Source organism: Salmo trutta, chromosome 40 (assembly GCF_901001165.1).
Source record: "Salmo trutta chromosome 40, fSalTru1.1, whole genome shotgun sequence".
Lineage (NCBI taxonomy): Eukaryota > Metazoa > Chordata > Actinopteri > Salmoniformes > Salmonidae > Salmo > Salmo trutta.
In genome coordinates this window covers 6921816-7065083 of record NC_042996.1, presented here as the reverse complement: position 1 = coordinate 7065083, position 143268 = coordinate 6921816, and the positions used below count along the sequence as shown (strand labels likewise).

Below are 143268 nucleotides of genomic sequence, written 5' to 3'. Positions count from 1 at the left end.
TGTTAATGTGGGTAACATTTTACATTACGTGATGTTAATGTGGGTAACATTTTACATTACGTGATGTTAATGTGGGTAACATTTTACATTACGTGATGTTAATGTGGGTAACATTTTACATTACGTGATGTTAATGTGGGTAACATTTTACATTACGTGATGTTAATGTGGGTAACATTTGAAAATGTTTGGTATCAAGTCATTACACGTTCCCCCCTTCTTTCTCTGCCATGTATTGTATTTCTTTTTTCTTTATTTAACTAGGCAAGTCAGTTAAGAACAAATTCTTATTTACAATGATGGCCTAGGAACAGTGGGTTAACTGCCTTGTTTAGATGCAAAATTACAGATTTTTATCTTATCAACTCGCGGATTTAATCTAACAATCTTTCAGTTACTAGTCCAACACTCTAACCACTAGGCTACCTGCCGCCCCAGATGCTCCTTTAAATAAATATTGAGGGTCTTATTTTGGTGACATGATGATCGAAGCTTGGCTGCCATTTGACAAATAAAATAATTCTCAAACTTTGGTCCATAATAATCTCATCATGTAGTAGACTATACCCGCACTGTCTACAAGCTGTTGACTAGAGTGCGCCTGCCAATAGAGTGGGCACTATTGTTATACCTACGCACCATTTTATGTGACAAAACCATCAGTTGGCCTAAAGTTGAAAATAGAAATGGAAATCCATTTAACTTGTATTTTTTATTCGGTTTATGGGAATTTAACAGCAAAAGTCATTTGTATGTGCACTATGTATTTACACACAGACTTTAATATGCAACATGTCAATTTGATGGAAACAACTCTGATGGGAAAATGCCTATATTGTATTTCTGCAGATTTTAGAATATTCGCATGGAAATCTGTCAATTGGATGGAAACCTAGTGTTAGGTTCTTATTTTTCAGAGTAAATAATCCATGGACACTAGAGAAGCTTTAACCAAGTTTCAATCTATCCCAAAGGTTCTGTACAGCTGTAATCAGACAACCCAACATTTGTCCCATCCAGATATTTATATTCCACTTAAGACACTCCCTCTCTCCAATCCTTACAGTTTATGCCCCAACAGGAAGAAGGTAACCAGATATTACCCTGATTACTCCCTTAAGGGGAACTGACCTCACCCCTCATTTGCTGACCTCAACCCCTCCTTCACCTAATCCACAGATGTCCATCTGTCTTCCCTATATCAACATGTCGCTCTCCTCTCTTCCATCAACACATTCCAAAGCCTTCTGGCTTTCTACAGAGAACCCTTAACTTTCTATGCTTCTTCTCTATCATTTATTTAATATCTCAATGTTCAAAATGTCAAACCCAACAGTCCCTCCTCTTGAACAATAGCATCCTAATGTTCAATTCATATAAACTTGGAAATTACTAATAAATGTATAACAATGATAATAAAACATGAATAAAAAAAACAAATGACTATGATTCCAATGCTGTCTCTTGCAAATCAGGCCTAGGTTTTGGAGTAATATAATCTGGGTCACATGTATGAGATTCACCCTCATGCAACGGCATTAACGCAGGATTCAAAGCACCGATCTTATGAAATGGTAGATTTTCCCCATTTAACGTTAACTCCCAGTTTGTCCATCTTGCACTAGTAACAAGTTGTGCTTTGTCATACATGCTTTATGACCCTGTTCCGTCAAATTGTCTACCAATGTGGTGCGGTCTCGCATATGAGTTTCTTCGTCTTTTGACGCTAATAACAAATCCTCCACGTATTGTAGCAACACAGAACCTACAATTGACACCCTTTTAACAATTGTTGGTTTTAATACAGCTGGACAGCGTCTTTGAGTAGTCTTCGTTTTCTATGTATCTACTAAAATGTCTCCCATAGGCCTCTACTTTGACATGCCTACTGAGCTCGTTGAACACCTGTACCCTCTTGTAGTTTGGGTTCCAGTTGCTCACTACCCAGCATACTAATTTGTCCTTCTTAGGCAGCTCAAAGATTTTATCCTCACTGGTTACCTCGACAAGCAACCAATATGGAACCTTGATATCAGAATCCAGTCGATAACTCTAAGTCAAATTGAACAAGTGGTCAACACCAGGGATCCTGTTTGTGTTAGCCGGTGATTCTGCATTCCACCACACCCATTTCTGGAACCATGGACGTTGTTCTTGGGGCATGTTCTTCAGGTCTCCATGGATGTCTCTATGGTGGAAGATGACACCGTGCGCCTTGCTGTAAAGGTTTTTATCCACGGTTAGGTGACAGCCTTTGATGTTAAAGTAGGCACAAGAGTCTATGTCAAAGGTGTGATCAAGTGGCCAAATCAAAATGATAGTCATCCTGAATGGTTGTCTGGGCATGGTGTGTTTGGTTCACCATCTGGTTCCTTGCCCTACGTACTTGAGTGCAAGGAGGACAACAAGCCTGGGATGCCTGGTCGATAGGGCATGAGAGAAACTTGATCTGGTGTTTGTAGTACATAAAGGATAAACCCAGTAAGAACGTCATCATCAGAACAGGCCGTAGAACCCCATGGGAAGCCGGAGTGGACATACCTTGACCCTTTTGAAAGAGAAAAGAGACCAATCAAGTCTACTCTAGAATATCAACAAAAGCCATCTTATAAAATGACAATACACCATTGAATCCTGGGAACAAAATACACAAGGAATGCAAAATGCATCACTAGTGAAACATACCAACATTCAGTGCCGTTGATTAATTCAGCATTCATGTTGACCATGTGCAAACTCATTCCACAAAGGGTCGAGTGTCAGTAGGTTTTTGCTCCTCCCTTGTACTTCATTGATTAATTAAGGTCACTAATTAGTAAGGAATTCACCTCACCTGGTTGTCTAGGTCTTAATTGAAAGGAAAAACCAAAAACCTGCAGACACTCGGCCCTCCGTGGAATGAGTTTGACTCCCCTGATGTGGACTCTCTGGTTGTCCTATATGATGACGTACACTACAACCCTCAAACGCAACTCTGGATCTCGAAGCCAGTTCCACTGCATTCTTTCATTGTTCCCTTCTATTCAGAGACTGATTTAGACCTGGGACACCAGGTGGGTGCAATTAGGCTCTGGACTTCGCAGGGTAAGAGTTGAATACCCCTGCACAGCAAACCATGTGCACAATACGTAGAGCTATGTAACAGTACTTTTGTGCATTTGTAGATTGGCCTGAGGGCATTGTTGGGAGTTACTGTGTGTGATGATAAGTCTGGATTGTTCCAGTTTCTGTTTTTTTTGTAAATACTTATAACGTAGTCCTCTGTGTATATATTTTCAAATAAATTAAAGGCAATACTTTTCATTTCCCCCCCATCTTTTTGAATAAAGTCCACTTGTGTTATCCTGTGAATATGGCAAGTATAGGTTCAGCAATATCTCATACAAGGAACAATAAGGTCTTTAGACAATACCAAACCATGTTATCACATCAAAATCATATCAAGCATTACTCCTACGGGGACTAAAGAGATTCAACCGGGACAGCTCGCAAGAACTGGCTGAACAAACAGGACACAAAAAACAAACTGTTACATGGAGCAAGTGTCAACCCTGAGCTGCTGCTGCTGCTTCTTCAAGGTTTATTGGCAGACTACACTCAAAAGGTGCATTGTCTCCACCTACTGTGCAGGGTGGTGAGAGAAAAAAATCTAACCTGAGCTGAGGAAAAGTACAGCACATTTTTTATTTTACCTTTATTTAACCAGGTAGACCAGTTGAGAACAAGTTATCATTTACAACTGCGACCTGGCTAAGATAAGGCAAAGCAGTGCGACAAAAACAACAACACAGAGTTACACATAAATGTACAGTCAATAACACAAAAGAAAATAAAAATTGAAAAATCTATGTAGTGTGTGCAAATGTAGAAGAGTAGGGAGGTAGGGAATAAATAGGCCCTAGAGGTGAAAATAATTACAATTTAGCACTAATACTGGAGTGATAGATGTGTAGATGATGATGTGCCAGTAGAGATACTGGGGTGCAAAAGAGCAAGAGGTTAAGTAATAATATGGGGAGGAGGTAGTTGGGTGTGCTATTTAGCTGCTCAGACAGCTGATGCTTAAAGTTAGAGAGGGAGATATAAGACTCCAGCTTCAGAGATTTTTGCAATTCAATCCAGTTATTGGCAGCACAGAACTGGAAGGAAATGCAGCCAAAGTAAGTGTTGTCTTTGGGGATGAACAGTGCAATATACCCGCTGGAGCGCTGCTACGGGTGGGGTTGCTATGGTGACCAGTAAGCTGAGATAAGGCGGGGCTTTACCTAGCAAAGACTTATAGATGACCTGGAGCCAGTGGGTTTGGCGAAGGACATCTAGTGAGGGCCAGCCAATGAGAGCATACAGGTTGCAGTGGTGGGTAGTATATGGGGCTTTGGTGATAAAACGGATGGCACTGTGATAGCAAACTGGATGTAGTAGAGTAGAGTGTTGGGGGCTATTTTGTAAATGACATCGCCGAAGTCAAGGATCGGTAGGATAGTCAGTTTTACGAGGGTATGTTTGGCGTCATGAGTGAAGGAGGCTTTGTTGCGAAATAGGAAGCCGATTCTAGATTTAATTTTGGATTGGAGATTCTTAATGTGAGTCTGGAAGGAGAGTTTACAGTCTAACCAGACACCTAGGTATTTGTAGTTGTCCACACATTCTAGGTCAGAACCGTCCAGAGTAGTGATGCTAGTCGGGCGGGCAGGTGCGGGCAGCAATCGGTTGAAGAGCATGCACTTAGTTTTACTAGCATTTTAAAAGCAGTTGGAGGTGTGGTGGATGAATCAGAATTAGTTGGGTAACATAGATAATTAAGATGTTTTATTAGCATAATATGCTTATGTGAGATACTTGTCATTAGAATGTATCCCTTTGGACTCTGGTGTCTTTTAGTTGCACTTTTCCCTTAGCTGGGGCTCAGTCACTTGGGGCCCAGAGAGGGGAGAGGTCAGACTTGTCTTTGACATATCTCTGTTGCTATGCAGAATATCAGACAGGGAGGAGGACAAAATGGAACAGAGTCTTCATATGTGAATGTGTCTTTACCTATTCTTAAACCATGTGAAGAGATGGCGTGATTAACCTCTCTAGGGTCGGCGGGACGAAATCGTCCCACCTACGTAACAGCCAGTGGAATCCTGTGGCGCGTTATTCAAATACCTTAGAAATGCTATTACTTCAATTTCTCAAACATATGACTATTTTACACCATTTTAAAGACAAGACTCTCGTTAATCTAACCACACTGTCCGATTTCAAAAAGGCTTTACAACGAAAGCAAAAAATTAGATTATGTCAGCAGAGTACCCAGCCAGAAATAATCAGACACCCATTTTTCAAGCTAGCATATAATGTCACAAAAACCCAAACCACAGCTAAATGCAGCACTAACCTTTGATGATCTTCATCAGATGACACACCTAGGACATTATGTTATACAATACATGCATGTTTTGTTCAATCAAGTTCATATTTATATCAAAAACCAGCTTTTTACATTAGCATGTGACGTTCAGAACTAGCATACCCCCCGCAAACTTCCGGTGAATTTACAAAAAAGTTACTCAATTACTCACGATAAACGTTCACAAAAAGCATAATTATTTTAAGAATTATAGATACAGAACTCCTCTATGCACTCGATATGTCCGATTTTAAAATAGCTTTTCGGTGAAAGCACATTTTGCAATATTCTTAGTAGATAGCCCGGCATCACAGGGCTAGCTATTTAGACACCCAGCAAGTTTAGCACTCACCAAAGTCAGATTTACTATAAGAAAAATGTTATTACCTTTGGTGTTCTTCGTCAGAATGCACTCCCAGGACTTCTACTTCAATAACAAATGTTGGTTTGGTCCCAAATAATCCATAGTTATATCCAAATAGCGGCGTTTTGTTCGTGCGTTCAAGACACTATCCGAATGGTAAAGGGTGACGAGCACGACGCATTTCGTGACAAAAAATGTCTAAATATTCCATTACCGTACTTTGAAGCATGTCAACCGCTGTTTAAAATCAATATTTATGCCATTTTTCTCGTAAAAAAGCGATAATATTCCGACCGGGAATCTGTGTTTAGGTTCAAAGACGAAAGAAAATAATCGACTCGTGCACGCGCGTCAGCCCATTGTCCTCTGATAGAGCACTTGCCAAAAGCGCTAATGTGTTTCAGCCTGGGGCTGGAATTACATCATTCAACTTTTTCCCGCCTTCTGAGAGCCTATGGGAGCCGTAGGAAGTGTCACGTTACAGCAAAGATCCTCAGTCTTCAATAAACAGAGTCAAGAAGCTCAAGGATTGGTCAGACAGGCCACTTCCTGTAAGGAATCTTCTCAGGTTTTTGCCTGCCATATGAGTTCTGTTATACTCACAGACACCATTCAAACAGTTTTAGAAACTTTAGGGTGTTTTCTATCCAAAGCCAATAATTATATGCATATTCTAGTTACTGGGCAGGAGTAGTAACCAGATTAAATCGGGTACGTTTTTTATCCGGCCGTGCAAATACTGCCCCCTATCCCCAACAGGTTAATGGGGAACCAATTATTTGTCTCCACAATGTCTGTGCGCAAGTCACTCCCCTCAGTGAGCTTGTCCAGAAGTGGGATCAAGAGGGGGTTTACTTGAGATGAGAGTATCTAGAGTTGACAACTGATATATGCCATTGGATGAGATGGGGTTTTTGTACTATGAAGTACCAGGAACGAGATTAGAACCTCGTCATTGGGGACCAAACTGAACGATCATTTATAGCGAATGTTATCTGGTTAAGGGATACTCCTTTCTTAAGTTTAAGGTCCCTTTGTGAACAGTTCCTAAGATCTGTTATTCGTCATGTACGTTGCGAGGGGTGGATCTTAGGTATAAAAGATCTTTGTACTTTTGTGTAATCACTTTTCAATAGTTCGTTGAAGGTCAAGTGCTTTTGCAAAAGCATCTTAATTATTAAAGATGTAGTTTTAAGTATAACTCTGCCTTGTGTGTGAAGTTTGTAACTCTCCTCATTTGGTAATGCAGAAATTATCCACCACAGAGGCCACGGAAGGAGTGTTGTATGGCGATGAAGCTCGTCTGGAGGTTTGTTAACACAGTGTCCAAAGAAGGGCCAGATGTATACAGAATGGTGTCGTCTGCGTAGAGGTGGATCAGAGAGTCACCAGAAGCAATAGCGACATCATTGATATATACAGAGAAAAGAGTCGGCCCGAGAATTGAACCCTGTGGCACCCCCATAGAGACTGCCAGAGGTCCGGACAACAGGCCCTCCGATTTGACACACTGAACTCTATCTGAGAAGTAGTTGGTGAACCAGGCGAGGCAGTCATTTGAGAAGCCAAGGCTATTGAGTCTGCCGATAAGAATGCGATGATTGACAGAGTCAAAAGCCTTGGCCAGGTCGATGAAGACGGCTGCACAGTACTGTCTTTTATCGATGACTGTTATGATATCATTTAGGACCTTGAGTGTGGCTGAGGTGCACCCATGACCAGCTTGGAAACCAGATTGCATAGTGGAGAAGGTGCGGTGGGATTCGAAATGGTCGGTGATTTGTTTATTAACTTGACTTTCGAAGATTTTACAATGGCAGGGCAGGATGGATATAGGTCTATAACAGTTTTGGTCTCGAGTGTCTCCCCCTTTGAAGAGGGGGATGACCGCGGCAGCTTTCCAATCTTTGGGGATCTCAGACGATACGAAGAGAGGTTGAATAGGCTAGTAATAGGGGTTGCAACAACTTCGGCGGATAATTTTAGAAAGAGAGGGTCCAGATTTTCTAGCCCAGCTGATTTGTAGGGAACCAGATTTTGCAGTTCTTTCAGAACATCAGCTGTCTGAATTTGGGTGAAGGAGAAGCGGGGGGGTTTGGGCAAGTTGCTGCAGGGGGTGCTGAGATGTTGGCCAGGGTAGGGGTAGCCAGGTGGAAAGCATGGCCAGCTGTGGAAAAATGCTTATTGAAATTATCGATTATCATAGATTTATCGATGGTGACAGTGTTTCCTATCCTCAGGGCAGTGGGCAGCTGGGAGGAGGTGCTCTTATTCTCCATGGACTTTACAGTGTCCCAAAACTTTTTGGAATTAGTGCTACAAGAAGCAAATTTCTGTTTGAAAAAGCTAGCCTTAACTTTCCTAACTGACTATATTGGTTTCTGACTTCCGTGAAAAGTTGCATATCACGAGGGCTATTCAATGCTAATGCAGAACGACACAGGATGTTTTTGTGCTGTTCAATGGCAGTCAAGTCTGGGGTGAACCAAGGGCCATATCTGTTCTTAGTTCTAGATTTTTTGAATGGGGCATGCTTATTTAACCTCTACGGGCCACGGGGGCAGTATTGAGAATTTAGAAAAAAATATGTGGCAATTTTTAACTGCCTCCTACACCAACTCAGAAGCTAGGATATGCATATTATTAACACATTCGGATAGAAAACACTCTGAATTTTCTAAAACAGTTTGAATGGTGTCTGTAAGTATAACAAAACTCATATTGCAGGCAAAAACCTGTGAAAAATAGATTAAAAAAAATGAGAATTTTGTGACTGTACTATTTAGTGTCATTGTTTTAAAGATACCACAGTGAGAAAGGATTCAGTTCGCAACTCCTACTGCTTCCACTAGATGTCAACGATCTTTAGAAAGTTGTTGGAAGCATCTGTGATGAATACAGACCGAATAAGAAAGCTTACAAGTTGACACGTCATCACTTCATTTTTTGCGCCTGCGCATGAATCTGAGAAGAGTGCCTTTGTCATTATCGTTTATTCTAGACCAGGGGTGTCAAACTCATTTTAGCTCAGGGGCCACATGGAGGAAAATCTATTCCCAAGTGGGCCGGACCGGTAAAATCATGGTATATATAACTTAAAAACAACAACTTCAGATTGTTTTCTTTGTTTTAATACGATCAACATAAAACATAAAGCTGGAGCCTGAGGACAGTGTGTCCACAATAGTACAAGCACAACATCACTATTAATCATAAAACACCTCAAGTTTATTTGAAAATTCTAAAGAAAAAGAACACACAAACACACAATGCCTCAGTGATTCACAGAAGTATATCACAGATCACAGAACTATATCAGGGTGTCTCATGCAGCACTTTAAGTGGGGTTGCATAGTTTATTTGACTCCTGATACCTGGCATCTTTTAGCTTTCACCAGCGCATCAATATCAGGCGTCACATCCTGAGTGGCAGCCAACTTCAGGATGTGATTCAAGTGCTTGTGCGTGAGCCTTGAGCGCAGCTTTGTTTTATTTATGCTCATTACAGAGAAAACTTGCTCACAAAGATATGTGGTTCCAAACATGCACAACAGTTTTGCAGCGAGGGCTGTCAAGTTGGGGTAACCTGGCAAGAGCTTCTGATAAAATGTGTCCAAGCCAGCTGCGGCAAATTTGCCCTTCATATCCGAATCACACTGCAAGTCTATTATTTCAAGTTGGATGCTGACGGGCAGATCAGAGGGATTCACGGTGAATGGCGAGCAAAAAACGTTGAAGTCTTTCTCCAGTTCACCAAAAATCTGAAAGCGTTGCTCAAACTCCCGTAACAGTCCCGTTATTTTATCTTTGAACCGCTTCATGTCTGCCACATGTTGGGTCGCGCACACATTTTTCAGACAGGGGAAGTGAGCTGCATCACCACCGGCGAGTTGCGTCTCCCACAATGACAGCTTCAACTTGAAAGAACGTATGCTGTCATAATACTGCGTGACGACTTTGTTGCGCCCTTGCAGCTGTTTGTTCAAGTTATTCAGGTGCTCTGTAACATCCACCATAAATGCAAGGTCCTGCATCCATTCTGCGGAATGAAATTCTAACACTGGTTTGCCCTTTTCTTCCATGAACTGTTCAATTTCTTCTCGTAAATCAAAGAAACGCCTAAGCACAGCACCTTGGCTTAACCATCTTACCTCAGTGTGGTATGGCAGGCCATAGATGTGGTCTTTCTCTCTGAGAAGGCTGTCAAACTGACGGTGATTCAGGCTTCTGGATCGGATGAAATTAACAGTTTGGATGACCACCTTCATGACGTTATCCATCTTTGTCACAACGCCTGCTTTTTCCCCGATCATTGAGGGCGCACCATCTGTAGCCAGGCTGACAGCGCGGGACCACTCCACTCCGACCCTGTCCAGCGCGCCGACGAGTGCGGTGAAAATATCAGCTGCTGTCGTTGTATCTGTCATCGGCACCAACTCCACGAACTCCTCGGTGACGGTCAATGTGTCATCAACTCCGCGGATGAAAATGGCCAGTTGTGCAACATCTGTAATGTCCGTGCTTTCATCAATTGCAACTGAAAACCCAATAAATGACTTTACTTTTTGCTTCAACTGGCTGTCCAAATCCACTGAAAGATCGGAAATCCTGTCTGCAACTGTGTTTCTTGTCAGGCTGATATTTGCAAAAGCCTGGCGCTTTTCAGGGCACACAATCTCCGCTGCCTTCATCATGCATGTTTTTACAAATTCACCCTCGATAAATGGTTTTGAAGGCACTGCGATTTCATTAGCAATGAGGTAGCTAGCTTTCACTGCAGCGTCACTGATGTCTCGGCTGTGAGTAAACACAGACTGCTGTTTCTTCAGACCCGCCAACAGTTCATTCACCTTCTCTCTTCTCTGCTGTCCTTGAAAGTTGTCATATTTGTCGGCATGAAGACTCACATAGTGGCGACGAAGGTTATACTCTTTCAGCACTGCAACATGCTGTGAACACACCAAACATACAGCTTTCCCATTCAATTCCGTGAATAAATAGGAGGATGAACATTTTTCTTGGAACACTCTGCACTCTTCGTCCACTTTTCTCTTTTTTGACAGAGACATTATTGGGGCAATGATGGTGCCAAAGCACAAAATGTTAAAAGTAGAAGCCGTAATAAATATCGCGGGCAAAACGAAGTAGCTCATCTGGACTGGCTGCACTTGCTTGACCTACTTGCTCTGCTCCGTTATAAACGGTTTGCTTGCTTAACACAATTGCTATTGCGCCATCCAGTGGACGCAATTGGAACAGCAGTTTCTTTTATTGAAAAATTGCAGCTCATTTTTATACTTTACAAAATCATCTCGCGGGCCGGATTAAACCCCTTTGCGGGCCTGATTCGGCCCGCGGGCCGGACGTTTGACACCCCTGTTCTAGACACTTGATAGGTTGTGTGAAAATATTACTGATGTTTACTGATGTTTCACGTTAAAAATGGACCAAAAGATTAATGATGAACAACGTTTGACATGTTTAAACAAACGTAAATAGATTATTTACTAGGTTTTCTTTAGCTTTTTGACGTGACTTTACACTGCCCACCTCATTTTGTGGGAGCCTACTGAACGCTAACTATTTGGACATAAATTATGAACTTTGTCAAAAGAAACCACATTTGTTCTGGACCTGGGATCTCTGGCAGCGCCTTCTGATGGAGATAATCAAAGGTAAGGGGATATTTAGAATGTTATTATCGATATTAGATGATGCTAATGCTAACGGTATAGCTTAGCTTAGCTTAGCATATAGCTTATTGTTGTTAGCATAGTACCCAGTTTATGCAAAATGTGATTTCCCAGTAAAGTTATTTTGAGATCTGGCCATTCGGTAGCAATTACGAGATGATAATATATTATTCTTTGAATGACAATATTATAATTTACCAATGTTTTCGAATAGTAATTCCGTGATTTGTAATGCTGGATTCACTGGGTGCATTCGAGCCGAAAAAAATTCTGAATTTCACCGCGACTGTAAATGCTGTTTTTGGATATAAATATGAACTTGATGGAACTAAAAATGCATGTATTGTATAACATAATGTCCTATGAGTGTCATCTGATGCAGATTGTCAAAGGTAAGTGCATAATTCTAGCTAGTTTTCTGTCTGTTGATGCCCTTCTTTGAATTGGCTAAACATTACACGCAGCTATTGTCAATGTACTCTCCTCACATAACCTAACTTTATGCATTCTCCGTAATGCCTCTGAAAATCGGACAGCGTGGTTAGATTTAGGAGATATATCTTTCAAATGGAGGAAAATAGTTGATTATTTGATTTTTTGAAATGATTACTCTTGCAGTTTTGAATTCCCCGCCATGGTCACATGACAATGAATCCCAATACCGGGATAAGATCGGGATAAGATCCTCAACAGGTTTTAAGATGGCGAGGAAAGCACTTTTGAAGAGCAACCAGGCATCCTCTACTGACGGGATGAGGTCAATATCCTTCCAGGATACCCGGGCCAGGTCGATTAGAAAGGCCTGCTCGCTGAAGTGTTTTAGGGAGCGTTTGACAGTGATGAGGGGTGGTCATTTGACCGCGGACCCAGTGCGCACACAGGCAGTGATCGCTGAGATCCTGGTTGACGACAGCAGAGGTGTATTTAGAGGACAGATTGGTCAGGATGATATCTAAGAGGGTGCCCATGGTTACAGATTTATGGTTGTACCTGGTAGGTTCCTTGATGATTTGTGTGAGATTGAGGGCATCTAGCTTAGATTGTAGGATGGCCGGGGTGTTAAGTATGTCCCAGTTTAGGTCACCTAACAGTATGAACTCTGAAGATAGATGGGGGGCAACCTAGATGACAGAAGTGAGAGAGAGGCTGGAAGCTGTGGCTATCAATCGTTGATCAACAAACAATCAAACTGTTCTCGGTGTGGCGATGGTTCAGCACTGGGTCAAAGGTAGTAGGAGATGATGGAGACGAAAGTGAAGCAAGTATGGAGCATAGTGGTACAAATAAATTTAGGAGTAAGAAAGAGAAATGAAGCGGGAGAGAAAGGGAGTAATGGTTTGAAGGGGAGCGAAAGGTCTATGGAGGCAGAGAGGAGGCAGAAAGGGATGTTTGAGGAGAGCAACATAGCTTCCAACGCTAGCAGCAGTTCAGAGGTACAGAGTGCCGAGGAAGGGTAAGATAAGTCGCGAGGGGAGCATGGCGGTGAGGAGGCGCATAAAGTGATTCTGAAGTTTAGGGAGGAAGGGGAAGTTGGGGCAATGAGTCCGATAAGGTTGACGGCTGTGATAAAATAGTTGATTTGGGAAGTTGTCCATGCTAAAGTGTTAAGAGACGGGAGCTTGTTGGTGTTCTGTAAGGACATGGCACAGAGGGAAAAAGTATAAGATGGTGTCAAGCAGCTGGACTCATCAAGCAGGAAAGCAGTGGATTAAAGGGGTGATAACAGGAGTGGGGGTGGCTGGATGGAAATGGCCAAGTGATGGAAAATCTGATAGAAAGGAAAGATCTGGTGTGCCTGAATGATGGCCAAGGGACCAGGATTCATGTAGTTACAGGGAAAGAGTCTGCCTTGGACCTCACTCTGGTATCAGTGCGATGGCGGGAATCTGTGAGTGGGAGGTATGGAGGAGTTGACAGTAAGGAGTGATCATTACCCCATAGTATGTACAGTAGGCCGGAGGAGGAGGTGTCAGTGGATGGAGTAGGCAGGTGGGTGTTTGGAAGGGCAAAGTGGACTCAGTTTCAGGAGCTGAGTGAGCAGGTGATGACTCAGGTGGATAGGAGAGGAAGTGGATAGTATGAATAACTGGGTGAGAAGTGTTTGTGGGGGCAGCTATTGAGGCTATACATAAGAGTTCAGGGAGGAGGAGGAGGAAAGCAGTCCCATGGTGGACGGAGGAGTGTGGGGCAATGGTAAGGAGTAGGAACAGGGCATTTAGAATACTGAAAAGGACTCATAACTTCCAACATCTGATTCAGTATAAGCAGGCCCTGGTGAGGAGAACTATCCGTCAGGTAAAGAGGTCATGTTGGCGTCGGTTCTGTGAAACCATTGGAAGGGCGACACCTGTGGGAGAAGTGTGGGAGATGAGAGGATGAGTGAGTGAGATTATCCAGTGTTGACGAGTGGGAAGGATGTGGCAGTAACAGATGAGAAGGCAAAGATGATGGACAAAGTATTTGTCCAAGTGCATAGCAAATTTGTCAGAGGAGAGGGAGAGAGAACGAGAGAGGAGCATCCTGGAGTGCTGGATAGGAGGGAAGATGTAAATGATGCGTTGAATGCACCATTTACCATGGCAGAGGTGAAATGGGCAGTAGATAAGGCTGGGTTAACTTCACCTGGGAAAGATGAGGTGTGCCATGCTATATTGGCCCATCTTTGTGATGAGGCACTGGATAAGGTGTTGGTGTTGTACAACAGAGTGTGGGAGGAGGGGAAACTACCAGGCAGCTGGAAGGAGGCAGTAGTGTAAACAAGCCAGGGAAGGACCCAATGAGGTCAACAAGCTATCGGCCAATAGCTTTAACATCACATGTATGTAAGATTATGGAACATATGATTACGGAGAGGCTAACTTTCTTCCTGAAGTGCATGGGGCTAGTATCGCCACATCAGAGTGGGTTCAGGAAGGGTAGGGGAACTATGGACCCAGTGCTCTTCTTAGAAGCAGAGGTCAGGAAGGCTCAGGTGAACAAGGAGACAGTTGTAGCTGTCTTTGTTTGATGTGGAGAAGGCATATGATATGATTTGGAAGGAGGGGTTGTTAATCAAGCTTGATATTATGGGGTTCGGAGGATGAACGTACAACTGGATAAATTATTTCCTGTTTGGATGGTTTATCCAGGTGAGGAAGTCTATCAGGCAGCTACCTGGTGGATAACGGTACACCACAGGGGAGAGTGATTAGTCCTCTGTTGTTCTCAATCATGATCAATTATGTTTACTCTCAGGTAAGGACAGATATTGGGAGGTCGTTATTTGCAGATGATGGGGCCTTATGGAAGAAATGTGCCATACATAGTCAGGAAGGTACAGGAAGCAATTGATGAGGTAGAGCGATGGGATTCAGGTTCTCTGTAGAGAACTCGGTGTTCTTTACCAGGAGGAAGGTGGTAGATGAGGTATGCTTGAGGTTATATGGGAGAAACTTGGAGAGAGTGGGGGCCTTCAGGTTCCTTGGGTTATACTTTGACTGACCTGGGCAGAACATGTTGAGAGAATGGTGGAAATGTGTAAGAAGGTGCTAAATGTGATGCGCTGTCTGACGGGGAAGGAGTGGGGGGTGAGCGTTCCTCATTGAGTACCATGCATGTTGCGGTGATCCGATCTGTAGTAGACTATGGCAGTGTAGCGTATAATTCAGCAGGCCGGACCTCATTGCAAAGGCTATATCGTACAGGGGTAAGGACTCTGAATATGTAGTGGGGTGTTTCGGACCTCCCCAGTGTCTGAACTACAGGTGGAGCTGGGGGGGATATGCCATTGCAGATTAGGAGACAGCAGCTGGCAATGAATTATTGGATCAACCTACAGGGACATGGGGTGTCATCCTGCGAAAGGGATTTTACAGGCATGCTGGGAACATGAGTGAAGACAGAACACAAGCTTTGGGTGGGTGGGTAATACCCAGGCGAAGGAGATGGGACTGTATGGAAGGGAGTTTAGTCCAACAGTAGCTATTCCTGTAAATTCACCATGGCTACTCCCACCTCCAGTTGTTGATCTAGAAGTGTTGGAGATACTACAGAAAGACATGATGTTTAAGAGATGTCTGGATACTGTGTATCAGGATTTTGTAGCCATTTACACAGATGGTTCAAAAGATCCAAGGACAGGACGTACTGGGTCAGCATTTGTAGTGCAGGAATGTGTAGTGGCAGTCAGGAAATGTATTACAGATCATCTGGCTGTATATACGGCGGAGCTGATGGCCATACTGTTGGTCTGGCAGTGGGTGGAGGAAGTCAAGCCAGACAGAGTAGTTATTTGCTCTGATTCATGTGCAGTGTTGATGAGTCTTGAGTCCTTTAGCTCACGTAGCAGACAATACCTGCTTTAAGAGGTGCAACAAACCCATTGCAGGATTAGACAAATTAGTATACAGATATGATTTACTTGGGTCCAAGCCCATGTGGGGGTGGAGGGCAACGAGGCAGTTGGCTAAACAAGCACTTAGTAGTGGGGATGTTGAGGTTGTAGTTCCAATGAGCAAGGCAGAGGCAAAAAGCCTGATATGGACAGTGATGGTGCAGAGATGGCAGGAGCAGTGGAATAGAGATACTAAGGGCAGGCAATTATTTAAAGTACAGAGGAAAGTTGGGGAGGCCGGCAGGAAGGGATCAAAGAGAGGTGGCTATTTTTACAAGATTAAGGGTGGGACACAGCCAGTTGAAAAAGACCTTAAATGTGATGGGAAAGCATCCAACAGGAAAGTGTGATTATTGCCAGGAAACAGAGACCGTGGAGCATGTATTGCTTCACAGTGGGCAATATCAAAGGGAAAGAGAGAGGCTGAGCTCTAGTATGAGGGAGAAGGGGATACAGGAAATGAGTTTTTAAGGAGTATATTGAGTAGAACGTCATTATATATAAACTCAAATATTTGATATTTTTTTAAGAGCAACAAGGCTGGCAGGTAGGATTTAGTTTCTCCCGGTCTCTGGCCCACACTGCAGTACAGTAGGTGTCGGTAATGCACCATAACGTTGGATGCCAACTGCCAATTAACCCCACTGAAGAAGTAAAATGGTTGATAACTATGCATGGCAATGAACTAGTGCACTTTTTTCCAAATCACACTGTATAGTATTTTAGATTATAATATTAAAATATAATAGACCAGACTAAGGCTGTACCATTTATCACACTTACCTTGGTATCCACAATGCCAGGAGAAGATGAAGAATTGTATCACACTGTCTATGTATACAATCCAGGTGTAGAGATCAGTGAGTGACTGAGTGAGATGCCTTATCAAAATCCCTAATACCTACCTTTCAGAGAGGGGACCGGGCCAGGTGAAAAGACATGGCTGCATTTTATGTTTTCTAATCACCTGGGGTGTGTTCAGTTTGCCTCAACAGTTGCTACGTTGCGTGATGGTTTGTACTGTATGACACGTTTTCCCAAAATGTTGCGCACCGTTCTTTAACAACCTTTGAAGTACGTTTGGTACCGTTTGGTGGTTGTGGCGAGGTGTGGCCTGATCAATACGGGTCTGAAATGGAAGTGAATAAGGGAGAATTATCGGAGGTGGCATGTGCAGTGAAGTTCTCGGAGCTTGCACCGATGGTCAGGATAAAGATTAGTCTGACGGTAGGAGTGACATTTTTTGACAAAGTAGACCCCTGCATTTTTGCTGATCCATATGTGGTTTCAGGGTGGGTGAAAACAAAGTTGGCTGCAGTGGAATCGGTGAAGGTAACCCGAACTGGTCTTGTGATAATTGTTTGTGTTTCTGCTGGTCAGAGGGAGCGGCGCTTCACACCACACTGCCGTATTAATTGACCTGGCCAAGGCTTTCGACTCTGTCAATCACCACATCCTCATCGGCAGACTCAATAGCCTTGGTTTCTCAAATGATTGCCTCACCTGGTTCACCAACTACTTCTCTGATAGAGTTCAGTGTGTCAAATCGGAGGGCCTGTTGTCCGGGCCTCTGGCAGTCTCTATGGGGGTGCCACAGGGTTCAATTCTTGGGCCGACTCTTTTCTTTGTATACATCAATGATGTCGCTCTTGCTGCTGGTGAGTCTCTGATCCACCTCTACGCAGACGACACCATTCTGTATACTTCTGGCCCTTCTTTGGACACTGTGTTAACTACCCTCCAGACAAGCTTCAATGCCATACATCTCTCCTTCCATGGCCTCCAACTGCTCTTAAATACAAGTAAAACTAAATGCATGCTCTTCAACCGATCGCTGCCTGCACCTGCCCGCCCGTCCAGCATCACTACTCTGGATGGTTCTGACCTAGAATATGTGGACAACTACAAATACCTATGTGTCTGGTTAGACTGTAAACTCTCCTTCCAGACTCACATCAAACATCTCCAATCCAAAGTTAAATCTAGAATTGGCTTCCTATTTCGCAACAAAGCATCTTTCACTCATGCTGCCAAACATACCCTCGTAAAACTGACCATCCTACCAATCCTCGACTTCGGCGACGTCATTTACAAAATAGCCTCCAATACCCTACTCAATAAATTGGATGCAGTCTATCACAGTGCCATCCGTTTTGTCACCAAAGCCCCATATACTACCCACCACTGCGACCTGTACGCTCTCGTTGGCTGGCCCTCGCTTCATACTCGTCGCCAAACCCACTGGCTCCAGGTCATCTACAAGACCCTGCTAGGTAAAGTTCCCCCTTATCTCAGCTCGCTGGTCACCATAGCAGCACCCACCTGTAGCACGCGCTCCAGCAGGTATATCTCTCTGGTCACCCCTAAAGCCAATTCCTCCTTCGGCCGCCTCTCCTTCCAGTTCTCTGCTGCCAATGACTGGTATTAACTACAAAAATCTCTACAACTGGAAACGCTTATCTCCCTCACTAGCTTTAAGCACCAGCTGTCAGAGCAGCTCACAGATTACTGCACCTGTACATAGCCCATCTATAATTTAGCCCAAACAACTACCTCTTCCCCTACTGTATTTATTTATTTATTTTGCTCTTTTGCACCCCATTATTTCTATTTCTACTTTGCACTTTCTTCCACTGCAAATCTACCATTCCAGTGTTTTACTTGCTATATTGTATTTACTTCGCCACCATGGCCTTTTTTCCCTTTATCTCCCTTATCTCACCTCATTTTCTCACTTTGTATATGGACTTATTTTTCTACTATATTATTGACTGTTGGTTTGTTTTACTCCATGTGTAACTCTGTGTTGTTGTATGTGTCAAACTGCTTTGCTTTATCTTGGCCAGGTCGCAATTGTAAATGAGAACTTGTTCTCAACTTGCCTACCTGGTTAAATAAAGGTGAAATAAAATAAATAAATAAATAATTGGGATTAGAGCTGTGACTTATTTTGCTCTCAAGAAAAGGGCACCATTGAAAGGAGTGATTACTGGGGTAGCGGTAAATGTGAAAGTGGACCAGCTGAAGGGAAAGATTCCCGGTGTTTGTGATGCTTGTCGTTTGGCGCGACACAAACATTGTGGTGTGAATGTAAAAATAGAAGAGTCAGAGTTAGGGTGTGTTGAGTGGTGGTGTCCAAACCTCCCAGGCCATTGGCCTGAGGTAGGACCAGATAGGTTTGAATAGGGTGGTGGGTTTTTAATGTGTAGGGTTAGATGGCAGGGTATTTTCTTTAATGTATTTTCCACTCAAAGTATAAGGGATTTATACCCTAGTCTAGTTGGTGGCGGTAATGCAACATTTATTGGATGCCAACCGCCGTTAAACCTCATCGAAGAAGAAGATACGTCACATCCTTTTTCACCATGGCGGCTGATTTAACTCCGAGGTTTAGACGATTGAACAGTCAAACACGGAGCCTTCGTGAAAATGTTCAACCAGGTGAGAAATTGACATGAACATCCTTAGGTTATAAACCGTAACATGCTTTCAACTTTTTGCTTTTTGTTTTTATATCCAAAAACACAGCCAGCGTACAAGCTGTGTTAGCTCATCTTGCTAGCCTAGCTAGTTAACGCCGCTAGTTAAACTGCTAACTAAGCCATTTATAAACACATTACATTCTAACTTAGCTAGCTACATGTCATGTTTTTAATGGCTTATGGCCACAACCCTTATCTTTTACACAACTGTGAGTAAACTTAAGTTAAACGACCATACTAGAGGCGTGTTATTAATATTGAAGTGAAGGGTAGCTAACTAACTAGATTCAGCAATGTGACGACATTCCACAAAAATCAACAACCCCCACCAAAGAAATCTGAACTGACAAGAGCCAACAGTGGCTGTCTTGGCAGATTTGAACTCTGTTGTGGTGTTTTTATTTTGCATGCAGTCGCCATACTGTTGATGAACTATGACTGAGTCTACTACCTGAATGTGTCATCACATAGGATTCTCTGGGCCCTTCCATGCTACACAGCTGTGGCACAATATCATCCAGGCGCTGCATACACAGGTGGAGGTGCGACGACGGCGGCGCCACCTGTGTGTGCACCCTGACTGCTTCACGGGCTCGGACGCAGTAGACGCTGTGCTCAGCTGCTTGATGCAGAACGTCTTCTTCTGTGCCTGCGAGGTGTCACGCCTCAAGGCCGCCAGGCTCTGCCAGGCGCTCATGGAGGCCAAGGTGTTTGAGGCGGTGGGGACCAAGCTGTTCCGCCGGGACAAGGAAGGCCACTTTCGAGGACACGGGCTGCAGCCTCTACTGTTTCCAGGACTGTGGCTCGCTGCCCGGCTCAGCCAGGAAGGCTGGGAAGGATGGGGACACAGAAAACATGGCCCCCGAGGACTTAGTGAGGAAGAGGAAGAAAGGCTCTAGGTTTGTCTGAGTCACAAACATGCACACACATACATTCTTATTCTTTTGGTTTCTCTCACACACACTTTTACTATACCTCACTACATCGTCACTGCTCTCTCTCTGCAGACTGAGTGAGCTGAGGACCATCTCCAACCCCCTGGCGCTGGGCCCCTCAGACTGGAGGGTGGAGAGGCTACTGAAGATCATCAACCTGCAGCCCTCCCTCCCTAAGGCCATTACCAAAGCCCCCACCACCATCTTCCTTTCAAAGACAGGTGAGATGACAAAGCCTGGCTGTCTCCACCAGGCCATGTTGGAAATTACTATATTGGAAAAGTTCATGTATTTTTTTTTTCCTGTTTCTTTTCCATTCTCCATCCCTCTTTCCCCCCTCCCTTTCTGTCTCGTCCTCCCCTTTTCTCACTTATTTTTTTCTTTCCCACTCTTGCTTGTCATTCTATACCCCCTCTCTCCGTTCTCCTCTGTCCTCAGTGGTGGAGGAGGTGTGGAAGCAGCAGACGTTGCTTCAGCTGCTGCAGACGGTGGAGCTACCCGTGCTGGACTGCATCCTGGCGTCTCCGACCCGGGGGACCCAGCCCCACCTCCAGGCTGCCACCCTGCAGCTGCTGTAGAGCCACCACCAGGACCTGGTCATCTCCAACACCTGCCTGGACCGTGAGCTGCCCCAGACCACCAACCTTCCCGAGTTAGTACCTAACCAGCCGCCATATGATTTAATGGAAAAGATACTAGGAATTGTAATTATTATTTTGTTGGTCAAAACTAGGGATTGGAACCGGTTTATGGAATAGAACACTGAAAAAGTCATTTGAGGAACGGAAACTGAACTGGGAATGAAAGTGATCTTGTGTTCCGGAACAGAAACATTATTTTCAAATCTTTAGAATGGGTTAATAATGTTCTTTTTGTTCCAAAAATATTCTTAATATCTAGTATATAATTTGATATAAAGTTATAATGCTAGTAATAGCCTAAACACATTCCAGTTCATGTCATGATGTTCAGCGCTTCAAGCCAAGCTTGTCTCTCTCTTTCTACCCCCACCGGTAATAGTGCAGGCTCAAGATGCGACTGAAATATCTGACCAATCAACATGTAAACAACTAGCTTATGCTTCCATAGCAAGCTTCTCTATCAATGCTAATGTGTTGAGTAAATGAATGAGCTATTTTGTAAAAACTGTTGATTTCAGCCAATGAAAAGGAACAATCGGAACCGGTTCCAATCTTTTTCTGGTCGGAAAACTGGAACGAAAAAAGATAGGAATATTTACTTTGGCTCCAACCGCTGGTCAAAACATTAACAACCTACCATTATATTTAAGCTCTTTTGACATTAAAAGAAGGCCCTGAAGTTGGCTTCCTCTCCCTGTGACACTGTAGGCTGGACGCATGGCTGGTGGCAGCTGCCGACTGCCTGGAGCTCTTTCCTGACCAGCTGATCGTGTTGGCGGGGGAGCACCTCCTCCAGCAAGGCAGTACCACAGAAGAGACCAAGGGGGCAAAGAGGCTGGCCGGCCAGAAGAAACTGCTGTTTGACACCATGGCCAAGCACTACAGAGGCCAGGAGAGGTCTCCGCTGCTCACCGGACGCTACCTGGACATCCACACGGTCATACTGGACCTGCTGGGTGAGACTGGCTGGTTGAGGAATTATTGTGGGGTGTTGTGTGATATAGTGTTTTCATCATGTTAGACCCCTGTGTCTGTACATGTCTCTTTGACATACACTCCCACCCACTCTCTCCCTATTTTCACTCTTCCTGTGTGTGCGTTCTCAGACTGTGGGAAGGTGGATGATGCTGTCAGGGCCTATCAGCTGTGTGTGCATCTGCTGGAGCCTGCTGGGAGAGATGAGCTGAGGAGGCTCCTGGCCTTCATGGCCACAGCAGCCCATCCAGATGCATGCCGTCTGCACAAACAGGTAATCCCACTCCACACGCGCACACACACCATTTGAAAACCATTGTTTCTCAAATAATGGGTCAGGGCCCAATGATAAATACATCAGTGGTGGGCCAATCATACCCTGTGATGGCGGCTGTGGGTGTAGGTTTTTACTTCAGCCAAAGTGGTAACACTGATGGTCCACTGTGTGATGGACCACTCAATATGTCCAGACAGACAACAGGGCCCTGATCAGCAGGACATTTCTGAAGGCCATTGTGCAGAATAAAGAGCTATCTCGTACCCAGAGCGAGAGGCTGCTGCTGTTTCTGATGGACAACCACACTCGGCTCTTTAAGGTAGGCACATGAAATCCCTGATCCTGTTCCCTGGCCCTCTTCTGACAGACCCTCGCCCGCAATCCTCCAATCCCAAAATAAACAAGTTTATGGCTGCATTGTTCAACAGAAATAGTAGCTACAGAGGGAGGCTTTAAAATCAGGATTTGGACACCTTGCCTTTTTAAAGTCAGGCATCTGAAGACTTAATACTGCACCCTATTCTCAAGAGTGTAATCTGTACTACAACGGTAGGGAGGAGGTACTACAACGGTAGGGAGGCGGTACTACAACGGTAGGGAGGAGGTACTACAACGGTAGGGAGGCGGTACTACAACGGTAGGGAGGCGGTACTACAACGGTAGGGAGGAGGTACTACAACGGTAGGGAGGCGGTACTACAACGGTAGGGAGGCGGTACTACAACGGTAGGGAGGAGGTACTACAACGGTAGGGAGGAGGTACTACAACGGTAGGGAGGAGGTACTACAACGGTAGGGAGGCGGTACTACAACGGTAGGGAGGAGGTACTACAACGGTAGGGAGGAGGTACTACAACGGTAGGGAGGAGGTACTACAACGGTAGGGAGGAGGTACTACAACGGTAGTTTCAATTTGTTTGGCGCATTTCTGACATTGCCTGATACATTAAGTGCAGCATGTATATGATTTGTTTATGTGAATAAAGTAACCTATTATCAACCCTTCTCTATCCATAATGGAAATAGACCCCCACATCGCTGATTGATGCTATGAGGAGAACGCTGCAAATCCTGCAGCAAGGAAGAGATCCGAACAACATTGCGAGTGAGTTCAATTCAAGTTGAGTACATTCAGCCCCACTTGATACATAATTTTAGGACTTGGTGATCTACAGTATATGCCCTTTGGTTATGCTATTATTATAACAGTACTACATAAAATAGTGAGTCGTCCCTAATCTTCAGTAATGAAATAAACCACCATCAGTGTCGTGTTCACTAGGCACGAAATGAAAGAAAAACGACTGAAACTACCAATGAGAAGCTAATTTCTGTTTTCCGTGATGCGTTCCCTAATAAATACACCCCTGTATTGACTCCCTTCTCTTCATCCTGTGTTGCAGTGTTTACGTTCTGCCAGCAGGTGTCACTGCAGCAGTATGAGGACCAGCGAGAGGCGGCCACCCTGGAGAGCCTGAAGCAGCTGATCAGGGACATCAGCCTGAGCAAGGCCCTGTCTGTCAAGGAGAGGAGGAGACTGGTCAAGGAGTTCCAGAAGCACCATCCCATAGTGTTCCTCCAGCACTTCTCCTCCATTTTCTAGGGGGGGGGGGGGAATGTAATGAGTGGTGGTAGACCCAATCCAAAATCAAACCTTACCCCCGCCATGCGTTTGTAGATCTAAAAGGATTGGATTAGTTATAAGCAATTCCAGGTATGAGTGTTCCACTTACCAATAAGAGGGTAAGGTCATTCCAGGGCTATGTTCAGTTGCTAAATGTTCTTGAACATTACAGATTGAAGTGAGCCTATGTGATTCCTTATTCTACATGTCAGAGGCATGTTTGATCTACATAGCGTATTTATATCTGAACGTTCAACCCTGCTGAACGTGCCCCTGGTCTACACAAGGGCATACTGCATAGGGGGTGGGCCTAGGGGTTGATTTTGGAATTGGGCAGTAGGGATCCATGTCGCCTTAACAAGCGCGTTTGTTCTTCGTTATGCCAACATTTTCCACAGTGCTGGCAATAGTTTTGTCCCAAGACAGGATATACAAGTTTTTGCCAGGTGATTATCAGGACTGTTTGCGCTTTACATGGGATGAAATGACTATTTTGATTTGATGTAGGCGTAGTTAGTGTTATCTTTTAGTGATGTTACTCTTACGAGGCTTTGCTTTTCAAGCATTCTTATGACTCCGGCTTCAGGAATGCATTTGCACTAGTTTGTAGGCTATAGTATGTTCTCATCAACACTAGATGCTAGCGGTATGATAGTAGCAATTGTTTTGTTCTAACAAGGAGAGATGCACTTACCCAGGTGCCTCAAGGGTTTATTTCTGGTGAATGAGAGCATTTTCTGCTTTCCTTAGCTGATGCCTGTCAGGAAAACCTTTTGATTTTGTTGAAATCTACACAGTGGGGAATGTGTGAAATGTTTCACCAACATTAATCTAACAGGCATACGATCTAACTGAATTTATTCAGGGCTGGTTTTGGTATCTAGTTTTCTCAGGTAGAGTTGATTTAGGTACTGTAAATAGAAGTTTAGGCTGGATATTAAGCTTGAAGAGGAATCTCTTTTGATGAGTAAGCATTACATTTGATTTCTATACACTTATTGTGTTGACAGTCTTTTAACAAATGACATTGTTTTGGATTTCGTTGATTGCATCTTATAACTGGTAAGGAAATAATGCTGGTAAATGTAGCACTACTTTTATATCTGTACATTTTCTGTTGGGGACAAACTGAATTATTTGAAATGGTATTCATTTAGTTATTTGTGGAACTGTTTCCCACTGCTGTCAAGAACATATTTCATATCTGTTAATCACATAGTTGACACTAACTATTCTATTGGATTGTAATAGGCTTTTATTGCATGGGTTTGCAAGTTTAATCATAAGGTGTAATGTTTAAAATGCAGCCAAAAGTTTTTACTTTTGTAGTTTTTTGGCAGTCTTACAAATGAATGCTTCGTCTCAAATAAGTGCCATGTTTTTAGCATAACTTGAAGGTTGAGTGAATTAACTTATTGAAATGAGTGTAAATCATTCAATCCAGGGGTGTATTCATTCGTTGCACACCCTAGCAAAAAGTTGTGCAACGAAAATTACTTTCTGTTGGACAAATTCAAATGGGTCCCTGTTTGTTTCTGTTTTCCTCTGTGTGGTTCCTAGTGAATACACCCCGGGTTACTTTTTGTGAGTGTTACATTGTTAATTAAGTTGTTGCATCATTGTTAATTAAGTTGTTGCATCATTGGTACTATGTTTTAAATTGTAGAGCATTTTCTGTACTGCATGTTGCTGCCTAGTTTTGAGCTTTACGTATCTTAGTCAACAGAATAGTACACATGATCTGTAACGTTGCTGATTCAGGTTTTATAGTTAATGCGTTGAATTGTTTTGAAATGCACTTTGTTGAAAAACTGTATTAAATACAGTACAATAAGACTTTCATTAAACATCATTGGAAGTTCCAGTTCTCATTTGAGCAACCACTGGACATATAGATATGCATGAAATATACAATATTCAAACACTATACAGAAGGGTATAATCATGAGAAGTGATCCTAAATGAACAGAAAGGGCACTTATCTGATAGAGTAGCCGGAAGTGACGTTTACAGTAAGTAGCAAGCTAGCTTAGCAAAGAAGTCAACCAGAAATTTAGACTGGAAGAGATGGAGGCTGTGTATCACTGCCATCACTGACAGCTGTTTTCCAATTTAAACAGTACTTGGAATCATAAAACCACTGACATTCCCTTCGTGACACAGGTAAGCATGATATAGTTTGATTCAGACCCAGAAACGCAACACGGCATTTCAACAAACGTCAAAAGTGACGTCTCTCATTAACTAGCTTCCTACCTAGCCTACTGCTATGCGATAGCTAACTAGCTATCCATTCCAGGTTATGCGGCTAGCTGACTGGGTAGCCACATTAACAAAAACCGGTTAAACAAACAGGACAGGTATTGGTTTCGCCAATACGTTAGCTAGCGGGAAGATAATCGTAGCAAGCTCTAACCCTGTCACACAACCGCGTTCCTTCCGCAATTGCTGAACTGGCCGTCGGCAGGCTCACTGGTATGGATAGCCTATCCTAGAAGCCAGCTAACGTTAACTAGCTGCTTGTGTTTGTTCAGCTACCCTACCTGAGTCACGTGATCTGGCTACTTAGTTAACAACACAGACGGTGAGGTGACAAGGGGAAAGTCTCTGTGATTGGCACATTCACATTTCCAGTGGGAAATAAATTCAACCAATTGTAACAAGTAGCTAAATTGATTCCACTTTTATGATCATAAGGTCCATAGTGGAGTGTTAAATGTAGCCTAACTTATACAATATCCAGAGAGAGAGATACTTTGGATATATCATATTCCAACATTGCATTGCATTTTGCTTAGGATATACAGTAGCTTGGTCTCCAAGCTTGCAGACATATTTTGGTCTAATTCATACATTCATTCAACTCTATTTCAATATCTGTCATCAATGTGAGGATCTCAATAGCACAGTAAGGCGAGATTCTGGAAATTGAAATACTCTTTATTGAAATGACACGACTGCATTCAGGAATAGTATTGTGTAAATCTTTTCACAGCAGACAGACAGAGTTTGACACTTTTTAGGCAAGCTCAATCTTGATTCAGGATGTCTCTGCTGTAACCAAGAAGCTTGATCTTGACATCTAGCCACTTAGATAGCAAGTTAGAAAACAAAATGCATAGCTGGAGCCCTGAGCTGGGTATCATTTATTTGATACGTCTTACATTTCTTGTAGTTATATTTAACTTCTAGTTAGTTATAAGCAGTGGCGTAGCCCTAGTCCACACATTTAGTATGGGACAGAATTTTCAGTTTGTTGTTATGGCAACAGATGTGTGAATCATTGCTTTTTTCTAGTGTGTGTTCCACAGTTTTTTTGGACATGATGGATTAGGCAGTAATGAGAGACAGAAAGTTAGTCACACACACAGTGGGGAAGAAGCTGATGGTAATGGGTTTTATGGACCGGTTGGTTTCCTCCCTGCTCAAGATTAAAGCCCTTGGTTCTGTCCACGTACAGCAGTGTCCACTGACTCAATTATGGCTGTTGGCAACAACATCAGCACCAAGCCCAGGTCATGAAGAGAGCAATGACGTTATACCCTGCTTGCAGGAGACCGACTCGGACAGATAGAGGCTTCAGACAGTGACTCAATAAGGTTTATAAATAAACATGGGGTCAATGGCTTCCTCACTAGTCTGTTTGGCATGCGAACCCACATCTCCAGTATTCGTCCCAAATGGCACCCTATTCCCTATATAGTGCACTACTTTTGTCCAGGGCCTAGTACACTAAATGGGGAATAGGGTGCCATTTGAGACGCAAGCCCACTGCTTGATATGCTAATAGGATATTATGTCTGAATGTGTTCATTCACTCTGATTCTATTGTTGCCGTGCCGGGGTTTGGACAGCGCTTGACGGGGTTTGTCAGACGCGAGTGCAGACAATGCATACTAATAATACAGAGATATTGACTCCTGTTCGGATCTGTCTCTTTCACTTCTAAGTCACTGTGATTTAGGAGATTTGTTGGGATTTGTGTTTGTGTAATCACAGTCGCCGTGTGTGTGTGTGTGTGTGTGTGTGGGTGTGTGTGGGGGGGGGCACACGTCAGAGACATTGATAGCTCTGTCTACAGCCATCACAGGACACTTTAATGTAGAGGTCGAGCGATTAATCGGAATGGCCGATTTCAAGTTTTCATAACAATCGGTATTTTTGCCCACCGATTTTTTTTTTTTTTTTTTTAATGTTTTTTTTTTACACCTTTATTTAACGAGGCAAGTCAGATTAAGAACACATTCTTATTTTCAATGACGGCCTAGGAACGGGGGTTAACTGCCTTGTTCAGGGGGGATTAGGGGATTCGTTTTTGCAACCTTCTGGTTACTAGTCCAACGCTCTAACCATCTGCCTTACATTGCACTCCACGAGGAGCCTGCATGGCAGGCTGACTACCTGTTACGCGAGGGCAGCAAGAAGCTAAGGTAAGTTGCTAGCTAGCATTAAACTTATCTTATAAAAAAACTATCAATCTTAACATAATCACTAGTTAACTACACATGGTTGATGATATTACTAGTTTATCTAACGTGTCCTGCGTTGCATATAATCGATGCGGTGCATGTTAATTTCTCAGCGAATCACAGCCTACTTCCACAAACGGGTGATGATTTATCAAGCGCATTTGCGAGAAAAGCACTGTCGTTGCACCAATGTACCTAACCATAAACATCAATGCCTTTCTTTAAAATCAGTACACAAGTATATATTTTTAAACCTGCATATTTAGTTAATATTGCCTGCTAACATGAAATTGTCACAGCTCTTGCGTTCATTGCCTGGCTCGTTGTGAACTAATTTGCCAGAATGTTACATAATTATGACATACCATTGAAGGTTGTGCAATGTAACAGGAATATTTTGACTTAGGGATGCCACCCGTTAGATAAAAATACGGACCGGTTCCGTATTTCACTGAAAGAAAAAACTTTTGTTTTCGAGATGATAGTTTCTAGATTCGACCATATTAATGACCAAAGGCTCGTATTTCTGTGTTATTATGTTATAATTAAGTCTATGATTTGATAGAGCAGTCTGACTGAGCGGTGGTAGGCCGCAACAGGCTCGTAAGCATTCATTCAAACAGCACTTTCTTGTGTTTTGCCAGCAGCTCTTCGCAATGCATTGAGCTGTTTATGACTTCAAGCCTGTCAACTCCCAAGATTAGGCTGGTGTAACCGATGTGAAATGGCTAGCTAGTTAGCGGATGCGCGCTAATAGCCTTTCAAACATCACTCGCTCTGAGACTTGGAGTAGTTGTTCCCCTTGCTCGACATGGGTAACGCTGCTTCGAGGGTGGCTGTTGTCGATGTGTTCCTGGTTCGAGCCCAGGTAGGAGCGAGGAGAGGGACGGAAGCTATACAGTTACACTGGCAATACTATAGTGCCTATAAGAACATCCAATAGTCAAAGGTATATGAAATACAAATTGTATAGAGAGAAATAGTCCTATAATTCCTATAATAACTACAACCTAAAACTTCTTACCTGGGAATATTGAAGACTCATGTTAAAAGGAACCACCAGCTTTCATATGTTCCCATGTTCTGAGCAAGGCACATAAACGTTAGCTTTCTTACATGGCACATATTGCACTTTTACTTTCTTTTCCAACACTTTGTTTTTGCATTATTTAAACCAAATTGAACATGTTTCATTATTTATTTCAGGCTAAATTGATTTTATTTATGTATTATATTAAGTTAAAATAAGTGTTCATTCAGTATTGTTGTAATTGTCATTATTACAAATGAGCAAAATTAATCGGTATCGGCTTTCGTGGTCCTCAAATAATCGGCATCGGCGTTGAAAAATCATAATCGGTCGACCTCTACTTTAATGTGCAACATTTTGTGATTTTGCTCTCCGTGGCAAGCTGTCAGTGTGTATTGCTAATAGACTAGGTTTTTTCCCCATACGAAAGGGGTGTGTGTGTGTGTGTGTGTGTTTTCAGCATTTTTTTCCTCAGTATACCATATAGTTGTACCCTCTGTGACCTCTTTGTCTCTCTTCTTCCCCAGGGGTCAAAGGTCAGGCTGAGTCACCATGGAGTCCATGCTGAACAAGCTCAAGAGCACTGTCACCAAGGTGACGGCCGACATGACCAGCGCCGTCATGGGCAACCCGGTGACGCGGGAATTTGAAGTGGGCCGCCACATCGCCAGCGGCGGGCCCGGCATGTGCTGGAGGATCTACAACGGAACCAAGAAGTCAACCAAACAGGTGAGGCTGCCTGGGGGCTTAATGGACCGTTCTATACTTAACTAGAACAATGTCTCCCAACCCAGTCCTTGGGCAGCCTGAGAACATACACATTTGTTTTCCACAATTTGTTCAAAGGATAGATGGGACTCATTTTGCCATCGCCAACTGACACAAACTGTCAGTGGTTGTCCTGATGCAGAAGGTAATTCCTGTTTTATTGTTTGTTCTTCCAGGAGGTGGCTGTGTTTGTGTTTGATAAGAAGATGGTGGATAAGTATCAGAAGTTTGACAAGGACCAGATCATTGAGTCTCTGAAGAGAGGTGTGCAGCAGCTCACCAGACTGCGTCACCCTCGTCTGCTCACTGTCCAGCACCCACTGGAGGAGTCGAGGTGGGTTAACCTGTTGGGGCTAGGGGGCAGTATTTTCACGGCCGGATAAAAAAACATACCCGATTTAAACTGGTTACTACTCTTGCCCAGAAACGAGAATATGCATATAATTAGTAGATTTGGATAGAAAACACTCTAAAGTTTCTAAAACTGTTTGAATGGTGTCTGTGAGTATAACAGAACTCATATGGCAGGCCAAAACCTGAGAAGATTCTATACAGGAAGTGCCCTGTCTGACAATTTGTTGTCCTTCTGTTGCATCTCTATCGAAAATACAGCATCTGTGCTGTAACGTGACACTTTCTAAGGCTTCCATTGGCTCTCTAAAGCCGCCAGAAAGTGGAATGGGGTGTCTGCTCTCTCTGGGCAAAGTACAGCAGCAGAATTTGTAAGTGTTCATCCTGGGCACAGTGAGACATAGATGCGCATTCACGAGAGTTCTCCATTTTTTCATTTCAGCCTTTGAATGAATACAACGTTGCCCGGTTGGAATATTATCGCTATTTTATGAGAAAAATAGCATAAAAATTGATTTTAAACAGCGTTTGACATGCTTCTAAGTACGGTAATGGAATATTTTGACATTTGTTGTCACGAAATGCGCTCGCGCGTTACCCTTCGGATAGTGACCTGAACGCACAAACAAAACGGAGGTATTTGGATATAACACTGGATTATTTGGAACCAAAACAACATTTGTTGTTGAAGTAGAAGTCCTGGGAGTGCAATTCTGACGAAGAACAGCAAAGGTAATCCAATTTTTCTAATAGTAATTCTGAGTTTAGTTAGCCCCAAACTTGGTGGGTGTCAAATTAGCTAGCCTGTGATGGTCGAGCTATGTACTCAGAATATTGCAAAATGTGCTTTCGCCGAAAAGCTATTTTAAAATCTGACATAGCGTTTGCATAAAGGAGTTCTGTATCTATAATTCTTAAAATAATTGTTATGTATTTTGTCAACGTTTATTGTGATTAATTTAGTAAATTCACCGGAAGTTTTCGGTGGGTATGCTAGTTCTGAACATCACATGCTAATGTAAAAAGCAGTTTTTTGATATAAATATGAACTTGATTGAACAAAACATGCATGTATTGTATAACATAATGTCCTAGGAGTGTCATCTGATGAAGATCATCAAAGGTTAGTGCTGCATTTAGCTGTGGTTTTGGTTTTTGTGACATATATGCTTGCTTTGAAAATGGCTGTGTGATTATTTTTGGCAGGGTACTCTCCTGACATAATCTAATGTTTTGCTTTCGCTGTAAAGCCTTTTTGAAATCGGACAATGTGGTTAGATTAACGAGAGTCTTGTCTTTAAAATGGTGTAAAATAGTCATGTTTGAGATATTCAAGTTATAGCATTTTTGAGGTATTTGTATTTCGCGCCACGCGATTCCACTGGCTGTTGACTAGGGTGGGATGCAAATGTCCCACTGGCCCAGAGAGGTTAAGTCTGCTTCCCAGTCCAAACAGTTTGCACGTATATTCTGACTACATTTTGTGACATTTTTGTTTGTTTTGGTGTTCTGCAGGATTCTTTTGGGGCTGTTCGAGTTGAAGTTTTACGCCCCTTCGTCTGTGATTGGTCAACAGTAGGGATTCTTCAATTAAGTGTTTGTAGTCATTCAACGACTGACTAATCGTTTTCATGCAAATTCTTTCACTTGAGAAATACTCCTCCAAACATCTTGGTTAGATGTAAAATTGCGAGACTAAGACCTCCTCTGCAATAATGTCAAAATGATAATTAAAGACCTCTTGAGTTATTGTATATTAATTCAGACTATTTTAAGGATGTGTACTAGCTGCTATGGCGTCTCAAGAGGGACAAACAGTAATATTGCCACTTTTCTAGTTTTTCAAGTGAGGGTATTTTAAGGGAGTATGTGAGCACAGATCTTCACTTTGCCTAGCTGAGTTCTGCTAGGAGCCTTTACACACAGACACACACGCGTAACACACACACACACGTCATGCATACACACAAGGAAGTCATGCATACACACCCATGCAAAAAAATGGACACATACACACGACAGATGACGCATACACACATGCTGCAAGATATGATGAAAAGTTTCAGGCCTAGCTCTACAGACTTGACACTGAATAATACATACACCTGCCAGAGGAAGTGGAACAAGAGATTCTCTCACTCTCTCACTCTCTCTCACTCTCTCACTCTCTCACTCTCTCACTCACTCTCTCACTCTCTCACTCTCTCACTCTCTCACTCTCTCACTCTCTCACTCACTCACTCTCTCACTCTCTCACTCTCTCACTCTCTCACTCACTCACTCACTCACTCACTCACTCACTCACTCTCAAATTCAAGCTGCTTTATTGGCATGAAAAACATTGTCAATATTGCCAAAGCAACAATTTTTACAATATACATTGTAATACAATTATAAACAATAACAAATAATAATATAAAATGGCAGTAAATAATAATACAAAATTAAATATAAAAATAATAACAATAAAATGGTAGTAAAATAATAGTAGAATGTAATAAATATAAAAATGGAAAATGAATCTATAACTAACTTATAACTAAATAACGGTCATCTTCACCATTACATCAGTACTACAACTACTATCGTCATTACTACTTCTCCTACCACCACCATCACTAAACTGCTATCATTACCACCCATACCAATACTATTTGGAATGATAAACAACAATAATAATAGTAATAACAATAATAGTAATAATAAGTAAGTTACTATTTACTATGCAGATGTTATTATTCAGTGTCCCTCAGGATATGGCAGGCAAATACATATTTGGCTGCAAGAGGAGCCATTGCTCCTTCGCCCATGAGTATTTTTAGTTTTTCTTCTAGTTCAAATTTGGAATGAATGTAGTTATTTTCTTTGTGAGGAATATTTCTCACAGTAAAGGAGAAAGTGCATCTCTGTCTCTACCTCCCCTGTCGTGCAGTGACCACATACACGCTCCTCTTTGAGTAGCCATGTCTTTTTATGTCTGCCGGTTTCTATTGCCAATCGGTGGTCACTCAGCCTGTACTTGGTAAGGATCTGTCTCTGCTTCGTATCTCTGACAGAGTAGAGATAATCAGCCAATTCATATTCTCTGTTTAGGGTCAGATAGCAATTTAGTCGGCTTTGGGATTTTGTTTCGTTTTTCCAATGTTGTAAATATGACATTGGTTCGTGATTTTGTTTATTTGAATTCTTTCTTTTGAAGCAGTGCTGGTGTCAGCTTGGTTGGTGAGGTCCAACACCAGCTGACTGAGAGGACTCATTTCTGGGCTCAGCTCTTGGGTTTGAAGTGCTTTAAATTGCAGACTTGAATTTGGGCTTGAATTTAGATGTAGCCAAAATTTGAATGATCTTTTCTGTATTTTCATTATTACTGGAAAGCGGCCCAATTCTGCCCTACATGCATTAGTTGGTGTATTTCTCTGGACTTGTAGGATTTTCCGACAGAATTCTGCATGTAGGGCTTCAATTGGATGTTTGTCCCACATTTTAAAGTCCAGTTTATTGAGTGGCCCCCAAACCTCACTTCCGTAAAGAGCTATTGGTAGGATTACACTGTCAAATATTTTGGTCCAAATTCTAATTGGGATGTTGATTTTGAATAATATAATTTTTATTGCATACAATGCTCTGCAGGCTTTTTCTTTGAGTGCGTTCACTGCCATATTAAAGTTTCCCGATGCAGATATGGTCAGACCAAGGTAGGTGTAATTTTTAGTGTGTTCAATGATGGTGTTGTTCAGGGTGAATTTATATTTGTGTTTCTGACATCTGGTTTTCTTTTGGAAAATCATGATTTTCGTTTTTTGGAAATTTACTGCCAGGGCCCAATTATGGCAATATTGCTCAAGAATATTAATGTTCTGTTGAAGACCTTCTTTGGTTGGTGATAAAAGTACCAAGTCATCAGCATATAGCAGGTATTTCACCTCTGTGTCAAATAGTGTGAGTACTGGGGCTGGAGAATGGTCCAACATGTCTTCTAATTCATTGATATAAATGTTGAAAAGGTTTGAACTCAAACTGCAGCCTCGTCTCACACCTCGACATTGTGAAAATAATTCTGTTCTTTGGTTTTTGATTTTTATTGCACATTTGTTTTCTGTGTACATACATTTTATTAAGTCATACACCTTACCACCAAGCCCACTTTGGAGAATTTTGTAGAATAGCCCTTCATGCCAAATAGAATCAAATGCTTTTTTAAAGTCAATAAAGCAAGCACGTGTGGACGTGTTTATTAATTAGTGTGTGTAAGGTGTATATATGGTCAGTAGTGCGATGGTTAGGGAGAAAGCCAATTTGACATTTACTTATTACATTTTTTTCTTGAAGAAAGGTTTGAATTCAAAATGCTACAGAAAACCTTTCCCAAGTTACTGTTTACGCAAATTCCCCTGTAATTATTGGGGTCTGATTTGTCTCCACTTTTGTGGATAGAGGAGATGAGCCCCTGGTTCCAGACATCAGGGAAGCAGCCAGAAGTTAAAACCATGTTGAAAAATTTAAGCACAGCATTTTGCAACTCAGGTGTGCTGTTTTTCAGCATTTCATTTCTGATGTTGTCTAGACCACAAACCTTCTTTGATTTAATATATTTGAGCTTTTCATTTAGTTCTTGTTGGGTTATTGGGAAATCTAATGGGTTTTGGTTGTTTTTAATGACTGATTCAAGGATGTTCAATTTTTCTTTAATTTCTAATTGGTTCTGTTGTAAGTCTTTTTGTGGGATGTTTTTGTATAGATTATCAAAATAAGTTTTCCAAATTCCTACATCTTGTATGGCTAATTCTTGTGGCTTTGTTGTGCTTAAATTGTTCCACATGTCCCAGAACTGATTTTGGTCAATTGCGTTTACAATTTCATCCAGTGTCTTGTTGGTATAATTCAATTTCTTGCGTTTCAGTGTTTGTTTATACTGTTTCAGAGTTTCAAAGTATTCATATAGTAGCTCTGGGTTGTTTTGCTGCTTATGTTTTTCGTTTGACATTTGTCTTAGGTGTTTTCTAATTGTTTTACATTCATTATCAAACCATTTATCAGAAATGTTTTTTGTTTCTGATGCATTTCTTTGTTTTTTTTTTTCAAATTTGCTTTCGATGCTGCTTTTTGGAATATGCAGTTGATGTTTTGAGTAGCCGAATTGACACCATCTTTATTGTTTTGGTATTGTGAGTTATTGAAAAACTGTATAGAGTTCATCATTTCATTTACTGTCAACGTTTCAATGAATCTCTCTGCACTGTTTGGAGCCCATCTGTATGATTGGTTTATGTTGTATAGTTTATTGGGCTGTTTTTTTGAATGAGTATTGCCGGTTAATTTCTTCAGAAACACGTTGATCTGACTGTGATCTAACAATGGTGTCTGTGGTCTGACAGTGAATGCACTAATGGAGGAGGGGTCAATGTCAGTGATGGCATAATCGACTACACTTGTCCCAAGAGCTGAGCAGTAAGTAAACTGACCTAAAGAGTCCCCTCTGATTCTGCCATTAAGCATGTACAGGCCTAAGGCTCGACAGAGGTTCACTAACTCCTTCCCATTTTTGTTCAGTATTTGGTCAGGACTGTTTCTATTATTTATAATAGGGCTACTGTACAAGGAGGGGTGTCCAAATATGTGGTGGTTACCTCCCGCATCAGTATAGTCAGGCTCAGAACCTGTTCTTGCATTGAAATCTCCACAAAGAAGCACTTTACCCTCTGCCTGAAATGTAATGATTTCTGTGTGGAGATTGTCAAAAAACTGATCATCATAATATGGTGAATCTGAAGGAGGAGCATAAGCTGCACATATGTATACATCATTGTCACAGTAAATTGTACCTTTTGTTAAGTTTTAGCCAAATGTGACTGGTACCTTTTTTCATTTCATTCAGTGCTAAGTCCTGCTTATGCCAAATGATGATTCCACCTGAGTCTCGGCCCGTTTAACATTTTTATGTTTGATTGATGGTAGTAAACTTTCTCTATAGCCTGAGGGACACTGAGTATCTATGTCTCCATGACACCATGTTTCCAGTAGGATTATGATGTCCTGTCCCTTGATGTTTTTAATTAATTCTGGATTTGTTGTTTTATAACCAAAATGTGAAGAGTATAGGCCTTGGATATTCCAAGAGCTGATAGTTAATGATCTCATTTATAATACGTGATATTCACTGGTTTGAGTAAAGTACATTGAAAAAAAACATCTAAATAACATACAAACATACATACATGCGTGCGTGCGTACATACATACATGCATACATACATAACTACACTGCTCAAAAAAATAAAGGGAACACTTAAACAACACAATGTAACTCCAAGTCAATCACACTTCTGTGAAATCAAACTGTCCACTTAGGAAGCAACACTGATTGACAATACATTTCACATGCTCTTGTGCAAATGGAATAGACAACAGGTGGAAATTATAGGCAATTAGCAAGACACCCCCAATAAAGGAGTGGTTCTGCAGGTGGGGACCACAGACCACTTCTCAGTTCCTATGCTTCCTGGCTGATGTTTTGGTCACTTTTGAATGCTGGCGGTGCTTTCACTCTAGTGGTAGCATGAGACGGAGTCTACAACCCACACAAGTGGCTCAGGTAGTGCAGCTCATCCAGGATGGCACATCAATGCGAGCTGTGGCAAGAAGGTTTTCTGTGTCTGTCAGCGTAGTGTCCAGAGCATGGAGGCACTACCAGGAGACAGGCCAGTACATCAGGAGACGTGGAGGAGGCCGTAGGAGGGCAACAACCCAGCAGCAGGACCGCTACCTCCGCCTTTGTGCAAGGAGGAGCAGGAGAAGCACTGCCAGAGCCCTGCAAAATGACCTCCAGCAGGCCACAAATGTGCATGTGTCTGCTCAAATGGTCAGAAACAGACTCCATGAGGGTGGTATGAGGGCCCGACGTCCACAGGTGGGGGTTGTGCTTACAGCCCAACACCGTGCAGGACGTTTGGCATTTGCCAGAGAACACCAAGATTGGCAAATTCGCCACTGGCGCCCTGTGCTCTTCACAGATGAAAGCAGGTTCACACTGAGCACGTGACAGACGTGACAGAGTCTGGAGATGCCGTGGAGAACGTTCTGCTGCCTGCAACATCCTCCAGCATGACCGGTTTGGCGGTGGGTCAGTCATGGTGTGTGTTGGCATTTCTTTGGGGGCCGCACAGCCCTCCATGTGCTTGCCAGAGGTAGCCTGACTGCCATTAGGTACCGAGATGAGATCCTCAGACCCCTTGTGAGACCATATGCTGGTGCGGTTGGCCCTGGGTTCCTCCTAATGCAAGACAATGCTAGACCTCATGTGGCTGGAGTGTGTCAGCAGTTCCTGCAAGAGGAAGGCATTGATGTTATGGACTGGCCCGCCCGTTCCCCAGACCTGAATCCAATTGAGCACATCTGGGACATCATGTCTCGCTCCATCCACCAACGCCACGTTGCACCACAGACTGTCCAGGAGTTGGCGGATGCTTTAGTCCAGGTCTGGGAGGAGATCCCTCAGGAGACCATCCGCCACCTCATCAGGAGCATGCCCAGGCGTTGCAGGGAGGTCATACAGGCACGTGGAGGCCACACACACTACTGAGCCTCATTTTGACTTGTTTTAAGGACATTACATCAAAGTTGGATCAGCCTGTAGTGTGGTTTTCCACTTTAATTTTGAGTGTGACTCCAAATCCAGACCTCTATGGGTTGATAAATTGGATTTCCATTGATTATTTTTGTGTGATTTTGTTGTCAGCACATTCAACTATGTAAAGAAAAAAGTATTTAATAAGATTATTTCTTTCATTCAGATCTAGGATGTGTTGTTTAAGTGTTCCCTTTATTTTTTTGAGCAGTATATAATACCGGTGCCAATAAAATTAAGAATAGTTGTAAAGAAATAAGTAAGAATGGAATAAGATTGCACAAAAAATAAGTACAATGCAATCTGCAACCGTGTGTGTGAGAATTAAAGGGTCTGTCTAGCTGTCTCTTTTCTCTCTCTCCTCTCTCCTCTCTCCTCTCTCTCTCCCCTCTCTCTCTCTCCCCTCTCTCTCAATTCAAAGGGCTTTGTTGGCATGCTCACTGAGTCTGTACATTGTCAAAGCTTTCCTTATGTTTGGGTCTGTTACAGTGGTCAGTTTTTCTGCCACTGTGTACTCTCTGTTTAGGGACAAATAGCATTATAGTTTGCTCTGTTATTTTGTTAATTCTTTCCAATGGTTTCTCATGATTTGGTTGGGTCTAATTGTGTTGCTGTGGGGTCTGTTTGTGTTTGTGAACAGAGCCCCAGGACCAACTTCCTTAGGGGGGACTCTTCTCCAGGTTCATCTCTCTGTAGATGATGGCTTTTTCATGGAAGGTTTAGGAATTGCTTCATTTTAGGTGGTTGTAGAATTGAGTGGCTCTTTTCTGGATTTTGATAAGTAGAGGGTATCGGCCTAATTCTGTTCTGCATGCATTATTTGGTGTTTTACGTTGTACACAGAGGATATTTTTGCAGAATTCTGCATGCAGAGTCTAAATTTGGTGTTTGTCCCATTTTGTGAATTTTTGGTTTGTGAGCGGACCCCAGACCTCACAACCATAAAGGGCATAAATGGGTTCTATAACTGATTCATGTATTTTTAGCCAGATCCTAATTGGTATCTCTCACACTACCTCTCTCACTTGCTCTCTCACACACACACTATCTCTCTTTCCTTCTCTCTCTCACACACACACACTACCTCTTTCCTTCTCTCTCTCACACACACACACTACCTCTCTCACACACACACACACACTACCTCTCTCTCTCTCACACTACCTCTTTTCTTCTCTCTCACACACACACACACTACCTCTTTCTCTACCTTTTTTATTACTCAAACCTTCCTTTAGTTCACCATCATCCCCCTTCTCTTTTGTTCTTTATCTTACTGCTCCTCTTCTGTCATTTTTAACACACTCCTTCTTTCTTCATCGTTGTTTGTAATAATTGACACGGTTGTTTCCTCTCTCCCTCCATCCTTCAGGGACTGCCTGGCATTCTGTACAGAGCCAGTGTTTGCCAGTCTGTCCAATGTGCTGGGTCAGTGGGACAACCTGCCCAGCCCCGTGCCCACAGACATCAAGGACTACAAGCTGTACGACGTGGAGACCAAGTATGGCCTGTTGCAGGTGAGACCCAATACACACACATGCAATCGTGCACATACACACACACACACACACACACACACACAGTCTGAAATGAACACACACTCTTGTTGCTATGTATATTGCTTGGCAGATGTATGTTTCAAACCCAATTGAACTAACCACACCTCCTCTTTCTGTTTATTAAATTGTGTCCCAGGTATATTTTTGGGGATAATTGATTAGATTGTACTCCCCTGCCAAGTCACACAGCTATTTAAAGGGGCAATCTGCGATTGCTACATAAATTTTTTTTTTAAACTTATAAATCAATTATATCTACCCATTGATTCTTGAAGAATATAACTTACTGTATAAATGCCTCATGAGCTTAGTTCAACTGTCGTACCCCATCAGAACCAAAAGCTTGTTTTACAAATTTGTTTGTTATTGTAAACAAACACTAGCTTTAAAACATGGTTAAAACTATAATGTTGATGTAATGGATGGTCAGTTCTTGCATCCATAGCTCCGTCTAGGAATTTGGGAGTGGTAAACATTTTCCAGCCCCACCCTTCGGCTTTTTACCAAAACATTGGCGGAGTTGCGCTTTGTTATTGTTTGAACTGCAGATTGCCCCTTGAAGGAGGAATGCTGTGAAATGCCAATGCTACATAATTGTTCTGTTGAGAAAAAACCTCCGTCAAGTACAGCTTGAATGTGTGTGTTATGGCGTGAATGTATTTTTTTTTGCACGTCTTCTAAAATGCCTGGGACACGTGAGATGAGATGAAGTAATCAGACTGTACTTTACTGATCCCCAAGTCTTTAGTTAATATCACAGATTGTCTTTCTGTTTCTCTGCTCACTGTCTTACCTCTCCTATCTTTATCTGCTTCATGCCTCTTTCTTTTCCTTTGTCTTTTTCACTTTCTTTCTACTTTGTTATATCCTCTCATCTCTCTCTCTTCTCCCTCCTTCTTTCTCCCCCTCCTTCACATGTCCCTCCCTCAGATCTCGGAGGGCTTGTCATTCCTACACAGCGGGGTGAAGATGGTCCATGGGAACCTGTGTCTGGAGAACGTCATCCTCAACAAGAGCGGAGCCTGGAAGATCATGGGCTTTGACTTCAGCATCTCCTCCACCAACCCCTCCGATGCCGAGGTGAGACGCTCAGCGCATCTGCCTGTGTGTGTGTGTGTGTGTGTGTGTGTGTGCACCTGTATGTATCTCTTCCTCTGTGTGTATCTGTATATATCCTTACATACCTGTCTCCACCTCCCTCCCTCCTTCCCTCAGCCCAAGTATTCCTGTAAGGAGTGGGAGCCCAACCTGCCGCCGCTCTGCCTGCCCAACCCAGAGTATCTGGCCCCCGAGTACATCCTGTCAGTGAGCTGCGACGCCGCCTCGGACATGTACTCGCTGGGCGTGGTGATGCACGCCGTCTTCAACGAGGGCAAGTCCGTGTTCCAGGTCAACAAGCACGACATCTTCAAGAGCTTCAGCCGACAGCTGGACCAGGTGAGGGGGCGGGGAGTGAGATGAAGGCTTGATGGCCAAAACATGTCCACGTGATTGCTAATTAAAAAAATCTACATCAAAGTTGTGAGTGCTGGTCCTCTTCATAAAGTTAGAGTTCTCTGGAGCGACAGCACCCAAGGACCTCATTCAGGCAGCAGACCTCAGGTAGAATGCATCACATCTTATTTAGCATTTTGGGGAGAAAAGGACAAAGAGATATTAATGCCAAAGTGCACTGGAATATTTGTAATGCTTCATTGATTCCATACTTTTTGAATTGGTAGATCTCTCTCTCGTCTCTCCCCCCGTCTGTCCATAGCTCAGTAGACTGAGCCCCACCATGTTGAATAAGATTCCTGAGGAGGTGAGGGAGCACGTCAAGATGCTGCTGAGTGTCACGCCCAACGTCCGGCCTGACGCTGACCAGATGACCAAGGTCAGATCACCCCCCCCCCCCCCCCCCGTGTCACCAACTATGACCTTATGTCACTAATACAACAGGATACACAATACTTTTTACATATTAAAACAGGCTCACCAAGTTAGCTAACGGATAAATATTTAGAAATACCTTTTAGATTTTCTGATTCATTAATAAAGCTAAACTTGAATATGTGTCGTCGGTTGAAGGCCCGTTTCAAGATGGTCTTCCTAAAAAAGTTATTTCAGAGAATTTAAGCAAGATGATGTCATTGATCCTGCTTCATGACAGACCAGCCAGTTCAGTTGAATCATCCCTTCTCTGTGTCTGGGTGCTTCAGATCCCCTTCTTTGATGACGTGGGGGCGGTGACGCTGGCCTACTTTGACTCCCTCTTCCAGAGGGACAACCTGCAGAAGTCCCAGTTCTACAAAAACCTGCCCAAGGTCTTGCCCAAGCTACCCAAGGTTAGTGTTCACTGTGTGTGTGTTGCTCTTACAGCTCATTTTAGTGTCCTAGCTGTACATTCCTGCAGTAGAATGCTTCATGCTCAGTGGACAGGTAGTTTGGAACGTGGTCTTCAATAATCCAGTCAAATTGGGATTGGCCATTTTGCAAATATGTGCTGAAAGGTGACTTAATACAAATGATTCTGATTAAAGCCACTATTCCTAACCCCTTTGTGTCCTGTCTCTTCCTCTCCACCAGAGAGTGGTGGTGTATCGTATCCTCCCAGCCCTCACCTCAGAGTTCCTGAACCCAGACATGGTGCCGTTCGTCCTGCCCAACGTGCTGCTGATCGCAGAGGAGTGTACCAAGGACGAGTACGTCAGACTCATCCTGCCGGACCTCAGCCCTGTGTTCAAGCAGCAGGAGCCTGTCCAGGTACACACACACACACACACACACAGGCTGGAAAGGACACACACACACAGTGTATCCCCATACCCAGTTTCCAGGCCTACCTTCTATGTTTGCTTGATGTGTGTTACAGGGATGGCATGGTTAGATAACAGACTAGAGGATGCTGTACGCTTTATCTGGTGACAGGGCTGTATGTATCATACTGTTTCTCTCTCTTCTCCTTTCCACGCCTTCAGGCAAGCAATATGGTGAGTGGTCTTTGCTAAGCGTAGTTGCTAAGACAGTGTGTGTGTGACACTCTAATGCTTAAAAAAAGAGCTCACTTTATTCCTAGTTTCATTTCACTGGTAGTTACCCATCTCTCTCTTTTTATCTGTCACTCTCCCATCATTAAGCCTGGATGAACTGCGTTTAACCCTCTGTGTCTCTCAGATCCTGCTGATCTTCCTGCAAAAGATGGACCTGCTGCTGACCAAGACCCCACCGGAGGACATTAAGAACAGCGTTCTGCCCATGGTCTACAGAGCCCTGGAGGCCCCCTCCATCCAGATACAGGTACCAGGGACAAGCACATCATGAGTTTACAAAGTGTTTATTCCACCGGCAGAAAGAGAACTGCAATACTAATGAAATTAGGATTGAGGTTAAAGTTAGGTTTAGTTTGAGTGTGATTTAAGGTAAGTGTAAATTAGCATACTGTCATCCGTTGCCATACATATTCTGCCCGTTAAAAATACACTGCCTTGATTTAATGCGTAATTTGTTGGCCAGGTACTGTACATTGTAAAAGACAGACATCTCTGTTTACCTATCCAAATGAGTCAGTGATGTAGTGAAGGAAGTAAAGTGTAGGAGGATAACTGCAGCGTTAACGTCTAAACACTGATTGTGGTACAAGTTGCCCCTAACCACAGCTCTAGAATCCCATTGCCTGTCCCCAAATCCTAAACTAACCATTGGGAGGATAAGAAAAACCTGACCCTGGACCAGTGGTTAGCAGCACATTCAACCAACTCTGTAAAGCTCACATGGGAACCTCCATAGAGATTCTATAATACGCCTGACCAAGACAGACAATATTTTGCCGTTGCTATGATCCCAATGTCCATTCGAGAGTTCTAGGCTTTATGTGATTCTATGGAAACCCCTGCCGTTAAGTCATCAGCAATGCTGTGCCATATATTTGTGTGCCCCCCCCAGGAGCTGTGTTTGAACATAATCCCTACCTTCGCCAACCTGATTGAGTATCCCTCCATGAAGAACGCACTCATCCCCCGCATCAAGTCTGCCTGTCTACAGACCTCCTCACTTGCAGTCAGTCTCTCGCTTTCATTTGACTCTCTCTCTGTCTGTCTCTGTCTGTCTCTGTCTGTCTCTCTGTTGATCAAATGCACACGGTTGTTTTTGACTGACCATTGATTGACAGGTGACAGTGTGTGCGTATGTTTGACCTGTGTGTGTAGGTGAGGGTGAACTCCCTGGTGTGCCTGGGGAAGATTCTGGAGTACCTGGACAAATGGTACGTCATTGACGAGATCCTTCCCTTCCTGCAACAGATCCCCTCCAGAGAACCAGCTGTACTCATGGGGGTTCTAGGTAACAGAACATCTAGAACGTCTTAGAATCTAGATGATAGTCCTAGGAATAGTTAGCTTTTTTTCAAACAAAGAAAATCTCAACAGAAAATGATTAGTACTGTTAGAGTTATCTTATTTTAGAATCCCCTAGGATAAAATGAATCAACTCACCTAGGATGAAATGAGTCAACTCTCCGAGGATGAAATGAGTCAACTCTCCCAGGATGAAATGAGTCAACTCTCCCAGGATGAAATGAGTCAACTCTCCCAGGATACAATGAATCAACTCTCCCAGGATACAATGAATCAACTCTCCCAGGATACAATGAATCAACTCTCCCAGGATACAATGAATCAACTCTCCCAGGATACAATGAATCAACTCTCCCAGGATACAATGAATCAACTCTCCCAGGATACAATGAATCAACTCTCCCAGGATACAATGAATCAACTCTCCCAGGATACAATGAATCAACTCTCCCAGGATACAATGAATCAACTCTCCCAGGATACAATGAATCAACTCACTTAAGATGAAATCAGTCAATTCACTTAGGATAAAATGAGTCGACAACTCACCTAGGATGAAATGACAAATTGAAATAGGCTAACACTTAAAAACATGATCTATCGCTTTAACAGTATTGCTGCATTGTCTGTTGATTGTTGTGGTTCTGATTTATTGTGGAATGGTTGTTTCCTCCCATAGGGATCTACAAGTGTACCTTCTCCCATAAGAAACTGGGCATCCCCAAAGAGCACCTAGCTGCCAAGAGTCTGCCTCACCTAGTCTCGCTCAGTATAGACAACAACCTCAACCTCAACCAGGTAGGTAGATGCGCACACACAGACACACAGACACACACACACACACACACAGACATACAGACACAGAGGTTGTATTCCCACCCTATCTCTGTGTGTTTCAGTTTAACTCCTTCATGGCTGTGATCAAAGACATGCTGACTCGTATGGAGGCAGAACACAAGACCAAACTGGAGCAGCTACACAGCATGCAGGAACAACAGAGGTATCACCAAATCACTCTCTCCCTCCTGTCTTCCTCTGACGTTGTAATGTCAGGTGCACCAGTACAATGAGGATGAATCCATAATGTTTTACTAAAAATAACAAGGTAGAACAAAAACACATGAGATATAAGAACAACACGATAAAGTAAGTACGCATACTATATACAGGGTCAGTTCCAGTAGGGATACTGGGTCGATAGAGGTAGATATGTATAGGGGTAAGGTTACTATATACAGGGTCAGTTCCAGTAGGGATACTGGGTCGATAGAGGTAGATATGTATAGGGGTAAGGTTACTATATACAAAATCAGTTCCAGTAGGGATACTGGGTCGATAGAGGTAGATATGTATAGGGGTAAGGTTACTATATACAGGGTCAGTTCCAGTAGGGATACTGGATCTATAGAGGTAGATATGTATAGGGGTAAGGTTACTATATACAGGGTCAGTTCCAGTAGGGATACTGGATCTATAGAGGTAGATATGTATAGGGGTAAGGTTACTATATACAGGGTCAGTTCAAGTAGGGATACTGGATCTATAGAGGTAGATATGTATAGGGGTAAGGTTACTATATACAGGGTCAGTTCCAGTAGGGATACTGGATCTATAGAGGTAGATATGTATAGGTTTGTGTATGTGTGTTGGAGTGTCAGTGTGGGTAGGGTGTAGAGCCCTGTGAGTGTGCATAGAGATGGTCAGACATTTGTATTTTATTCTCTATGCACACTCACAGGGCTCTACACACTTTATGTTTTAGACTTCTGTTCTTTCTGTATTTGCTATCTTCCCTACTTCTCCTTTTATTGGTCAACAATGACTCAGGAAAGATGTGATGCAAGTTAATGTTCAGAATCTGATTAGAAAGATGAGGGTTGAGTCATATTTGATTGTTTGTGCGAGCCAAATTCCCCTGAATGAAATAGTTTGAGCTATTCTGTCTGTCCTCAGGAGTATGAATATTAATACCAGTCAGACCAACCAATCGGAAGAGACGAAGCGCACCCCCAGCCCTGGCAACCAGGTGAGAGGTCATTTCCTTGACAACGAGGGGAGAGGCGTTTGCCCGGATGAGGCAAATGCATGAAGGATTGATTTAATGGAGGCTTGATGTATGTGATTTCATACACTTATAAGGTTGAATGTATAATAAAAATGCATGTTGGCATGGGTTAGTGTTATGGCTTATTGAAACCATTGTCTTTTTCCAGATTGATGATGTCTTTGGAGGGAGTTCTGGGAGTGCAGGGGTTAATGGGAAAGCGAACGGAAACTCGGCATCAGCTCCCCAACTCAACAGAGTACGTACTCTGCATCTTATTCAGTAGGCACAGACCGGAGCAAACGTATTGCACTGGAAGTCTGTTAACGTTCCTGTTAAATTAGCTTGCGTGGTGCATGTTCTGTTTGACTCTCTTTTTGTGATTGAACGTTACCAAACCCATCTTATCTATCCTAACCTTGTATAGCTGCTAGTGTATATTTCAGGGATAAGGGGTTATTATTAATGTTTTCTGTTCTTTCTCCCTTATCCCCCCTCTCTGTCCCTCTCCTCCTCTGTCCCTCTCCTCCTCTCTCTCTCTCTCCCTCTCTCTCTATAGATGTCTCTGACTCTGGAGGAGAAGCAGCGGTTAGCCAAGGAGCAGGAACAGGCAGCCAAACTAAGAAACCAGCCAGCACTAGCCCCCCAGAGTATCAAACCATCTACTCCTTCTGCCCAGGTAGTAGACATACACACTCATACTCATGTGAAAATGTATAGTTTCTTACTTGGTAGCCATCCATGGTTACACGTTTTGATCTCCTCATATAGAACAATCACAATATATCTGTATAATTTATTAGTTTGATGTTTAGAGTGATGTAATCTACTTTAGTTTCCACTTCAAACCTGCCACCTATTTGTCATTGAGATGATAAGCTGATTTGACCTGATGTGTTTGGCAGGCCAAGGACCTGACCAGCTGCCTGCTGAACAATATGACATCCCTGGGCAGCCTGTCCCTCACCTCTCCCCCCAGACCAGGCCTCATCCAGGGCAGCACCATCTCAGCCTACCCCTCCACCACCCCCATGGGCTCTATGGTCAGCAACGGCTACAACCCAACCATGGGCTTCCAGACAGGGGGGCTGGGCATGCGGCCCCCCGGCCCCGGCCTCTACGGAGGGATGGCTACCACCACCAGCACCCCTAACTTTGGTGCCCTGACCCACAACCAAGGGAGCACCAACACCCCTGACATGTCTGCCTTGGACTCCTTGTTCACTTCCAACAAGCCCAAAGTCAGCCTCAACCAAATGGCTCCTCCCAAGCCCACCCCTGGGACCACCGCCACCCCCTGGCTTAATCAGTTTGGTTCAGCCCAGCCCAGTCAGACTGCCCCGATGCAGGGCTCGCCATTAGCCATGGGAGGGGGGACCAGCGGGTTCGGGATGCAGGCCAACCCTTTCTTCAGCCCGCAGAACTTCTCTCAGCCCACAGCCGCTCCCGGAATGAACGCGAGTGGTGGGCTCAGACACAGTTCGTCCGTCAACAACGACCTGAAAGACCTCTTTGGCTGAAAACAACTTTCCCCTCTTTTAATGACGACAGACTGATGAAAGGGGAGTTGGACTTTTGAACTGCAAACAAGAAGAAAGAAAAATCCACTTTTTGGACCGACTGTGAAAATGATGATGAATCCACTTGATATTTGTTGCTTTTTGTATTTTAATCTTCTGTGGTTTGGGTTGCAGTGTGGTTCTTCTAAGCTCCCATCGGATTGAACACTGAAGACTCAGCTTTTCAATCTGCACACGGATTCCAAACCTTCTTGACTAGAGAGAGAGGGAAAAAGACTCGCGTTGTGATCTGCTCTCAGTAATGTTTGTGGGGGTTTCATATCGTTTCTTACCTGAGACACTTTGGGGTGAAAGGTTTATTCTAGAATGCATATCTTCTCCATAATCCCTGTTCTATGTGCTAGGATGAGCAGTGGCATGGAGACCAGTCTTTCTCAGTCCATTCCTTTTCAGCCCAGTGCTAACACACGTTATTCATGCTGCCCACCTCAGCAGCCTGCTATATCATATCAACGTGGTTCTTTTTAGGGGTCCTGTTGCTTTGAGGACGACAATCCAGAAGAGCTGTAGAATCGCCGGCTAAACCGCACGGGCGGAAAGGCCAAGTCTCCATGGAAACGGTCTCGCAGTAACACCCCACTCCATTTGGGGATTTTTAGTACCTATGCTTTCTGTTCTCTGCCTAGAAGGAGATGATGGATAAGGATTCAACAGTGATGTCATAAGTGTCAAGATTCTTACAGTATAAATGAATCCAAAGGAAACTGGATGGAAGTGGAAATCTAATCGAAGTTTATTGGTTGCGTACACAGTTTAGCAGATGTTATAGTGGGTGCGGTGAAATGTTACTAGCACTTCTGCAGTCTCTACATCTGACCTAAAGAAAAGGGTATTTTCTGAGCAGAAATCCAATTCAACGAACAGTTTGAAAAGGGAGGGGTTGATTGTGTTTAGGTTATAAGTCTGGTTAGGGATTGTTATCCACGCAGAATCCTGTGCGTGCTGTGAGGGTGACGTTACATACAGCTACCTTCTTAATTGAAGTAACTCACCTGCATATGTACTGAATGGTTTTCTGTAAGTGAGTGATTGGTCGATATATACTGGGAATTGTGAATGAATGTGAAGTAGTATACACAAATGGGTGCATATTGAAATGTCAGCACAATCATCATTCATTGAGTTAGTTTGCCCGGTGTCTGGTAACTTTAGCCCTGTGTGTTCCTGTTTTGTAATACCCCCTCTGACTTCATCAATGTGTTCCCTTCCATCATGTTACTGACCTGACCAAGCTGGGACACCACAAATGATTGTGATCCTGTTGAAATGTAGTGAATTTAGTAATGAATTATTTTATTCCATGAATCAAACCAGGCTGCTTTCAACAAAGCAAGCAGTCCATGCATTTTAAGTTAATCGTTGGACATATCAAATGTACTATCAAATGCAGTTTTTTTTATATATATATATATATATATGAGTTGAGCACTTTTTCATTAAAGGGGACCTGTCCTAAATTGTTGATAAATAAATCTATTTCAAATGGAAGAGCTCTTAAAGGGGCCCTTGGATTGTTGTGGTCTTGTGATGATGAATGAAAGGCCTTAGAGGAGCGCTGTGTGCAGTAATAATCCTTGGGGGTGGAACTAAGTCTGGGACTGCATCTCAATAGTCAAAAGTAGCCTCCTTTCCTCGTCCCCTTTGCGTATCTCCTTCCCTTCATCTGCACTCATCTGAAATCCCAGGATAGGTGAAAGCCCTATGGGCCAAATGGGACAGGAGTGTCATCTCACCTATCCACCTGTTGCAGACTAGTGCAGGTGAAGGAAGGAGAGGAGAAAAGGACGCCATTGTAGACTTTTGAGACCAACCCCTTTGTGTGAATCCTCACTGAATGCTGTTTGCAGACTGGGGGATGTAGGTTTTGTTAGTTAACTGAACACATGCTAATTTATATTCACAGGTCTTTGTTGGATTAAAATTAATAATTATTCCTACTGTAAACCATGACTAGGTGAGCTGGCATTGAGCTGGCACAATGATAATGTTATGGGCCAGTGTATAACAAAAAGGTGGGCCTTCTGGGTTGTAAACCTCTCTCTATTGGACACAAGTGATGGAGGTCTGTCCTGATTGGGCAAAGACCTCTCTGATGTCCATCTTTCACGAAAGGTAGCTGCAATGTTCATGTGATTGTAACTATGACGACGGAAGCCTTTTTGAGGGCGAGAACTGGATTGCATTTCCTGTCATTGTGACTCGTGCGTTTGGACGCGAGGACAAAAAACGAAAGCCTATTCTTCTACAAGTGTTCTGATCCTTTGTATACTACTGCTGTCATATGTGTTGTGTGGCCTCTACGAACTATGTATTGTGTGGTGTTGTCGGAGGTAATTCAATGAAAATCTGTACATATATATGAAAATACACAATCTAATATTCTCTATGATGTCTGTGTATTTGAGTCTGAGCCAGAGATTTGAAAAGTAACTTTGAGTTCTGGAATAAGATGGCCTCAACAGTAGATACTTGAAAATCACCTTTATTCAAACTAAAGACAATGAAAATGTACATGCTAGAACATGCACAAAAGGCTTTTTCCTTTTGTACCATTGGCAGTGAGAGGGTTCTTTTTACAGATCACATTTTTAAAACAGTATTGTGCAGATAGTCAGAAGCTACTTTTCTAATAATATTATTGGTTTTTAAGTATATGCACAATGTTGAAGAAATAACAGGAAATCCATGAATACATATGTAAACAAGTTTCATTTTTAGGAGGAAGTGGAATGGAAGGGGTCCCATCTCAGTACCGGACAGTGACTTCGTCTTCACTGTGCACATGAAGAAATGGAGTTGAGAGGAAGCCACTTTAGACAATTGAGATGCACCCAGGGTACAGTGGAGGCTGGTGGGAGAAGCTATAGGAGGACGGGCTCATTGTAATGGCTGGAATGGAATAAAGGAAACGGAGTGAAACGTTTCCATGTGTTTGATACCGTTCCATTTATTCCATTCCAGCCATTACATTGAGCCTGTCCTATAGCTCCTCCCACCAGCCTCCACTGCCAGGGTATTGCACTTCGCCCCTGACAGAGGACAGTGTCGTGGGCAGTGATTAGTTCAGGCGTCGAACCGATCGGGTGGTCTGAGTGGACAGGTTTCTTTGGGTCAGGGCTGCGAAAGACAAATCAAACAACTGTTAGGTCATGACAATAATGTTCTCCAACACAGGAAACGCTTGGTTTGGAGTTTGGATTCATCAAATCAGTTAAACTATTCCTCAACCTTCAACCAACCGCTATCCTTTACCCGTTAGGCACTTGTCAAACTCATTCCACGGAGGGGCCGAGTCTCGGCGGGTTTTTGATCCTCCCTTGTACTTGATTGATGAATTAAGGTCATTGATTAGAAAGGAACTCCCCTCACCTGGTGGTTTAGGTCTTAATTACAAGGAAAAACCAGCGGACACTAGGCCCTCCATGGAATGAGTTTGACACCCCTGCTATAGGCACTTGTTCTGAGAAGATGACATATTTACCGGAGAAGTCCAGTTGATAGCTGAATCTCCTGGTAGTGAAGTTCATAGTTCCATTTGGGTTCTGCTGGTACTGGGCTTCAATGTCCTGGCTGGATACACTGCAGGTGCCGCTTCTCTACAGGATTAAGTCAACACACACACGCTGCTCAGTCATGTGTTTTTAATGTAGTAATATGAAGACTATTCATGGGGTCTGATGAGGGAGAGCAGTAAAACGGTTCATCTTACTTTGGCAAAGTCTTTCCAGCTTCCGTCCACGTCTTTAAACTGCCAACGGGACTGTAAACCCATACCGCCACTGTGAGAGGAGGATGGGAATTAGACATTGAGGTTTTCATTATTTGTCACATTGTACAGTTGTTACACATGGGTTCTCTCTAGCGGGTCAGAAAGGCCTTGACTAATGGCCAGGACATCTTCCTGACTACATGACCAGACCAGGAAAAACTCTTGGCCCTAACCTGGTCAGTAAAACTCCTTGCTCTAGGTTCCCAGCCTGTATTGTCCATACCTGCTTGTTTGTTGAGCTTCACATTGAGTTCTCCTCACAATTCTTTTGGTCCCGATGCGAACGTTGGTCTGACACATGCCTGGAAGAGACACAGAACACTTCAGGAGTGTTCCTAGACAGGTCCCGTTACGGTACACCAGTATTTAAGTCAGTCTGACCTGAGAAGTCGAGGGTGTAGGAATATCTCCCAGCTTTGAAGCGTATCTGTCTCTTAGGGTTCTTCTGGTAGCGTCTCTCAATCCCAGCACTGTCCAGTGAGCAACTCTGGAAATAGCCACATATTATGTGCTGCTATACCATGACTGTCTCCCTCCCCCTTTCTCACCTTAATGAGGGCATATACAATATACAATCTGTCATGTAGTGTGCTATTTGCAAGGGTTCAAGGAATAAAATAATGTCCCACTCACTGGAGTCTGGTATTCTATCCACACTCCCTCCTCGCCCATGAATTCCCAGGTGTAGCCAGCAGAGGGAGGTGGTGAGGCAATTACGGTGGGGGCTGATTGGGCAATGGATACGCTGCAAAGAAATAGTGAATTTACACTTCAGTGTTGCTGTGACAAGAAACTAGGTATGAAACTATAGATGATCACACTTGCATATGTCAGGAAAGTATGTAAAGTTATCTTGACACTGAGTTGAGGTCAAAGGGGAAACCAATCACACTAGAGAGATTGGTTTGGTCGGGGGCACCCGTGACCAGCTCGGAATCCGGTTTCCGAGCTGGTCACGGGTGCACCTCAGCCACACTCAAGGTACTAAATGATATCATAACCGCCATCGATAAAAGACAGTACTGTGCAGCTGTCTTCATCGACCTGGCCAAGGCTTTCGACTCTGTCAATCACCATATTCTTATTAGCAGACTCAATACCCTTGGTTTCTCAAATGACTGCCTCGCCCAGTTCACCAACTACTTCGCAGATAGAGTTCAGTGTGTAAATCGGAGGGCCTGTTGTCCGAACCTCTGGCAGTCTCTATGGGGTACCACAGGGTTCAATTCTCTGGCCGACTCTTTTCTCTGTATATATCAACTATGTCGCTCTTGCTGCGGGTGATTCCCTGATCCACCTCTATGCAGACGACACCATTCTGTATACATCTGGCCTTTCTTTGGACACTGTGTTAACTAACCTCCAAACGAGCTTCAATGCCATACAACACTCCTTCCATGGCCTCCAACTGCTCTTAAACGCTAGCAAAACCAAATGCATGCTTTTCAACTGTTCACTGCTCACACCCGCCCGCCCGACTAGCATCACTACTCTGGACGGTTCTGACCTAGAATACGTGGACAACTACAAATACCTAGGTGTCTGGCTAGACTGTAAACTCTCCTTCCAGACTCATATCAAACATCTCCAATCCAAAATCAAATCTAGAATCGGCTTTCTATTTCGCAACATAGCCTCCTTCACTCACGCCGCCAAACTTACCCTAGTAAAACTGACTATCCTACCGATCCTCGACTTCGGCGATGTCATCTACAAAATAGCTTCCAATACTCTACTCAGCAAACTGGATGCAGTCTATCACAGTGCCATCCGTTTTGTTACCAAAGCGCCTCATACCACCCACTACTGCGACCTGTATGCTCTAGTCGGCTGGCCCTCGCTACATATTCGTCGCCAGACCCACTGGCTCCAGGTCATCTACAAGTCTATGCTAGGTAAAGCTCCCCCTTATCTCAGCTCATTGGTCACGATAACGACACCCACCCATAGCACGCGCTCCAGCAGGTATATCTCACTGGCCATCCCCAAAGCTAACACCTCCTTTGGCCGCCTTTCCTTCCAGTTCTCTGCTGCCAGTGACTGGAACGAATTGCAAAAATCGCTGAAGCTGGAGACTTACATTTCCCTCACTAACATTAAACATCACCTATCGAGCAGCTAACCGATCGCTGCAGCTGTACATAGTCCATCTGTAAATAGCCCACCCAATCTACCTACCTCATCCCCATATTGTTTTTATTTACTTTGCTTCTCTTTTGCACACCAGTATCACTACTTACACACCATCATCTACTCATCATCTGCTCATCTATCACTCCAGTGTTAATCTGCTAAATTGCAATTACTTTGCTACTATGGCCTATTTATTGCCATATCTCCTCATGCCATTTGCACACACTGTATATAGCCTTTTTCTTTCTATTGTGTTATTGACTGTACGCTTGTTTATTCCATGTGCAACTCTGTGTCGCACTGCTTTGCTTTATCTTGGCCAGGTCACAGTTGTAAATGAGAACTTGTTCTCAACTAGCTTACCTGGTTAAATAAAGGTGAAATAAAAATCAATAAAATAAAAAAGAGAAGCTGGAATTTTTTGTTATAAATAATGTACATTTAATGCTATTTATTATGTTGTGGCTATTTTGTTTTGGTGTTTGTAACTTTTTCTGTATAGATTTGATGAAGATTTCTATTGAATAACACCTACAAGATTCCTATAGGCCAGTTTGTATACAGAAAGTCTGCATTCCAGGCTGATTACATTGCAGACAGCGGCCAGATCTCACAACGCCTGGATAGGTTTAAATAATCAGCTAAACACATCATATAATACAGCTGCCTGAGTGCTCAGTCGATGATGCAATACAACGAATGCAATGAAGTTGACCTAAAACTTACCCATTCAAATAACTTTGGCAACACCACCATCACACAGGTTAAATTAATGAGGCAGGCGCTTAACGGTGTATATAGATGAGGCAGCATAATAAATGCTGTTCATCATAGGTCCTAGGGGAAGAGGCTAGGGGCCAAAATACATGCTGTTCATCGTAGGCCCTATCCTAGGGGAAGAGGCCAGGGGTCTAAATGGAATAAGGCTGTGGACGAAACCTCATACCTGCCATTCCCTGAGACGATGGAGTTGAACTTTGGACGCCGCCGGACTTTTCTCTGTACCCGGGTGGCTGAATTGGTCTGTGTCATAGCTGAAGAAGACATACATATGCTAAGAAAAACCTTTGTATTGTACGGGAAAATGCTGTCTGGCAGGATATGCAAAGTATTGTCCATTGCTCTACAACAACAAAAAAGAAGCTAAAAGCGGCAATCAGCAGTTGAAACAATAACAAATCGTTCTCCATGCCCCTGTTTTGGTAAAAAGGTAAGGGAGGAAGCTGGAGAAATGTAACCAATCTCAAATTCATAGTGCTATGATTACAAGGACTGACCATTCATGATATCAAAAGTATAGTTTTAACCATGTTTTGAGGCTATTAAATGTTTGTTTACATTTACAAACACTGGAGTGAAACAAGCTTGTATTTTGGGTTCTGATGAGGTATGACAGTTGAACTAAGCTCATAAGGCATTTATAAGTTATATTCTTCAATAATCAATAGGTACATATCATTATGTCCAAAAAGTGATGAAGAAACTGATCAATTCAATCCATAGCACAGAAGACCTGCCTTGTAGCGCAGTTGACATTTAAAGGTTATTTACGATTGAGCCAAAATATGCAGCGTTTATGTGAATGCAGTCTCCGCAAACGTGGTAACATTGCCTTTAAATGTCAATCGCGCTAAAGTGCAGATTTTCCACGCTATGGATTGAATCAAACCCCAAGTGCCAGATCTCAATGTTCCCTCTTTATGCTACTTGCTCTGTCATAATTGGGAGGGATTATGAATTTATAATAAGAAAAACTTGTTTTGTTTTTCCGCTGCACGTTTCCAAACATTTTGCTACAGCGTTCCCTAATGAATACGGCCCTGTGTGGAGTCTACCTGTGAAGTCTAACGTGTAGCTGGTGCTCCCCACAGTGAAGTGGAAGGTCCCCTGAGGTCTGAGGATGTACTGTAGTTCCACATCACCACTACTGACTGAGGACGAACCCTGACCTGGACCCTGGGGGGGAGCAGAAAGAGAGAGAGAGAGAGAGAGAAATGAAATATGCAGGGAGAATTTCATTTTTATTTAATTCCAATTTAAAACGTTGTATTATAGGACCATTTGGGAACTTTCAGATTCACTCACCAAAGAACCGTATTCACGCCATATCAGAATGTCTTTGAAGTACCACCCGATGTCTTCACTTTGACCCTGAGGTAGGAACGTGAGTCGCCGTACACACATGGCAGCGTTTTGAGCCTCAATCTGATCAAAATCTATATAGACCTGCCTAGAATACACAGAGCAGAAAGGCTACACACACAATCCACCTGTTTGTTCAAAAACATATGTCAGAACTCAAGTTACTGAACTATTGTTTAACATATAACAAATACATAATCAGATCCCAGGTTTGAGTCTTAATTATCTTAAAATGCTTCCTCTCCTGTTCACCTCCTTGAACCAATATTATCTATCAAGGAAAGGGGACAAGGAATGAACACTATTCAAGACTATTGGGATGCAGCCTGTATAAAAGAAATTGGCACTAAACGTCTGTATACTGACCCCATGTGTGATGGGTAGATGTTCATTCCTTTGGCCCCAGGCTGGCAGTAGTGGGTCTCGATCACATGGTCATTGCCAATATTAAGCCATCTCTGTCCTTCATACAGCTGCCACTCAAAGTGGCTCCCCCTGGCTGTCGAAATAGGAATAGCAATTGTGCGTCATCTGTTGAAGTTGCCCCCTTTGCACTGATCTAAGGTCAGTTTCTGTAGTTCTTTCCCTTTAACTTACCTGAGGCAGACTGACTAGGTGTGCTCTGCTCATAGTTGTCTTCCTCCTCCTCCTCTTCCTCCTCTTCCTCATATTCCTTCAATAAGGATTAGACCGGTAATAAACAAGTCTGAAACCATTTCCTATAAATAATGTACATCTACAGAATGATATACCGGCAGGTCTATGGGCTCTTATTCATTGTTAAGTACTTGATTTTCTGCTATGGCCGATTTATTGCTCAAGTAGTCAGTTGTGACATCAGCATTAGGCATTTGACAATAAAGTGTTTTGTTGGTGTGTTATTGACAATGCAAACAATAATGCAACTGAGAAATGTTGACCTGTAATGCTCGTAAACTTACCAGAGAACTGTTGCCAAACCCACGTAATGACACTGTAAATAACAGATATAAATCATGTCTAGAAAAGTTGAAAGGCTAGTTGAAAGGCTAGTTATTTAGTTATTTAAATATAATAGTCAAATGGTTAAACAAATAAAACTTCTTACTTTTAGTTGAAAATATAGAGTGGAAGTTTCATTCGTCTTTACACATCACTCATGACTTTATTTTGTATTGCTTTCACTTTCATTTCTTGGGCATAACGGGCGCGACTCTGTTTCGCATAAAACATAACTCTTTCAGATTGGAGAAAGATAAATAAACATGAACAAAGGGTTGGCGAAACGCAGATTTATTAGAACCAAGAACAATCATACAAACTACCAGAACACAAAATAAAAGCATTGCAATTTATTCTGCTTTTTTCAAAACCTTATTACATAGAAACATACACTGTTTTGTCTTTATTCATTGTGTACAGTAACAATACGGCAGTTTAAGCTTTCAATTATATTAAAGTACCTAGGACAAGCGTCAGCCCATTTTTAGGAACATTTTAACGCAGTGTTAGTCCAACATTGTTACTACCACATTACTGTAGATTGTATTGCATTGATTTTCATAAAACATAATCAATTCATCATTGCTAAAAGTCAAACTGTTCAACTGTTCGTAACAGGATTTGTTTACTCACAGTTCTTCTGAGCATTTATTGCACCAAAAAAATTGCAACTCATCTAGCAGTAAAGTATAAGGCAGTCAGTGGGCTGTTTATTCTGAACAGCCATGTTAGAAATGAACACAAGCTAGATGACCAATGATGTGTATATACATCATTGGCTATGACTCTTGATTGAAATAAATGATTAAATAAAAAATATTAAGGCTTATTTAATGATTGCTTTGAATATTCCCGTCTTTTCGAACAACACCTGAGAAAAAAGGTATGACCTACATCTCAACATCCTGCACACAAATGTTATCTAACTAAATGTCCCAGTTACTTGATCATGGCAGTCTGCTACAGCATTCCTCATATATGCAAAAAAAAAAAAAAACACAGAAAAAGGTAAACAGTTTGTTATTGTGTATGTTGTTTCATACACAGTGTATACAGGAGTATATCCAATATCTGTAGTCCATTTCTGCAATAGGCATGTATTTCGTTAGTGAGCTAATGGCAGGTTCTTGCATGTAAACAATAGCAGCCCAACAATTCTACTTCCCCTAAAATTAACAGGCAATGATGATGTTGGAGTGTTGCGTTGTTCATCATGCTCTCTAGACACGCCTGATGTTGCGCGTCACCCTTGTAGACTGGTTGGTTTGCTTCATGGCTGCAAAAGACAGAGACATTTAGAGAATGCTTCAGACAAGGCCTAAATACATACTGCCATTCCTTTTCTAGAGAATCTAATTGATTAAGACCTACTATGAGAATGATGATCTTCAAAAGAGATCCCACTGAAGTTCTCTCTCCTCTAACATGAGTTACACATCATCTGCAAGGCTACACGTCTTGAGGCCTCCTACCTGAGAAGTCCAGCTTGTAGGTCTGTCGGTTGACAGTGTAGGACATGGATCCCTTGAAGTCCTGCTGGTACTGGTCTTCAATGTCAGCACTGTCTTTGAAGGTGTGCCAGCGCCCACTTTTCCCCCCAAACTGCCACTCTGGAGATTCACTCTGGCCCGCTGGGGACATCTTCACTTTCTGGAAAGCAGACGTCACTCGACCAATTCTGTTCAATCAGAGAGACCGGTTCGCTTGTCTCAAGTAAAATATCAATACATTCAAATCAGCACATTCAAATAATGAGGGTTTTATCTATGGCACAGTCAATGTCTTCTCCTAAAGGGGTAATCTGTTCCATTGTGTTTGAACTTACAGATTTCCGCTTTGAGGTGGTTGGTACTTTGGACGACGGACAACTTTCCTCTTCCTATTGCCGCTCACCTGTCTCATTTCTGACAAACACACACACACACATAATGAACAGAGAAATGAATAAGCAACGCAGAAATGTTTTATTCACATACTTTCACTTTCCCAGTTACGTTGAGTCTTTCTGTTTTGAGTGAGTCACAGACTGGCAACTGCTTGGCATCGACCACAAGGCACTACAGAGGGTAGCGCGTACGGCCCAGTACATCCAGCTCTATAACAGGCGGTGTATATATGTCTATTTAGAAATATATATATATATATATATCTATATTATACTGTATACTGTATTATTGTTATTTTATTGTGTTACTATTTCCTTTTTTTCTTTAGCAAATGTTTCTTACTTTTTAACTCTGCATTGTTGGGAAAGGGCTCATAAGTAAGTATTCCACGGTAAAGTCTTTACCAGTTGTATTTGGCGCATGTGACAAATAAAATGTGATTTGATTGATTTGACATTAAAGTTCTAATGTCAATATAAGTGTTTGTCTAAGGTTTCTTTCAGTCTGACTCACGTCTGAATCGGATCTCGAAGATATCGGAGCCGATGTTGAACGTAAGAGAACCGTTACGGTTGCCTTGGAATTTCTTCTCGATCTCAGAACTCTGGATGGGGCCTGTGTTTCCCTTGGAATCCTGAGAGAAAAAACAAACACTCTTCCTGTCACTCAACAATGGTTTCTGTGACACTTTTTTTCTCTCAATAGCATTACATGTCATATGATATTTTGTTTCTAAGCTGAATTAAGACTGGAGAAGAGGATTCCAGAGTTCCAGAAGAGGTTTCCATGGTTCAGTTTACTTCCTGAATTGACTGAATTGAAATGGAATTGACCTCAACCCTGGCATGTCCCTAAGTTCAGCTTCTAAAGATAACGGTACACTTGGGGTTGTTGCCTGGTGTTCTGCTGTACCTTTTCTCCATACTTGGTCCAGCCTTTGCTAGTTGAGTAGAACCAGATCCACTCTGTCTGCTGACCATCCAAACGCCTCACCCTCAGATTCTTCTTACCACGGACTCTCATAGCCTTGAAATCAATACTCACTTTGCTACAGAGAGAGAGAATAGAAAGAGACAAGACAGAGGGAGAGACAGACAGACATGGGGGGGTGAGTCTCAATTACCAAAATCATTATTTCAAAGTCCTTGAAAGACTTTAGATCAGTCAACCAAACCCATGTATATATACAGTGTCAAGAAAAAGTATGTGAACCCTTTGGAATGACCTGGATTTCTGCATAAAATGGTCATCAAATTTGATCTGACCTTCATCTAAGTCACAGCAATAGACACACACAGTGTGTCTACACATCTACTCATTCAAGGGTTTTTCTTTATTTTTACTATTTTCTACATTGTAGAATAATAGTGAAGTGACATCAAAACTATGAAATAACCCATATGGAATCATGTAGATACAAAAATGTGTTAAACAAATCAAAATATATTTTATTTTGGAGATTCAAAGTAGCCACCCTTTGCCTTGATGACAGCTTTGCACACTATTGGCATTCTCTCAAACAGCGTAGTGAGGAACGCAGTCACCTGGAATGCATTTCAATTAACAGGTGTGCCTGGTTAAAAAGTACATTTTTGGAATTACTTTCCTTCTTTATGCATTTGGGCCAATCAGTTGTGTTGTGACAAGGTAGGGTTGGTATACATAAGATAGCCCTATTTGGTAAAAGACCAAGTCCATATTATGGCAAGAACAGCTCAAATAAGCAAAGAGAAACTTCAGTCCATCTTTACTTTAAGACATGAAGGTCAGTCAATCGGGAGCATTTCAAGAACTTTGAAAGTTTCTTCAAGTGCAGTCGGAAACACCATCAAGCGCTATGATGAAACTGGCTCTCTTGAGGACCGCCACAGGAAAGGAAGACCCAGAGTTACCTCTGCTGAAAAAAATAAGTTAATTAGTTACCAGCATCCGAAATTGCAGCCCAAATAAATGCTCCACAAGGTACAAGTAACAGACACATTTCAACACCAACTGTTCATAGGAGACTGCGTGAATAAGGCCTTCATGGTTGAATTGCTGCAAAGAAACCACTACTAAAAAACACCAATAAGAAGAAGAGACTTGCTTGAGCCAATAAACACGAGCAATGGACATTAGACCGGTGGAAATCGATTTTTGGTTCCAACCGCCGTGTCTTTGTGTGACGTAGAGTAGGTGAACGGACTATCTCCGCATGTGTGGTTCCCACCGTGAAGCATGCAGGAGGTAGTGTGATGGTGTGGGGGTACTTTGCTGGTGACACTGTCTGTGATTTATTTAGAACTCAAGGCACACAACCAGAATGGCTACCACAGCATTCTGCAGCGATACGCCATCCCATCTGGTTAGCGCTTAGTGGGACAATCATTTGTTTTTCAACAGGACAATGACCCAACACACCTCCAGGCTGTGTAAGGGCTATTTGACCAAGACGGAGAGTGATGGAGTGCTGCATCAGATGACTTGGCCTCCACAATCCCGACCTCAACCCAATTGAGATGGTTTGGGATGAGTTGGACTGCAGAGTAAAGGAAAAGCAGCCAACAAGTGCTCAGCATATGTGGGAACTCCTTTAAGACTTTTGGAAAAGCATTCCAGGTGAAGCTGGTTGAGAGAATGCTAAGAGTTTATCAAGGCAAAGGGTGGCTACTTTGAAGAATTTCAACAACAAAAAAAATACATTTTGATTTGTTTAACACTTTTTTGGTTACTACATGATTCCATCTGTGCTATTTCATAGTTTTGATGTCTTCACTATTATTCTACAACATAGAAAATTGTAAACAATAAAGAAAAACCCTTGAATGAGTAGGTGTGTCAAAACTTTTGACTGGTACTGTATATATATTGTATATACAGACAATGTATGTAGGCCTATCTGGCTCTGAACTGAACTAATACCATCAGGTGTACTTCCTCTCCTTACCCGTAGGGGGTGTTGTAGATATTGATGCCCTTGGTATTGGGTTGGGAGTACTGTCCTTCCAAAATGTGATCGTTGGCTATGTCCTTCCAGCCATGTCCATCTTCCAACTGCCATTTGTATGGCCCGCTAAAGTCACGCTGAGCCCCTGACAGTGGGGCACAAAATGGATACAGGTAAATTACACTCACGACACACTCATTCGTTGCATCCATACATATCTCTGCTCATGGTCACAAACACAACCATATTAACTTGATTAGGCCAATGTCCATTTTCAGTCTTGGTCAATTAACATTTCTTAACGTTTCAAGGTTTATGGATTGAATGGAAGCAAACTTGTCGACTCCCTCCCTTCCTCTCTGACCCAATTACAGCCTAGTACACATCTCACCTCTAGATGAAGAACTTTCCCTGGCCTGGTCTCCTCTTCTCACTCCAGATGAAGACCTCCTCCTGTCCCTCCTCCCACCTCCTCCTCCTCTCCCTCCAGATAAAGACCTCCTCCTGTCCCTCCTCCCACCTCCTCCTCCTCTCCCTCCAGATAAAGACCTCCTCCTGTCCCTCCTTCCACCTCCTCCTCTATCTCCAGATAAAGACCTCCTCCTTTCTCTCCCACTTCCTCCTCTCCCTCCAGATAAAGACCTCCTCCTGTCCCTCCTTCCACCTCCTCCTCTCCCTCCAGATAAAGACCTCCTCCTGTCCCTCCTTCCACCTCCTCCTCTCCCTCCAGATAAAGACCTCCTCCTTTCTCTCCCACTTCCTCCTCTCCCTCCAGATAAAGACCTCCTCCTGTCCCTCCTCCCACCTCCTCCTCTACCTCCAGATGAAGACCTCCTCCTGTCCCTCCTTCCACCTCCTGCTCTCCCTCCAGATGAAGACCTCCTCCTTTCTCTCCCACCTCCTCCTCTACCTCCAGATAAAGACCTCCTCCTGTCCCTCCTTCCACCTCCTCCTCTACCTCCAGATGAAGACCTCCTCCTGTCCCTCCTTCCACCTCCTCCTCTACCTCCAGATAAAGACCTCCTCCTGTCCCTCCTTCCACCTCCTCCTCTACCTCCAGATGAAGACCTCCTCCTTTCTCTCCCACCGCCTTCTCTTCTCCCTCCAGATAAAGACCTCCTCCTTTCCCTCCTCCCACTACCTCCATCACGGTCAGAGGAGGAGCTGAGGTGCTTGAGGCGACACTTGGCTCCGTAGCGACAGTTGCCTCTCAGTGCGTATTTGCAGACGTGTAAGTAGTGGCACCTTTTCCCATCCCGGCAGTGACCACTGTTGTAGTACCGGCAAGGCTCTTCCTGATCCTGATCAAATATAATATAATCAATTAAACTGAAATAGATATGACAGCATGACTTTTGACTTTTCCCACATTTTGTTACGTTACAGCCTTATTCTAAAATGGAATAAATAAAAATGTTTCCTCAGCAATCTACACACAATACCTCATAATGACAAAGCAAAAACAGGTTTGTAAAAACAGAAATACCTTATTTACATAAGTATTCAGATCCTTTGCTATGAGACTCGAAATTGAGCTCAGGTGCATCCTGTTTCCATTGATCATCCTTGAGATGATTCTACAACTTGATTGGAGTCCACCTGTGGTAAATTCAATTGATTGGACATGATTTGGAAAGGCACATGCCTGTCTATTTAAGGTCCCACAGTTGACAGTGCATGTCAGAGCAAAAATCTAGCCATGAGGTCATAGGAATTGTCCGTAGAGCTCCGAGAAAGGATTGTGTCGAGGCACAGATCTGGGGAAGGGTACCAAAAAATGTCTGCAGCATTGAAGGTCCCCAAGAACACAGTGGCCTCCATCATTCTGAAATGATGGAGAGCTGGCCGCCCGGCCAAACTGAGCAATCGGAGGAGAAGGCCCTTGGTCAGGGAGGTGACCAAGAACCCAAGAGCTCTAGAGTTCCTCTGCAGAGATAGGAGGACCTTACAGAAGGACAACCATTTCTGCAGCACTCCACCAATCAGGCCTTTATGGTAGAGTGGCCAGACGGAAGCCACTCCTCAGTAAAAGGCACATGACAGCCCACTTGGAATTTGCCAAAAGGCACCTAAAGACTCAGACCATGGGAAACAGGATTCTCTGGTCTGGTGAAACCAAGATTGAACTATTTGGCCTGAATGCCAAGCATCACGTCTGGCACAATCCCTACGGTGAGGCATGCTGGTGGCAGCATTGTGTTGTGGGGATGTTTTTCAGCAGCAGGGACTGGGAGACTAGTCAGGATTGAGGCAAAGATGAACGGAGAAAAGTACAGAGAGATCCTTGATGAAAACCTCCTCCAGAGCGCTCAGGACCTCAGACTGGGGCAAAGGTTCACCTTCCAACAGGACAACGTCCCTATGCACATAGCCAAGACAATGTAGGAGTGGCTTCGGGACAAGTCTCTGAATGTCCTTGAGTGGCCCAGCCAGAGCCCAGACTTGAACATCTCTGGAGAGACCTGAAAATAGCTGTGCAGCGACGCTCCCCATCTAACCTGACAGAGTTTGAGAGGATCTGCAGAGAAAAATGGGAGAAACTCCCCAAATACAATTGTGCCAAGCTTGTAGCGTCATACCCAAGAAGACTCAATGCAGTTATTGCTGCCAAAGGTGCTTCAACAAAGTACTGAGTAAAGGGTCTGAATACTTATGTAAATGTGATATTTCAGTTTTCTTTTTTTTTATACATTTGCAAAATGTCTAAAAACCTGTTTTTGCTTTGTCATTATGGGGTATTGTGTGTAGATTGACGAGGGGAAAAAACTATTTTATAAATGTTAGAAAAAGGTTATAACGTAACAAAATGTGGAAAAAAGTCAAGGGGTCTGAAAAAGGCACTATATCTGTTAACTATAAGTGGGGTTGCATTTGTAAAGTTGAACAGTTCACTTGTAAAGGCTATTTTCTTTACTTTTACATAACATTTTTAATTTGAGCCACAGATCGAAACTACTAAAAAAAAAGGATGCTTGATATTTTTACAGACTTAGTTCTGACCTGCCGGGGTCCTGCTGCATCACTGTCTGATTCCTCTTCTGTAGCACTGCTCTCAGAGTTACTCTCAGAGCAGCTGAAGTCCTCCTGGTAGCTGTTCCCTTGACTAGGGTCTGGACAGGGAAAATAGAATAGAAATACAATAGAATAGAACAATAGGAAATAGAAGAGAAGCTGTGATTACAGTGTGATATTGGACCAGTGTGATATCAAATTGTGTTTTGTGTCACAGTAAATAACTGTATAATCAATAGTAACAAACTGTATAAGCTGAATACAGTAGGTTACCGTATATTACATTGCATATTCGGGAAAAATGTAACGACTGGGAAATATTTTAAGTATTTTGTAACGTAAATAAATGCTACATAAAAAACAGTAGCAGTTCACTTACACAATACATTTAATATTTTATTATTAGTTTACTGGTACTTGTTTACTTGTTTTGTTATTTTATATGCATTACTTTGTTGATGGCAGTGTTGTTTTATATTATACAAAAACATATACAGTCAGAAAGGCACAACATACAAATAAGTCATTTTCCATTGTTAAAAGTAAATCACAAAAATAGGAGCTACATGTAAAGAGCAGGCCCCTTGTGGAAATTAGGTGAATAATATGAGTGAGTATTTTCAATGTGATGTACACTGAGTGTACAAAACACTAGGAACACCTGCCTTTTCAATGACATAAACTGACCAGGTGAATCCAGGTGAAAGCTATGATCCCTTATTTATGTCATCTGTTAAAGCTCAATATGTAACTTTTTCAGGGACCTGACCGAATTCACATAGAAATGTGTGTTATTGTTCTGTCCTTCGCATCGAAAGCAAATCTAAGAAGTGGAAGATATGTTCTATGTGCACTATTTCTATGCTTCCCATTCTTAAGTTTTGTTTTTGCGTCTTTTACTTTCGGTTTTGTACACCAATTTTAAACAGCTGAATATTCAATATTTTGGTTATGGAAAATATATTTTATGGCGGTTTAGATGGTACAATGACTTTCTAGACTATACTTGCTTGTTTAGCCACATAAACTGAAATTAGGAGAACTATTCGAATTTTGGCAAACAGGAAAAGGCGGAGCTATTTCTGCATAGTGCATCTTTAAATCCACTTCAATCAGTGTAGATGAAAAGGTAGGAGACAGGTTAAAGAACGATTTTTGAAGCCTTGAGACGATTGAGACATGGATTGTGTAAGTGTGCCATTCTGAGGGTGAATGGACAAGACAAAAGATTTAAGTTCCTTTGAACGGGGTATGGTAGTAGGTGCCAGGTGCACCGATTTGAGTGTGTCAAGAACTGCAAAGGTGCTGAGTTTTTCACGCTCAACAGTTTCAAGAATGGTCCACCACCCAAAGGACATCCAGTCAACTTGACCCACTGTGGGAAGCATTGGAGTCAACATGGGCCAGTATCCCTGTGGAATGCTTTGGACACCTTGTAGAGTCCATGCCCTGATGAATTGAGGCTGTTCTGAGGGCAAAGAGGGATCCAACTCAATATTAGGACGGTGTTCCTAATGCTTTGTATATTACATGCTGTCGGGGGGGACATTGTAATATAATTATGTACATTGTCATTACTAGCTTACTAGCCAGTTAGCCAGGCTAACTAGCTACCTTTCCCCTGTGTCATACACTGTGTATTTGAGTCATGATTATGCCTTACTTGTAAGATGGTAGTTCCATTGTATACAGAGTTCTTGTTATACTGTACAGCCTGCTCACTATTGCAGCATCTTAATGCGCTCTCGCTCTGTCCGCCATTAACTTGGTTTAGTGACAGTTTTCTTAACGTGCGGTGGTCACGTGTACTCTCGGGCCACATTATACTTCAGTCTATGTGTGCATATCGGATCTGTGTTATGTAGCAGTAAAGACTGCAGCTTTATCCTGCTATTGTCGTTCATATTTTTCTATGCTGCATTATCATTCAGTTAAGTCAAGTTGTATCTGTGTATAGCCTTACCCCTTTTAAATTTGATTATGTGTTATAATATGTCCTTTCTTTTCTACCCTTGTAGAATCACTATCTACAGTTATTACTGGGTTGGAACTTAAAACTAAGAGTGGTCAGTGTGTGTTTTATTTATTTAAATTTCACCTTTATTTAACCAGGTAGGCTAGTTGAGAACAAGTTCTCATTTACAACTGCGACCTGGCCAAGATTAATCAAAGCAGTTCGACACATGCAACAACACAGAGGTACACATGGAATAAACAAACATACAGTCAATAATACAGTAGAACAAGTCTATGTACAGAGTGTGCAAATGAGGTAGGATAAGGGAGGTAAGGAAATAAATAGACCCTGGTGGCTAAGTAATTACAATATAGCAATTAGACACTGGAATGGTAGATGTGCAGAAAATGAATGTGCAAGTAGAGATACTGGGGTGCAAAGGAGCAAGATAATAAATAAATACAGTATGGGGATGAGGTAGTTGGATGGGCTATTTACAGATGGGCTATGTACAGGTGCAGTGATCTGTGAGCTGCTCTGACAGCTGGTGCTTAAAGCTAGTGAGGGAGATATGAGTCTCCAGCTTCAGTGATTTTTGCAGTTCGTTCCAGTCATTGGCAGCAGAAAACTGGAAGGAAAGGCGGCCAAAGGAAGAACTGGCTTTGGGAGTGACCAGTGAGATAAACCTGTTGGAGCGCGTGCTACGGGTGGGTGCTGCTATGGTGACGAGTGAGCTGAGATAAGGTGGGGCTTTACCTAGCAGAGACTTGTAGATGACCTGGAGCCAGTGGGTTTGGCAATGAGTATGAAGCGAGGGCCAGCCAATGAGAGCGTACAGGTCGCAGTGGTGGGTAGTATATGGGGCTTTGGTGACAAAACGGATGGCACTGTGATAGACTGCATCCAATTTGTTGAGTAGAGTGTTGGAGGCTATTTTGTAAATGACATCGCCGAAGTCGAGGATCGGTAGGATGGTCAGTTTTACGAGGGTATGTTTGTCAGCATGAGTGAAGGATGCTTTGTTGCAAAATAGGAAGCCGATTCTAGATTTAATTTTGGATTGGAGATGCTTAATGTACGTCTGGAAGGAGAGTTTACAGTCTAACCAGACACCTAGGTATTTGTAGTTGACCACATATTCTAAGTCAGAACCATCCAGAGTAGTGACGCTGGATGGGCGGGCAGGTGCGGGCAGCGATCGGTTGAAAAGCATGCATTTGGTTTTACTTGCATTTAAGAGCAGTTGGAGGCCATGAAGGATAGTTAGTTGTATGGCATTGAAGCTCGTCTGGAGGTTAACACAGTGTCCAAAGAAGGGCCAGAGGTATATAGAATGGTGTCGTCTCCGTAGAGGTGGATCAGAGAATCACCAACAGCAAGAGCGACATCATTGATGTATACAGAGAAGAGAGTCAGCCCGAGAATTGAACCCTGTGGCACCCCCATAGAGACTGCCAGAGGTCCGGACAACAGGCCCTCCGATTTTACACACTGAACTCTGTCTGAGAAGTATTTGGTGAACCAGGCGAGGTAATCATTTGAGAAACCAAGGCTGTTGAGTCTGCTGATAAGAATGTCGTGATTGACAGAGTCGAAAGCCTTGGCCAGGTCGATGAATACGGCTGCACAGTAATGTCTCTTATTGACGGTGGTTATGATATCGTTTAGGACCTTGAGCGTGGCTGAGGTGCACCCATGACCAGCTCTGAAACCAGATTGCATAGCGGAGAAGGTACGGCGGGATTCGAAATGGTCGCTAATCTGTTTGTTAACTTGGCTTTCGAAGACCTTAGAAAGGCAGGGTAGGATAGATATAGGTCTGTAGAAGTTTGGGTCTAGAGTGTCTCCCCCTTTGAAGAGGGGGATGACCACCGCAGCTTTCCAATCTTTGGGAATCTCAGACGATACGAAAGAGAGGTTGAACAGGCTAGTAATAGGGGTTGCAACAATTTCGGCAGATTATTTTAGAAAGAGAGAGTCCAGATTGTCTAGCCCGGCTGATTTGTATGGGTCCAGATTTTTCAGCTCTTTCAGAACATCAGCTATCTGGATTTGGGTGAAGGAGAAATGGGGGAGGCTTGGGCGAGTGGGGGGTGCATGGCTGTTGACCAGGGTAGGGGTAGCCAGGTGCAAAGCATGGCCAGCCGTGGAAAAATGCTTATTGAAATTGTCAATTATAGTGGATTTATCGGTGGTGACAGTGTTTCCTAGCCTCAGTGCAGTGGGCAGCTGGGAGGAGGTGCTCTTATTCTCCATGGACTTTACAGTGTCCCAGAACTTTTTTGAGTTTGTGCTACAGGATGCAAATTTCTGCTTGAAAAAGCTAGCCTTAGCTTTCCTAACTGCCTGTGTATATTGGTTCCTAACTTCCCTGAAAAGTTGCATATCACGGGGGCTATTCGATGCTAACGCAGAACACCACATGATGTTTTTGTGCTCATCAAGGGCAGTCAGGTCTGGAGAGAACCAAGGGCTATATCTGTTCTTGGTTCAATTTTTTTTTAAAGGGGCATGCTTATTTAAGATGGTGAGGAAGGCACTTTTAAAGAATAACCAGGCATCCTCTACTGACGGGATGAGGTCAATATCCTTCCAGGATACCCGGGCCAGGTCGATTAGAAAGGCCTGCTCGCTGAAGTGTTTTAGGGAGCGTTTGACAGTGATGAGGGGTGGTCGTTTGACCACAGACCCGTTACGGATGCTGGAAATGAGGCAGTGATCACTGAGATCTTTGTTGAAAACTGCAGAGGTGTATTTGGAGGGCAAGTTGGTTAGGATGATATCTTTGAGGGTGCCCGTGTTTACGGATTTGGGGTTGTACCTGGTGGGTACATTGATAATTTGTGTGAGATTGAGGGCATCAAGCTTAGATTGTAGGTTGGCCAGGGTGTTAAGCATGTCCCAGTTTAGGTCACCTAGCAGCACAAGCTCTGAAGATAGATGGGGCAATCAATTCACATATGGTGTCCAGGGCACAGCTGGGGGCAGAGGGTGGTCTATAGCAAGCGGCAACGGTGAGAGACTTGTTTCTGGAAAGGTGGATTTTTAAAAGTGGAAGCTTGAATTGTTTGGGTACAGACCTGAATAGTAAGACAGAACTCTGCAGGCTATCTCTGCAGTAGATTGCAACACCGCCCCCTTTGGCAGTTCTATCTTGTCGGAACATGTTATAGTTAGGGATGGAAATTTCAGGGTGTTTGGTGGTCTTCCTAAGCCAGGATTCAGACACGGCTAGGACATCCGGGTTGGCAGAGTGTGCTAAAGCAGTGACTAAAACAAACTTAGGGAGGAGGCTTCTAATGTTAACATGCATGAAACCAAGACGTTTACGGTTACAGAAGTCAACAAATGAGAGCACCTGGGGAGTAGGAGTGGAGCTAGGCACTCCAGGGCCTGGATTAACCTCTACATCACCAGAGGAACAGAGGAGTAGGATAAGGGTACGGCTAAAGGCTATCAGAACTGCTCGTCTAGTACGTTCGGAAAGAGAGTAAAAGGAGCAGGTTTCTGGGCGCGATAGAATAGATTCAAGGCATAATGTTCAGACAAAGGTATGGTAGGATGTGAGTACATTGGAGGTAAACCTAGGCATTGAGTAATGATGAGAAAGATTGTCTCTAGAGACGTTTAAACCAGGTGATTTCACTGCATATGTGGGAGGTGGAACTAAATGGTTGGTTAAGGCATATTGAACAGGGCTAGAGGCTCTACAGTGAAATAAGACAATAATCACTAACCAAGACAGTAATGGACAAGGCATATTGATATTAGGGAGAGGCATGCGTAGCCGAGTGATCTTAGGGGTCCAGTGAGTGGTTGGGCTGGCTAGAGACATGGTGATTCAGACAGCTAGCAGGCCGGGGCTACCAAGCTAGCAGAAGGGCCTTAGAGGGACGTCAAGACGAAGGAAAGTCTGTTTTAGCCTCCGCGTGTGGTGACGTCAATAGACCAGTCGTGATGGATTAGTAGGGTTCCGAGTAGCAGAGGAGTCAAAGTCCAATTGGCAAAATAGGCATAGTGGCCCAAGAAATTGGCCGATGGATCTATTCAGCTAACAGTCCAATATGCTCTAGACAGCTAGCGAGCCGTGGCTAGCAGATGGGCATTTAGGAGACGTCACGGTGTAGGCACCAGTTGAGTACTCCCTCGAGCAGATTACGTCGGTAGTCCAGTTGTGAAGGATCGGCGGGGTTCCGTGCCCCGTACCGGCAGTAGAAGAGGTCCGGGTATTGTAGCCCAGGAGTGGCAGATGGGCTTCTTCAGCTAGCCGGGAGATGGGCCTAGCTCCAGGCTAATTGGTGCTTGCTTCGGGACAGACATTAGCCAGGAGTAGTCACTCGGAATGCAGCTAGCTAGCTGCGATGATCCAGGTGAAAAGGTTCAGAGCTTGCGGTAGGAATCTGGGGATATGGACAGAAAATAGGTCCGGTATGCTCTGGTTTGAATCGCGTTGTACAAACTGGCGAGAGCTTTCCGAGCTAAAGGTTAGCTGATGACCGCTAGCAGTGGTTAGCTGACTACTAGCTAGTAGCTAGTGAGCTGGCTAGCTTCTGTTGGGGGATTCCGGTTCCGAGGTAAATAAAAATCCTTTACAAAAAACAAATCCACACCACATTGGGTGAGGCGGGTTGCAGGAGAGTATTTTGAAGTTGAGGTTTAGAAAAATATAAAAAGATATATACATGGGACACGACAAGACGAAGGACAAAGATGTCTGACTGCTATGCCATCTTGGATTACAATGGTTTGTGTGTGTGTGTGTGTGTGTGTGTGTGTGTGTGTGTGTGTGTGTGTGTGTGTGTGTGTGTGTGTGTGTGTCTTCAATAAACCCCTTTAATCTGGAAATACTGCTTCCTTCCTTGTTTTGGACGAACATTCTGTAGTGTTTACTGCCGGCCTAATATCAGCACTGAAGTTTTCCCTTATTTTAATGTTCCTTCGAATCTACAACCTAGCCATATTTGTCACATGTTGTTCACCATAGGGGGCTTATTGGAGCTGTCATTTGTGACTGAGAACGTGTGCTTTAAACAATGTACATTTGTTGATTGCTAAGCATACAAATAAGATTGTTTCTTGATACATTTGAATAGAAGTCTAGTTGTGGCCGCAACTGGACTAGATTGTGTAGCCAGGCAAGATGATAATCACAGTCGCAAACTGCAGCCGCCCAAAACAATTTGTTCTCAAGTTTGAGTTCGTTGAGCAGAGGCTGTGTATGTTTTGGTTTTACAAAGCTGTGTCCACTACAACATTCAATAATCAATGAATTTCAGTCATTCTAGCACCATGCGATCAAGTATCAGTTCCAAACATGTATTTTTTGTTCTCTATGCTCATGATCTATTTTCCTGCGAGCATATGACAGACAGCATACGACAGACAGCATATGACAGACAGCATATGACAGACAGCATATGACAGACAGCATATGACAGACAGCATATGACAGACAGTGTGACGACCCTCCCACTCTGTCTGCCGTATTCTTACTCTTTGCTCTTGTTTTCCTTATTAGGATGTTGGTGGACAGAGCGGGGAGGGTCGTTTTTGTTACGAACTTCGAGCCGGTTCATGACATGTGGAGGCTCGTTCGGGATCTTGAAGGTATTGTGTTTGGGAGGAAACGTGTAGGTGCTTTGTTTGCATCTTTTGTTACAGCTTTTTGAGTTGTAATGTTTGGTGCCCAGTGTTGGCTGCCTTTATTTGTTTGGTAAACTTGCCACTGCGGTGGATAGTTGGTTGTGTGCTGCGTTGGAGAGAGTACATTGGTTAGTTTCCAGGCCCCTGCCCAGGTTGAAGACTCTTGCTCTACTTGCTGTTGGGACATCGGTCCGAGGAGGTGAGTACAATCGGCTGTGTACCTCAGTGGGAGATTTGGGTAGGGTAGTGACACTTACTACCCAGAGCTATAGCCTTTCTTTTTCCCGTTAGGCTTAGCAACATGTTTCACTTTGGAATACGTTGGGCATGGTTATTTTGTTTATTTTTGTGATGTCCGTGGACTGAGCAGTTGTCTCGGGGACACATCCGTGGCTTGGGGGAATATGCCAGCGTGCTGGGTGTTTTTAGTTTTTTCTCTCTTCCTTGCTAGCAGGCTACAGTGCGCAATTACCCACTGCAAATCCGCACGAAGACTAGGGTTGAGTTATTGTAGGTTTTGGGGAAGCTCCATATATATCTCATCACTCTTCTGTGGTGCCCAGTGTGATTGGTGTTTCTCTTGTGGTCTGGTCTGGTGTGCTCAGCAGAGGGGAAGAGCAAGATTATTTTTTGTATTTACTTGTGACTATGGTGTCTTACGTAGACGAGTTCATTTGCTTTCCATCAGAGGAACTGTTAGAATTATGTACTAAAGAACAGCTGTTGAAGATCACTGAACACTACAAGGTTGAGATTAGTGAAAGGTCTAAAATTCTGTTAGGTTGATATTGAAAGCCAATCTGATGAAGAGTGGTATTCTTGAAGTTACCACTGGAGCAGCCTCTGCCAAGGACTCGCCACCTCCCTGTTTCATTACAATGGCTGCTCCATCTGTTAGCCCTAGTAGGCTTCTTTTTGAACAGCAGAAAGAACTGCTTATGTTACAGCTAGAGCATGATCGTGTAAAATATGAAAAGGAATTGGAATTTAAACAGGATTTGGAGAGTGCTAAAATCAAGTTGCAACAAGAGCGGCTAGTGTTGGTTAGGGAAGGAAACCTCTCAGGGGAGAGTTTGCTCTGGGAAGGTGACCCAGATTTACCTAGGGGTCGCTGCTCTTTTGGTCGTGCCCCGGACACTAGAGGTCGACCGATTATGATTTTTCAACGCCGATACCGATTATTGGAGGACCAAAAAAAGCCGATGCCGATCAATCGGCCGATTTCTCTTTTTTTTTGTAATAATGACAATTACAACAATACTGAATGAACACTTTTATTTAAACTTAATATAATACATCAATAAAATCTATTTAGCCTCAAATAAATAATGAAACATGTTCAATTTGGTTTAAATAATGTAAAAACAAAGTGTTGGAGAAGAAAGTAAAAGCGCAATATGTGCCATGTAAAAAAGCTAACATTTAAGTTCCTTGCTCAGAACATGAGAACATATGAAAGCTGGTGGTTCCTTTTAACATGAGTCTTCAATATTCCCAGGTAAGAAGTTTTAGGTTGTAGTTATTATAGGAATTATAGGACTATTTCTCTCTATACCATTTGTATTTCATATACCTTTGACTATCGGATGTTCTTATAGGCACTATAGTATGCCAGTGTAACAATAGAGCTTCCGTCCCTCTCCTCGCCCCTACCTGGGCTCGAACCAGGAACACATCGACAACAGCCACCCTCGAAGCATCGTTACTCATCGCTCCACAAAAGCCGCGGCCCTTGCAGAACAAGGGGAACAACTACTTCAAGGTCTCAGAGCGAGTGACGTCACCAATTGAAACGCTATTAGCGCGCACCCCGCTAACTAGCTAGCCATTTCACATCGGTTACACCAGCCTAATGTCGGGAGTTGATAGGCTTGAAATCATAAACAGCTCAATGCTTGAAGCACAGCGAAGAGCTGCTGGCAAATGCACGAAAGTGCTGTTTGAATGAATGCTTACGAGTCTGCTGCTGCCTATCACCGCTCAGTCAGACTGCTCTATCAAATATCAAATCATAGACTTAATTATAACATAATAACACACAGAAATACGAGCCTTAGGTCATTAATATGGTCAAATACAGAAACTATCATTTCGAAAACAAAACGTTTATTTTTTCAGTGAAATACGGAACCGTTCTGTATTTTATCTAACGGGTGGCATCTCTAAGTCTAAATATTGCTGTTACATTGCACAACCTTCAATGCTATGTCATAATTATGTACAATTCTGGCAAATTAAGTACGGTCTTTGTTAGGAATAAATGGTCTTCACACAGTTCGCAATGAGTCAAGTGGCCCAAACTGGCATATACCCTGACTGCTTGCACGGAACGCAAGAGAAGTGACACAATTTCCCTAGTTAAAAGAAATTCATGTTAGCAGGCAATATTAACTAAATATGCAGGTTTAAAAATATATACTTGTGTATTGATTTTAAAGAAAGGCATTGATGTTTATGGTTAGGTACACATTGGTGCAACGACAGTGCTTTTTTCACGAATGCGCTTTTTAAATCATCACCCGTTTGGCGAAGTAGGCTGTGATTCGATGAAAAATTAACAGACACCGCATCGATTATATGCAACGCAGGACAAGCTAGATAAACTAGTAATACCATCAACCATGTGTAGTTAACTAGTGATTGTTAAGATTGATTGTTTTTTATAACATAAGTTTAATGCTAGCTAGCAACGTACCTTGGCTTCTTGCTGCACTCCTGTAACAGGTATTCAGCCTGCCACGCAGTCTCCTCGTGGAGTGCAATGTAATCGGCCACAATCGGAGTCCAAAAATGCCGATTATCGATTGTTATGAAAACTTGAAATCGGCCCTAATTAATCTGGCCATTCCGATTAATCGGTCGACCTCTACCAGACACATTTGATATTATTGGAAACTTACGTATGTTGCCAAAATGTAATGAGAAGGACCCTGAGACGTTCTGTTTGTTGGAGCTTGTTGCTGACGCGCTCTCTCATGCACCCTGTTCCTGAATGTCTATGTGACTGACCGTTGTTTATTTTGTTTGGTATTGTCCTGTTCTGTCGCTCCTGTCTGTTCCCTTCTGGTCTCGTTTTTGTCTTTCCTTTTAAAGGTTACTTCCTGTGCGCAAAGGTTGCTGAGGTCTGGGGAGGACGAGGTTGGCTGGAGCAAGTGGAAGTGTGAACACGTACCCCCTTATGAATTTGGGAAGCAGGCTGGGTTTATTTGGGACACAGGCTAGGTCATTTACTAGGATCCAGGGCAGTATTTTGTTTGTGACTGGTATGGTGTTCCGGGGTCCTTCTTGGTCCCCGGTGTTATGGGGGGGGGGGGGGGGGGGTGATGACCCTCCCACACTCTGTCTGCCATATTCTTTTTCTTTGCTCTTGTTTTCCTTATTAGGATGTCGGTGGGTGGAGCTGGGAGGGTCGTCAGCGACATGGGACACCTGGGCCCGGGATAAATATACATCTTTCCCCATTCATTGAGGAGACTCTCTCCATGCAGACACACTTATAGATTTTGGTTATGGAATTTTTGTGGCCGTTTGTTTGATTTGGCACCTTTCTACATGCCTCATTATCACATTTATGCACGCAACCACTCACTTACACTACTGATTACTGACTACACACACCATTGTTAATTGTATTTACTTCAGTTAATAAATATATTTTGTTATTCCTTATCTCCACGTTGTCTCCCTTTTTGTTAGGAACTTCGAGCCGGTTCGTGACAACAGCATATGACAGACAGTTTGTGGTCGGAGCACGTCTCTGGAGCCGCTGACCCCAATATGGTGGAATTGTAGATGCAATTCAGGGCTTTTCTTGATGTGGTCGTTCCTTGATATTAGGTAATGCCCATTGGTGTTACCTACCCCGCCCCCTCTTGTTTTTACACTGCTGCTACTCACTGTTTATTATCTATGCATAGTCACTTTACCCCTTCCTACATGTACAAATTACCTCGACTAACCTGTACCCCCGCACAATGACTTTGTACCGATACTCCCTGTATATAGTCTCGTTATTGTTATGTAATTGTATTGTGTTACTTATTTAAGTCAATATTTTCTTAACTCTATTTCTTGAACGGCATTGTTGGTTAAGGGCTTGGAAGTACGCATTTCACGGTAAGGTCTACACCTGTTGTATTTGGCGCATGTGACAAATTTACATAGCAGGTTAGGATAATTCATGTGGCAGGTTAGGATAATTCATGTGGCAGGTTAGGATAATTCATGTGGCAGGTTAGGATAATTCATGTGGCAGGTTAGGATAATTCATGTGGCAGGTTAGGATAATTCATGTGGCAGGTTAGGATAATTCATGTGGCAGGTTAGGATAATTCATGTGGCAGGTTAGGTGAATGGAAAAGAGTATGGGTTAGGATTAGCTACAATGCAACAGCTACCAATCTGTCCCCGATGTGAAAGAAACGGCCACGGACCAATGGCGAGCATCAATGGGTGTAACTTGACATCAGAAAATGCCCCTAATAGCGATCTGCAATTACTCCTGCTGTAGAGCTCATTGAGGCCAGCAATAGCAGGTCAAACGAACGACTCACTCAGAAAACATATCATGACTCTCGAGTCAGTAAAGAGTTGTTCAAAAATAATGAATCATTCACAAACTAAACATCACTACACTAGACTATTTATCTTTTAATGCAGTCATCTCAGTTTTCATGTGAAGCATATTTGTATCCTTCGCTTGTTTGTAACAATTGCAAAGACATTGGCAACTCTGTATTTGTATTCAACTTAGTTCTGAAGTTATCTGAAGTCATAGACAGAGAAGTATCTTGATTCTATGTTTAGCAGAGATCTTTTGTGTATGAAGTGATGCGGTAGGGAAAAACACCTCTAACGACGCACTAAGCTGTGTTACGAGTGGTCTGAGGCATTTGGTAAGTAACAAGCGTTTTTAAGTGCAACTTCAGTAAAAATGGTTTTGGGAAACAGCTCGGAGATTTAACGATGCTCCCACGAAGGTTCTAACCGGGCCCTGGCCTGCGTGGTACAGTCTTTCATGTGTAGTAGTTTGTTGCATCGTATTGCTCAGTTTATCATTTGTCAACTTTGAATTCCATCTAAGCCACAGATTTTTATGTCCTCCAATTTGTACATGACCTTTTATAGCACTTTGAGAGCAAGCAGCCCAAGTCTCCAATGGTCCCAGAACTGGTTGATGTGCCACCCTAAGTGACCACACACTCAGATGGACCTACAGCTGGGCTAAGATTCTTTCACCATTCCCACACAGTAGACCTAGTGTAAACTATAATGTTGTGTATGGCTTAATTTGTGGAAATGCTGTGATCACTCACGTTTTTAATGTTGTGATTCATAGACACACGATGACCACAATTTGAATGCTGCAGCTGAGACTAAATGATGTTTAGGGACACACACTGAGACCCAAAGTATGGCTGGACATGGGAATCATGAGGGCGACACATTTGTAATATTTGTTTGGTCTTAGATGTCATAGACTATAGTGTCTTAATAAATATTTTAAAAGCATTTGATATGGATGAGCATAGTTTTGTTTGAAACTATTTCTCTGGTTTTGATAATTACTTTAAATGATACATTTTGCAACCCTACTTACAGGCCTGTTGTGGCCTGTAAACCATGAGTTTCAGGCCACGGTTTAAGGCCTTATATTAAGGTATACTGTATGTCATGGCTCAATTATAATGATCCTCGCCTAGGAACTCACATGGTGAAGGCCACAGGACTGAAAACGAACAAATTCAACAACTATGTCTCTCATTAACAAATACAGTCATGGGAGGTAACTCTACAATTCAAAGGCACACTGGGGGCTTAAATTTAAGTATACCTTAAAAGAAACTGCATTTATTTTACTCATATGAAGATAGCTGAAGTGAGCAGTACTATTTAAGTATCTTAACTTCATTTTTTCCCCCTCAATGTTTGAGAAGCCAGAACTTATCCAGTTTTACAGTGTATAATGCTGTCCTCCTGCTTATTATGAGGTTTAGACCGAATGCAGTGTTAAATGTGTTTTCCACAATTGATAACAGCAATATGGACCTGGTTAAATTGGCAAGAAGGATTTTGATTTACACTATACATACAAAAGTATGTGGCCACCCCTTCAAATTAGTGGATTCGGCTATTTCAGCCACACCCATTGCTGACAGGTGTATGACATCAAGCACACAGCCATACAATCTCCATAGACAAGCATTGGTAGTAGAATGGCCTTACTGAAGACCTGTGACTTTCAACGTGGCACCGTCATAGGATGCCACCTTTCCAACAAGTCAGTTCGTCAAATTTCTTCCCTGGTCAACTGAAAGTGCTGCTATTGTGAAGTGGAAACATCTAGGAGCAACAACAGAACGGGACCGCCGACTGCTGAAGTGGGTAAAAATTGTCTGTCCTCGGTTGCAGCACTCACTACCGAGTTCCAAACTGCCTCCGGAAGCAACATCAGCACAAGAACTGTTCATCAGGAGCTTCATTAAATGGGTTTCCATGGCCGAGCAGCCGAACAAAAGCCTAAGATCACCATGCGCAATGACAGTGGTGTAAAGCTCGCCGCCATTGGACTCTGGAGCAGTGGAAATGCATTCTCTGGAGTGATGAATCACGCTTCACCATCTGGCAGTCCGACTGGGTTTGGCGGATGCCAGGAGAACGCTATCTGCCCCAATGCATAGTGCCAACTGTAAAGTTTGGTGGAGGAGGAATAATGGTCTGGGGCTGTTTTTCATGGTTTGGGTTAGACCCCTTAGTTCCAGGAAAGGAAAATCTTAACACTACAGCATACAATGCCATTCTAGACAATTCTGTGCATCCAACTTTGTGGCAATGGGGAAGACCCTTTCCTGTTTCAGCATGATAATGCCCCCATACACAAAGTGAGGTCCACATACAAATGGTTTGTTGAGATCGGTGTGGAAGAACTTGACTGGCCTGCACAAAGCTCTGACCTCAATCCCATCAAACACCTTTGGGATGAATTGGAATGCCGACTGCGAGCCAGCCCTAATCGCCCAACTTCAGTTGCCCGACCTTACTAATGCTCTTGTGGCTGAATGGAAGCAAGTCCCCGCAGCAATGTTTCAACATCTAGTGGAAAGCCTTCCCAGAAGAGTTGAGGCTGTTATAGCAGCAAAGGGGGGACCAACTCCATATTAATGCCCATGATTTTGAAATGAGATGTACAACGAGCAGATGTCCACATACCTTTGGTCATGTAGTGTAGCTGTGTATAGGTATGGCTTTCTTGTTTTTAGTCTACCCGTCTGTCTATCCTGAGCATTATAGGACATTGTTATGAATTAAAGAAATGAAAGTGAAAGCATGTTATAATTTCATAGAAACAAAATCCTACTATTATAGTAACTTTACCATAACGACTATACCTGAGAACAAAGTAAACATTGAAATGTGAATTTTATATAAAACACCTAAATTAACTTTAACGTGTTGTCAAGTTGGCTAGGACCTTTTGAATCAAAGCCGTCTGTCCGACAAGAAACAACAACAATTCACGCATCATACCGCTTGATATGAAACATAAATATTACAAGGGAAGGGGATATAATAAAATAAAACATTGTAAGGAAATAATCTAATCAGTTCGAATGTAATGCGTCTTACCATTTACGCTTCTGGACGCCATGGGGAGAATGGTAATAGCTTTCGTTTCCGAGTGAAGTTTGCTCAATAGTTTTATATTAGGGACAGATCGAAATTTACGGAGCAGGGTTTGTCAAACTTTTTTATTTTGCTTTGGGGAGGGTTGTGTGTGTGTTTTTTTTTATTGGGCACAGGGGATGGTAGTGTGTTTTTCCCCCTAGGTTTACATTGACTCTCTTGCATTTGTTTACGTTATAATTCTTCCATCCAATCCAAATGTCCCCATCTGCTTCCATGCGCCTCCCCTATAATCAATGTGTTTTGGTACTTCCCTTATGCCTGCCTTTTCCTTGCACTAAGTTTATTTATAAACTGGGTGGTTTGAATGCTGATTGGCTGACATATCAGACCGTATACCATGGGTATGACAAAACATTTGTTTTCCCTGCACTAATTAGGTTGGTAACCAGTTAATAATAGCAATAAGGGCCCTTGGGGGTTTGTGGTATATGGCCAATATACCACAGCTAAGGGCTGTGTCCAGGCACTCCGCTTGCGTTGTGCGTTAGAACAGCCCTTAGCCGTGGTATATTGGCCATATACCACACCCCCTCATGCATTATTGCTTAATTATGAACTGGGTGATTCTGAATGCTGATTGGCTGAAAGCTATGGTATATCAGACAATGTACAGGTACAGTATGACAAAACATTACTTTTTACTCTTCTAATGATGTTAGTAACCAGTTTATAATAGCAATAAGGCACCTCTGGGGTTTGTGGTATATGGCCAATATACCACGGCTAAGGGCTGTATCCAGGCACTCCTTGTTACATTGTGCATAAGAACAGCCCTTAGACATTGGCCATATACTGTACCACACCCCCTCGGGCCTTATTGCTTAATTATAAACTGGGTGGTTCAAGCCCTGAATGCTGATTGGCTGAAAGAAGTTATATATCAGACCATATACCATAGGTATGACAAAACATAACTTTATACTCTTCTAATTGCGTTGGTAATCAGTTTATAAAAGCAATAAGGCACCTCAGGGGTTTGTGGTATATGGCCCATATCCACGACTAAGTGCTGTTTCGAGGCACTCAGCATTGCGTAGTGCACAAGAACAGTCGTGCATAAGAACAGCCCTTAGCCCTGGTATATTGGCCATATACCACACCCCTTCAGGCCTTATTTCTTAACTATACCACAGGTCAATATATTCTACCAGTCTGTCTATCCTGCCCTCGATCCACTATTCATAGTGACAATAGTGGTAGGTGGATCGTTTGTCCAAATCTGCAACAGGCTAATCATACCACACATAAAAAGCATTAAAAGCTGCATTAATTTTCAATACGAATCCACGAGAACAAATAGGTGTAGCTGATACGGAGCGGAGAGGCCAGGTGCATCATTGCGCATGAAAGAACAGTGAAGACCTGAGACGCACAGCTCAAAAAGCTCCCCAATTGATCTTGTTTAGTGACAATGCAATTATCCTACCTAGACTAGCCTACGACACCTTAATGCAATAAATCATTGCATTATTGTTTTCAAGTGAGTACAACATTATACTCTAGTCTGCAGTCAAATGTCATTTGAATAATGGCTCAAAAGCCCTGTGATTTTGAATGTTTCATTCCATTAAGATCAGTTTTGAGTCTACTCTCGTCAGTTATATAAGGTGTAGAAAAGCACGGTAGAAGGCCAGACTGACTGTATTTTTACTTCTGATACTCATTTTCATTATTTAGCAGACACTCTTATCCAGAGCGACTCATTGTAGTGAGTGCATACATTTTAATTCTTTTTTTTGTACTGGTACCCCGTGTCAATCAAACCCACAACTATGGCACAAGCGCTATGCTCCACCAGATGAGCTACATGGGAATATACTGAGATGGGCTGTCTGTTGCAGATCATCCTTCTCCCAAGTCATCCAATTAAAATGTGGCCACACATGCTCCGGCAGGCTCAGTTATTCAGGAAAGCTTAAAGGATCCGTCCCTTTCCCCCCCCAATTTTCGCCTAAAATGAAATACCCAAATCTAACTGCCTGTAGCTCAGGCCCTGAAGCAAGGATATGCATATTCTTGGTACCATTTGAAAGGAAACACTTTAAAGTTTGTGGAAATGTGAAAGGAATGTAGGAGAATATATCACAATAGATCTGGTAAAAGATAATACAAAGCAAAAAACTACTGCTCTTTTGAAATTTTTTTGTACCGTCTCTTGAAATGCAAGAGAGAGGCCATAATGTATTATTACAGCCCAGGTGCAATATACATTTTGGCCACTAGATGGCAGCAGTGTATGTGCAAAATCTTTGACTGATCTAATGAACCATTGCATTTCTGTTAAAAATGTTGTATCAAGACTGCCCAAATATGCCTAATTTGTTTATTAATAACTTTTTATTTTAAAATTGTGCATTCTCCTCAAACAATAGCATGGTATTTTTTCACCGTAATAGCCACTGTAAATTGGACAGTGCAGTTAGATTAACAAGAATTTAAGCTTTCTGCCAATATCAGATATGTCTATGTCCTGGGAAATTTTCTTGTTACTTATGTAACCGATGTGAAATGGCTAGTTAGTTAGCCGTGGTGCGCGCTAATAGCATTTCAATTGGTGACGTCACTCGCTCTGAGACTTGAAGTAGGGTTTCCTCTTGGGCCGCGGCTTTTGTGGCGCGATGGGTAACAATGCTTCGTGGGGTGTCAGTTGTTGATGTGTGCAAGCCCGGGTTGGGGCGAAGAGAGGGACGGAACCTACACTGTTACACTTGCAACCTCATGCTTATCGCATTAGCCTACGTTAGCTCAACTGTCCCGTGGAAGGGACACCGATCCCGAAAATGTTTAACAGCCATACACTGCTGCTACTAGCTGTTTATTATCTATGCATAGTCACTTCACCCCTACCTTCATGTACAAATTACCTCTAACCTGTACCCCTGCACGCTGACTCGGTACCCCCTGTACTGAGTCAGTGTAGCCTCGTTATTGTTATGTTATTGTGTTACTTTTTATTATTTTTTACTTTAGTTTATTTGGTAAATATTTTCTTCTTGAACTGCACTGTTGGTTAAGGGCTTGTAAGTAAGCATTTCACAGTAAGGTGTACACCTGTTGTATTCGGCGCATGTGACAAATACAGTTTGATTTGATATGTGTATAACACAAAATTCGTCATAAATATGTACCTGAGCAGCTAGCTAGACTGTGACCCGCTGCATATCTTACAGCTTTAGTAATAAAACGTTCTGATGTAGGCAGGGGCACTTGCTAATGTGAGGTGAGGAATGGTAGTATGTGGTGCGTGTGCGCAGTCTGAACTGTGGGTGGAAGCAACATGCCTAGATGCGACTAGTCTGCGGCCGGAAACCAACACGAAGAAGAAGAGACGAAGGGCGGAAGAGACGAAGTGCACTCCGTTGTGGTCCCTTCGCAGTGCTAGCTAACATGGATGCTACAATGGAAAACATCGAACACACGCTACCGCTATACTCTAATAATGCAAAAAAGAAAAGTAAAAAGAAAGTGAATTCAGAATATACATACAAATGTAAGTAGTCAATTTATCCTGTATATGTTTATTTCGGACTACAAATGAAGTAAGGAACTCCGAGCTAGTTAGCAAGCAAGCAAGCTAGCTACCTACAAAGGGGACATCATGGCGCCTTGTCTCGAATACTTGTTCGAGCAGATGCGTGCCGTAGGCATCAGACGGCGCGATCCACATTTGTCCTATTAGTCAAAATATGAATGCTATTTAATTTGAATTACATTGTATGTAGTGATTTAAAACATTTATTTATTTATTTCAGTGTCTGAATATGAAACAATGGACTTTGTGAAATTGCGCGTATCAAATCGCTACATGTTTACGGGGAGGAGAAATGCCTCTCGACTGGCCTGGAGGTGAGTTCAGATACTTACCCGAGATCCTCCCAGTACACGTTTTGTTAGATACGTTTTTTCATTTTACCTGTCATTGAGACGAGTCAATGTGTATGTTTTGAAATCGAAATGATCATTGTATACCTTTTTGTTGCAGGGCCATCCTCAAACACATGGGCTTGCAGGGGAAGATGACTGCCAGTCAGGCAATGAAAAAATGGGAAAATCTGAAGAAGAGATACAAGGTAGCAATTGCATCCTACATACACTACATATCCAAAAGTATGTGGACACCTGCTTGTCGAACATCTCATTCCAAAATCATGGGCATTAATATGGAGTTGGTCCCCCCTTTGCTGCTATAACAGCCTCCACTCTTCTAGGAAAACTCTTCACTAGATGTTGGAACATTTCTGTGGGGACTTGCTTCCATTCAGCCACAAGATCATTAGTGAGGTCGGGCACAGATGTTGGCCGATTAGGCCTGGCTCGCAGTCAGCGTTCCAATTCATCCCAAAGGTGTTTGATGGGGTTGAGGTTAGGGCTCTGTGCAGGCCAGTCAAGTTCTTCCACACTGATCTCAACAAACCATTTCTGTATGGACCTTGCTTTGTGCATGGGGGCATTGTCATTCTGAAACAGGAAAGGGCCACAAACCTGGAAGCACAGAATCGTCTAGAATGTCATTGTATGCTGTAGTGTTAAGATTTCCCTTCACTGGAACTAAGAGGGCAAGCCCGAACCATAAAAAACAGCCCCAGACCATTATTTCTGCTCCACCGAACTTTACAGTTGGAACTATGCATTGGGGCAGGATGCGTTCTCCGTCCGTCTGCCTGCCAGATGGTGAAGCGGGATTAATCTCTCCAGAGAACGTATTTCCACTGCTCCAGAGTCCAATGGCTGCGAGCTTTACACAACTACAGCCGACGTTTGACATTGCGCATGGTGATCTTAGGCTTGTGTGCGGTTGCTTGGCCATGGAAACCCATTTCATGAAACTCCCGACAAACAGTTATTGTGCTGACATTGCTTCCAGAGGCATTTTGGAACTCTGTAGTGAGTGTCACAACTGAGGATAGGCGATTTTTACTTGATATGTGTTTCAGCACTCGATGGTCCTGTTCTGTGAGCTTGTGTGGTCTACCACTTTGCGGCTGAGCCGTTGCTGCTCCTAGCTGTTTCCACTTCACTGTAGCAGCACTTACAGTTGACTAGGGCAGAAATTTGACAAACTGACTTGTTGGAAAGGTGGCATCTTATGACGGTGCCACGTTGAAAGTCGCTGAGCTCTTAAGGCCATTCTACTGCCAATGTTTGTCTTTGGAGATTGCATGGCTGTGTGCTTGATTTTATACACGTCAGCAACAGGTATTGCTGAAATGGAAGAATCCTCTAATTTGAAGGGGTGTCCACATACTTTTGGCCATGTTGTGTACCTCAGGATGGAAACCTCTGAATTTGACCCTTTAATTGGCATCCTTGTAAAGTTATTAATAACCCTGCCCTAGAGACAAAACCTTCATTATCTGACTACCTACTAATACTGTTTATCCTTTTGGGGACAGGAGCTGAAGTACCCTCCCCCAGGGGTGCAGGTGTTCCCCCACAGTTGGCGTTGGTATGATCTGATGAGTGACGCAATGGAGGGGCGTCTGGCAGGCTCAGCCCCCATCATCGGCCCACTCCCCCCGGGCACTAGCGACAGTGATTTTCTCCCAGACGCCCGGCCCAGGAAGAGATCCATGATGGGCGGAATAGGGGTGATGGGGATGCACTGCGACCTGGATGAGATGGACACCGAGAGGGCGACGCTGGAGACCGAACGGGCGGCATTGGAGGGCGAGCGAGAGGTGATGGGGAGAGAGCGGATGGCGCTGGAGAGAGAGCAAGCAGGGCTGGAACGAGAGATGGCCAACCTGGACCGGGAGCGTGCCCAACTGGAGAGGGAGAAGGCAGCGGTGGAGAGGGAGAGGGGGCTGATAGAGAAGGAGAAAGCGCAGGTGGCCAGGGATAGGCTGGCTGTGGACAGAGACAGAGTTCTACTGGCGGAGGGTAGAGCAGCGGAGGAGAACGGTGCGGAAGGACAAAGCTGTAAAACAGGAGGACAGAGGGTCGTTGGGTCGTTGGAAAGAACCGAGAGATTCCTCAAGATGTTTGAAAAGTTGGTTGAACGTATGTGAAGAACAATTACACGTTTGTTTACGATAGACTAGACTATTCAATTGGAAAGTAATTGGATATCATTTGTATTGGTTTTATTTTCTATGAATGTACAAAGTATAATGACAAATCCTTTTTGTATTGCTGTTCAGAGATGCCTGTATGCCTATTGTTATCTGGGCTAGAAGTATTTGAACATTAACTGCCTAAACAGTTGTACTCAGTCAGTTCATTTCAAAATCAGTTTGCAGTTACACACCTTACCGGTCAATTCTCAATTAAAATGTTAAGCCATTGAGGTCATCAAAACAACTTTATTCAATTGTGGTATTTCCATACAAAGCACACAATAGCAGGCTGTTTCTTCTTGTTAACCCCATCCACACCCAACAGACCCCCCCCCCCCTCCCCAGTCATACAATAGTCTTGATCTTTATTGATGTAGGCTATTGTGGTCATAACAATAACTTTGAAATGTAATATGCCAAATATTGCAGTTCATGTAAAAAAGTGACTTCAGAATATATTTTTATATTACAGTACAGACTTTACAACAAATGCTTGTTTAATTGCTTCTTTTATTGCATTGATATTCAATTTAGCATTCCAGTAAGCTTCAATTAGTTTATGCTAGTATAATAGTTTTTTTAAATAGTGTTAGATTTCTGTAATATAATTTTTTTCCTTTACAAAAACATATTTAAACAATATTACAGGTTGTCATTGCCAGTCGTGAACAGACATGAAACAATGTTTGATTGTTGGATCAATAAAATGTCACATTTTCATTATTTTTGTTTGCTTCATGTTGCTGAACAGTTTGGCTTTTGACAAAAAGTTATCTGGTGTGTATTTGTGTGTGTAGGAATGAGAGATACACACCATCTCGCTCACTGTGTTATGTATGCGATCAACAACTCATCAGACTTAAATTAGGCAAGATAGGTAGATACTGTGTTCCGGTGTTTACTGTATGTGCAGATTGCAATTGAACTGAGACTGGACAACTTTTAGGATCTGTCTCAGTAGGTAAGTGTGTGTGTATGGTATGTACATATGTCTCGTAGACAATGAGTTGAGCTGTGTAAGGATGTGTGTGTGTGTGTGTTCACGTGTATTGATCAGTGTGTGGTTAGATGTGGGCTCCGATGGGGACGCGGGGCAGACACACATAGGCCTGTGGGGTCCTGCTGAGGTTAATGGGGTTGCCGTCCAGGCGAATGTCCTCCAGTGCGTTCCTGATGTAGTTTAAATCTTTCAGGTTGCAGAACGTGTCCTCGTGTATCATCTGAATGTTGTTGCGCTGGAAAACAAGGCATTGGAAGTCTAAGAAAACACTCCGAGACAACACATTCATTATGGCGCTCTAACCACCACCTAGTGGTTGGAGCGCTGGCCTTGTAACCGAAAGTTTGCAAGATCGAATCCCTGAGCTGACAAGGTAAAAATCTGTCGTTCTGCCTACGAACAAAGCAGTTAACCCACTGTTCCTAGGCTGTCATTGTAAATAATAATTTGTTCTTAACTGACTTGCCAAGTTAAATAAAAATTAATCTATGGGCCTTAAAAAAACGATGCATGACAAACTAATGCTTGTTTGAGATTCTGCACCGGTCTGCCAGAGTGTTTTAGAAAAGTACAGTTTAAATATACAATAATTTGCCCTAATAACTGAATGGCAGAGAATTGGCCAGAATGTTTTGAAACAGCTTGCAGAAAGAGGGGATACAGTGGTCAGTTGAGCAAAAATCCCTCTAGTCACCACCGGTGTACAGTATGGGGTAATCCTATAGTTCCCACATCACCCACAAGAGGGCAGTAAAGAGGCAGAAGTGCAGATACCTGTAGGTGCAGAGAGCGCAGGCTGTCCGGTAGGGGCACAGGGATGTGGTCGATGTGGTTGTCTGTTAGGTACAGGTACAGCAGACCTGTCATGTCCTAAACAAAACACAACATTGTTTACATTTAGAGTGGAGTCATTTATGCCAGACAGTCTCTCAATACATCCCTGTTTTTGTTTAATCCCAGCACTAACACCTGATTCAACTCATCAAGGGCTTGGTGATTAGTCCAATAGGGGAATCAAATGTGATAATGTTGGGAAAAAGCAAATCAATTGTTTGTAATCCTTGTCAGACCTACATACCTTGAAAGCCTCTTTGTGGATGCCTGTGGCGCCAATGTTGTTGTGGCTGGCGTCGATGAGGGTCATCACGGGCGGAAGGGCAGGCAGCTGTGACACGCCGTTCTCACGGAGCACCAGCTCCTCCAGCACGGGCAGGCCGGAGAACGCATCATCAGCGATGGATGCAATCTTGTTGGCAGTCAAGTCGATCCTCTTCAGCTTGTCTGCAAGAGAGAGAAGGTAAAGTACTCAGACTGTTCCACGTGGTTTCATTCATTGAAACAGCCATTGAACAGCAGGAAATCTCACGGGCTGTGCCTTTAACGTAACACCTACTCATCTGAGCAAAGTCGCCCTTGTTGATCTTGGTGATGTGGTTGTAGCGGGCGTAGAAGTGAGTGGTCTCTTTGGGGAGAGGCGGCACGCTCGTCAGCTTCACATCATCACAGTAGACAGAACCACCCAGACAGGTGCACAGCAGGCAGGTAGGCATACCTGGGACAGACAGACAGGACAAGGAAGTAAGATGGAGGTAGGCGATACACTTGAGAGAACAGTTTGATAGGTCTGAGAGGTTGTGTGATGAAGTTTAGGCCACCAGCCTTCGATGCAGTAACAATGGGTTTGTAGAAGGGTGGAGACGTACTCAGTGTTGATATGATTTCTTTGTTTTACCTCTTGCATCAAGAAATGTTGTCAAGTCTGGATTGGACGCAGCTCTTGATGTGACAAAGGTGTGAACATTATGAGGGTTGTTGCTGAGGTGCTATGGTTGAGGTGTAGTGCATTGCCAATGTTAGACATTGTGTTAATGGTGTTCGGGACAGGTTATAACACAGACGTTAGGTGAAGATGACGATAACAGATGTTACAGACTCATATCGTAGAGCAACTTGATAGTAAACACATGATACAGACAGACACATGATAGTGTTTGTGACAGGTAAGGACAAGACATAAGTCATGTAACGGACGTTACAGATACATATGGCTTAAACCCAGTTTGTGATCAGTTTTAACAGTATGCACATAAATATAAGATTCAATAACCCTATTCAATCAAAACCAGGGTTTCTGGGGTGAAATGAAAGAGACAAATCATATAAAGATATGAGAAAATATATTTTAATATGGGAATGTGATTGACCCCATATACTGCATAGTGAAGTAGAATAGACCCTATAACCCCAGAAGCCTGGTTACAGGTTTTGATTGAATAGTTAGCGTTTGTGCTGGATACTGACCTTTGATGTCCAAGTCAACCTCTGGCAACCCAGAGCCCCCTGAGCCTACTGTACCTCCAGACTCCTGAGGGGTTTTCGGAGTAGTCAGGAGCACTTCCTCCTCTTGATAGAGATGAGGTATTAAAGAGACAGGTTGGAAACAGCATAGACAGTGACACGACAACAAGGGCTGTTTGCCACGGTGAGAAGTCACAAATAGCAAGGGAGTTATGTTGTTGTCGTTGTTTAGGACACATTTAACTGATTAAATTAGGTAATAGTTAAATGTAATCTTAGGAATGGATTTTGAGAGTTAATGAAATTATGTTATGTTGATATATGTTTAATATAAATACAGTTTAAGTCAGAGGTTTACATACACTAAGGTTGGAGTCATTAAAACTCGTTTTTCAACCACTCCACACATCTACTTTGTACATGACACAATTCATTTTTCCAACATTAATTTACAGACAGATTATTTCACTATCTCAATGCCAGTGGGTCAGAAGTTTACATACACTAAGTTGACTGTGCCTTTAAACAGCTTGGAAAATTCAAGAAAATGATGTCATGGCTTTAGAAGCTTCTGATAGGCTAGATTACATCATTTGAGTCAATTGGAGGTGTACCTGTGGATGTATTTCAAGGCCTACCTTCAAACTCAGTGCCTCTTTGCTTGACATCATGGGAAAATCAAAAGAAATCAGCCAAGACCTCAGAAAAACAATTGTAGACCTCCACAAGTCTGGTTCATCCTTGGGAGCAATCTCCAAAGCAATCTACCACGTTCATCTCTACAAACAATAGTATGCAAGTATAAACACCCTGGGACCACGCAGCTGTCTTACCGCTCAGGAAGGAGACACTTTCTGTCTCCTAGAGATGAATGTACTTTGGTGCGAAACGTGCAAATCAATCCCAGAACAACAGCAAAGGACCTTGTGAAGATGCTGGAGGAAACAGGTATAAAAGTATCTATATCCACAGTAAAACGAGTCCTATATCGACATAACCTGAAAGGCCGCTCAGCAAGGAAGAAGCCACTGCTCCAAAACCGCCATAAAAAAGCCAGACTACGGTTTGCAACTGCACATGGGGACAAAGATCATACTTTTTGAAGAAATGTCCTCTGGTCTGATGAAACAAAAATAGAACTGTTTGGCCATAATGACCATCGTTATGTTTGGAGGAAAAAGAGGGAGGCTTGCAAGCCGATGAACACCATCCCAACCTTGAAGCACGGGGGTGGCAGCATCATGTTGTGGGGGTGCTTTGCTGAAGGAGTGACTGGTGCACTTCACAAAATAGATGGCATCATGAGAAAGGAAAATTATGTGGATATATTAAAGCAACATCTCAAGACATTAGTCAGGAAGTTAAAGCTTGGTCGCAAATGGGTCGTCCAAATGGACAATGACCCCAAGCATACTTCCAAAGTTGTGGCAAAATGGCTTAAGGACAGCAAAGTCAAGGTATTGGAGTGGCCATCACAAAGCCCTGACCTCAATCCTATAGAAAATGTGTGGGCAGAACTGAAAAAGCGTGTGCGAGCAAGGAGGCCGACAAACCTGACTCAGTTACACCAGGTCCGTCAGGAGGAATGGGCCAAAATTCACCCAATTTATTGTGGAAAGCTTGTGGAAGGCTACCCAAAACTTTTGACCCAAGTTAAACAATTTAAAGGTAATGCTACCAAATGCTAATCGAGTGTATGTAAACTTCTGACCCACTGGGAATGTGATGAAAGAAATAAAAGCTGAAATAAATCAAATTTCTACTATTATTATGACACATTTCACATTCTTAAAATAAAGTGGTGATCTTAACTGACCTAAAACAGGGAATTTTTACTAGGATTAAATGTCAGGAATTGTGAAAAACTGAGTTTAAATGTATTTGGCTAAGGTGCATGTAAACTTCCGACTTCAACGGTAGGTACATTGGAACAGTGTTCTTAGCTGGAATTAGAGATTATTCATACTTGTCAACCACAAATCCTTTGAAAAGCATCTCTTGACCAGATTATTTGGTCACCTTCTCTTGTCCAAATACGGACATGGCAGCAGAGCATGCTTTCTGCTCAAAGTTTTTGGGACCTTTACCCCTGCTATCCTTACACATATGATACAATGGGTTGATACCATAGATATGTTTTCTTATTGTTTCTTTATTTGGTGGTACTGACCTTCTTCAGGGTCAGGGATTAATGTGACCTCTGACCCACCAGAGTCGGAGCCCCCAGGCCCTGAGGCCCCTGAGGTGCCAGAGGCCCCGGACTCCCCAGAAGCACCCGATGCCTCCTGGGGGGTAGTGTCAGGAATGAGGGGCAGCTCCTCCTCTTGTTAGAGCCAAGGGGAGGTGTTAGGAGACAGGTTAGTGCTTCTCATGGGATGGGATGGACTGTCAATCAACAATCATTCAATCAGCCAATCAATCAATCATTCTCAAACATGGTTTGACAGTGGGTTAGGTTAACAATGATTAGGAACTTATGGCAAGTAATGCAATGACAATGGTAGGACAATGAGTGATGGTTACACTGACAATGATACTGTAAGTGGGAAAGCAATGACACAGGGTTTACAATGACGACAAGTAGCAAATCACAAGAAAGCATTATCAATTCACATTTAACCAGCACAAAGCAGTTAAATGAAAAGGCAAATTTAGAAATGCAATGAAATCCCATATAGTCTTAGTGTATCAATCAGTGCTTGGAACTGTACTAGGTTCACAAGGCCACTATAGGCCCAACCAACTATCTGTATACTTCTACAGTCTAGTCTGTATAAGTATAGGTACTGACCTCCAGATATAATTATTATTCCCGAGTCCCCGGAACCTCCAGAACCTCCGAAACCCCCAGTACTGGAAACCAATATGTCCCCGGAACCCCCTGAGCCTAGGAGGGTGCCGGAACCTCCAGAGCCCTGGGAACCAAAATCCCCGGAACCCCCAGACCCTCCAGAACCAAGGTCCCCAGAACTCACAGAGCCTCCGGATCCAAGGTCCCCGGAACCCACAGAGTCTCCGGATCCAAGGTCCCCAGAACCCACAGAGTCTCCGGATCCAAGGTCCCCAGAACCCACAGAGTCTCCGGATCCAAGGTCCCCGGAACCCACAGAGCCTCCGGATCCAAGGTCCCCGGAACCCCCAGAGTCTCCGGAACCAAGGACCCTGGAACCCCCAGAACCAAGATCCCCAGAACCTGCTGAACCAATTTCCCTGGAACCCCCTGAGCCTCCAGAAGCCAAAAGGTCCCCAGAACCGGAGGCCAAAAGGTCTCCGGAACCCCCAGAACCTCCGGAAACCCCAGAGCCACCGGAACCTCCAGAACCCGTGGAACCCCCGAAGTCCCCGGAGATATGAAGAATGTCAATGGGACTCAGGCGCAGCTCCTCCTCTTGTTAGAGACAAGATTAGGTGTTAGAAGAGACAGGTTAGAGCAGAGTGGACCATGATTCCGTTTAGGGCTAGTGAGTCATGTTTCTAATGATGATTAGGTGACATTACAAAAAGTTAATGAGATTTATGGTTGAGTACCACACATTTAACTAATGTCAGACAGTTAAATGGAACTCATGCATTTGGAAATGACGAAGGATGATTGTAAAAAGGGGTCGATTTGCATGGGTAGGCGTTAAGAGGGAAGGTTGTGTGTTATGCATCACTGTCAGTACTGGACACATACCTTCATCTCCCTGTGTGTATGGGCTCATAGTGTGAGGTGACAGAGTGGATGTGCTGTGGGTGTGTGTGTGTATACAGACCTCCCTGTGTGTATGGGCTCATAGTGTGAGGTGACAGAGTGGATGTGCTGTAGGTGTGTGTATACAGACCTCCCTGTGTGTATGGGCTCATAGTGTGAGGTGACAGAGTGGATGTGCTGTGGGTGTGTGTATACAGACCTCCCTGTGTGTATGGGCTCATAGTGTGAGGTGACAGAGTGGATGTGCTGTGGGTGTGTGTATACAGACCTCCCTGTGTGTATGGGCTCATAGTGTGAGGTGACAGAGTGGATGTGCTGTGGGTGTGTGTATACAGACCTCCCTGTGTGTATGGGCTCATAGTGTGAGATGACAGAGTGGATGTGCTGTGGGTGTGTGTATACAGACCTTCCTGTGTGTATGAGCTCATAGTGTGAGGTGACACGGTGTATGTGCTGTGGGTGTGTGTATGTGTGTATACAGACCTCCCTGTGCGTCGGGGCCCATGAGTACACCAGACCCCCCTGAGCCTTGGGGAATGAGCTGGGGTCTTAGGGGCAACTCCTCCTCCTCTTCCTCCTCCAGTGATGCATGGCCCCCAGGGCCAGGGTAGTTATAATCTGGTGGGGCCAGTGTGCCAATCTCTATCTGTGAGAAAGACAGCAACAGAGGGAGTCAATGCTAACGCAGGAGGTGCACCACCAGAGAGTGCCAGAGACCACCAGAGAGCGCCAGAGACCACCAGAGAGCGCCAGAGACCACCAGAGACTACCAGAGAGCGCCAGAGACCACCAGAGACCACCAGAGAGCGCCAGAGAACACCCGAGACCACCAGAGAGCGCCAGAGACTACCAGAGAGCACCAGAGAGCACCAGAGAGCGCCAGAGACTACCAGAGAGCACCAGAGAGCGCCAGAGACCACCAGAGACCACCAGAGAGCGCCAGAGAGTGCCAGAGACCACCACAGAGCGCCAGAGACCACCAGAGAGTGCCAGAGACCACCATCGAGAGCCAGAGACCACTAGAGAGTGCCAGAGACTACCGAGGGCAGTAGCCTCACTTACTGAGTAACCGGAGGCTTCAAAAGCCAACGTCGCTCATGGACCGGAAGCTTTACGTCTTTTGGTCTAGCCTTGCAGAGTGTGAAGCACTGATTTTGAGTTCAATATCAGTAATCATCTCATCAGTACCCCATTTATGTCACAGGACAATGTTATGTATGACCATGCTCAATAGGCAATAAAGCTTAACAGCGACCAAACAAGAATGAAATATTTGGATACAACACGAGTAGCTAAAGAGTGCCCAGGAAAAGGACCAGGGACATGAGGACTTCTAAACATCCTGACTTCTACCGTTCAGAGAGAATAGAAGATCCAGAGACAGTTATAGTATCAGTCATTCACAAGTGTAGCTTAACAGGGGCACCTCAGGGCTCTGCTGTTTCACCTCTACCATTTAAATACAGATGACTGAAGAAGCAACCAGGAACGGAGACACATCATTAAGTATGCAGATGACTCAGTCATGATAAACCTCCTAAATGATCATGACACTGGTAATGGCCAAGTAGTGGAAGACTTGGTGTATTGCTTCATATCTACAGGTGAATGTTGAAAAAAAATTGAGGACATGAATATTGATTTGAGGAAGACCCTCAAGGGTTGCCCTCCCCCCAAAAATCCCAGCCAGGAATTGGAAAATGTGGATACAAATGTCTGGGTCCAATTTCGCACCACAAACTGAGATGAGAGAAGAATATAAGTGCAGTCTGGGTAAAGGCACAACAGAAAGGGTTTTTAGTGGGGAAACTCCACCTTCCAACCAAGGAAACAAGACTATTCTCACCCTGTTTTACAGATATTTTATTACAGATTTTTTACTGTTACCACATTCTCCATGGTCGGTTGGTTTGTAAACATAACTGTAAAATGTTTGGTCAAAATTAACAGGATAGTGAGCATCAGTTCAAACATCACAGGTGTGGCACAAACCAACTTTCCGTCACTATACAATGGGAACGTCCTATCATTTTCATTAAAGGGAAGTTCAGTATTTTACAATTTAATGTAAGAAACTTCCTCACCCTGAAAGTAGTCTATGGACCAGGGGAAACCGTAATCCATGGTTGTTTAAAAAAAAGAAGGCCTTTTCAGTGTGACAAACCATTCGACAACTTGTAAAATACCGAACTTCCCCTTTAACTGACTGTTGTGGGTCTTCAACTTGGGGACTGCATAACCTGCACAGTAGGCTTACCTATGGCAGTGATGTCTTGGTAGGATGCTCTGTGACAATCACTTCCTGGTTCAAGTGACAGGATATACTCATAGGGGTCACATTCAGACAGTACATACAAACCGAAAAATGGAAGAATCCGTTGCAAATGGAGAAGTTAGAATGGCAGTGTGAAAATGTTGGAAACATGTCAAACCTGACCCAGTTGAGATTGACTATGACAAATTGTAAAAGAGGAATTATGCCATTTATGAGCAGTTTGTGTGTTTCATGTAGAATGATGACCACAGCAGGTGTTTGGTTTGTTTAAAAAGCAAATAAACAGTCACACTACAAGGTAGGCCTACATCTAAAGAAAATCTCCTAAACTCAGTCACATCTAATCCTGTTGACCTTTCACCTCTCCATGTTCTCACACTCCTCAGAACCCAATGAGGAGTGTGTGTGTGTCAGAAGGTCGAAGCATTTTGACTCAAGTTTACCAAACAGACAGCCGAAATATGCAATGTCAAGAGGACATTTTGAAATCCTAATAGCACACTTTCCAGAAGCGGTCTTTGGCTGTCAGAGGGCCCCCATCGTATGTTGTGATAGTGCCTCACAGCAAAGCACGACGCACTCATTGTTTTAATACCAGTTATGATATCAACTGCAACTGCATCTATCTACTGTGCTTTAAGCCATACATCTCACCTCCTAAACAGATGAACATAATGCAAAACTTCCAACACAGCTACATTGTTATGCAATGTGGAAGAGAGGGGTAAGAACTGTCATTCTTGTTTTGTTTGTTTGATGTTATGTCTGGCCTATGCCACCTGACCACAGTGTATTTTCTTGCACGTAAAGCAAATATCTGAAAATCAGACAATAAAGAAATATCTACTCTCAACTAATGTTAAGAATGTGATAGTCACTTCAAGGGGTACCTGCCTTCATTGTCCTTGCTATTCAGCAAACCACCAGAGTAATGCCATGCAGTTCTATTATTAGCCACACAGGGGCGCTGAAACCCCACAATGTGCAAAAGGTAATATTTGACTCTCTTACACCCATGGGCTGATTCTATCTTCCAAAACAGGGAATGGTCCTTGTGGAACCAAGAGACACATGGTAGCTGCAAAAATGCATATTTCACTCCACTTCTCTCAACCAATGTTGAGAGAAGCTGTCCATCAACTTTCACTCCAAGTCAGACAGATTCCTAACCTGAGGTAGCCTGAGAGTTACCTAAAGGCAACTCACCACAAAGTGTATGTTGTTGTATAATGACATTTCTAAAAGTAGATACACATTTAGATGCAAGTAAAGGCATGTACAGTAAAATGGGGACGTTTGTAAACGCAGCCACGTAGAACAGGTATGAAATTGAAAATGCAGTTTGGCAGTGACAGAGTTTAGGAGACAACAAGGTAGACCTTTGAGTAGTCTTGCACAGAGTTAGTTTGCTTGCTGCTGATGCCCCTCCTCCTCCTCCCCCCAAAAAGCAAACATACAAACTCTGGGGAAACGAGAGGCGTAAGCTTGGCTACCCCCAAAAAAACTACTCTGGGAAACAACGTGGGAATACAAAATGTGCAGAGAGAGAGTTTTGAAGTTCCATAATGTGAAATAGAGGAGCTGATTTAAAGCATACAGATCTTTCTGTGCAGCACTGCACTCTTGCTCACTCACAAACATTATTTTCTGGTCTATCACGCCAATGCATCTCTTTAGAAACTTCACAACTCTAGAGAGATCGATGCATAATACCATCACTCTTCCAAACCAAGCTGTGACACCCTAAAACACGTCACAAAACCAACCAAGGAATCCCATTTACCACAAGTCCTAGCCTCACAGAATGGTTTATATGTTAGGTCATTGTCAGAGTGTATACCACATATGATCACCCATTTGGATGTAGTTTATTTGCACAGATAAAACCAGGAAGTTAAAACAATGTGCAGGAAGAGGCTAAATGGGTTTGTCTAGGACTCTTCTAGTTGTCAGACAATATGAGACTTGTTTAGGACCAAGAAGATATACAATGGAACCCAAAACCGGCAAATGGAATGAATAACTTTAGAATATGCGTATTGGTACTCCATGCACATAGTGGTGAAGTGGTATGTTGGAAAGTGCTTCTTTACATATAAACAAGAATTTTAAACAAATACAGTGCATTCAGAAAGTATTCGTACCCCATCCATTGTTTCACATTTTGTTACGTTACAGTCTTATTCTAAAATTGATTCAATATTTGTTTCTCATCAATCTATACTCAATACCCCATATTGAAAAAGCATTTTTTGGTGTGGAATTTTTAGCAAATGTATAATAAAAAAAAACAGAAAATACCTTATTTAAGTATTCAGACCCTTTGCTATGAGACTCGAAATTGAGCTCTGGTGCATCCTGTTTCCATTGATCATCCTTGAGATGTTTCTACAATTTGATTGGAGTCCACCTGTGGTAAATTCAATTGATTGGACATGATTTGGAAAGGCACACACCTGTCTATATATGGTCCCACAGTTGACAGGGCATGTCATAGCAAAAACCAAGCCATGAGGTCGAAGGAATTGTCCATAGAGCTCCGAGACAGGATCGTGTCGAGGCACAGATCTTGGAAGGGTACCAAAAATGTCTGCAGCATTGAAGGTCCCCAAGAACACAGTGGCCTCCATCATTCTTAAATGGGAGAAGTTTGGAACCACCAAGACTCTTCCTAGAGCTGGCCAAGCTGAGCAATCGGGGGAGAAGGCCCTTGGTCAGGGAGATGACCAAGAATCCGATGGTCACTCTGACAGAACTCCAGAGTTCCTCTGTGGAGATGGGAGAACAAGCAACTGTAGCACTCCACCAATCAGGCCTTTATGGTAGAGTGGCCAGACAGAAGCAACTTCTCAGTAAAAGGCACATGACCACCCTCTTGGAGTTTGTCAAAAGGCACCTAAAGACTCTCAGATCATGAGAAACAACATTCTCTGGTCTGATGAAACCAATAATTAACTATCTGGCCTGAATGCCAAGTGTCATTTCTGGAGGAAACCTGGCACCATCCCTACGTTGAAACATGGTGGTGGCAGCATCATGCTGTGGGGATGTTTTTCAGCGTCAGGGACTGGGAGACTAGTCAGGGTTGAGGGAAAGATGAACGGAGCAAAGTACAGAGATCCTTGATGAAAACCTCCTCCAGAGCGCTCAGGACCTCAGACAGATGCAAGGTTTCACCTTCCAACAGGACAACGACCCTAAGCACATAGCCAAGACAACGCAGGAGTGGCTTCGGAACAAGTCTCTGAATGTCCTTGAGTGGCCCAGCCAAAGCCCGGACTTGAACCCGATCGAACATCTCTGGAGAGACCTGAAAAAAGCTGTGCAGCGTCGCTCCCCATCCAACCTGACAGGGCTTGAGAGGATCTTCAGAGAAGAATGGGAGAAACTACCCAAATACAGGTGTGCCAAGCTTGTAGTGTCATACCCAAGACTCGAGGCTGTAATCGCTGACAAAGGTGCTTCAACAAAGTATTGAGTAAAGGGTCTGAATACTTATGTAAATGTGATTTATTTTTTTTATTTTTTATAAGTTAGCAAAAAAATTATAAAACCAGTTTTTGCTTTGTCATTATGGGGTATTGTGTGTAGATTCATGAGGAAAAAACAATCCATTTTAGAATAAGGCCGTAACGTAACAAAATGTGGAAAAAGTCAAGGGGTCTGATTACTTTCCGAACGCACTGTATGGGTTCAATGGCAGGCATATGGGACTGTACACACATGTACATCTGTATGCATACGTTCCATCTGCCTTTGTGTAATGTTCCGTATGTCTTTTTCAGGGCCCACTGCCCCTCTCTACAAAGGCCAACTTCGCTCAATGATGGCTTCATGATAACACAAGATACATTGCAGCCACACTGCAAAAAATGTCAATCTTACATAGATTTTTCTTTTGTATTGAGATAAGGAAGTAAACATGACTTGTTTTGAGTTTCTCTCACTCACCCAGAAAATGCATTAACTTTTTTGTTGTTGATTTTGCTTCCCCAGGAAATACAAGATAATTCAGACTTGTTTCAATCATGCCAGTGCACTAAAATAATTTACCTTGGTAAGACATCAAGTTAATGCATTCTAATGGTAAGAAATACAATATCTATGTAAGATCAAAACATTTTGCAGAGCGCTTGTTTACAATATGTTGTCCATTGACAGGCTTTCTGCTATAAAGTTTGGTGACCTAGTTACACGTGACGAAGGACTTAAACACTTGGCTCACGTTTAGGGTTTAGCTAAGTGGGCTAATAGGGACTTGTGGTGCCCAGATGACCCGGGTTCAGCATGCGTGACCTATAAGTTGATGAAAACACTAATCCCTGTCCACATGCAGCAACTGCCAATCACAAGGTCATAGGTCACCTGAGCGATCAGAGGTACACGTCTGTTTGTTTTCAAAGCAACACCACAGACTTTAATTTGAGAAATAGCCGAAACAATGGCAGTTGTCATGTATTATGATATAATAAATAAAATGCATATGCAATGATTGTATTTAAAAAAAAAAACTTTTGTGGATCTTACGTGGAATTGCAGTATAGATCAGACTTCGCTAAAATACTTAAAAAGTCAAATTTGAGATGAGCTTGATTTAACGTGGAATTTGAACTTTTGGGACTATTCTATTGCTTATATTGTAACGGGAAAACTAAATGAAGTGCAGCTCAAGTATTTGAAAGTATTTTCCATACATGGCTATATTTGACCCAGGACTGGTATTAACATCTTTAAGGACACCACTAGAGGCTAATGACAATCAGGTATAAACAGAATAAAGCGACGGATTTTTACTACATAACTTTACTTGTTTTCCAGGAGTGGCCCCTAGCATCGTCTCTAAAGCTGCTATTCTGAAGCTGCTTAGAGGTACCATTTAAATAGACCAAAGAGAGCATTACAAGCTTCTATTTGCATGTTGCTGATGCAATGTGACCTGTGACCTATTCACAACAAGCACATACTCTACAGTGCTCTAAACCAAATCAGCTCCTGTTCTAGGAGTGTCTGCAAAGAGCTTTAAATGCACCAGATCAGTAACTCTGGCCTTGGATTACAGTTTACAGGAGAAAAGTGTGAAGCTTCTTAGGGTTAGGGTTAGAGGAGCTGCAGAACAAAGAAAGGCAATAGAGAGCTGGAAAGAGAAAGCAGAGATCACTGAGTCTCCTCTGACTTGGTGAGGGAGGACTCCTTCCAGTCTGCATAATCCCCTTTCCCACTCTACATCCTTATTCCTAAATCTGCCCTCTCACCCTTCAGTAGCCTACTGTATCAAGGGTAAGCGCTGCCACACACTAACAAATATTCTATAATCGCACTGAAAATGTTAATCATGTGAGAGCGATCTAGAATATATTTTCCCCGGCACACACACACCACTGAAGAGAAGGTCTGAAGGGAACTGCTGGAGTTTTCCTGTCTTCTAGCTACACTATTGTCAAGGGATTGTTTTCTCCTGTATCAGTTTCTCTTCCCCCTGAATCATTCCAAGGCTTTTGGATTACATGCACTATACTCCATCTGTCCTGTTTATACTGAGAAGAAGAGTTTGAATTGGGACAATGTAAATGAGATGTAATTAGCTGTAATTGCTTGAAATAAAATGTGGTAATTTAATAGATGTGATTGCTTGAAATAAAATGTGGTAATTTAACAGATGTGATTATCCAAAACACACACACACACACACACACACACACACACACACACACACACACACACACACACACACACACACACACACACACACACACACACACACACACACACACACACACACACACACACACACACACACACACACACACACACACACACACACTATGCATTAACATCACCTTCCTCCATCAAACGGAGCCATTAGAACATTCTCTGAGATTGCACATTGATAAACCAGCAGACTAATGAGACTACAACATTGTTTTGTACACAGATCCCTCATGTCATAATAGCCAAATGTGCATTGGATTGTGGGACTGACTTGGATGGTGGCATACCACATCGGGTTCAGTTTAAATGGTTTGGCTCAAGGAGAACTAGTCGAAAATCTGATCCCGCTGTTTAGCCTCATGCCAGCCTGACATGGTTTTGGCATTGTGTCTTTGTTACAAAAGAAAATAAACGGGAACGTTGGCTGAAATGGGCTGTTTTTGTGTTCTCTGTCCAAACCTGCATTGCAGACTAGTTGCATCACATCCAACTTGGGCCGTTGAAGGCTACTTCTGTCATGGGCAGCGCTCTCTCTGCTCACTCTCCTCTTTCCTCCATTTTGGACTCATTTGGGTGCTTTTTATTGTTCAGATTGTTTAATGTCCGACAGAACCCTCTGGCCCACTTGAAACCCTTTGGGTTCTGGCTAGCACAGAGCAGTTTAGACCATTTTAGCATGCCGATGTCAGACCTGGGCCAAATGTGGGTTAGAATTGAACTTAACAACAAGGGCTATAATATCCTTTGCCACATAGGCCATCAGTATATATAGGCTACTGTAGAAGGTACTAACACCTCTCACAAACAGCAACGCCACTCATTTACTTTGACCCATACTTGCCATATTAGTTCCATGTCTAATGTAGCTACATTCCTATCCTAATTGTATCCCTTCCCCAGGCCTTTATGAATACATTGTATGCAAGTGAGTTGAGAGGCTCGAACCCTGCAGCTGTATTTATTTATTTAATTTTTATTTAACATTTATTTAACTAGGCAAGTCAGTTAAGAACAAATTCTTATTTACAATGACGGCCTACACCGGTCAAACCCAGACGACGCTGGGCCAATTGTGTGCCGCCCTATGGGACTCACAATCACGGCCGGATATGAAACAGCTGTATTGCTCAATGCATACACTTCAATCTAACCCCCCCTCCCTCCCCAACACACAAGCACAATATTTTCACGCATGTTTTTCTTCTCCCCAAAGGCAATTTGAAATATTCTGAAAAATGGCCAGTTTAAACCAGCAGTGACAGTAAATCAGATGTCTCGTAACATTGATAAATAACTGATCTAACTGACACATAGGCAGAAATATATAGGTGGTAACGGCAGGATATAGGGCCTGCCCCCTACTGTGGATGAAGGGTTTAACCAGGCAAAAGGGCATCATGATGAACTTGGTAATAAACCCAGAACCAACCAAGTAGTAATCCCAAAGCGGAGAAAGATACACCTGCTTTCAGAGTGAGATTGAGTACTTGAGTCTGACAACTGCATTGTATGCAAGGCTTTTGGATCCTATGGACTGTACTCCACCTGTCCTGTTTATATTGAGAAGAAGAGTTTTAATTGGGCCAATGTAAATTCGATTTAATTAGATGTAATTGCTTGAAATAAAAATGTGGTAATTTAACAAGTGATTATCCGAAGCAACACACATGCACACACGCCCACATGCACACACACTCTGCATTATCATCACCTTCCTCCATCAAACTGAGCCATTAGAACATTCTCTGAGATTACGTAATCTGAAAAACTCATCAAATTCGAATTACTGTCATTATAGAAAAATAGTTATGATATCATATACACGTTGATAAACCAACACACTAATGCAAGACTACAGTAGTGTTTGTAGTCTACAATCTCATCCCAAAGGGGGGGAATACACCTGCTTTCAGAGGGAGATTGAGTACCTGACTCTGACTAACGATAAAGAAGATTTTCGACATAGATTAATAAAATGTCATTGTATGCATTATTCTCTGTCTGAAGGCATTGTAGCTGAGGAAAAATGTTCACTGAGCCCATCAAGTCATATCTACAGACACAGCAACTGCAGTATTTGACTCTGAATGCTACACGGCTGTAATAGCCCGAGATGTAATCTAACAATCAGAGTTGAGAAGCATGGAACCTCTAATCCCACCCAACTCAAAACTCAACTTCTCCCTTCAACCATTGCTCTTCATAGAAGAGTTAATTAGATGTCTCTCAAAAATGTTCAAGACTCCCTAGTTTCAGTCCATGCATACAGTACAATCCATCAGTGCCAATCAACCCTTGAGGGGGGAGTGAACGAGTGCAGTTTGGAGAGAAGGGGGAGGAAAGGGATACATGGAATTGGGCCAAAGTGACAATGTTGACAACTACAGTCAGCTATGAGCATTCAAACTAATAAGCAGGAAAACTTGTGAGATTCTATCTGACATTTTGGTCAAAAAAATAATATTCACATAGAGTTGCTCTTTAAGTGGTCCTTTACAAGTAAATTTACAATATAATCCAACCATCTGAAAGTTCTATCTGCGCAAACAGCTGTTCATTTGGTGCTATAAAGTTCTTTATGCAATCCAATCACACAATGCTGGGTTGTCAATCAAAAATAATTGTATGTGACTGTATACTTATTGAGTCACAAAAGAGGAAGACATCACAAAACAGTTCTGAGATCTGGGACTTGAAAATACAAATGATCTCACAAAACGATACGTTTTGCAGATAAAAACGTATAGTCCCAAGTCCTTGGGTCTCGAACTCTTCCAATGTTTCAGTAATGCAGATTCCATCATCGAGGCTCAGGATACTGTAGGGTGTAAGCCATAATAAGTCCCCATCAATGAATTAACACACCATCTTCCACAAGATAGAATGCCAATGCTTTATCCGCCAACTTACATGGCACTTTGACATTGATGTCTGAGTCAGGAAATGGAGCTAGCAAAGTGCAGGCAACATCAACCAAGGCAAAACAGTAATGTGATACGTACAATGTACAAAATTCTAAGTAATACATTCACCTTCAAACATACCTTCAAACACTATGATGTGAGGTTCCTTCCTCTGTCACTGACCTGTCATAACTGAGTCAGTGTAAGCTATAGTATGTAATCTGCTAGTTTCTTTTACCTATCGCACTGATTAGTGATTGCTTCAAGGACGTGTGGATAGAGGGATACATTCTTAGAATGTTCAAACGGGGTCTGAGGTCAAACCTCAGCATCTCTGTCAACCATCCCTCCAATTTCCCCCAAGTATCTTACCTGAGGTTCGTCAATAGTCAGTCCATCTTCATAATCATAGACATCCTGGTTGTCCAAATTCAAGTTTTCTAGATCCACATCATAGTTGGCGCTGTCGTACGTGTCTAATTCCAGCTGCCGGGCAAATCTGGGGTTGGCCACCACTGCTTTTAGGACAAAGAGTCCCAATATGAGCCTCGCCAACATCCTCATAGTCCACCTGGAAACACAGGACGAGAGAGACATGTCAACCAAGCACTGAACACAGAGAGTGAGATCATGAACCCTGAACCCAACCTGAACACTGATAAAGAAACATTTTGATGAAACGTTCATAGTACAAAAAATACATATTGATTAAACCTTCAGTATATTTTATTTTACTGAGGAAAAGGGATAATCTTATGAACCAACCACAAGAAAGTAGTGAGCATTTACACTAACAGTCAAAAGTTTGAACACCTACTCATTGAAGGATTTTTCTTCATTTTTACTATTTTATACAAAGTAGAATAATAGTGAAGACATCAACACTATGAAATAACACATATTGAATAATGTAATAATCCAAAAAGTGTTAAACAAATCAAAATATATTTTATATTTGAGATTCTTCAAATAGCCACCCTTTCCCTTGATGACAGCTTTACACACTTTTGGCATTCTCTCAACCAGCTTCATGAGGTAGTCACCTGGAATGCATTTCAATTAACAGGTGTGCCTTCTTAAAAGATAATTTGTGGAATTTCTTAATAATGCATTTGAGCATTTACAGAAGTTAGCCCTTGTCAGAGTCTAGGTGATGTGGGTAAGGCGGAGTCAGGCGCAGGACACAGAGATGAGTACTAATAGTAACTTTACTCAAAATCAGTCTTCCAACAAGGAGAACGAAAATCCAGAATCACATAAACGAGACAACTGACAACAATAAACACGAACAAAACCATGATGGCTCCAGAGGGTTAAATAGGGAAATAATTAAAACGTAATGGGAACCAAGTGTGAACAATACAGACAAAACAAATGGAAAAAGAAATGTAGATCGGTGGAGGCTAGAAAGCCGGTGACGTCGACTGCCGAACGCCGCCCGAACAAGGAGAGGCACCAACTTCGGCGGAAGTCGTGACAGCCCTATTTGGTAAAAGACCAAGTCCATATTATGGCAAGAACAGCTCAAATAAGCAAAGAGAAATGACAGTACATCAATACTTTAAAACATGAAGGTCAGTCAATACGGAACATTTCAGGAACTTTGAACGTTTTTTCAAGTACAGTCGCAAAAAAACATCAAGCGCTGTGATGAAACTGGCTCTCATGAGGACCGCCACAGGAAATGAAGACCCAGAGTTACCTCTGCTGCAGAGAATAAGTTCATTAGAGGTATCAGCCTCTAATGAACAAATTGCAGTCCAAATAAATGCTTCACAGCGTTCAAGTAACAGACACATCTCAACATTAACTGTTCAGAGGAGACTGTGTGAATCAGACCTTCATGGTCGAATTGCTGCAAAGAAACCACTACTAAATGACACCAATAAGAAGAAGAGACTTGCTTGGGTCAAGAAACACGAGCAATGGACATTAGACCGGTGGAAATGTATCATTGGGTCTGGAGTCCAAATGTGAGATTTTTGGTTCCAACCGCTGTGTCTTTGTGAGACACGGTGTGGGTGAACGGATGATCTCCGCATGTGCATTTCCCACCATAAAGCATGGCAGAGGAGGTGTTATGTTGTGGAGGTGCTTTGCTGGTGACACTGTCTGTGATTTATTTAGAATTCAAGGCACATGTAACCAGCATGGCTACCATAGCATTCTGCAACTACACGCCATCCCATCTGGTTTGGGCTTAGTGGGACTATCATTTGTTTTTCAACAAGACAATGACCCAACACACCTCCAGGCTGTGTAAGGGCTATTTGACCAAGAAGGAGAGTGATGGAGTGCTGCATCAAATGACCTGGCCTCCACAATCCCCCAACCTCAACCAAATTGAGATGGTTTGGGATGAGTCAGACCGCAGAGTGAAGGAAAAGCAGCCAGCAAGTGCTCAGCATATGTGGGATCTCCTTCAAGACTGCTGGAAAAGCATTCCAGGTAAAGCTGGTTGAGAGAATGCCAAGAGTGTGCAAAGCTGTCATCAATGCAAAGGGTGGCTATTTGAAGATAAAATAAAATATATTTAGATTTGTTTAACACTTTTTTGGTTACTACATGATTCCATATGTGTTACTTCATAGTTTTGGTGTCTTCACTATTATTCTACAATGTAGAAAATAGTAAAAATAAAGAAAAAACCTTTGAATGAGTAGGTGTTCTAAAACTTTTGACCGGTAGTGTGTATGGCCAAAGGCTGTATCATCTATCCTCAATCTTCAGAGACAACAAAGGATGTCACAAATGTTTGTTGCTATATCTTCGCTAAATGTCATGGCATTCCTACAATGCATATACTGTATATGCAAGCCTTTGAATTTCATAGAGCACCAACACACACATTGGAAAGTCACATCTCTGCATTAGATACAGCTCTAATAGCCATGGAAACCAATCATATCCAAAGGAAAAGGATTTGTTTGCCCATGTTACAGTACCTGCAGGGAAATTTCATGGTAACAAAGTTATGCTGAGACTAAAATGTATGTCAAACAAAAACCAGTGATTGTAAAGTTAAACAAACCATACAACTCATTGGATGACTTATAACAATTTCCACAGATTTTTTTTACGAAAACACATTTACTTGAAGAACTTTGATAACAGAATGGCAGCACCAACAGCACAAACAGTCATTGTTACCAGATTTTGCTTGTGCAATGTTCTTCTAGTAAAGGTTTTTTGTTGTTGTGTGGAAATCATTAAAGGTAGTCCTTGTGCATATGGTTTGTTTAACTTTGCAGTCATTGGTTTTTGTATTACAGATTTGAAAGAGTCTCAGCATCACTCCATTACCAACTGCATGGGTGTGCTGTGGGTCCGGTTTGGACGTTTGGTTGGTAGAACACACTTTTGAGGTCAGGGAACTCAATATTCATTACCAAGGTGCAGACAACCCAAATAGATGAAATATGAGTCCCCCAAATTCCCCTGAAACCTCCTTCCTTAAAGCCCGGAGCTCACTGTTGTAAGAGGTGGTGGCCATCTTGGTTTTAATCATTGGCTGCCTGTGGTGTGTCAAAGGTGAAGGGTCAGAGTTGATCTGGTAAATGCTGCTGTACCTGCAATTATATTCAGTGGTGTCGTGGGAACATGTTTTTTTGCTAAATCTTCCCAGCACATTGGTTTACAAGATGCTGGAAAATATGGGTTGTTTTCCCCCATTCATTTTCATTTTATCTTACTGCTGAATCACTATTGTTTTTTATTCCCTACTAGAAAATGTCACAACATTTTGGCTATGTTATCATAAGAAGTTTTGGTTCACTTGAATTGGTGAACATTTATCATGTGTGCTTTTCTGCTTATTGTGCAGAAAACTCTGAGTCAGACCGCTTTCTCTCTCTCCCCTCCCTCCCTCCCTCTCTCTCTCTCCCTCTCTCTCTCTCTCTCTCTCTCTCTCTCTCTCTCTCTCTCTCTCTCTCCTCTCTCTCTCTCTCTCCCTCTCCTCTCTCTCGTCTCTCTCCTCTCTCTCTCTCCTCTCTTCCTCCCCTCCCTCTCTCTCTTCCCTCCCCTCTCTCCTCCTCCTCCTCTCTCTCTCTCCTCTCCCTCTTCTCTCCTCTCTCTCTCTCTCTCTCCCTCTCCTCTCTCTCTCCTCCTCTCTCCTCTCTGCCTCTCACCCCTCCTTGGAACGGAGCTTTTGAAGCTAGCTTCAGCTATTCCCCACACACTCCACACAAACGTACTATCTGACCACGACATCGGTAGGTGTATAAAGGACTCTCTGGACCTATAAAAAAAGAATGACAATTCCAGACCGGACTTGTTGGCTGTGAAATACGTAGGCCCAGAAAGAAAGGCCGTCTAAATAGAATGTTCAGTGATCTTGCATACATTCTGTAATGTTAAAGGCCCAGACAGCCACTTGTGATGCAGCCCGCTACAGTAACACAGGGTCTGACTTTGGGCTGAACTGAAACAGGCCGGTCAAAAAAGGCCCTGGAAAACGAGAGGAGAGAGAGAGGTCCACTAGGCCGGCAGGGAAATGGAGAGCGAGGGAAGAGAGAGAGTCCTTTAGGCCGGCAGGGAAACGGAGAGCGAGGGGAGAGAGAGAGGATTGCGAGAAACGTGGATGAGGCACTGGCCCTCAGGGTTAGCTGGAGAGAGTGAGGGAAAATATCACTGTGTGTGTGTGAGAGAGAGAGAGAGAGAGAGAGAGAGAGAGAGAGAGAGAGAGAGAGTGAGCTGACTCGCCCCCTCGGCCTTCACAGAGGTTCTTTATGAGTCCATGTCCCGGCCTGTCTCAGCACTCACACTCGAAATTCCACCGAGGTTTGTGGACAGGATGGCAGTGAGTTACGACTGCAAGGAAAACCTTCATTCAATGCGCACACACACACTTGCAGACACACACATACACTTAAACACGGACTCACACAAACACCACCCTCACAAAGACACACACACCTAACACACCTATCTTTCAGAAAGAATGTTGAGTCTCTATTTTTGGGATGAGTGCTGATTAAAAAAACAAAAACCAGCTTATTTTAGTCATAAATCCATTCTTCGTTGATATGAGGTAGAGAGTCATCTAAATGTCGTTTTATACCTCTGCTATTTATAACAGCACACTTTCTACTCTTTATTGGTGCATAGAGGAAGGTCTGGGATCTGTCAGTTTTCATAATGTCATGAAACCATGACAACGCATGGCAACGGTGAAAGAGGGACTATACTAAAAAGACAGAGGCTTGCTTTTATACACGCCATCACATCACACAGTGTGTGTGTGTGTGTGTGTGTGTGTGTGTGTAGCCTACAGACTGCCTCTGTGTTTTGCTTGGCTCTGCGTTGGGCATTCCTGATATTCAGTGATTTGACAGCTTTTCTTATTCTTCCCAATAGCTGGAAGCAAAGCTGATTTATTTTTGACAGACGTACATACACAAAATTAGCAGTAAGACTAATTTGTACAAAACTGAACAGCCAAAAGTACAATCAATTACTGTAAATTGAAATTCAGGCAAAATTGGCACTGTGTTACTAGATCAAAATATGCAATTGCCAAATATAATATCTCCAATCTCTTCAACCTGCTGATTCCAATCCAGGGTGCCAATTTCCCTGTCACCACAATGGTAATTAGAAGGGATCAAAACTCTTGATACAACGCGCTAACAATCCAATTAAAGGATCCAATCAAGAACGTGCGTAACTTCATCCCTAAAAAGTATGTCAACCACTGCTCTGTTCAGTATGAAATTTGACATCGGATCAAATGTTAAGGTCCCGATTGAGGACGTGTCAAAAGTGCCGTCTCTACTCCTCGAAGTCACCTGTTCGCCCATACCTGAATGGTTACAATTACCAAGCCAGTTGTGTACTAAGCAAGAAATAGGGAAAAACTCAATAAATAAATAAATAGAATTACTTGGTATGATCAGACAGTAGACATCCAAACCAAGAATAGATGTAAAAATCCCAAAGCAATAAATAAATCGAATATCAAAACCTCTATCAGCAATTAGCCAACTTGTCCATGCACTGCACTAACCCTTGTGAACAGCACTTTTTAGAGGGGTTCATTTAGCTAGAGTGCCTTGCAAATCCTGCATACTAAAACCCATAGCCCATAGTGAAGATAGCACCCAGAAGGCTTACCTCTGTCTCCTGTTTTCTTGAATGGTCCCTTCAGCCGTGATGGAGATGCTGAGGGCTAGGGGACCTGGCCAATGGTGCCGGGAAGAGAGAGGGTGGGTGTGTATAGGTGTGTATGTGTGGGTGTGTGTAGGTGTGTATAGGTGTGTATGTGTAGGTGTGTGTAGGTGTGTGTGCTCTGGCAGACCAGAGCAGTGTGCCCTACCTTGCGTGTGTGAAGGTAGGCACTGAGAATGATCGGAGGGGAGCGGACTGCTTTTGGTCACTCGGACTTGGGCTGTGCACCCACCCCGTACCACGAACACTTTTCACACACACACACACACACACACACACACACACACACACACACACACACACACACACACACACACACACACACACCACACACACACACACACACACACCACACACACCACACACACACACCCACACACACACACCCACACTCACTCACATAGAGAACCTGCTATAACAACAGACACCAGATAGACACACACACAGAGAGAGAGAGAGCGACAGAGAGGGACAGAGAGGGACAGAGAGAGAGAGAGAGAGACAGAGAGGGACAGAGAGAGAGAAGCACCCAAATGGACAAAATATCTTTATCCATAACAAGAGTAGCCTTTATTTTTCTAGAGGGGTTCGTGGCTTAATCAGACCTGCAGTGTGACTCAGAAATGTTTGTCTTCCTTTTCATAAGGTGAAGCTCTGGCATGTGCGGCTTTCATGTGTGGTGAGGAATCTACGGGGCCCCAGAACACAATGGGGCCTCTGTGAGGAGCCTCTGTTAGCACGCTGCCGAGAGGAAGTCCCTGCCTGGAGGAGAACGGCCTCAGCTCTCCATACACTGGTATCGCTCAGCTACGTTTCCTCCTAACCACAGGTCAGTTTTATCTTCAATTCCTATTGTTGTTTCCTCCTAACCACAGGTCAGTTTTATCTTCAATTCCTATTGTTGTTTCCTCCTAACCACAGGTCAGTTTTATCTTCAATTCCTATTGTTGTTTCCTCCTAACCACAGGTCAGTTTTATCTTCAATTCCTATTGTTGTTTCCTCCTAACCACAGGTCAGTTTTATCTTCAGGAAATCAAATCCTGTATCTGTGGTTAGGTCTTGGTGCAGCACAGTCAAGGCCCAATGCAGGCAGAGGTTGGGATTAAATGCAGATCCAGGGTCAACTCACTCAATTCTTATTCCTATTGTTAAACCGATAGGAGGGAAATACAAACTGACCTAGGACCTGCTATTCCTACTTCCACCCAGGCTGGAGCAGTAGACACAGACTGGAAGTACCTTACTAGCTTTCATGTGTACATTTAATCTTACGTTTCTGATTTTCTGGCCTCAATTTTCACTCGACCCCCCAAACCTAGCTCTTTCTTTCTCCCCAAGTAACTGGAGCTTTTGCTGAGTGAGGGAAATTGAACTATGCTGGAATGCTGGGAATCGTTTAGAATCGTTGGGAATCGTGCTACACCTGCTACCAGGAATGGTGACATACACTAAGTGTACAAAACATTAGGAACACCTTCCTAATATTGAGTTTCACCCCCTTTTGCCCTCAAAACAGCCTCAATTTGTCAGGGTGTTGAAAATGTTCCACAGGGATGCTGGTCCATGTTGACGTCAATGCTTCCCACAGTTGTGTCAAGTTGGCTGGATGTCCTTTGGGTGGTGGACCATTCTTGATACACATGGGAAACTGTTGAGCGTAAAAATGACCAGCAGCACTGTAGTTCTTGACACTCTCAAACTGGTGCGCCTGGTACCTACTACCATACCCCTTTTAAAGGCACTTAATATTTTGTCTTGCCATTCACCCTCTGAATGGCACACATACACACTCCATGTCTCAATTGTCTCAATGCTTAAAATCCTTCTTTAACCCGTCTCCTCCCCTTCATCTACACTGAATGAAGTGGATTTAACAGGTGACATCAATAAGGTTCATAGCTTTCACCTGGATTTAGCTGGTCAGTCTATGTCATGGAAAGTGCAGGTGTTCATAATGTTTTGTCCACTCAGTGTATAGCTATGGTCAGGTGGAGTTCTGATTTTACTAACCCCAGCATGATTCTGAGAAGGGATTGGTTTATGATGGTGGTGAATTGATTCATATTTTCATCTGAGACTGTTACCAGCTAAAATATAAAGCTACAATCAATTAAAAACACCAACCATGAAAAGGAAAGAGAGGTTTAGAGAGGGAGAGAAAGTTCTGAAGAAGGCGATATGAAGCGAGAGTGATTGATCACATCTGACACGAGGAATGCTTGCTTCTGGCACACAATAACAATCCCTGTCAATTCTTGCACGTTGTTGCATTACTGAGTGTGTTCACCACTGTTGTGGTATTCCTGCAGGAATAGTATTCTGACTACTGTCGATTCCATCGGTCACCAAACATTGGCTATAGCAGAATGGTGGAAATGTGTCCTGAGAGAAACCATAAAGTGACAACACCTTCATGATATCATTACCAGGCCAGCGGCTTGAGTGTTTTCTCTGGTCTTCCTCTGGCACTGCTTCCTTGGTGCATATGGGAGTGCATTCTGGGAGATCTTAGCTCTCCAACTATTAAACAGTAAGTCATAGAGACTACCGCAAATATGCACTCAAAGAATGTGTGGTTTCTAGGTCTCTGTGTGAGTGTGATTGAGTCTCTCTCTGTCTGTGTGTGTGTGTGTATGTCTGTGTGTGTCTGTCTGTCTGTGTGTGTCTGTCTGTGTGTATCTGTCTGTGTGTGTGGTTAGTGTGATTGAGTCTCTCTCTGTCTGTGTGTGTCTGTCTGTGTCTGTCTGTGTGTGTCTGTCTGTGTGTGTGTTTGTGAGTGTGTCTATAGAAGGGAAGGTGATTAATGTAACATATTTCTTCCTTCATTTAATGTTTTTCCAGAAGAATGTTTTATTTATATTATTGACTGTATAAGCAATTCACAACTTAACATATTCTTAACAAAATGCAAGCATTCCAAAATTGCTTTGGCATTTCCGAAATATGTAAGATGACTGCAAAAAGATTGACCCATTGAGTAGAAAATGGAATTTCACATTTGAGACAGTGATCAAGAATTCAGTGAATTCAGTGAAAAACAGACAATTAAATAAATTAGCTAAATGTGAAAGAGCAAACAATTGCATGTTTGTGTGGAATAACATGTGTCTAAAGTTACCTCAACATATTCATATTCACAGAGAACTTGAAAATAAAATAATTTGCATTTAATTTGGTTTCAAGTCTGATATCATCAATTCAAGTTATTCTGTCAGAGAGGAGCAGTATTCACAAAAGATGATCTTCCATTCAAAGAAAGAGAATGGGGACAATGAGTCATCAGAAGATTCAACATGCCTTAAATATATACTGTTAATAAACAATATTCCTCTTATCTTGTCCCAATCACATTGTCATAGTAAATGATTGTCTTTTTTAGAGTTTTGGAAAAACACAATTTCAAGGTTTTCTACCACTTTCAGACCAATGTGTGCTGTATTGAAGCAGCACACTCAGACATACTGCACTGTTGCATTCAGCACTTGTGACTATAGGACTAACATAAGGCACAACTAGTGGTCAAAAGACAGTAGTGCAGTCCAATCACACTATCTACAGATTGTCAGGTGACCTTCACCCAACAAGGTTGAGGTCAATTCCATTCCCATTCTACCAATTCAGGTGATTCAATTCAACAACTGAAAATGGCCCATTATTTTCTATTGACCAATTAATTGCATTAATTCTTAAATTGACCGAGTTTGGTTTGACCCCAACCCTGGCGTCTAATATGTGGTTCTCAACATAAGTATGCAAATAAGTAGTCCACAGATCAAAAATCCATATAGATTAGCATAGTCACTTCCATTCGTTAGTAATCATCTGTCCTTGGATCCGGGAGACTATAGCTAGATGCGATTAGCTGTTGGAAGTGTATTTCTTAAATGACGATGGACCTGAGGAGACGGAAGCACACCATAAGGTCTCTGGGTATTGGTGGCTTGACCTCATTGCCATCGAGACGGAGGTAGCGAAGTTTAGGAGCGGTCTCAGTGGCATAGCCCTCCAGAGCATCAGCCGACACAGGGCAGATATCAGATCCATTCACACCTGCAATTGCAAATACACCATCTTAGCAAAACAACTCATCAAAGAAATTTTCCACTGATTATAATAATACAATTATCTGGATTTTCAACCAATCATCAGTTATTAACCATCCAGGCAGTCAGTCAACGTATCAATGAAACTAGAAGAGTGTCAAAAACGTACTCTTAATCTGGTTGTGGTCCAGGTGGAGGTGTTCCAGGCCTGAGGGGATCATAGGAACCTGAGTTAGCTGGTTATGTGACAACTGCAGGTCCAGGATGCTGGACATGTTGAACACGTTCTTGGGCAGCCCGCCGTTTCCCAGCTTGTTGCGGTTGAGTCTGAGGAAGGCCACCTTGGGTAGACCCTTGAAGTAGTCAGCGGGGATCTTCTCAATGGCGTTGTTGTCCAGGAAAAGCTGGGTGATGGTGATGGGGAGGCCCAGGGGCATGGTGGTAAGCTGGTTCTTGGCTAGGTTGATCTGGACCAGGTTGCTCAGGCCCTTCAGGCTCACCTCGGTCACTGCGTCATCCTGGAGCTTGTTCCCCTGCAGTTCCAGCAGTATCAGCCGATCCAGACCAGAGAACACCCCGGCAGGGATCTTGGAGATGCGGTTGCGGGAGAGGCGCAGCTGCTCCAGGCTGGAGGGCAGGTTGGCTGGGACGGAGCTCAGCAGGTTGTCATCCATGTAGAGGTGGACCAGGCGGGGCATGGTGGCCAGGGCACCCTCCTCCATGCCCTCGCTGGTGATGCGGTTGCGGTTGAGGTTGATCCAGCGCAGCTGCGTGGCGTTGCGGAAAGCATCTGTTGACAGTACGTCGATGAGGTTGTTCTGCAGGTACAGATACCAGGTGTGTGGGGGGATCGTGGGGATGCGCTTCAGAGCCTTGTTGTCGCAGTAGACGGCGTTGGGGAAGCTGGGCGGGCAGCGGCACTCTTTGGGACAGGCCTGTAACTGGGCCATATAGTCTTCATAGGACATGTCCGGGCTCTGGGCCAGAGCGGGACCGACCAGAAGGAGGACGGAGGAAAGGGTCAGGAGAAGCGCCATCTTAACACTTAGCCTGGGGTAGAGGAGAGAGAAAACACATGAGATGAGACTGACTCATGGAAAACACAGACACAGATACAGGCACAGACACAAACCCTGAAGACAAGATCAAGAACATGGTTGAACAAACCCACCAACCCAAATACACAGATGATGATCTCTGCATGTTCCAAGATAACTCAACATGGACCGGATTGAGGACTAGGCGTTAACACTTCATTGTGACCTATCCTTCGAGTCTCGTTTCCTCTCACCTTACTTTAGATTAAGTGCTTTCAAGTACAGATAAGCTTATTTGGACATGGTGCATTAAGTGTGCAAGTGTTCATCAAGCTGCCTTATGTTCATTCACATGTAAACAACAATGATTCCAGGTGTCTCATTAATTTAGTCCCTTATTGAAAAAACTGCCAGGCCTTCCATCAATGGCTAGCCCAAACTAGCCGTAGCTAGCTTCAAATCTCCTGCATTGACGCAAGGTCATTAGCATTCAAGTTTACATGAAGTTAATGAGCGTTGGCACATCATGTGGTCAGGCCAGCTGTCCACTGGGTCCATGGGAGATTATAAGCTTTCTTAAGGACAGGATGCACTGCCAGGTAAACTAATGGCCTTACATGAAAACTTCTGATTGGATGCTAATCTGTCAAATCGGCACATGCAGGAGGCAGTTGAGGTTGGGCTGAGGTTGGGTGTTCCTTTAGGAGTAAAACACAGAGCAAACCAAATCCACCTGACTCTGTTGTGGATGAAGCACAATCTGTTACACCTGACCTTGGTAATGAATTAAAATACCCACCAACACACCTAGCCGTGGAATGCCGTATAAGCATTTATACATACAGTACATAGATGCCTATAAAAGCAGTTGCATTCTCCACGCAATCATGACAGAGAAAGTGGAATTAACCTACATAGAAGAGGAAAAACATGAAGAAAAGAGGAACTGGGGATGATAGCGAGACAGTAAGCCAAAGTGACAAAGAGATTGACAGAGGCAGACAATAACTCAGAGGCATCTAAACTCTGCAATAGCACATCCACCCATCCTGTCCCAGAATCCTTGATTCCTCTCAACTGTCATCTGGTGCTGGTTTAAATTCTTGGCGTGTGCTCCACACGTTGGTCTGGAACTCATTTTCAACAGGCCTGGTTATGCCATGGCTGGGCCCACTTCAAAGACGTGGTTCGCTCACCTGGTTCTGGAGCCCCTAGCACCTCATATCTCATTGTATGGGGCCAAAGATCTAGGGAACACCATGTGTCCATGCCTCTAACCTTAGAGACCCAACTGTTGGGTTAAACTTTCCACCTGAACATAATTCTAGCTGCTTGTATTTCGTTTGGCCAAGGTCAGGAAAAGTTACTTTTACTTATCACATTTGTCAAATGTGAAATTCCTGTTAAGCAAACTGCCGTAAAGACCATAACTGGAATCTCTTCAGAGCCTCACTCGTTCAAAGCTTCAAAGCCATTCACAAGCTCTGGCTTTTCAATGTAAGATTACCTACAGTATAGTACAAATGAACGCAGAAAATCGCCAAATAAAGGTCCAGCTACTCAATGCGCCTCAATTGTCACCTCCCAAAACTGAACTCACATTGTCTTTGTGACCATTAGTTTGCAAGCAAAGTCCCATCTATACCCACTTTTCCTCAAACTGGAAACCCAATTTAATCGTCCACTAGAACCACACGTACCTTTGAGTTCAAGTGATTTTCCAAAGTCTGTCTTTGCGCCCTGTTTTTGTCTTGCTCAAGAGATGTGGTAGCACCTGCAGTCCCAAACTCAGAGAAACACTGCTCACCTCCCCTGTATTTGTACCAACGGTGTCTTCATTCAGTTGGTGGGAACCCTTCATTGACAGTCACACTGTAGTTCCTCTCAGCCAATCAGAGGCCTGTAATCAGAGGTCATAATCCATGCAGTGACTTTTTCCCTGTTAAGCCTGCGGCGGTGTGGTAGCTGAGGCCTTGAGACTTGGCCCACTTCAAAATCAGGCTAATACGGGCATATACTCACTATGAAACCACCCTAACCCTTCTGTCCACTCCCCGTTCTCCCACAGTTGGCACTTGGCACCATCTCTCTGTTTATGTCCTTCAGGTAAATGTCCTGCTGAGATCTCTAATGTTCTTAGCGCTAATCAGGCAGCGATGTCTGAATGGAACAACTCAACTCTGTTTGAAAGAAACAAATCTACGTCTCCTCATTTTTCTGTGCAGAATGGTGCAATAGCAATCCATGTGTTCCTCATAATAGTGACTTGGCCATAAAAACCCAGGAGAAATATGGTCACAGTGTCTCCTTGTGTTGGCATGATAAGGGATAAGCTGATGGCCCTGTTTTGGGCCAACTCACGACAATAGGATTATCCTACTCACAACGTATGGCTTTGACAATGTCTTTCAGTCCTTGGTGTTCTTTCTGACAGTTCTCTGAATTGGAATTCAGAGAACTGCAAACAAATTATACACTGTGGGAACAAATTGGCTTTTGCTAATGATTCAGATTTGTTTAAATCCTTTCTGATGCGGACCCACCCAACAATCTTCTAGCACAATCATACACAATCAGACTCTGACCTTAAAAGACATCAAACCCAGTACAATTAAGTACACATCAGTCTGTCTAGAATGAGACTTAATGGGGTGGGATTAGAGGGAAAATAAGGGGATTTAAAAGGTGTAGACTGGGTTGGCAAAGTGTTCTCAAGTTAGCATTGGGGTTGGGCTAGCTAGTTAAGTTGGGGTGGGTAGGTCATTTTGTTTAGCTCATTCTCATTTCCTTTGAAGCTGCCATAGGCCCACCTAATACCTTGGGATAATCCCATCTGATTGGCTTGTCCAGGTTGGAGCTAGCCTTGATCCAAGATGTGCCGCGAGAGACCAATACGGATCGCCTCGTGTCTGGCAAGCTGCTAGCACACAATACAGTCACTCCTCAACACAATGTGAGAGGTAGAAACACTCTAACCCCTTAAGAGAATTTAGCTACCTTGAATCCCGAACACATTTAAACTGACAACACTTCAAAGGTCAAAGCGTAAAATGCAAGGTAAAGGAAGGAACAGTGACTGTGCATCAATCACGGTGCCTATCTCCTCACAGGTTATTTTACCTCAATGGGAACAGACACCATGTTGCTCACACTCAAAAATAGAAAACTTCTAAAAAGACTTAGCTGTTTCCAAAACCTGGAAGTTGCAAATCAGTGATGCATATTGTTTACGTCATGTCCACTTATATAACGAAAATATGTGAGTTTCTGGTTTGGCATATACAGCATCTCATCTGACATGCTCTCAGATAACGGTCTACAGTTTGTTTGACCTCCATCTCCATCACAAAACACCTTGCTGTTGAAAAGACACCCTCGGCATACGCCCACCACTCTATAGTGGTAGCAGTCTAGCAGAGCTGGTATATCAATAAAGATGGAGAAAGGTGTGGTCATTGCCAGAGTCAAGTGCTCCAAACCTACACATCATCCCCAGCTTCCAATTGGCTCATTCATCCCCCTCCTCTCCCCTGTAACAATTCCCCAGGTCGTTGCTGTAAATGAGAATGTGTTCTCAGTCAACTTACATTATAAAATAAGGGTTACATTTCATTTAAAAAATCATCTGTTTCTCTTTAGAGGCACTTATACATCAGCAGTAACTATATAGTAAAACTGGTCATGAGAAATGTGCATGAAATCGACACACAATAACAGTTAATGAAGTGTTCTGCACGGCAAACCCACTACAGTAACTTGGCAGTACTTCAGTCATGTTTTACCTTGTCTTGATGGAAATCAGATGTCTCTAATCAAATGAAAGATTAGACTGCAGATATGCACCACAAGGGAATCCATCCATTAGGATTTTCATTAGTATAACTACATTACTATTGATTTAATGGCAAAGCGACAACCAAGTTTTCATAATCTCACTGTATTAACTTGTGACTCAGGGCTTCTCACTATGTTGCAGAATGGAACAAAACAGGATTGAAAACAAATGTTGGCCACTTTCCTGTTTGACGATCTGAAAGGAAACATGTGGAGGAGTATGATAATGTGAATTTCCTGGAAGAGGTTTCCAGTCAAAGCCAGCTATGTTAATTAGTTAAAGGACTGTGTTTGAACGGGCTTCAGTTGGATTCAGCTCTACTTGATGACTGCGCTGAAATGAAATTGACTTCTTTCCAGCATTGGTCAGAGGACATTCAGCTCAGTTACAGCTGTGTTAAACAAGCCCTGTGTCTACATAATACTACAAGGCTCTGGAAAGCAGAACTATGTCTGGCATTGGAATATCAAACATGATGCAGTTTTTATCTCTGCATATTTTCCAATAGTATCTATGGATATTTACAAGAGACTGATTATGGAATAAACTCTTCAACAGACGCCCGCACATTGAATATGCTCTCAATTTACCACCTGCTTTTGACCTGACAAAGTTCAGTGCTGATTTGAACCGTTGCCAGTAAAAGGTGGTAAATTGGGAGCATATTCATTATGCAGGCCTCTGTTCTTTTCAAGTTTCATTCTTTAGCCCAGTACCTGTTTTTAAGGATGTGTGTATGACCACAAACATTTCTATAAACTCTTCCACTGCTATCATAATCAATCTGTTACTGCATTATTTCTTTCCACTAACAAACTTCAAAACATACTTTTCAAGGGAGACATTTAACTAAGAAATAATCTGTGAGTACAGTTGTGCCAAAAACCTGTTGTAATTCTAATTGAATTTCACACCCCTGCAAGACCGCAGCAAACTGCAGAAAATACTGCTAGATCTCTTGAACGCATTGCTCCTTTTTGGAACCGAAACTGGCACGCAGCACAAGATCAAAGGTAAAGACCAGAATACTTCTCATATCAATCTCTCCAGATGTAAATAATGCCCCCCAAAAGAAAAGAACCGAAAAGGATGACCCATCCACACCCCTTTTAGCCTTTCACCCCTCTTCAGGAAAAACAATACCTGCTTCTCCAAACGGTGTTTGTTGGTAGTGTATGGCCAGGTGATGCTTGGCTCAGGGGTAGTAGTGGTCGTCTGGTCCTCCAGTACTCTTCTCTGGTGCTGGTCCACAGTGCTCTAACAGTCTCAGTTGCTCCCTGCGACCAAGGAGGAGAGAGAGAGAGAGAGAAAGCCCTATTAGATTCTGTATTGTTTTTAATATTATTTCCTCAAGGCTGTACCTTTGACATCCACTGGTGGAGCAGAGAGAGGGTGTGTGTGAGGGTGAGGGTTGGGGGGTAAGAGTGGAGGTAGGGGTGAGGGTGGGGGTGTGTGTGAGAGTGGGTGGGGGGTACGGGTGAGGGTGTGTGTGTGGGTGGGTGAGGGTGAGGGTAGGGGTAGGGGTGAGGGTGGGGGTGTGTGTGAGGGTGGGGTGTACGGGTGAGGATGGGGGTGAGGGTGGGTGTGCGGGTAAGGGTGGGGGTATGGGTTTGTGGGGATTGTCTTTTCGGGAGTGTTCATTGGCTACTTTTCACCAGCCCAGCATACAGCAGGTTTTTAAAGGACCAAAGAGTTCGGTCTAATTTGTGTTTTAATGTTTTCCATGGAAAAAAATATGGTGATACTGGTACTGTCCCGGCCCTAGCTGTAGCCCATCATCATCGCCATAGCAATGCACATGACCTCTCCATAGGTTCTGTTTATCATAGTGTCAGTCCAGGACTGAGTGGAGCTTAGGGAATCGTTCAGGCACCTTGATAACCAAGAATGTAAGGCTACTGAGTACTGACACTCACAGGCACTTAGTGACACAAACAGAGCAACATGCATGCACACACACAAAGAACGTTGACAGGGTTAACACTGCAGCACTCTACCTCTCTCTCTACTCTCCCCCTTCATCCCTTCAGGCCCTCTGTTTATGTATTCTGTTCCTCCTCTCTCTCTCTCTCTCTCTCTCTCTCTCTCTCTCTCTCTCTCTCTGTTTGTGTGTGATAAACAGGGCTGGCCCAGGGAGGACAGGAGCAGAGCGGGGACATCTGGACCCAACATCTGGATCCTGCTCTCTGTGGAGAGAGAGAGTGAGAACGAAAAGGGGAGATGGAGAATTGAGGGGGCGAGAGAATAGAGGGATATGGGAAAGAGAGTTGGGAGAAAACTTGCCCCCCAAGTTTTCTGAGCAAAAATTATTTTCATTGTTGGATATAAGAATATAAAAACAGTTAGTTATTTTAATTTAGGAAATCTCTTCACAAGTATTCTCATGCATAGTACAGAGACACACAGATTGTATACAAATGTAAGCAAGATTTAACCTTATTTTGTTTTAGTCAAATATTATATCTGTTTGGGCTTCTTGCAATCAATTTGCAGTCTACAAATGATTTGTAATTATATTCCAGCCCCTCGACCATCCGCTCAAGAAAAAAATCGTCCCATGGCTGAATCTAGTTGATGATCCCAGGAATTGACTATTCAGACAGAGAAAATAGAGAAAGGAGGGAGGGAGAGAGGGGAGACAAAAACATTTAACAGAGGAGGAAAGAAAGAGCAGAGTGAGAACAGCTGGAGAAGGTGCCTAGGATGGGCCTTTGAGCCGAACGTCCTGGCCAGGCAGCTGATTAAACTTTCATGAAACATTTCCAAAGGCAGGGAAGAGGAAGTGTGGGCCATGACTTTATGAAGGGCTTTATTGTCTAGACACGGCAGCAAGAGCTCCAAGCTATTCTCCAACGGAGGAATGGCGAGGAGGAAGTGGAGGAGATTATATTGGATTTGGATAAGAATGGTTGTGCAAAAACACAGTAATGTCATCTAGGTAATTTAGGGGTTTTATAAATCCTGCCGCCCATGCTTCAATTGGTTCAAATTTCCGTAGGACGTCATTTGAGGTAAGTCTCTTGTTTAGGTCAAAGAATATCCAGGAATATTCTAGAGTGACTAGACATATAGAAGCACCGGCACAATAGCACTCAGCCTACAGTGAAAGAAAACCACTGTGTCAAATATAATATAGCCCTCTCAACGATATTATTTGTGCAAGAGGAGCAATTGCAAGGTGTGATTGACTATAACAGCGGGATCTTATTACGAGTAACAGGCTGGAAAAATTGAACGTCTGGCAACCCTTTAAGTGATACACGCTAAAGAGGTTTAGCTAATTAGCTGACCTGGAGCCTGTAGAAAGTGTCTGCTGTAATTAGGCATGCACAAGTTAGCCGACACCACTGATCCCAGCACAGAACCCATCCAAAATACGACTTTACATAGGCAGCATGCTAACAGTTCACTCCTACTACACATTAAAACAGAAATGTCTTCAGTATACAACTACAGAAGAAAAACAACAGATGCATATTTCCACGTGAGGGAGTAAATGTTTTAAAGTATCCCTCCCGCAACACCGGCACTTTCGTGATTTCTCAGCCTCGGCGTTTGAACTGGAAGAATTATTTTACCAAATTAGTCCAACGTTCCTCACTCTGGACGGTATATTTTTCTGTGGACTGTCTGCCCCAGGAATTTGCCATGTCTGGTCTTTGAAAAAGATGAGGAGGAGTGTATGGGATTACGGCTTGGTACAATGTGAGAAACGCATTAGTCCACTGGTTCTGCTCATCCATCAGCTCTTCCCTGAAATCCCCTCTCCCTATCCCAAATGGACTCCCCCAGTCCCACCCACCCTGGACACTTTAGAGAGGTTGTCAACATCTGCAAAACCATCTGCAAAAACAACCAGTGCCTACGTGTACACCTGTTTGGAACACGTAGGCACTGGCTTACGTGTTTATGTAATTCTGATGGAAAATCACCACTGGGCCATACTTTAGTTATGATCCTGTGTTGGAGGTGGTGCACACTGCACAAATGACTCTCAAAGCACTGAGTGTTCTGGCACAAAATGGCCGCCAAAGATCACCTAAGTGGCTGCTTGACCTGTTTGGCGTTACTTACTGTTGATTAAGTTACAGGCATCCTTCTGTCAAATCACCATGTAAGGAACACCAAAAACCTGTTTACCACACATCATTACATCAAAGCTAACCGTGTGAATAGTTACAGCTACCTCAACTGAGCATTTCAGCTCTGGTTTCTAGTCAAACCCTGCAACCCCTGCAGCCCTCCAGGACCATAGGATCTACATACCTATATGCCTGCACTGGCACAACATCCACCCACCCATCCACCAAACCCACCCACCCACCCACCGACCCACTCACCCACCCACCCATCCAAGGAGAATATGGAACAGATCAGAATGTTCCACTTGCTATTCATGTGCAGAGACACAGCATGACACTGGGAGAAGACCCATTTCCTGCAGGAAGAGAGTTGCCAACCATCGTGGTGCAGGCCCAAACACAACACATTAACCCCTAAAACACAAACCACTCAGGAAAGCTTAAAGTAAGAAGCAACATACATGTGTCAGTGTAGGGCCTGGGGGGTAAGAGACTAGATAGATCCCATTCTTCTTGTGTCACGTGTAGGGCCTGGGGGGTAAGAGACTAGATAGATCCCATTCTTCTTGTGTCACGTGTAGGGCCTGGGGGGTAAGAGACTAGATAGATCCCATTCTTCTTGTGTCATGTGTAGGGCCTGGGGGGGGTAAGAGACTAGATAGATCCCATTCTTCTTGTGTCACGTGTAGGGCCTGGGGGGTAAGAGACTAGATGGATCCCATTCTTCTTGTGTCACGTGTAGGGCCTGGGGGGTAAGAGACTAGATAGATCCCATTCTTCTTGTGTCACGTGTAGGGCCTGGGGGGTAAGAGACTAGATAGATCCCATTCTTCTTGTGTCATGTGTAGGGCCTGGGGGGTAAGAGACTAGATAGATCCCATTCTTCTTGTGTCACGTGTATGGCCTTGGATAGATCCCATTCTTCTTGTGTCACGTGTAGGGCCTGGGGGGTAAGAGACTAGATAGATCCCATTCTTCTTGTGTCACGTGTAGGGCCTGGGGGGTAAGAGACTAGATAGATCCCATTCTTCTTGTGTCACGTGTAGGGCCTGGGGGGTAAGAGACTAGATAGATCCCATTCTTCTTGTGTCACGTGTAGGGCCTGGGGGGTAAGAGACTAGATAGATCCCATTCTTCTTGTGTCACGTGTAGGGCCTGGGGGGTAAGAGACTAGATAGATCCCATTCTTCTTGTGTCACGTGTAGGGCCTGGGGGGTAAGAGACTAGATGGATCCCATTCTTCTTGTGTCACGTGTAGGGCCTGGGGGGTAAGAGACTAGATAGATCCCATTCTTCTTGTGTCACGTGTAGGGCCTGGGGGGTAAGAGACTAGATAGATCCCATTCTTCTTGTGTCACGTGTAGGGCCTGGGGGGTAAGAGACTAGATAGATCCCATTCTTCTTGTGTCACATGTAGGGCCTGGGGGGTAAGAGACTAGATAGATCCCATTCTTCTTGTGTCACGTGTAGGGCCTGGGGGGTAAGAGACTAGATAGATCCCATTCTTCTTGTGTCACGTGTAGGGCCTGGGGGGTAAGAGACTAGATAGATCCCATTCTTCTTGTGTCACGTGTAGGGCCTGGGGGGTAAGAGACTAGATAGATCCCATTCTTCTTGTGTCATGTGTAGGGCCTGGGGGTAAGAGACTAGAGAGATCTCTTTCTTCTTGTGTCACGTGTTTTGTGTATGTTGTCATACTGCAGACACATTTACTGTCTGTTTCCTCAGGAAACAGTATATGGTAAATGTGGTCATTCAAAAAAATCTTCTGCTGAATTTACGACTCAGTATTATAGGTTTAAAACAAACATTTGCCACACATGAGTATTGGAAATGTAGTTTATTCAAATGTATTTTATGTCCTCACAGTAAATTCACCAGCGATTACTGAGTCAAAAGCCATAATGAAAATAAATCTGGATATACTCGGCCCAAATAGCACATGACATTCCACCAACGTTGCCACAACAGAGCAAGATAAAGTTAGCGTCACAACAAATTGTTGTTATTCTGATAAAGCTATACGGGCAAAAGCACACATCAAACATGGCAAACAAGGTAACCACGAATGGACAAAAACTTCAAATGCTAGCTTTTATTATCATACAGAGTTAACCATGAGATGCATGCATGCAAGCAATGCAAATGTTGTATAAATGTCGGTATAACAACGGTGATCTGCAATGAATGGGCGATTGACTCTTATTTAACTGCATAATAACTAATTAAAAAAACAGTAAATTACTTCAACAGAGCTATTCAGTGTCAAGCCTTTTAATCTTGTCGATAAGGATTATTAAAAACTTGTTTTTTAAAAACTTTCCCCCCATCATTCATACAGAAAGATGGGTAATATGCCATAGCTTTTGGCATGACATATGAGTTTTAATTTGGTTCCAAAAGTGTTCCACTGTTCAACATTTCCCCAGTAGACATTACACCAGAGTACACAACACAGCTCTCTGAGATACTTGTATTCCTTACCTGCAGGTCTCTTGCACAGCAATATGATTCTGGGAGTGTACTGACTAAATACAAGAAACCTTTAAAAAACATCATGACAAACATACAATAGAGGATTGGACAATGCATTTATTTGCAAGCGAGATTTATTCCCATATTCCTCAATGTACTTGTCTGAAAACAACATGTGCCACTACTTTTGGAATGTTTGAAGTGTGTGAGCTGCTTTTTCATTAAAGCACTTCATTCAGGAATCACTATGTTCCTATATTGTCTCTTTTGCACAAGAAAAGGCACCTGTTGTTTTAAACAAGTACAGACAAGTACAGTTCAAGTGCTTTTTACGAGGCACTGTTACAATATATTGTGACCGATTGTTTGATTTGCCGCAAATTTGGGTAAAACTATTGGTACAGGGCCAGCCATTTGCTACGGCCAAAATACCCTATGGTTGTCATGAGAATACCTTTGTTATGGGTAATATGAAAGGACTACCGATGAGTTGACAGAGGTGACCTCGATTTCGCCGGTAGGGGGAAGGATACACATTTAGGGTTGTTGCAAACACTGTTGCTCGGGTTCATTATCCACACTAGCATTCCACTTAAAATAAAGAAACATATTGGGCATATACTCTGAGTAGTATGCTATTGTAGATATTGAAATATAGCCACATTGTGTATATCGGGGTTTGAAGGATTAGTTTAGGGTAGGTCGTGGTGCCCGGGGAGGGTCACAGAGGGAGACTTGTGGATGAGGGGAGGGTCCCTAGTCGAAGATGATGTCAGAGGCCTGGCGCAGGCAGTTGGAGGAGTCATGGGGTAGGTCGGCATGTGTGAGGTTGTTCCCATCCAGACGCAGGTGCTTCAGTCTGGAGTAGTTCAGAGGGCCAGAGAACTTGCAAATATTCTCCAGGTGGAACTCTGGAAGGGTGGGAAGGGGTTTGGTGAACTGACTCATACATGATTCAACATTTCCTACTGTATGTACACATCCTACACCGATTGCCTGACACTTGCTGGAGGCAGACTTGATGATAGATATGACTACGATACAAAAGAGAACAGAAAGAGAATGTTGAAAGAGAGAAATGAGAATAGAGAAAAGAGAGAGAAGAGAAAGAGAGAAGAGAGAAGAGAATGAAAAAAAAGAGGAAATACAAAGAAAATCACTCACTGTTGATTTCGTTGACCTGCAGATAGAGATGCTCCAGCTGTTCGTTAATCTCAGGGATGGACTGCAGCTTGTTGTAGGACAGATCCAGCTCGATCAGGCTCGTCACGTTGAACACGCCCGCCGGAATCCCTGCGTCCGTCATCTGATTGTAGGCCAACCTCAGGTACGCCAGCTTGGGCAGCTCTTTGAGGTCCCCGGCGGCGATGCTGCTGATGTCATTGTGATCGCCATAGAAGGTCTCCAGTGAACTGGGCATGCCTGAGGGCAGCTTCTTCAGCTTGTTGTTGGTCAAGTCTATGGCCACCAGCTTGTTGAGGCCCTTGAAGACCCCGTTAAGAGCTTTAGAGGTCAGCTCGTTGTTCTGGAGGTGGACCGAGGTCAGGTTCTGCATGCCGGCCAGACTTCCTGCGGGGAACTTGGACAGCTGGTTGTTCATCATCTTCAGCTCGTCCAAGGACTTGGAGGGAGGGATCACAGCTTCCGTCAGTTTGTTGAAGCTGAACAAGATCTTATGAAGTCCGGTCAGCTTGTCGATGGTTCCCTTGGCCACCTTCTCATTGGTGATCTGGTTATGGTCCAGGACCAGCCAACGGAGTTCAGCCGTGACGTTGTCGAAGACCCCAGCCTTGATCTCCTCGATCAGGTTGTTCTGCAGGTACAGGTACTTGATGCCTGAGGGCACAATGGGCACAAACTTAAGGTTGCGGGAGTCACAGTACATGGCAGTGGGGAAGTTGATGGGGCACTCGCATTCCTGGGCACAGTTGGCGCTGGATGGGCCGTACTGGGAGGCCGGCTGGTAGTCGTAGTCATCGTACTGACCCACGGTCAGGCTGACCAGCACGGCAAAGATGGGGACACGGAGGGGAAACATAACTGTACTGGGGAGAGGAAAACAGACAGAGGGAGAAAGGGAGACAAAGAGAAAAACGTAAAGTGAAACGGGGAGAAAGTCAGCAAACGTTTGTCTACCGCATCTTGAACATTTCCTACATAGTCTAACCTACTATTATCCTGAGTGGTACTTTGATTTTAAAATCTACAGAGAACAAACTCTATTTGAAGAGTTAAATAAATGACATTTCGATTGCATGATAGACGACATAAACTGGTAAAGAATGGACTTGTTACAGATTCCAAGTTAGAAAAATTCATCTCAGGCTACTAGGGTTCCCTGAGAGAGAAAAAGCATCTATTGAAAAAGCTCAATTGACCAAAACTATTCATGAATCCCCCTAAAACAGCAATCTGGTAAAACCAGTGAACTGCAAAACTCTTTTAAAAAAGAGGCAGATCCCTACTGTAAATACTCAGAACTATCTATGAACCAACAATGCAGGCTTTTCAGTGAACACACACTTTATAATGTCAACACATAAAGGCAATAAATATCATCATAACATATTGAAACTTTTAAGATTATTTAACTCAATGTGTTGACTTAAAGTATGACATGTAATCACATGATAATACCGTACTGCAAATGCAAACACATTAATGCCTTTGACTAACAAGACTTTGACGAACAATAATGTGCATCAATACAGTGTATTCATTTTATAAATGCATTCATGCCATGGTGCATTATAAGAACAACACATTGTCCAATGCAACATGAAAAGCATCAGATAACTTCGAAGTACAAAATTCTCTCCACTCCTTTCCCTTGTCAAGTGACAACTAGTTAACCCTGTATCACACACAATCCTCCCCCAGAGTTTATCTGGGACTGGGATAACTATTAATCCCAGCATGGAAAGACCAAATACCTAGGGACAACCGAGCAGGAACCCTTCAGGAAATGACAAGAGTCCATTCCTCTTACCTTTCTCTCCTCTCTCTCTCTCTCTTCCTCTGCGTGTGGGATGGAAGGTCAGCAGGTAAGAAGACTGTGGTTGCTCAAAAGCCAGATGTCTCTGGAGAGAGGGAGGAGAACGAGGGAGAAAGGGAGAGGGAGGGGGAGATAAAGAGAGTGAGAGATAGAGAGAGCGAGGGAAAGGGGTGGGAAAGCTTCTGCTTCTTCAGATGACTGTAGTCCCGGATTGACAGAAGGCAGCTGCCCAAACTGAAGTCACACTGTAGTATACAAAGACGATGGCATCAACATGAGTTTTTAAGGCATTGAGAATTATGGGCTCTGCCTAACCAGTCACCAGGATACAAGGTTCGCCTCGTGCGTGAATGAGAATGCGAAGCCTCACAAAGGACACATGGCATCATATATATCTGTCATTTTTCCTCCCTCTCAACCAAACAACCACCTCCCTTTCTTCCTTTCCCCTACTAACAAAAAAGGGAAGTGGATACAAGTTAAAAAGAAAGGTTCCTGGAATGGTAAAGAAAGTGTGTGGAAAAATTCTGTCCGCAGCCAGAGCCAACTGCCAATTATTATGCTGCAGCATGAAACCTTAAATAGGGTCTCGGAAAAAGTGACAAGGTCTTAGTGGACCAGAAAAGGATTATAAAACAGCCTATGCTGAATCCCAAATTGACCCCTAGCCCCTAACCTAACGTAGCAGGAGTAAGAAGACTTCTGAGTCCCCACATCCGTTTTTCAGGGGAAACGGAAGTTAGGTTGAAAAAATCCCTGAAAACCATAAACATCCGCTTTCTTCCGAGCCCATGGAGAGTGCCTAGCCCCTAAACCCTAACCTAATCTGCCTCTTCATGGTAAACACATGGTACCATAATAGAGGAAAGTAAGGTGAGGCAGACGTGAGTCCAATGAATTCCATATGTCCCCAGCAGAGGAGGCTGGTGGGAGGAGATATGGGAGGATGGGCTCATTGAACCTGTATCAAAAACATCAAACATATGGAAACCACATGTTTGAACCTGTTTAATTCATACCATACCAGCCATTACAATGATCCCGTCCTCCTATAGCTCCTCCCGCCAACCTCCTCTGATCCCCACTGTAAATCACTCAAGTGTCGTCAGACCCCCTCCTTCTCCTCCTCCCTCCATTTATCTTCACACACTTCAAAGTGCTCTTCATCTCCTTCCATATCCAACTATCCGTCTGCAGACTGCACTGCATCTACAGTACACGTTTCAAGACAATGGCTCTTCTAGAAGATTTTGTTGAAATTGGTGAAGAAGACTGATACTGTAATGGTTTCCCATTTTCACCTTTCTTTGTCTATGCTCAATTCTTGCATCACTGCAGGGCTATCGTCTGGATTCAATTGGTCACAGTCCCATGTGTGTCTCCACCAACATGCCTTTCAATAGTCACTAGTTACCACAGCCACAAAATCATAAACCCCACGCATTTCAAAAAAATATCTTCTTTAAATGTGATTTTAAACCTAACCTTAACCACACTGAAAAACCATATGCCTAACCCTAACCTTAAATTAAGACCAAATAAGTAATTTTAGTATTCAAATATTTTTACGATATAGCCAATTTTGACTTTGTGGCTGTGGTTACTAGTGGAAACCATAGCCGTATTCGAATACCCATACTTCATGAGTATATACACTGCTCAAAAAAATAAAGGGAACACTTAAACAACACATCCTAGATCTGAATGAAAGAAATAATCTTATTAAATACTTGTTTCTTTACATAGTTGAATGTGCTGACAACAAAATCACGCAAAAATAATCAATGAAAATCCAATTTATCAACCCATGGAGGTCTGGATTTGGAGTCACACTCAAAATTAAAGTGGAAAACCACACTACAGGCTGATCCAACTTTGATGTAATGTCCTTAAAACAAGTCAAAATGAGGCTCAGTAGTGTGTGTGGCCTCTACGTGCCTGTATGACCTCCCTACAACGCCTGGGCATGCTCCTGATGAGGTGGCGGATGGTCTCCTGATGGATCTCCTCCCAGACCTGGACTAAAGCATCCGCCAACTCCTGGACAGTCTGTGGTGCAACGTGGCGTTGGTGGATGGAGCGAGACATGATGTCCCAGATGTGCTCAATTGGATTCAGGTCTGGGGAACGGGCGGGCCAGTCCATAGCATCAATGCCTTCCTCTTGCAGGAACTGCTGACACACTCCAGCCACATGAGGTCTAGCATTGTCTTGCATTAGGAGGAACCCAGGGCCAACCGCACCAGCATATGGTCTCACAAGGGGTCTGAGGATCTCATCTCGGTACCTAATGGCAGTCAGGCTACCTCTGGCGAGCACATGGAGGGCTGTGCGGCCCCCCAAAGAAATGCCACCCCACACCATGACTGACCCACCGCCAAACCGGTCATGCTGGAGGATGTTGCAGGCAGCAGAACGTTCTCCACGGCGTCTCCAGACTCTGTCACGTCTGTCACGTGCTCAGTGTGAACCTGCTTTCATCTGTGAAGAGCACAGGGCGCCAGTGGCGAATTTGCCAATCTTGGTGTTCTCTGGCAAATGCCAAACGTCCTGCATGGTGTTGGGCTGTAAGCACAACCCCCACCTGTGGACGTCGGGCCCTCATACCACCCTCATGGAGTCTGTTTCTGACCGTTTGAGCAGACACATGCACATTTGTGGCCTGCTGGAGGTCATTTTGCAGGGCTCTGGCAGTGCTTCTTCTGCTCCTCCTTGCACAAAGGCGGAGGTAGCGGTCCTGCTGCTGGGTTGTTGCCCTCCTACGGCCTCCTCCACGTCTCCTGATGTACTGGCCTGTCTCCTGGTAGCGCCTCCATGCTCTGGACACTACGCTGACAGACACAGCAAACCTTCTTGCCACAGCTCGCATTGATGTGCCATCCTGGATGAGCTGCACTACCTGAGTGTGGGTTGTAGACTCATGCTACCACTAGAGTGAAAGCACCGCCAGCATTCAAAAGTGACCAAAACATCAGCCAGGAAGCATAGGAACTGAGAAGTGGTCTGTGGTCTCCACCTGCAGAACCACTCCTTTATTGGGGGTGTCTTGCTTATTGCCTATAATTTCCACCTGTTGTCTATTCCATTTGCACAACAGCATGTGAAATGTATTGTCAATCAGTGTTGCTTCCTAAGTGGACAGTTTGATTTCACAGAAGTGTGATTGACTTGGCGTTACATTGTGTTGTTTAAGTGTTCCCTTTATTTTTTTGAGCAGTATATTACATATACTATTAGTTCATTTTAGTATACTGTAAACGAACAGTATGCTTTCAGTTGAGCGTACTAGCTCTTCTGCTGTCTACCGGAAGTTGATGCTGTTGCTATGCAACCTCTTGCTAGCTAGTTAGCATAACAAATTACTAGTTAGACATTTTACGACTTCGGGTGTGTTCTTAAATTCAATGTGGAGTGCCAGAGTGCGCTAGTAAATTCAGAGCCTTGTCAGATTGTCCATTTGTAAATTCAGAGCATTTCGCTAATTACGTTTTTTTTGCCGACGTTTGCTTGACACCGACCATTTTCAACGGGTGTTTTGCCAACGTTTACTGACGGCGGCCATTTTCAAAGGGGTGTTGAGCACTCGTAAATGCATTATTCTGCACTGTGATACACTCGGACGAGAGTGCTCTGAAATTGGAGTAGATAGCCAGACCGAATTTACGAAAGCACCCGAATGTCCATTGTGAACGCACAACGACTATACCATTTAGCAAAGCTAAGAATGACTGGAATAATCAAGTCAATAAACGCTGGGTAGTTAGATAGCCTATAGTTAATATACTGGCAAGTTTGACATTCCGGTGCGTACTGCTGTAATGATATGCTATGTGGTTCGTAAAGATATCGTAGCTAACAAATTGTCAGTCAACATAATGTGTAAGGTAACTTATTTGAAAGGTCATTATTTTATTACATTGCTCAAACTTTTCTTAACATTTGTCATAATTAGTTAAAGCAATGAATTTGTATCCACTCTCGTTGTACTTCGGCTGCATATTTTCCAACATTTTCTTCAAATCTGAAAACGATGTGAAGCCACGCCCATTTCCGGAAAAATTGCATTATGGGCCCTAAAGTACGGAAATAGTGTCCTCTGCGTGTACACTTCATATTTTGGCGACATCCAGGAACTTTTGGCATACTAACTATATCCATACTATGACCAATAAACATACTATATACTCAATTCACGTGACAAATAGTACGGTTAGTGAGGTTAGTATGAGTATTCGAACACAGCTCATGCCTTTCTGGTGGCCATCTTAGATTGAAAAGACTTCCCGTGTCAACATTGGACTGCAGAGATGATTTCAGGAGGAGCATGTGTGTACTTCTTTTTCGAGCATTTCCAAAGGAACCACCGTGGCCTACAGCTGTGTAGCCTATCGCTACAAAAACCCATGATTCATTTAACAATGAACATTCTTATTACTCACACCCTGGTTTTCTTGGAAACAAAACCACTGTGGCCTACTGGGAAGCTTATTGCTACAAAAACCCATGATTCATTTAACAATGAACATTCTTCTTACTCACACCTAACCGAATTGCTCAAGATTCTCGACTTGACAAATTGAAATTGCAGTAGCTTCCAGACACTTCTGATAAGACTAGTTTCCTCGTAAGCTTTGACCATATGTATTGCTTTCCAACCGTTTTAAAAAGCCATGTCCTTGCTTGCTTCTGTGTTCACCTCCATCTTTCTTGTCTTTAGATCATTTTCTTCTTCGGTCGTCCGAAACTAAAGCAACTGTCCCTCGATTTCTCCTCCATCTCACCATCCATCTAGTTGAAGGCCTAGGTCATGGTTTTAAGTGGAAACATGACCAAATACAAACAGTGTAGTTATTCCCTCCGCAAGGCAATCAAACAAGCAAAGCGTCAATATAGAGACAAATTGGAGTCGCAATTCAATGGCTCAAATACAAGACGTATGTGGCAGGGTCTACAGACAATCACGGATTACAAAAAGAAAACCAGCCCTGTCGCGGACATCGACGTCTTGCTCCCAGACAAATTAAACAACTTCTTTACGCGCTTTGAGGACAATACAGTGCCACCGACATGGCCCACTACCATAGACTCTGGGCTCTCCTTCTCTGGGGCCGACGTGAGTAAAATATTTAAACATGTTAACCCTCGTAAGGCTGCCGGCCCAGACGGCATCCCTAGACGCGTCCTCAGAGCATGCGCAGACCAGCTGGCTGGTGTATTTACGGACATATTCAATCAATCCCTATCCCAGTCTGCTGTCCCCACATGCTTCAAGATGGCCACCATTGTTTCTGTTCCCAAGATAGCTAAGGTAACTGAACTAAATGACTATCGCCCCGTAGCACTCACCTCTGACATCATGAAGTGCTTTGAGAGACTAGTCAAGGATCATATCACCTCCACCCTACCTGTTACCCTAGACCCACTCCAATTTGCTTACCGCCCCAATAGGTCCACAGACGATGCAATTGCCATCACACTGCACACTGCCCTATACCATCTGGACAAGAGGAATACCTATGTAAGAATGCTGTTCATCGATTACAGCTCAGCATTCAACACCATAGTATCCTCCAAACTCGTCATTAAGCTTGAGACCCTGGGTCTTACCCCGCCCTGTGCAACTCGGCCCTGGACTTTCACGGGCCGTCCCCAGGTGGTGAAGGTAGGAAACAACACCTCCACTCTGCTGATCCTCAACACTGGGTCCCCACAAGGGTGCGTTCTCAGCCCTCTACTGTACTCCCTGTTCACCCATGACTGCGTGGCCATGCACGCCTCCAACTCAATCATCAAGTTTGCAGACGACACTACAGTGTAGGCTTGATTCCCAACAATGACGAGACAGCCTACAGGGAGGAGGTGAGGGCACTCGGAGGGTGGTGTCAGGAAAATAACCTCTCACTCAACGTCAACAAAACAAAGGAGATGATCGTGGACTTCAGGAAACACCAGAGGGAGCACCCCCCTATCCATATCGACGGGACAGTAGTGGAGAAGGTGGAAAGTTCCTCTGCGTACACATCACGGACAAACTGAAATGGTCCACCCACACAGACAGCGTGGTGAAGAAGGCGCAGCAGTGCCTCTTCAACCTCAGGAGGCTGAAAAAATGTGTCTTGTCATCTAAATTCCTCACAAACTTTTACAGATGCACAATCGAGAGCATCCTGTCAGGCTGTATCACCGCCTGGTACGGCAACTGCTCCGCCCTCAACAGCAAGGCTCTCCAGAGGGTAGTGCGGTCTGCACACACATCACCGGTGGCAAACTACCTGCCCTCCAGGACACCTACACCACCCGATGTCACAGGAAGACCAGAAATATCATCAAGGACAACAACCACCCGAGCCACTGCCTGTTCACCCCGCTATCATCCAGAAGGCGAGGTTAGTACAGGTGCATCAATGCTGGGACCGAGAGACTGAAAAACAGCTTCTATCTCAAGGCCATCAGACTGTTAAACAGCCATCACTAACATTGAGAGGCTGCTGCCAACATACAGACTCTAATCACTGACCACTTTAATAAATTGATTTAATAAAGGTATCACTAGTCACTTTAAATAATGCCACTTTAATAATATTTACATATCCTACGTTACTCATCTCATATGTATATACTGTGTTTTATACCATCTATTGCATCTTGCCTATGCCGTTCGGCCATCGCTCATCCATATATTTATATGTACATATTCTTATTCCATCCCTTTACATTTGTTTGTATAAGGTAGTCGTTGTGAATTTGTTAGATTACTTGTTAGATATTACTGCACTGTCGGAACTAGAAGCACAATAATTTCGCTACACTCGCATTAACATCTGCTAGCCATATGTATGTATGATGATACTGTAGTGGACTTGGGTTGTGCTGACCTTAGAAGGAAGGGAAAGTTACACGGTTAGCTAGACGGTTAGGATTAAACAAATGGAAAGATCTAACTGCTCATTGAATGCACGCCTGTTGCAGGTCTAAGTAATGCAGAATGTTTAGACATGAATACCAGTTCAGACATCTGAATCCATGTCCTCCACCCTGCACTAGTGGTGGCCTTTACACATGACTTTTACATGTTGATCTGGTCTCCTAATTAGACAGTCACCTCTACCACCTCCTCTCTGCATCTTGCTACTGCTATTTTAGTAACCGGAGACAGACCCCCTAAAGAGGTGGTGCTGTTTATTCTCACTAAGCTATTAGCATGATTAATTAGGGGTCAAGAATGTATTACCTGTTAACGATCAGTAAACACAGTTATTAGATATACTGATCTACTTTGGGGCTGGGTGGTTAAATGTGTTACGTTTATCCAACTACGTTCCCTTAGCTGACAACATTCAAAGGGGGCATTCTGGCATTGTACAAGCCAATTTGTTGTTTCAATCATCTCTCGAAGGGCAAAACATTGACAAAAGGTGGAAAATATACTGTTATGAATCCTCCAGAAAACAGTGCAATCCCACTGGTTGAATCAACGTTGTTTCCAGGTAATTTCAATGGAATTACGTTGAACCAACATTGAATTGACATTTTTGCCCAGTGGGATGTTTCTTAGTGTTTTCCATTGTCCAGTCCTGTCCTTGTGGGTTGGTTTACCACCTCATCATCACCCTGTACAGAGTGGTTATGTCTTGAAGGTGATGTGTTGATGTTTCAGTCCTGTTATTGCTGCACTTTACTTTGGAAAGACTCCAAACCACTATTCAAACCCTCAAAAGTTCGGAAAACAGATATTCTTCCCAGTCACCTTGCTTCCTCTGTTCGCTTTGATGACGTCAACCCTGATGCTCTCACATCCTCTCCACGTCTCAGAACTGAGCCAATGGTTTGTAAAATGATGAGTCTTGGCTCTAAGGACTATTTTCCCCATTTATATTTCAGTAACATTGTTTTTCCTTTTCTGGTGTTAATACTGGCCACGTTCTGAGTCTCTAATGGATGGCACTGGAACGTTATGTCATCAAAAGCTGTTTCGGTACAGAATACAACCTGTTTCCAGTCCCATTTTCTTCCCAAACCAGTAACAATGAACTATTACAATATATGTAAACACGTCAAACGATGGCTGTTTCATTGATGGAAAAATTGGAAGTATCTTTTTGCTTTCTCAGCAACTTCTTAATTACATCTATACATTTAGATGAACTGCAAGACTCTGCTCCAACACAATGAAATAGGTATTTATACCATTTGGTATTAAGCCAGTTTATTTAGCTAATGAGCTAAATCACTCTATTTCTGTAGGTTTATTGATGTCTAGCCATTAGGTACAGCATATGGTTTCAATTAACCATTTAAACATGTATACAGAACATTATGTCAGCTCAGTTAAACAATGCATCACAACTTTGTACAGCCAATCCAGAAATAACAAACTCCATTCTGTTCTGTTTATTGGAATGCTCCAATTTTCCAGACATTCCATAAGTAACACTTCCATATGTGAATGTAGCACACACGCACACTCTCTCACACACAAACAGACACACACAGACACACACAGAAAATGATACGTCCACTACAGGAAATACACTGGTATGTTCCTGGGAAACCAGCAGCTTGTTAACCAGGTCATGATCTTAATAATGACCTCATGCTAAACCGTACTCTGAGCTATCATTGGATGACACAAACACACACACACGCCTCTTGAGCCATCCCAAACTGTACACACACCTCTTAGGTCTACAGGGAGAAAATGGGATGTCATGCAGGCACACACACACACACACACACACACACACACACACACACACACACACACACACACACACACACACACACACACACACACACACACACACACTTTTTGTTCGCACTCTGTGTTTAATTGGTCTTATAACAGACTGGCTCATCCCTGGCCAGATCAGCCCATCCCCTCATCCTGGCACTCACACACTGCACGAGGTACTACATGTGCAGCAGGACCATTGACCAGCGCTGACCGAAGCATTAAAATTACAACCAATAGATCCACTTAATGTAAGATGGACTAAGCTGGTTAAGCCCATTTATACAACACACACACTTGAGTATCCGCACAAACACAGACACACACGCACAGAGCATTTGGTTTCTAGGATTTCAAATCAAAATCCCATTTTATTTGTCACAAGCTTCAAGTGTAGACTAATATGAAATGCTTAATGACGGGTCCTTTTCCAACAATGCAGAGTTAAAGATACAGATAAATGAGATAAAATAGAAATAGTAATACATGGAATAAATACAGTGAATAATGAATAACAGCAACGAGTAAAAAACACATGAGGGACCAGGGGGGGCTCAGCTCCCCTGAATGAGATGTTAGCTCCCCTAAATGCAACAAAATTTGAACTTTGGGGGGGGGGGGGGGGGGTTCTCTAAATAATTCAGTGGTAAATATGTAAATCTTCAACTCAAACGAACACCCCTACCTCTCTGTCATGGTTTAAACCATTTATTTATATGTGGCAGTACTCTTTATGCATAGATTTTCCTTTGTACTTCCTAATTTTCGCCATTTGTTTGCATTGCGTCCCTGATTAAAAATAGCCTTTATTCCAGTGCATTAGTTTTATTTGTTGATTTATCATTGTTTGTTTTTGTCAATCAGTTGTTTAGAGCGCTCATTGTTTTGTTTTTCAGGTGCGCCTGGGTACTGGTCTTCTCCGTGCTGTTCGGGGCCAGAAGTACCAGACCGTTTATATAGCTTTATTACTTTCTATCAATATTTGTTTTCTTTCCTGGATCAGCTGATGGTGATCGACAATACCACTAGACAACTATCCTACAGCTAGACACCAATGCGCATCCAATCCATCCAACAAGTATATGTTAATGACAGTAGGCTATAGTTGACTCTTTGGGTTAGAAGCATTACATTTTGCAATGGCATAGTCCTATATTATTTTGGATTTGTGTGCCCATGAGAACTGTTTTCACAGAGAAACATCATTAAATGTTACGTAGGCATAGTTAAACTTACAGTGCATTTTACGAGATCTCCAAGATCCATGATTCGTACAGGGTTTATGTTACATTTTCTAATTCAATTGGTAAATGCTTAGTAATTGTCACGCCCTGATCTGTTTCACCTATCTTTGTGATTGTCTCCACCCCCTCCAGGTGTCGCCCATCTTCCCCATTATCCCCTGTGTACTTATACCTGTGTTCTCTGTTTGTCTGTCACCAGTTGGTCTTGTCAAGCTTACCAGCGTTTGTCCTGTCAGCTCCTGTCTTTTCCCAGCCTCTTTTTCTCGTCCTCCTGGTTTTTGACCCTTGCCTGTCCTGACCCTGTACCTGCCTGCGGTCCTGTACCTTTGCTCCTACTCTAGATTGTCAACCCCTGCCTGCCTTGACCTGTCGTTTGCCTGCCCCGGTACTTACAATAAACATTGTTACTTCACACAGTCTGCACTTGGGTCTTACCTTGATTTTTGATAGTAATGACAAATAACACTGTCATAAATGGCATTCATGTAAAGAAAAAAAGCTTGTGTTTTATGTCACACGATCTGTGAAGACTCCAGCATTTAACTCATTAAATATGGACAACTCATGATCTAGGGTGTAAAACATGTTTTAATTGAACTCATGTATTATATTGAATGTAGACTACCTATTCTGCGTGTGTTCGTGTGTTTAAAATTGCCTTGGCTGAGATTGTAGGCTACCGGCAGGGGTGTAGGCCTAGTGGAGGGTAAACGTAAGTAAACGCTGTTTACCCACCTAAAAAAACTAATAAACATTTAAAGCATAGGGAGAGATACGCGAATTGGAGTGGGTCCAGGGTGTCTGGGGTGATGGTATTGATGTGAGCCATGACCAGCCTTTCAAAGCATTTCATGGCTATAGATGTGAGTACTATGGGGCGATAGTAATTTAGGCTGGTTACTTTGGCGTTCTTGGGCACGGGGACTATAGTGGTCTGTGGTAGTCTGCTTGAAACACGTTGGTATTACAGACTGGGTCAAGGATAGGTGATTTCTTATTTTTTGTTCTTTTTACTGGATTGTTGGGTTTAGAGCTTGCAAGAAAAGCATTTCACTGTACTTGTGCACGTGACATTAAAACTTGAAAATTGAAAATGTCAGTGAAGACACTTGCCAGCTGGTCAGAGCATCCTCTGAGTATGCATCCTGGTATTCTATCTGGCCCCGTGGCCTGAGATCATACAGTCTTCCGGAACAGCTGGTGCTCTCATGCATGGTTCAGTGTTGCTTGCGAGCATTGAAGACATTTATCTCTGGTAGGATCGCGTTGTTGGGCATCTCACGGCTGGGTTTCCCTTTTGTAATCCGTGATAGTTTGCAAGCCCTACCACATCTGTCGCGCGTCCGAGCCTGTGTAGTATGATTCGATTTTAGCCTTGTATTGACATTGCCTGTTTGATGGCTGTATATGTTGTGCTCATTCCAGGCAACATGTTTGTCATGCAAAAGGTCACCGTTCTGATCAAAATACCATAACATTTCAAATAGACAGGAAGGCTCATTAATCAGTGTGTGTTCCAAATACTGTCACTCGCAATTGCATCACATGCAGTTGACTTACTTTAAATAATCATGACGCAGAGATTGTTTTATGGTATTTTTTGCACAGATCTGTGCTCTTTTGCTTGACAATAATGTCACCCTCTATTTGCAGAGTGATGTTTATTTGTTTGATTGGCCCAGCACAGGTGGGTATTAAGAATGAATATACTGTATATAATTTACCATGCTATATATATACAGTATATATATTATACCATAGAGTCAAAGATAGGGTTGGATTGAACCCTATCGAATAAGAGCTACAGTACATGCACATATGCATTTAAACCTATAATGTTTGTACAAGGCTAATGAATAATGAGTGCTGGTATCAGGTTAATGTTGCTCAAATTGTCAGTAAGGATACAACTGAACGCATTCAACTAATATGTGTCTTCTGCATTTAATCCAACCCCTCTGAATCAGGGAGGTGCAGGGGGCTACCTTAATCCACGTCATCGCTGGGAGCAGTTGTTGTTGCTGGTTACTGCTTTCGTCAAGGGCAGAAAGGCATATCTAACTCACATACATACTGTAGTCTCCCTCACACTTACTGTAGTCTCCCTCACACCTACTGTAGTCTCCCTCACACCTACTGAAGCTTCACTCTGACACATATACTGTAGTCTCCCTCACACCTACTGTAGTCTCCCTCACACCTACTGAAGCTTCACTCTGACACACATACTGTAGTCTCTCTCACACTTACTGTAGTCTCCCTCACACCTACTGTAGTCTCCCTCACACCTACTGTAGTCTCCCTCACACCTACTGTAGTCTCCCTCACACCTACTGTAGTCTCCCTCACACCTACTGAAGCTTCACTCTGACACACATACTGTAGTCTCACAAACACATACTGTAGTTTCACTCACACCTAGTGTAGTTTCACTCACACATACTGTAGTCTCACTCTGACACACATACTGTAGTCTCACTCACACCTAGTGTAGTCTCACTCACATGCATACTGTAGTCTCACTCACACCTAGTGTAGTTTCACTCACACATACTGTAGTCTTACTCACACCTAGTGTAGTTTCACTCACACATACTGCAGTCTCACTCACACCTAGTGTAGTTTCACTCACCCATACTGTAGTCTCACTCACACATACTGTAGTCTCACTCACACCTAGTGTAGGCTCACTCACACCTACTGTAGTTTCACTCACACATACTGTAGTCTCACTCACACCTAGTGTAGTTTCACTCACACATACTGCAGTCTCACTCTGACACACATACTGTAGTCTCACTCACACCTAGTGTAGTCTCACTCACACATACTGTAGTCTCACTCACACATACTGTAGTTTCACTCACACATACTGTAGTCTCACTCACACCTAGTGTAGTCTCACTCACACATACTGTAGTCTCACTCACACATACTGTAGTTTCACTCACACATACTGTAGTCTCACTCACACCTAGTGTAGTTTCACTCATACATACTGTAGTCTCACTCACACCTAGTGTAGTTTCACTCACACCTAGTGTAGTTTCACTCATACATACTGTAGTCTCACTCACACCTAGTGTAGTTTCACTCACATACATACTGTAGTCTCACTCACACCTAGTGTAGTTTCACTCACATACATACTGTAGTCTCACTCACACCTAGTGTAGTTTCACTCACATACATACTGTAGTCTCACTCACACCTAGTGTAGTTTCACTCACATACATACTGTAGTCTCACCCGCACCTAGTGTAGTTTTACTCACATACATACTGTAGACTCACTCACACCTAGTGTAGTTTCACTCACATACATACTGTAGTCTCACCCGCACCTAGTGTAGTCTCACTCATACATACTGTAGTCTCACTCACACCTAGTGTAGTTTCACTCACACCTAGTGTAGTTTCACTCATACATACTGTAGTCTCACTCACACCTAGTGTAGTTTCACTCATACATACTGTAGTCTCACTCACATACATACTGTAGTTTCACTCACACCTAGTGTAGTTTCACTCACACATACTGTAGTCTCACTCACACCTAGTGTAGTCTCACTCACACATACTGTAGTCTCACTCACACCTAGTGTAGTTTCACTCACACCTAGTGTAGTTTCACTCATACATACTGTAGTCTCACTCACATACATACTGTAGTTTCACTCACACCTAGTGTAGTTTCACTCACACATACTGTAGTCTCACTCACACATACTGTAGTTTCACTCACACATACTGTAGTCTCACTCACACCTAGTGTAGTTTCACTCACACATACTGTAGTCTCACTCACACCTAGTGTAGTTTCACTCACACATACTGTAGTCTCACTCACACCTAGTGTAGTTTCACTCACACATACTGTAGTCTCACTCACACCTAGTGTAGTTTCACTCATACATACTGTAGTCTCACTCACACCTAGTGTAGTTTCACTCACACATACTGTAGTTTCATTCTGACACGGTTTTACTCTGACACGTGGGCACATGGATAGAGACATTCACACTGTCATGCATGCACCCTCTCCTGCCTGTCTCTCCCTCACACACACTCATATGCACATGATGCAAGCCATAACACACACATCCATGTACCTGCCAACCCATGTGTGCATTATGTATACACACACATGCACACACACTCACGCTCTCTCACACACACACACACACACTCTATCTCTCTCTCTCTCACACACACACACACACACACACACACACACACACACACACACACACACTGAGAGTGTGTGTGTGTGTATGTGTGTGAGAGAGAGTGTGTGTGTGTGTGTGTGTGCAGAGGGGGTCGACAGAGAGAGCGATGGAGAGAAGCCAATACCCACCACATGGGGGCGACAGAGAGGGGCAGGAGACCCATGATGCTGTAGTGTGACTAACAGATGTGTGTGTGCCACTGCCAGAGGCTCCAACACTGATGCATTCCTGTCATGGATATACATGCTTCACCTTCCTTATAACGTCCACCAATCACCTTACTGGTTGGGGCTCCAGCCCTGTCAAATAGCTCTCTGGTAATCCTTATGTTATGCACAGTTATTTAATTGAAGACCTCTAGAAATTACAGTTTTTAGATGAACAGTGCAATTTGTGTTCTGGTAGAATAGGCTTATTTTGGCACCTACCTTTTCTTCTGTTAGAGAAGAGCATTCTGTAGAGCATTTAGTATTACTGTGTATTACACACTAAATAACAGGCCCCTTTGTGACAAGAGGTACACCAGAATACTGTGCCATTCCCTCATCTGATATATTCCAGGTGAGGTGAATTGGGTTAAGGTTAGAATAAGGGTTAGGGGAAGGGTTAAACTAAAATGCAACGTTTGGGAGTAACTGATTACGTAGTCAGTTACATGCCATTTGATTACAAACAAACTGTAATCAATTACGTTACCAGCTAAAATATTCTAATCAGTAATAGGATTCCAGATACTTTGAAAGTCAGAGACTATTATGATGACACACCAAATGCATTTGATGGATCCTTTTTGTCTTCTTCTAGGGGAAAGTAATCCAAAAGAAATTGAAAGTAGTCATATTATTTGACTGAG

At 43.2% G+C, this 143268-nt stretch overlaps 7 protein-coding genes, 1 long non-coding RNA gene and 2 pseudogenes across 14 annotated transcripts; 3 read left to right on the top strand and 7 right to left on the bottom strand.

Annotated features, from left to right (window-relative positions):
* Positions 1 to 1777: 1777 nt before the first annotated feature.
* On the bottom strand, positions 1778 to 2756 carry LOC115180317 (alpha-(1,3)-fucosyltransferase 9-like; annotated as a pseudogene).
* Positions 2757 to 19758: 17002 nt separating this feature from the next.
* On the top strand, positions 19759 to 21900 carry LOC115180122 (DEP domain-containing protein 4-like; annotated as a pseudogene).
* A 3862-nt stretch (positions 21901 to 25762) lies between these two features.
* On the top strand, positions 25763 to 49893 carry LOC115180400 (SCY1-like protein 2). 2 transcript variants are annotated; one of them, XM_029742454.1, is made up of 19 exons: positions 25763 to 25917; positions 29781 to 29982; positions 30198 to 30355; positions 39368 to 39512; positions 40485 to 40634; positions 40770 to 40991; positions 41311 to 41427; positions 41753 to 41878; positions 42120 to 42296; positions 42512 to 42523; positions 42708 to 42830; positions 43476 to 43589; positions 43739 to 43871; positions 44565 to 44683; positions 44785 to 44885; positions 45839 to 45911; positions 46099 to 46188; positions 46489 to 46608; positions 46835 to 49893. In XM_029742454.1, the coding sequence occupies exons 2-19, from the start codon at positions 29806 to 29808 to the stop codon at positions 47447 to 47449; spliced, it is 2772 nt and encodes a 923-aa protein (XP_029598314.1). In that variant the 5' UTR covers positions 25763 to 25917; positions 29781 to 29805; the 3' UTR covers positions 47450 to 49893. The 2 variants fall into 2 exon arrangements, with proteins under 2 accessions (XP_029598314.1, XP_029598315.1); XM_029742455.1 differs by lacking the exon at positions 42512 to 42523 and having other exon boundaries at positions 25766 to 25917.
* Positions 49894 to 49975: 82 nt separating this feature from the next.
* Positions 49976 to 56726, bottom strand: LOC115180401 (uncharacterized). Its single transcript, XM_029742456.1, has 13 exons — positions 56641 to 56726; positions 56495 to 56526; positions 56151 to 56226; positions 55920 to 56052; positions 55497 to 55641; positions 55247 to 55367; positions 54358 to 54445; positions 51912 to 52023; positions 51660 to 51765; positions 51502 to 51580; positions 51219 to 51288; positions 50991 to 51105; positions 49976 to 50626 (listed from the first exon to the last, which is right to left on the bottom strand). Coding segments are annotated over exons 1-13 (1137 nt in total). The 5' UTR covers positions 56642 to 56726; the 3' UTR covers positions 49976 to 50567.
* Positions 56727 to 56809: 83 nt separating this feature from the next.
* Positions 56810 to 79722, bottom strand: LOC115180402 (protein mono-ADP-ribosyltransferase PARP12). Of its 3 annotated transcripts, none has more exons than XM_029742457.1 (9): positions 79585 to 79722; positions 64347 to 64456; positions 62401 to 62647; positions 61347 to 61491; positions 59333 to 59468; positions 58934 to 59054; positions 58360 to 58438; positions 58007 to 58212; positions 56810 to 57810 (listed from the first exon to the last, which is right to left on the bottom strand). In XM_029742457.1, exons 1-9 carry the CDS (start codon positions 79604 to 79606, stop codon positions 57755 to 57757), a joined length of 1122 nt encoding a protein of 373 aa, XP_029598317.1. In that variant the 5' UTR covers positions 79607 to 79722; the 3' UTR covers positions 56810 to 57754. The 3 variants fall into 3 exon arrangements, with proteins under 3 accessions (XP_029598317.1, XP_029598319.1, XP_029598318.1); XM_029742459.1 differs by having other exon boundaries at positions 62488 to 62647; positions 79585 to 79721; XM_029742458.1 differs by lacking the exon at positions 79585 to 79722 and adding an exon at positions 79168 to 79412.
* Positions 79723 to 82919: 3197 nt separating this feature from the next.
* LOC115180038 (uncharacterized) lies at positions 82920 to 86423 on the top strand. The gene is made up of 4 exons (XM_029741928.1): positions 82920 to 83134; positions 83397 to 83490; positions 83627 to 83714; positions 85038 to 86423. Exons 1-4 carry the CDS (start codon positions 82930 to 82932, stop codon positions 85650 to 85652), a joined length of 1002 nt encoding a protein of 333 aa, XP_029597788.1. The 5' UTR covers positions 82920 to 82929; the 3' UTR covers positions 85653 to 86423.
* LOC115180037 (leucine-rich repeat protein soc-2 homolog) lies at positions 85927 to 109930 on the bottom strand. The gene is made up of 10 exons (XM_029741927.1): positions 109691 to 109930; positions 103952 to 104150; positions 93176 to 93338; positions 91790 to 92386; positions 91169 to 91321; positions 89002 to 89103; positions 88094 to 88252; positions 87779 to 87981; positions 87475 to 87570; positions 85927 to 86935 (listed from the first exon to the last, which is right to left on the bottom strand). The coding sequence occupies exons 2-10, from the start codon at positions 104141 to 104143 to the stop codon at positions 86765 to 86767; spliced, it is 1836 nt and encodes a 611-aa protein (XP_029597787.1). The 5' UTR covers positions 104144 to 104150; positions 109691 to 109930; the 3' UTR covers positions 85927 to 86764.
* Positions 109931 to 112570: 2640 nt separating this feature from the next.
* On the bottom strand, positions 112571 to 120058 carry LOC115179982 (keratocan). Of its 3 annotated transcripts, XM_029741807.1 has the most exons (4): positions 120022 to 120058; positions 119804 to 119937; positions 113958 to 114838; positions 112571 to 113795 (listed from the first exon to the last, which is right to left on the bottom strand). In XM_029741807.1, exons 1-4 carry the CDS (start codon positions 120028 to 120030, stop codon positions 113626 to 113628), a joined length of 1194 nt encoding a protein of 397 aa, XP_029597667.1. In that variant the 5' UTR covers positions 120031 to 120058; the 3' UTR covers positions 112571 to 113625. The 3 variants fall into 3 exon arrangements, with proteins under 3 accessions (XP_029597667.1, XP_029597669.1, XP_029597668.1); XM_029741809.1 differs by lacking the exons at positions 119804 to 119937; positions 120022 to 120058 and adding an exon at positions 118608 to 118622; XM_029741808.1 differs by lacking the exons at positions 119804 to 119937; positions 120022 to 120058 and adding an exon at positions 116526 to 116857.
* A 4509-nt stretch (positions 120059 to 124567) lies between these two features.
* Positions 124568 to 128602, bottom strand: LOC115179984 (lumican). 2 transcript variants are annotated; one of them, XM_029741811.1, is made up of 3 exons: positions 128151 to 128602; positions 126382 to 127262; positions 124568 to 126128 (listed from the first exon to the last, which is right to left on the bottom strand). In XM_029741811.1, the coding sequence occupies exons 1-3, from the start codon at positions 128195 to 128197 to the stop codon at positions 125974 to 125976; spliced, it is 1083 nt and encodes a 360-aa protein (XP_029597671.1). In that variant the 5' UTR covers positions 128198 to 128602; the 3' UTR covers positions 124568 to 125973. The 2 variants fall into 2 exon arrangements, with proteins under 2 accessions (XP_029597671.1, XP_029597673.1); XM_029741813.1 differs by having other exon boundaries at positions 128207 to 128586.
* Positions 128603 to 139585: 10983 nt separating this feature from the next.
* Positions 139586 to 141031, bottom strand: LOC115179985 (uncharacterized). The gene is made up of 2 exons (XR_003873018.1): positions 140367 to 141031; positions 139586 to 140320 (listed from the first exon to the last, which is right to left on the bottom strand). It is a non-coding gene; the product is annotated as an uncharacterized LOC115179985 (long non-coding RNA).
* Positions 141032 to 143268: the final 2237 nt, after the last annotated feature.

What these genes read in the sequence shown, in the direction of transcription:
- LOC115180400 (XM_029742454.1), top strand. Translation starts at nt 29,806, where the DNA reads ATGGAGTCCATGCTGAACAAGCTCAAGAGCACTGTCACCAAGGTGACG. An exon ending in TCTTGCCCAAGCTACCCAAG is followed by an intron (nt 41,879 to 42,119) that starts GTTAGTGTTCAC and finishes CCTCTCCACCAG; the next exon opens with AGAGTGGTGGTGTATCGTAT. An exon ending in TGTACTCATGGGGGTTCTAG is followed by an intron (nt 43,872 to 44,564) that starts GTAACAGAACAT and finishes TTCCTCCCATAG; the next exon opens with GGATCTACAAGTGTACCTTC.
- LOC115180401 (XM_029742456.1), bottom strand. An exon ending in ACCTAGTCAGTCTGCCTCAG is followed by an intron (nt 56,053 to 56,150) that starts GTAAGTTAAAGG and finishes CTATTTCGACAG; the next exon opens with CCAGGGGGAGCCACTTTGAG. An exon ending in CTATCAACTGGACTTCTCCG is followed by an intron (nt 50,627 to 50,990) that starts GTAAATATGTCA and finishes TGTCTTTCGCAG; the next exon opens with CCCTGACCCAAAGAAACCTG.
- LOC115180402 (XM_029742457.1), bottom strand. Translation starts at nt 79,606, where the DNA reads ATGGCGTCCAGAAGCGTAAATG. An exon ending in ATCTACAACACCCCCTACGG is followed by an intron (nt 59,469 to 61,346) that starts GTAAGGAGAGGA and finishes CTCTCTCTGTAG; the next exon opens with CAAAGTGAGTATTGATTTCA. An exon ending in CTACAAGCTGGACTTCTCAG is followed by an intron (nt 57,811 to 58,006) that starts GTAGGAGGCCTC and finishes TGTCTTTTGCAG; the next exon opens with CCATGAAGCAAACCAACCAG.
- LOC115180038 (XM_029741928.1), top strand. Translation starts at nt 82,930, where the DNA reads ATGCGACTAGTCTGCGGCCGGAAACCAACACGAAGAAGAAGAGACGAA. An exon ending in TTCAGAATATACATACAAAT is followed by an intron (nt 83,135 to 83,396) that starts GTAAGTAGTCAA and finishes TATTTATTTCAG; the next exon opens with TGTCTGAATATGAAACAATG. An exon ending in ATCTGAAGAAGAGATACAAG is followed by an intron (nt 83,715 to 85,037) that starts GTAGCAATTGCA and finishes TTTTGGGGACAG; the next exon opens with GAGCTGAAGTACCCTCCCCC.
- LOC115180037 (XM_029741927.1), bottom strand. Translation starts at nt 104,143, where the DNA reads ATGAGGATGTTGGCGAGGCTCATATTGGGACTCTTTGTCCTAAAAGCA. An exon ending in TGACTATTGACGAACCTCAG is followed by an intron (nt 93,339 to 103,951) that starts GTAAGATACTTG and finishes TCTTTCTCACAG; the next exon opens with ATAGAGATTGGCACACTGGC. An exon ending in TCCACAAAGAGGCTTTCAAG is followed by an intron (nt 87,571 to 87,778) that starts GTATGTAGGTCT and finishes TGTTTTGTTTAG; the next exon opens with GACATGACAGGTCTGCTGTA.
- LOC115179982 (XM_029741807.1), bottom strand. An exon ending in AACACCGTTTGGAGAAGCAG is followed by an intron (nt 114,839 to 119,803) that starts GTATTGTTTTTC and finishes CCTCTACCCCAG; the next exon opens with GCTAAGTGTTAAGATGGCGC. An exon ending in GGACCACAACCAGATTAAGA is followed by an intron (nt 113,796 to 113,957) that starts GTACGTTTTTGA and finishes TTGCAATTGCAG; the next exon opens with GTGTGAATGGATCTGATATC.
- LOC115179984 (XM_029741811.1), bottom strand. Translation starts at nt 128,197, where the DNA reads ATGGACTCTTGTCATTTCCTGAAGGGTTCCTGCTCGGTTGTCCCTAG. An exon ending in TCCTGCTCGGTTGTCCCTAG is followed by an intron (nt 127,263 to 128,150) that starts GTATTTGGTCTT and finishes TCCTCTCCCCAG; the next exon opens with TACAGTTATGTTTCCCCTCC. An exon ending in GCAGGTCAACGAAATCAACA is followed by an intron (nt 126,129 to 126,381) that starts GTGAGTGATTTT and finishes CCACCCTTCCAG; the next exon opens with AGTTCCACCTGGAGAATATT.